The 144,179-nt window shown below is 41.5% G+C and overlaps 1 long non-coding RNA gene across 1 annotated transcript; it reads right to left on the bottom strand.

Annotated features, from left to right (window-relative positions):
- Positions 1-44,741: 44,741 nt before the first annotated feature.
- Positions 44,742-138,956, bottom strand: LOC120526904. Its single transcript, XR_005633229.1, has 3 exons — positions 138,803-138,956; positions 98,531-99,086; positions 44,742-45,612 (listed from the first exon to the last, which is right to left on the bottom strand). It is a non-coding gene; the product is annotated as an uncharacterized LOC120526904 (long non-coding RNA).
- Between the last annotated feature and the right edge of the window lie 5,223 nt (positions 138,957-144,179).

The following is a 144,179-nucleotide window of genomic DNA, read 5'->3' as shown; positions in this document are numbered from 1 at the left end:
AAAGACTTGATGCTGAGAGAAAAAAATAATAATAATAAAATTACTGTTATACATTCAGAAGCTCCATAGCACAAGGTAACTGAAGCTTAATAATCAATTTAAACATTGTAATGAGCACTGTGACAGGGGAGACAGAGAGACACACGCATGTAGACCACCACAGCTACTGGGCCCCACACATTTGAGAAGTGTCTGCTATGATATCTTTCTGTCATTTTAATTATTGCATCATTATATGACATAACAACAGAAAATACAGTTTACATAAGTATTAGTGGTCAATGAATATTTAACATGTTAAAATGCTACAGCTATCTTGTCATGAAGTATTTGCATTTCCAATTAGTAATGTTACATTTCTTTCTTTATTTGTTTATACATGCAGTCAGAAGGTGCAGGTTGTTCCTCTCTTTGTATTATCAGGATTTGCTGATCAGGATTTGTCAGGTGTTTTCAGTACTGAAATCTGCATCTCCAGTGGCTCTTCATTATCAGTTCTCTTAACTGCAGTCCATCTAACAGAATATAACACAATCTACATTTCAAAAGCACATTTTCCAATTCATATTTTCATTACTATAACTGCCAGTTCTTTCAAGCTTACATTGACTCCTATACTATCATCATAACGCTGAACAACAGAGAGCATGCACGGCACCTTCAGCAATATATCGTTCACATTTACTATTGATGCTATTGAGTGCCAATGTATAATCTGGTGCTACATAAAGGTTTTTCCCTTGCATCAAGTTATGTTTATTTTTAAAATTTGCAATTTATATGTTCAGTCCATCATAAACAGAAGCTTGCTCTCTATCGGACCAGGTTAACAAGAGCACCGCTGATCTTTGCAGTTCAAAATGACCACCCCTACTTTGAGTGCCACCTTCATGAGGTGTTTGTTTGGTTTAGAAGTGTGACACACAGTGAACAGTCTAATTGTTCCAGTCCAGTTTTAAGTAAAATTCACTCCTGGTTGTCTCCAGATTTTATGCATCTGGCCTCAGTTAGACTTCAGGGTCTAGGGATCAGAGCCAATCTAGATGGCATCAGACAGACTGCAGTGTCAAAATACAGTGGACATTGAAAAGGATTTGTCCACCCATTGTTACATTTTTGTGTGTTTCAATATCCTAACTATATTAAATATGGTTTATTGGACTTAAAGTCCATTTATCCATTATTTTCTGAACCTGTCCTTTTCCATTACAGTGTATTTGTGTACCAGACTCTCTCCTGGCAGCAATGGATATAAGGTAGGAATAGCCACCATGAACACAATGTCAATAAAAGGGTGTATGTACTGTAGACTTAAAATATCCTCAGCTTTCCTTGTTTTTTTTGTTTTGAATCTATCTGTTAGAAAATACAGTTATAGTGAATTTATTGTGATTTTTTTCTCACTGACCAACTAAATGTACTGTGTAATTTATGTTTCTGTCAGTCAGGCTGTCCACTTCAGAAGGCTGCCTTATACATTAGAGTGTTGGGGAGCTAAACTGTTAGACACAACTGGTAGATTTAGACACAAAGAAGACTTATCCAGAGTATGAGTCTAGTGTGCAGATTATTCACATTTCACATTCTTGGAATGCCTTCTACTTACTAAAAAAGACAACTGTACCTGAATGAATGCCGCCCTAAAGCTCTCATTCCCTTTATGAAGAAGTGCCTTGAGAGACTGGTCAGGACCCACATAACAGCCTGACTTTGTCCCATACTGTATGCCCTCCAGTGACTCCCCTAGTATCTGTAACCCCTCCAGATGACCAATGGTGGACTGGTGTAAGAACAGTAACATGACCCTTAATGTTGATAAAACAAAGGAGAGCACTGTCAGCTTCAGGACCAACCATGCCACTTACTTTTCCCTCTCTATCACTGGCTCTACTGTGGAGACATTCTGGAGCACAAAGTTCCTGTGAGTGGTCATAACAAATGATCTCTCCTAAATCTATGACACCTCCTCCTTAGTCAAGAAAGCACAGAAGCAACTGCACTTCTTGTGGCACATACGAAAAGCTAACTTCACCCTCCCGCCCTGACCTCTTTCTACAAGCAACACAGAGAGTATATTGACCACCTGCATCTCTGTCTGGTAAGATGACTATAATGCCTCAGACTAAATTTTCTGAGAAAGGCATTGGGACATCTCTCCCTCCAACACAGAAACAGAAAAAGCTGCCACCAACATTATCAGAGACCACACTCACTCCAATAATGGGCTGCGTACCATTCTGCCTGTTGGCAAGAGGTACCAACGTATAAGGTGCAGAGCTTCCAGATTTCATAAAAGTTTCATCCCACAAACCATTGAGACTAATAATACAGTGCCAGTGTTGGCGAATTGTTACACAGTGTAACAAAAAAGCGCTATATAGACGCCTGACCCGACAAAGACTCACACCAGAGGCACATATAAAACAAAGAACTTTTATTTTTCTTCATTTATAGGGCATGTCTTCCCTGTGTCCCACAGGCACAAGACAGTACCAAAGTAGACCACTAAAGCACGCAAAGCAACAACACTCTTCTCCTTTAATCACCACTCCTCCGTCAAGCTTCGTCCTCCTTCTCCCGACTCTGGCCATTGAGTGCTGGTTGCTGAGCCCTTTTATAGTCCACCCGGGTGTGGCGAATACACGGCCCATAAGGGCTCAGGAGTCCCATCAGCAGCACTCCCTGGCGGCGCTTGCAGGACCCAATAGGGATGCACCCAAGTCCAAGTCCCATGGAGCCCTGCGGGAAACCAAGGCACCGCTCCAACCCAGGGGGGTGGCCATCTAGCATCTGAGGGAAGTATTGCACAGTCCATGGCTGCTCCGCCTGAACATATAGCGAAGGGGCGTCCCAGCCGGGCATGGACTCCAGCCATCTGCCACACTGTATATTAATGAAGTCCAACATATACAGTAAGTCATCTGTGCAAAATGTCAGTGATTCTCTCTTGTTTAATCTTGTTATTCTAGTTATTATTCTTGTTTAGTTTTATTGTCTATTCTTGCACATTATTGGACCAGGTGATGCAATTTTATCCTGCTGTGCACAGCTGTGTATGGTTTGAATGACAAAGTTAACATTAACCTTAAACTTAAGTTCTAAACTGTGTTTAGTGGTATGTTGCAAGCTCCAAAAAAAAATAAAAAAGAGATAAAGGAAGTAGAAATCTATTTTACACTATGTCCTTGAGAACTTCCCTTAAAGGTTCAATAATATTTAGGTCTGGTGATTGAGAAGGCCACAGAAAGCTGTTACGTTTATCTTGTTGTTCATGAAACCACTGTTGAATTAATTTGGTAGTGCATATTAGGAACATTAACAAATAAGATAACATAATAAAAGGAAAGAGTTTTTACACCAAAATGGTACCATTAGTCCTATATGATGGCCTTATTCTTTGGCTGTTATACAATCATGCAAAACATACCTAATCACTCCCACAAGACAACATCTATACCATTATGGATTTCCACCCTCGTTAACAGTTGGCAGCAGTCATTTTGAGCTGAAGGCTTTCTCTAAATGTAAACCCATCTAAATGTAAAGGGAAAATGATGACCTAATCAGACCACACTACTTTTTTCCAGTGCTCAGGTTTGGTACTCATTACACTAAGTTAGATCAAAGCAGTCTCTGAAAGTAGTCCTGTCATTAATTCCCTCTTTGTGAAGTTCACAATGTACAGTTTTGGTCATGGAGATGCTAATTCAGCTATGTGGTAATCTGTCTCTACTCTTGTGATGTGCAGCAGCTACTGTGTCCTGTGAAGTTTTAGTTTGTCCCTGTTGGTGAGCTTTGACTTGCGTCCCTTCTTCTCTTTGCTGATTCAGTTTGTCTAAGTTTGGCATATGGTATCAGCACAGTTTAGGTGCTGACCATTTAACCGCTTTGTAGCTCTTTTAATTGCCTTCACATATCAAAATGCTAGTTGTCAAACATTTTTATAACTGTTATTTACATACTGTACTTCAAAGTTAAACTATTTTTTCCATTTTATGTTAACTGTATGTTATTTTGTCCTTCCCCTCTATGTAAATATTCTGATTGTAAGACCGGTAGCTCCTTTGTGTATAGCCAACAGGGGGCTCTCAGGGACCAATATATACAACTGTACAAGTATTAATTTTATGTAAGCATTGAAAGGATGGAACTCTTGTTAATGTGTTAGGAGTCACACAAGATGCTAGGAAGAAAGGAAGAGTCCAAAAGCCTTTTGTTTAGACTTCCATGAGTATCAGAGGTGGACAAAAATTTTGGACGTCCTGTAGCCCCGTCTATGGTATAGAAGTGCAGGATCACCTAATGCTAAGACATAACCCTCATCCTTTTACATTGTCCCAAAGATTATTCTTGGAATATTCACACTACCCAGAGGTGGTCCATAGCCCAGTCTTGAATGTCTCATCCTTCAAGTACATTGTTAAGCTTAAAGTTCAGAGGTCAGCATTTAAGAAGAGCTCAGTTGTTAGGAGGAGGCAAGAAGCCAGGATGTGGAAAAGAGTGTGGTGGAAAGTGAAAGGGCTGTGCTACTTGATTGTGTGCTTACTAATCAAAGTAATGGCAAAGACTTTTAACTCAACAGGCAGGCCCTGTGTGTTGTGGAAATGTTTGGAAAGAACTTTTGTATCCTTTTCTCAGTTATTGCTATGATTATTTTTCTTTTTATTTATTGATGTTAATTGTGCACAGGTTAGGTTAGTTGGTGGCTGAACTGGTCCCATATTACTCAGCATTGGGGTGTATTTATTTGCCCTGAGAATAACTGCTTGTCCTTCAGAGTCCATCCATCCATTTTCTAACCCGCTGAATCCAAATACAGGGTCACGGGGGTCCACTGGAGCCAATCCCAGCCAACACAGGGCACAAGGCAGGAACCAATCCTGGGCAGGGTGCCAACCCACCGCAGGACACACACAAACACACCCACACACCAAGCACACACTAGGGCCAACTTAGAATCGCCAATCCACCTAACCTGCATGTCTTTGGATTGTGGGAGGAAACCGGAGCGCCCGGAGGAAACCCACGCAGACACGGGGGAACATGCAAACTCCACGCAGGGAGGACCCGGGAAGCGAACCCGGGTCTCCTAACTGCGAGGCAGCAGCGCTACCACTGCGCCACCGTGCCGCCCTCCTTCAGAGTCATGAGCAGGAATCATGCTCACCGGAGGGTGGTGTGTTTTTCATTTGAACTAGAACATGAGCAACGGGATTCTCTTATGATATATTAATGATACATCATGCAGGAACACCATTTAAGTGAGGTGTGTCAGTGGAGGAGAGATACCTTCAGAAGATTTGGATCAAGTCAGGAGCAGAATTCTCTAGTACCTAATGTAAGATGCTGTAATGTACATATTGTAGATGCACTTTGAAGAGATATAATATATGACAATGCTGGGGAAAGGATATTTAAAACAGGGGAGATCTGCATGCAGTCTGTCAGTGTTTTGGAAATGAAAGAAAGAAATTCTGATTGTTGCTGTGATGTGGCAACTAGCAACTGTCAAATCCAATTTCAAAGCTGGCCACAGATGAAGACAGGACAATTTCTTAAGTTTTGTTATGTACTGGGGTGGCACAGTGGCGCAGTGGTAGCGCTGCTGCCTCGCAGTTAGGAGACCTGGGTTCGCTTCCCGGGTCCTCCCTGCGTGAAGTTTGCATGTTCTCCCCATGTCTGTGTGGGTTTCCTCCCACAGTCCAAAGACATGCCGGTTAGGTGGGTTGGCAATTCTAAATTGGCCCTAGTGTTTGTGTGTGTCCTGCAGTGGGTTGGCACCCTGCCCAGGATTGGTTCCTGCCTTGTGCCCTGTGTTGGCTGGGATTGGCTCCAGCAGACCCCTGTGTTTGGATTCAGCGGGTTGGAAGATGGATGGATGTTATGTACTGAAAAAGAGGATAGCTTCTTGTGTTGAGCTAGTAATCCCACAAAAAGAAGTTCTATTTTGCTAATGTTGAATTAAAGGATGTTAGCAGAGTGGCATGTACTGTCATCACTTAAACAGGCAAACAACATTTTGAGGGTGAATCTATATCCAGAAATAGATAATATCAGCCCAGAAGTAAAATATGACATACACTGTATACCAGTGGAAGCATCATCATGCCAGTGTTTCAAAGCAGAACGCCAAGGCCAGAACTTTGTTAGGTTTCACATATAAGGCGGATCAAAAAGCATTGTCTCCAATTAAGAATATTGATTGCATGTGACGTAAGAAATGAAATAACGCCCAGAAGCAGCAGTTCCTTCTCAGCTCAGCACAGTCCTTCATGTGAGGTTTGAAAAGTGTGTCACACGGACAGCTGCTCTGTTCTTTAATCTTGAACACGGATAATACCTCAAATAAAAAAGAGAAGCCCTGCAGCCAAACCATAGTGCTTCCAATCACTAAATATTTTCCTCCCAACTTGATATTAATAGTCTTACAGTTCACCATTCATCAAAAAGTTATTTATACTTATTTAAGAAAATTGGGCTTAATTACACTTAAAATGAAGCATTGCTCAGGTAATAAAATATTAACTACAAAAAAAATTGATTGAAGTTACAAAAACTGAGTGTTAATCAATAATGCGCTCTGACAGTATTACAGTTAGCCTGTCAAACTAGAGCCCTGAAGAAGACAGCCAATGAGTCACTGCTTGCTGCAAGTGGACAGAGGCCTTCATAATTCATCTTAAATTGATATAGCGCCCATTCAGGTGAATGTCATGATAAAGTTTTTTAGATGAATGACACGGTTAGCAAGCCAGTTAAGGGATACACAGCCAAACAGGGGCTGGATCATGGGCTGCAGCCATCACTGTTTTACTGTTGTATAGGATAAGAAGATCTCAGCATCCACATTTACTGAAATAAAATCTATCAATCTGTTCCATACAGAATATTTCACAAATGGTGTAGTCTCAAGGGTAGGCTGCAATAAAGCTAAACCACAATATAAAATGGAAAACAAAATAGAACAAAACATAAAGAAATGCCTTAAAATTAGGAAATGAATACTTGAGATAAATGGCAGGAAGAACCGATATACAGTACAGCAGTGTTAGTTCATTAAGGGGTGGACAAAAGAGCCATATAATAATAAATATCAATAAACAAAAGGAAAAGGGCAGTTTAGGACACAATAAACAAATGCACTTATTTTATTTGGCACCTAGTGAATAGCATTTCAAAACATCTTACATTTTAGGCAGGCAGTGTGGTGTAGTGGCTAAGATGTTGGACTTCAGATCCTAAGGTTGTGGGTTCAAATCCTGTTTCTGAGACTGTGAGCAAGTCACTTAACCTGCCCGTATTTCAATTGGAAAGACAAAAGAAATGATCTAATTGTATCTCAAATATTGTTAGTTGCCTGCCAAGTAGTTATAATTCATTTACAGATTAGTAGGAAGATAGGTTTTCTAAGTGTAATAGTCAGGCTAAATAACTCACTCAGGGCCATACAATAAGCTAAAGACAAAGACTGGGTAGAGCTGGCAATCTTATGGTTTAAAGTTGGATTCCTCATCCACTCAGCCACACAGCCTGTGATTACGGTCAGTGGAACCTCATATTGAGACCTCGAAGGCAGAGCAGGAGCAATGAAGATGATGACTGAGGGGTCAAATAAAAGATGGGTCCTGTGGCTTTAGAAGAGGGGGGCACAACTTACCTGAGTGCAGGTCAGCTCCTTGTTGTGGATATCCTTAGGAGTCATGGGATACCTCTATTCTGCAACATGGCTCAATTCCCAATATTTGTATTAGTGGGTGGCAACTTATGCCAGTGGTATGCTCCAAGATATTGAGAAGGTGAGGCTTAAAAGATTTCCATTGTTCCACAGACTTGTATGAGGTAAGCAAGTACCACACCTTTGCTATTAAAGGGTGCTTACATTTATATGAACCATGAAGGTAGCCAGTGTACTTTGACTGCTTCAAGGGTAATGTTGTGATCGAATTATATAAAATCCCAAATTTTGAACCTCTTTAAATTATGAACACAACTTCTGGAAAGACCATTATGAAGAAAGCTACAGTTGTCCAAATTAGATTTTGTGAAGATATAACAGAGCATTTTCTCGTTGGCAAAGGAAAACTAGGATGTTTTGTGCATCTGCCCCATGATTGTAGGTCATTTGGTTTAGCCTCTAAGCCACTTTGATCACCTCATGCTAGGAAAGAGAGATGGTCATAGAAAGGTTCAATAAGCATTTCCAAACATACTGTTGAATGCATACCTCCCTGTGCTGAATATTAATTTTAAGTAGGACTGACTTCCCAAAGATGTATGCTTTTATCATATTTAACCTTGGTATAACCATATGTTACTGCTCAAACATTTGCCTACCTTAAACTGCACCAGGCAGCAGTGTCTGCTCTGGAGTGCTGATAGGAGCCAAACCTTGTGATTCAATCACACCTTCACAGGCTTTGCTCCACTGGTCACTGGGTTAATTAGTTTACAATGCTATAAGCTTGGGAACATACACTCCATAAATGCCAAGTACATTTTACTTTACAAGCAAAATTAAACCAAATGAAGAAATCAACAAAGAAAGCATCAAGTTGTGAGTGGCTCCTGAGGTGGACATATTCCCTGTCCCAAGGTCATTCATGCCTTGTGGCCACCTCAACTGTTAACTGGGTTATTAGGTTTAATGAAAAATCAATGCTTGACTGGATGGATTATAAACATTACTACTAAATAATGACACAAAACACAATGTAAGCCCTACTTACTAAAATCTGGGCAAAGATTCACTGTGGAAGAGAAAAGTCTAATTTTAGTTTACCTATTGCTGAAAATTAACAACATCATTTGATGAAGCTGAGCTCAGAGTATGAATGGGAGGCTTGGCTTCTGATTTTCTTGTATATGAACTGTCTAAGTAAGAGGGACAAACAAAGTATAATGCAACAAAAACTGATTTTCTTAACAAAATAAACAGGCACTCAATGGAGCATGCACAAAACAAAGAAATAAGTAGTAGCCACTGATGGCTTTTCACTAAGGTATGTATATGGAGCTCCATTTTACAGTAGATTTGGTTTGAGACTGAGTCGCTACGTTCCGAAAATGGCCGCCATTATATTGTTCAGACCAGAAAGGGTAGGGCATCTCAAAGGAAGGAGGTTGGAGTCATTCACCATCAAGGGGTGTCTTCTATGAGCTGCAAAGAGATGAGACAAGACTGTTAGTGACAGCGCACCCTCTGTTCCTGGATTGGTATTGCATGCCTGAGTTGATCCACAGATACATATGCATGACAACACTTACTAGACAAATTATTAAGAACACCTTTACACCTGTTTAACCATGAAATTATCTAGTGATCTAATTGTATGCAAGCAACACAAAGCATTAAATCATCTAGATCCAGGTTAGGAGCTTCAGTTAATATTCACATCAAACACCAGAATGGGGGAAAAAAATGTGATATTAGTGATTTTGACAGTGGCACGACTGTTGGTGCCAGACAAGCTGGTTTGACTATTTTCACTGCTAATCTCCATGGATTTTCTTACATAACAGTCTCTTGAGTTTATTCAGAACGGTGCAAAAAAAAAGTTCAGTGATCAGAAGTTCTGTAGACAGAACCGCCTTGTTGATGAGAAAGGTCAGAGAAGAATGGCCATACTGGTTTGAACTGACAGAAAGGCTACAGTAACTCAAATAACCACTCTGTACACCTGTGGGGAGCAGAAAAACATGTCATCAATCCGTGAGGTGAATGGGCTACAACAGCAGAAGACCATGTCGGGTTCCTCTTCTATCATCCAAGAACAGATAGCTAAGGCTGCAGTGGGCACAGGCTCACCAAAACTTAATAGCTGAAGACTGGTAATACGTAGCCTGGTCTGATGAATCTCGATTTCTGTGGAGACACATACATTGTAGGGGCAGTATTTTTTAGAATTTTAGTGCCATGCACGCACCATGCCTTGTATCAATAGTCCAGGCTGCTGGTGATGGTGTAATGGTGTTAGGAACATTTTCTTGGCAGACCTTGAGGCCTTTAATATCTATCAATCATTGTTTGAATATCACAGCCTAGTATTGCTGCTGACCATGTGCATCCCTTCATGACCGCAATGTACCCATCTTCTAATGGTTATTTCCAGCAGTTTGATGCACCATGTCATGAAGCAAAAGTCTCAAACTGGTTTCATGAATGTGACAAGGAGTTCAATGTTCTTCAGTGGCCTTCTCAGTCACCAGATCTGAATCTAGTAGAACATCTTCGTGTTTTAGTAGAAAGGAGATTTGCAGCATGAATATGCAGTTGACCAGTCTATAGAAATTGTGTGATGTAATCATGTCAGCATGGACCAGCATCTTAAAGGAATGTGTTTCTAACATCTTGTGGAATCCATGTCGCAAAGAATTGAGGCTCTTTGGAGAATAACAGGCAGCAGTACCAAGTATTAGTCGAGTGGTCCTAATGATTTGCCATTAATTGTATATGACACACATGCCTAAAAATGCACTGTCTTTATCTAGATTTCTATTGTATACAATGCTTTTCAAATCAATAAGTTTTGCCCATTTATTAGGTCCACCTGGCTTCCTGTAGTTGCTTGTTCCAAAGAACAATATAAATTTAGGATTTACCGTTACTCATTCAGAACAGTTTTTCTGTACAAGGAAAACAAGTTACAAAAAGAGACACTGGCTTAAACCAGCTGTAACAGGCTGAGGTCAGGGTGCTGGCAGAAACCTGTTAGAGGAAAGGCACATGCACAGTATATGCAGTCATATGTTTTGTGTGATTATCGATGCACCCAGCTCCCTGTGATCAGAGCAGATCATCGAGGCTTGGTGGTATTTAATACTTTCCTTAAACATTCTTGTCAGAAGCCATTCATTAAACTCTGAACGCTATTGTTTCTCCTCAGTTACAGAGTAATTATGCTAGATTATAATAGGCTTTGCTGAAAAGTCCTAGTGATGTAGGAGTTTAATTCTGCCATAGACGTTTGTGGAAAAGCCCGTTGGAGTCCTTAACCAAGGCAGAATTTAATACAAAGAAAAGGCCGACTTCCTGACAAATCCTTTGATAAAGTAAACATCGATTAATGATCCAGTCCGCACTTATTCACCTTAATTAGCTTGGGCCCGCTTGTAATAATGCAAGACCATCCCAGTCACCACCTACCCCCCCCCATCCATGATAAATTGTTCTCTAGCTTCATATTAAAATGCTTGATATGCATCATTAATTAATGCTTACTTCCTATGAATTCAGATGTAATTATTAATATAAATTAACTTTAATTAGAGTGCACAAAGTTCAAGGGATGAAGTCGGCACCTCCCTTTTCCAATCAGTCAGTTGTTCAATTATCCCGAAAACACTCGTCTATGCATTCTGGCTCAGCTGCACCTCTTTATCACGTCTCTCTCTCTCTCTCTCTCTCTCTCTCTCACCCCTTCTCTTTCTGTTGCTCTGGGTGTCGGGTGCCACTAGGCACGTCCTTCACAAAGCATCTCACTTTAGTTCTTTTTCAAATCTTCCAAGCTGTGCTGCATTGTTTTTCCTTCCTTCTTTGTTATTTTGTCCCCAGCAAACACCATGTGTGTTAAAGTAACATAATTAGTCCAGCGGAGATCCAAGACATTTCTTTCACAGCTGTATCCAATTATTCTCCGGAAGTTTACCTTCTCTGACAATAATGCCCATTACTCACTTAATTGGAGTGTGAAAATTTGAACCCCAGGCTCACACCTTGGACTTAGTGCTCTTTAATGAGGTCCTGGACTTTTGAGACAATAGGAATTGCACATGTAGTAGGCTTTATGTGGAAAACTTCCAAATATGTCTGATCTCCTCATAATAGTCACTTCAGTATGTGCCAAGGTAAGAGAAGCATTTCATGTCCAGCCATATCAAAGGTCTGCTCATCTCTTATCCTAGTTCAAACTATGACTATAGTATCTGTTTTTATTCTTTTAGAAATAAGGGTAAGAGCTAACAGCAGTGGCACTAGTGCAGAATCCCCCATGAGACAAAAGAGATGCTGCACAGATGCAGACACATCTACCCTGGGGATGTTTAGAGATGTCAAAGTGAGAACTTGCTGTTGAACTGGATGACATTAATATAATTAACACACAAAATTGTCAAGTACCCCATGCTGTATTAAATACTTCACAAGCCTTGGACAAAATTTCATTAATCTTTGATGGCATAAATCCAAAGGCCTAAACCTCCAAGTTACCATAGTTTTCCTATGAAGGCCTGTGTCTAATCAATAACTTTAGAGTATGAGCAGGATGACCAAGGTGCCTTTCAGACCATAGATTCACAGACCCAATATTTCACACATCTATAGATCATCCAGATGATCATCTACTTTTTTTCTAAGCTATTTCTTTAAATAATCAGCAGTGGCACCAAGAACAACTGATATTTTCCACCAAACAACACCTCTACAAGATCAATGGATCTTTATTAAGGCAATATCACGGTATTAGGAATTTCCCAAAGTATTCCAACAGACCAGGGCTCCACTGAGTTCCTGTCTTGGAAAACTCCACTGGTTGCAGGGTTTTATTTATTACTCACGCTGTTATATTCCATGTTTTTACATCTATCGTGCCAATCTTAAACTTCTTAATAGGCATGAACCACTTTTATTATAAGGGAGTTACAAAAGTCTGTTCACATAGGCTTTTGAATTTGTTCCCTATGGTTGAGTTTTTGAGGGAAGCTGATTCAACTATTCACAAAAGCTTCCTTAAATTTTCAGATTTGTAGGTTATCATGGAGACAAGAAATGAAGGTAGACGTGAGCATGTTGCACGCCCGCAAGTGAATTTCTCTGATGAGAACAAATGAGTGCACATGCTGTACCACATTTTCATCGGTGGTAGAAAGCTTCAAAAAAAGCTGGAAGCTCATCTTGGCAACCAAGCACCAGCTCGGAAAACTTCCAGAAGAGGTTTGCCCATGATGCCTACACAAAGTAAAAGTTTGGCTGAAGTTTTCCAAAATCTCAAGAGAGGTCACCCCGTGTTCAAGTTCACCACAACAACGCCCCTATGCATTGAGCCACCAAGACCATTCTCTTCATTGGTGCCTCAGGGATCAACCATTTGGATGTCACACCCTACTTGCCTGTTGTGGCCCCTTGTGATTTCTGTCTCTTCCCCAAAATCAAAGCCAGCATTCGTGGAAAATATTGAGAGGATCACAAAGCTGAAAATACAGTAGATGAATTTCAGAGGTGGAAAATTGGATCCACAGATTGCAAAAGTGCATTAAGGTCGGTGACAATTATGTGGCGATGTAGAGCATGAATGTTTCTGAGGAAACAAAATATGTCTGTGCTTTTTTTTTATGTACAGGATGCTTAGTTTATTGTATCCAAATAGGGATAAAAAGGGTTGTGCCTTGTGCACCAAAATCATAAGCCTTGAAGTAAATTGTAGAAATACATGTAAATGTCTGCCGAGACAAATATTGTGCCCTCATAAAGAATTCTGTTTACTCCTGTACAGTATAGTCTGATATATGGGATCATGGCATCAATGCTTAGACAAGCAGATTTTTAAAAAAGTTATTAACTTCAAAAGATTTAATTGCAGAATAACTAAGACACCATTATTAAATAACTGTGTAATGATTGTATTTATCTTCAGATATTTCCTTGCAGAATAAGTCAGGCACCATCATTAAATAACTGTGTCCTTCTGATATTTACTTACTTATTTTGACTGAAGTCTTCATCCAAAGTGACTTAAACGTTTTAGACGCAACTGGTTACATTTCTTGTATTTTTCCAATTAGACCACAGGCAGATGAAGTGACTTGCTCATGGTCACATAGTGTAAGTAGTGGGATTTAAACCACAGGGATTGAAGTCCACAGATCTAATCAGTAATTTTTGCACTACATATGGCAAATTATTGGACATTGCTGTCCACTTTATCTCTTTTCTAAACTGTCTTATTTTAATTCATACTTTGTGTTGCCAAGAAAAACAAGGTTTCCAAAGTACCGGTGTAACATTCTCAAGCCAATTTTCTCTGGAACCACTATTTTAATCTTAATTTTAGAGAGCACTGCATCCATTCTGTATTTTGTATAGTGCATTTTACAGTGAGCAGTTTATTGATGTTAACTTTATGAAGCCCACACGTTGTCCTTGATCTTAATGAATTATCCTTTACAGGGAGTTTAAAATGTGTAGTTCATAAATTGCTTTCCCAGCTAAGCTAGTTGTTCTTATTTTAAAAGTTTTTTTTTTGCCTATTATTACACTTCTTGTACTTCTTCTTCTTCTTCTACTTCTTTCAGCTGCTCCCATTAGAGAATGCCGGAGCGGATAATCTTCTTCCACATCTTTCTGTCCTCTGCATCTTGTTCTGTCAGACCCATCACCTGCATGTCCTCTCTCACCACATCCATAAACCTTCTCTTAGGCCTTCCTCTTCTCCTCTTCCCTGGCAGCTCCATCCTTATCATCTTTCTCCCAATATACTAAGCATCTCTCCTCTGCACATGTCCAAACCAACACAATCTCGCCTCTCTGACTTTGTCTCCCAACCGTCCAACTTGAGCTGACCCTCTAATGTACTCATTTCTATCCTCATCACACCCAGTGCAAATCTTAGCATCTGCAAATTGTTCATTGTGCCTTTTTTATTAGGCTCTTCACATCAGATATTTGCCTTTATTTTTCAATGTGTCTTTTACACAGAGCATTGAATCAGCTCCTTATTTAATATAATGCCTTATATAACTGACAATATAGTTGTATGCACATCATCTAAGGCAAGTTAGCTTTTTTATTTTTTTACACTGGATTTACTATTAAGCCATTTTATGCAACACCATCCCCACTGCCTGATCATCAAGAGGGGCATCTGAAGTACCAAAGTTTTAATATGTAGTAAAGTCTCAAAAATCAATCAGATAACAGAATGCTCAACAGCGTGACATGATATCTGTGGGGGCTCAGCCCAGCTAAATGACCCACCAGAGCTGTGCCTGTGTAATAGTTAAGACTGAGAAGGTCACACAGAGGTGCAGTGCTTAGTGTTGCTGCCTCTGGTGACAGACCACTGGGTCTGAATTCCAGCATAGTGGCTGCTTATGTGAAGCTTGCATGTTCTTGCTTTTTCGTGTATTGTGTATTGAGCATGTCAGGTCAATTGGCAACTCAGAACTGACTGATTTTTTTAAGTGGTGATATGTGTGTAAGCGTACCCTTTAAAGTACTAGAATCCCACCTTGAATAGGGGAATGGATGCACGGACCTGTAATTGTGAGTATTTTTGTAGCAACTTTCACAGTGAGGCCTGTCTTTATTTTTTTAGTTTAAAGAAAATTCCACTGTATGAGTATATTTATTGAATGGTATCAGTTTAATAGTTATTGTGTACACCATTTTTTTCATTTTAGAACTTTATCAATTTATTTATCAAGGCTGCGCTTACTGCAAAGGAGGGACACAATGGCGCAGTGACAAGCGCTGCTGGGTGCGAGCCTCTGTTGAATTTGCTCGTTTTCCCCTTGAGGTGTTACCATTTCTATCTCCCATCTTGACTAAAGAAGGGGCCTGAGTTGCCTCGAAAGCTTGCATATTGTAATCTTTTTAGTTAGCCAATAAAAGGTGTTATTTTGCTTGACTTCACTGTCTCACAGGTGAGTGTGTTGGGTGTGCAGCACTACAGTGTACTCTGCCTTTGCTGCCTTCTTTTGTCTGAGACTGCCGGTGTAGCCTCTGATCCCCCAAACTCTGAACTGGACGGAGTCGATTCGATAATGGACAGACTGGCAGATACTACAGTGCAGTCCCCAACTTATGTATATGTAGCATATATGACAGTGAGCATTCGCTCAGTCTTCAGTTTGTAATTCGAAACGTCCCCGAACATTTTTAAGAATAAAACCCATTTTCAAAAACTCAGAAAGCAAAGGACCATAAGTTCTGTCCAAGTTCTCTTACGGATGAATACAAAGAATAAGACAGTTTCTTGATAAGACTGACAGACTGAAATAGATCGATGAAAGGTTTTATAAAAAATAAGATCAGTAGCACTGAAACATATATAAAATGTACAATGTATAAGCTAAGCTATTGGCGGCAGATCAAGAGAAAGGAAGTTTGTTTTATCTACAAATAATAAAGATTAAAAAAAAAAACATTTCCAGCATTGACGTTAATTACTAAACAAAACAGCGCCAATGAGAGTCGCGGCTATAAATTTCAAGTAAAGGATGTAGTACTCGAAATCTGCCAGAAGAGAGTGTCGGGCTCTGCTTGTTTTCTGAAATGCACCAGGCTCCGTCTCACTAATGAAAAATCTCTGCAGTTCTGAACTGAGATCTTGAGGGCAAAAATTCTAAAGAGAAACTACACCAGAGTGTTTTTCATTTTTCATTATCTTTCTTTTCTTTATTCCTTATACATAATTTGACCAATACGATAAAGATGGATGTGTTTTGCTCTCTTCGCAATATAGTTCCACTTTTTCTGTTTCGATTTGGTTTATTTTGTCTCAATACGTAAATAGGATCAACTGTATAAAATATAGTTCAGTTTCATTGCATAGGTACGCATAAACACACGCACACACATACACATAGGAAAGGGACGCCAGTGTCGCGCAGGATGGACTGCATGGTGTCCACCTCCAAAGAGTGTTCTTGCTTCGGTTGTGCCCGCTGCTGTTCTGATAAACAGACCAAGACGGCTGATAAACGGCCAGAGGAAAAATAAGACATTAAATAAACTCTTGTGTGTGTGTGTGTGTTTTTTATTTACTATACATTAGGCGAAATAATCCAATAAGTGTTTTATATAGCGCCCTTAATCTTGCAAATCTAGAGCAACCTTAATTCTCTCTTTGTACTTTTGACGCAAAAATGTTTACATTTGTAAGGCTTTTCAGTTACTGTATATGTATTTTTTTCTGCCTAATGATTTAAATAACGTTGCTGCTTCTGTACCTAAATGTATTTTTCTATACTAGCTGAATTCATGCGCCCGACTAGAGTGCTTTCTGAGCCACTATTTACATGTTGTTACTGAATTCCAGTCGTCATAGGATGTGTGTATGTCCACTTAGATGGACTGGTATCATGTCTTGTGCTTTTTATTGCTTTGCCTCCATTACTGAAAGCTCTGCGAATGACTTGGTGTAGAAAGGGGACGGACGGATACACAGCGAACCTCTCAACAGAAGTAATCGACCTGTCATTGACACTCTCGCGCTGCCTGCTAACAGTATAGCTGCATGCACACAAGTGAACTAACAAACTCTTCTCGGATGTTATTAAACTTTACATAGTAGTATTCGATATATATTAGTGTATATTGTATAAGCATAATTGCACAGTATATACACATATACTGTATACACACACACACACACATATATATCATTTTTTTTAATCTCAGTCTGATTATTTGGATGTTCACCTACTAGGTAACACTTGCAGTTTGTCGGCCATTTGGCAAACATCCTTCACATCTTCTCATATATATACAGTATATATATATATATATATATATATATATATATATATATATATATATATATATATATATATATATATATATATATATATATATATATATATATATACAGGAATCACCCAGAACTTTCAATTTTTTTATGGTCATTGTTACATTTCTATCAAGGTACCATTTTATTGTTTCTAAAATATACTTAAGGGATTGGTAATGATGCAAATGGCTATTACAACTTGAAATGATTGATTTCTAATGTGTTTTTCACATGTGACTACAAAGCCCCATTGTCAGCATCAGTTACTCCAGTGTGCTAATGGCAAACTCTCTTAGTTCATCCTTAATTAATCCTGTCTAAATGTTAATTGGTTATTAGAGAAGTCTTTATTATTATGAAATCTGTTCAGTAAAGCAAGTGAATTGTCTCTCCTCTGGTTGCAAGGTACTTTCATTCCTAAAGTTCAATTCTGGATTTAAAAAAAGCCAAATGAAACAGTTTTTAAAGTTATTCCATGCTTCAGATTGCTAAGAAACTTATAGTTTCATACAGAGATGCACACTACTAAATCAAATCTAACCAAATCTATACCAGGACAGAAAAAGAAAGAGAAGGCCAAGATGCACAATTGCAGACGACTACTGCTTCTGTAAAAGGTGCACACCAAACCCCAAAGGCAGAGTTTCAAAGAAAAAGCCATATCTGAAGCTGACAAATTAAAAGAAAAGATTAAAATGGGCACAATTTTAGAATCACCCTTCCAGTGTCTGTTCTTTTATATGTAGTGGGGAAAAATGAAATAAGACTTGACAAAGTATTAGGGTCTCCCAGAGATCAGCAATTATTAGAAGCAATACAAATAACTAACAAAAGCAAGAAAATAACAGAAAATAGCAGGATCCTCCCAAGACTTTGAGATTCTGTGCTCTTGCGAGCTAGCGTGGCTCCAGCAGTCACTGGTCCAAAAAAGACCGTCCACTTCCAGCAGCCATTGTGCTGTTTATGATTGTGGGGGGAATTCCAGAGGGTCCTGGAAGGGGTGCTACTGGTCTGCGGGACGCTCCTCCTGCACTCTGAGGGTTCTACTTAACCCGTCCCTGTTACATTTTCCTTTTCGGAGCACTTATCACAGTCCCGGGATATATAAGCTGATTTTTCCCAATTAAAAAACACAAGCTTATGTATTTTATTGCATCTTGTTATCATATCACATATCATGTGGCTAAGCATTTCCCTGTACTTTGCACTTGTGGCAATTTTACTACAAGAAGTGTTACCACTGCACTTACACTCAAAAGTAAGGCACTTTAAAGTGATGGTTTGAGACAGAGAATAATCCTATGCAATTAATTTTTACTTATTTAAACATCTTAATATTTCGAAGTTCTCACAGTCCTGCATAGCAGCAGAATGTTGTACCGTGTTAGCCATAGATTGATACAGGAGAAAGTAAAGTGAAATGACACCTTTTATTGGCTAACTAAACAGATTACAAATGCAAGCTTTCGAGGCAGCTAATGCCACTTCATCAGGCAAAAGCTTGCATTTGTAATCTATTGTATTACTGTAGTTAGCCAATAAAAGGTGTCATTTCACCCTACTTTCTACAGTTCTGAATGCAGACCTTTCATGTTTTTCAGTACTCATTATTGTGTGCATAAAATCATATAGAAAAATGTGAATATGTCCAAACATATACAGTAGACATACAGTACATAAAATCCAAACAGTTGTATTCACAGTTTATGCTTACACGTTTTCATATGCATACTGTGTATATGTCCCAAAATAAACTGTTGCCCTAGTTGTGTACTTGCATATTTGTATGCTCATACATAAGCATCGTGTATTCTGTATATAGAAAATTTACAGTATATATACACTCACACACACATCCATTTGCATGTGTTCTTAAGTACCTGTATAACTAAATTAAATTACCTGCCGTGTACCCACATATCCTGTTGCTGAATGTTATTAGCTCACCTGCCGCTTGTGAGTACACACGTGTGCCCACCAATTGCCACACCCAACAAGTGTGTGGCTACTCCGACTGCCACTGTTCTGTGTTCAAGAGAGCTCTCAAAACCCAAAAGTTAGCAGTCACACAATAATGGCTCATTAAAGCGCAAAGCTGTGGTTGTTACGCTCAAGGTTGCTGCTCCATTCTGTTTTACTGGGACTTTTGGCCTGACCATTAAGCCCAGAATCAACAAAAAAGGAAAAAAAAAAAAGAAAAAGAAAAAATTGCCCTTAATTACACTCAGCTGGAGCGGCGACAGGTAACAGCGGGGTGACAATTTTAAATACAGTTAGCATAAAATTAAATTACCACTCAGGAAGAAAAAAAAAAGAACCAAATAATTGGCTGAATTCACATTTTCAGTCTCACAATCCTCTGGATTTCCTGTGGCTTCAGTTTCAGAGGATAATGGTTCCTGAATTAAAGGCCATAATCTCAAGATTGCCACTGAGGAGCAAAAAAGAAAAAAATTACTTAAAAAAAATTACACATCAGCCTGTCTTTTCATTTGACTTTCTGAAAAGTACAATGCAAAGAACAAGTGCCCACAAGTCAGGAAAGTTTTGTAAGTCACTAACTTTTAATATCCTGACTGTGCGTGCAACGACTGGACACTGTCTTGTGTTAGGCAGTGTTCCAGAAGTCAGGTTCTCGTTTGTGCATGTGGCTGCTAGATGGGTCACAGCTAGCATTTGGACTGGATTTCAGTTCCCCTCGGTGGGAATGACCTGGAGGTACTAAGTGGGAGATAAAGCAGTCCACACATTTATCAAACATGCAGCTCATACATGAGAGGAACAGCCGTGGACTTGGCTAGCTGCTTGAACGTCACCATTGGCATTGACAGGATAAACTGCTTAGGGCAGTGCCCTTTATAATAAAGTCTTTTAGTCTCTTTTGAGCCAATAAGATGCCCAAATGATTGCACATTTTGTTTATTCCTCAGCTACTGGGAACTATTTTATAAAGAGCTTTAGTATAAAAAGCACTGTGTACAAATACTGCATTTTGGTGCTGAATGAGTGATCCATGCACTTAGTATTGGTAAAGTGCTATTGGATGAAGTTTACTTTGGAAGGCACTATATAAACAAATGGTCACAAATTGGTTTGTGTTGCATTTCTTGAATGTGCTGTAAAATTTTAGAAATCTCCACAAAGCACCTAAAGACAGTGCTTGCTGGGAAAATATACTAAATTCAAATTGAAATGGACTAATTGGCATATGCTGAATGAATAGTCCACACAGGCAGTGATGGTTACAAAGTTTCTGCTTATAACATCAATGACTAGATTGTTTTGTGGGAGGACTTCTTGTGAAAGCGCTGTAGGAAATGACGACCAAAGGGATAGGGCATGGTCCAGATTGTCCCCATCTGTGATACAGAGGATTGCAAAGCACTTTTGGATGGAGCTGAGTCACAGAGTCATGATCAAAATAGCCATGATTAGTAACATAAAATTAGGACTCTTCCGATTGGGATGGGGGAAATGGAGGGGTTTTACCAGCTCCCCTTAAACAGTTCTCAGACAAACGTAACTGCTCCCAGCTGGCAGCGTGAGTGAGGCTAATTCTCTGCCACTAGGTGACTTGTTGGGCCCCACAATGGATTAGGGATTTTTATGTTAGGCTCCTCGCCAGTCTCCCTCCATCTGAAATTATAAACTGTGATCTGCTTCATCGCTGTATGGCAAAAAAGATAAAACATCCTGACACTTTTGTTTTCCCATTTGTGAGAATACGGGGTTTGACAGTGGCACAAGAACCCATCGCCCCCCCTACCCCCCCACTCTCTCAACAGGAGTCACTGCCCCACTAGGCTTTTGCAATCAAGTGGTCTTTGAGTTGCAAGACTTTCCGTCAAAGGCATCGTTCTGCTCCACACACCGGGCGGCATGTGAGTGATGCTTTCCAGCTGTGCAATGTAATTACAATGTAATTATTGTAATTGTAATTGTGCAATTAAGGGACGCTGCACTTGGAGTGAATTAAGGAAAGAGTTACTCAGTTGATTAAAGGCCGTCTGTAGCTCAGTCGCTTGCCGCACATCACCAGGGTCTGATGGATCTGTTTGGTTCCCCATACCCACCTCACCTCCCAATGGATGATTTGCACTGACAGTCTTGGTTTTTCTTGTTTCGACTGGCAGAATGTTGGCCCCCTATTTTTTTTTTTTCCTCCCAGCACTAACCAGAATGAAAAATCACCACAAGCTTACAAAATGATGAGCCCCATTGCTCGTGCGTTCCAAGAGGTTAGAGATCCTAGATCTAACGCGTACTTGAGAGAGGCAGTTTATATTTCCCAGTGCTATTGCAAGACAGACCCTATTTGTCACAGACTTTGAATGAAACTGGCAGACTCTGATGTATTTCACTTCAGATCCTGATTGCTTGAATGTGGCTCTCCTCCCAGCCTACCTCCATACAATAAATCTCCAGTGCCGCTTTTTTTTTCCTTAACTATGCATTATCTGTCTGCTCTACAGCTGTGCTCTGCTTACAAGACACTAATCTTGGCGTGCAGACAACACTGACAAGCCTCTCCATCAGCACATGCCGAGATTACAGCCTCTCTAAACATTGGTTTGCTCACTTTCATTTAAACAAGACACAATATTACCCCGTTGACAGAAGAATGGAGCTACTTATTTTTCATTTAAGGAAGCATAGTAGGCTCAGGGTCCCCTTTTAATGCAGAGCAAGCCGGTGCCTTCCATTAACCAAAAGAGAAAGCGCACAGTCAAGTGTGTTAGCTAACAAGTCGCTGACAAATGTATTAGGTGCCTTTATACAACAGGAGAGCGCAGGTATCAATGGGATTCAAATGGGGAGCTAGATTGGGCGCTTCAGGCAAGTGCCAGCAAAATGTGCATTAATACAAGCGGGCACATCTGACAAGAGCTACTTTGGGTTAATACCTAGATTTGCAAAACCTTATAACTGGAGTGTTAGTACTTTTATTAATTAAAATGGATACTAAAACTGTGTTGCTTTATATATACTCAGTGCATGATCATGTTCACATTAATAACAAAATATGTTGGGTCCAGATCTTCTTGGGGAATAACTTATTGATATCTGTCTAAGTGATTTTAATTAAAGCTACACACAGACGTATATCTGTTCTGCATGTTTATATCAGAAACAATGCACTTCCAGTCTGCACAAGTCAGGGTTTAACTGCTTGTGCTGACACAGTGTATGAATAATGAATGCCATTTTTCTATAAGTAAATATCTGAATTTCCTTAGATTACTAAAATGTACATCTAGACTTGGTTCTACTGAATAAATACACATTATCAATGATAATAAAACGGACCTGAAATCTATACAGAAATATGTTCATGAATCTATGAAAATGTATATGTTTTTTGAATCTTGCTCTGTGTGGGTGCAAACACACAATAATCCACCTTAATAAAAGGAGTCTGAAATCTCTGCAGCCTGGCACACCCACCCATGGAGGCTCCAAGTAGGTGGAGCTGAATGGACACTCTATTGCATTATTTGAGTCCGATAACCCTCCAACCACCCTAATCCTAACAACATTATAACCATGTGGAGCTCTGGAGGTCTGCAGCTAAACTCTGTTGGTGTCGATTGGAGTCAGCTCCACCTACCTGGACCTCCCATTGGAGTTAACACCACCTACTTGGAGCTCCAGGGTGGAGACTCCAGGCTGCAGAGATATATACTTGAATTAAAAGAGAAGTCTCTATGTGTCTGTCTGTGTGTCCTTCCGGTTGCTATGTCTCTGCCATTCCAAAAGAAGGTGCACCACAAAATTTTTTAGTAATAAAATGCCATGCATTTGTCATTCCAACAGATGGTGCATCACAGACATTAACACTGCTGTTACAAATCACATACAAAATGGCATATGACAGAGACATCTGCATTGCATGGAGCACTGCAAACGTTAACACTGAGGTCTACGTTAATCAATTAGATTTCAAGCACAGCTAGTATAAAAATGAAATGTGCACCGCATAAACTCCCATATGCCTAATATCAATAAAATAAAATCTAGCCTGTGTAGTTCTAAGTAAATGCCCACAACGGTCTGTAAATAGAGCACTTTATATCCAGTCTGGACATGTCTGGGTAATTTTCCCTATTATGGCCTTACATATGTAGGTAATAACATTTTAATTAGGGTGCATTTCTAGTCTGTTATGCTCAGGGTAAATAAAAACTGCCGTTTATATACATGGATCTCCTTGGATAAATACTCTCATAAATAGTTATAGGTAAAATAATGTTAAAATATATACAGTAGGTAAATTAACTAAAATGTACATTCAGTCTGGTTTGTACTGGGTAAATACAAATATGTATAATACTAGCCATCCCCTGCGGCTTTGCCCACATAGTAATGAAACAGGACAGTGAGGAAGGCCAGGCCCGGCTCCCCACTCCTGACGTCACGCTGTCTCCTCCCTTCGGCCTGCAGCTTCTCTCTTAGATTATCGTGAATATATCACTCCTGTAAGCGAAGTATGATTCTTAACATGATGAGAGAGGTCGCAAAATCATCTGGAATGTTCAAGCAAATTAGAGAATAAGACCCGATCTCTCGTGAAAAGCAGACAGATGTTGGATTTTATATATATAAAGATTAATAAAATGCATATTTAGTCTGAGTTGTTCTAAGTAAATGTATACAAAAGTCTGTGGAAATTAAACATGATTTGTCTATCTTGGATATGTTCTTTATGTTTTTTCTTCATATAATTCATTACACACTACTTGTCACAAGTTTTCCCAGAATGTTTTATGTTACTGATAGAAATTTTAACATTTTTTATCAAAATACAATGAAATTGATTTATATACAGTGGTGTGAAAAACTATTTGCCCCCTTCCTGATTTCTTATTCTTTTGCATGTTTGTCACACAAAATGTTTCTGATCATCAAACACATTTAACCATTAGTCAAATATAACACAAGTAAACACAAAAAGCAGTTTTTAAATGATGGTTTTATTATTTAGGGAGAAAAAAAAATCCAAACCTACATGGCCCTGTGTGAAAAGTAATTGCCCCCTGAACCTAATAACTGGTTGGGCCACCCTTAGCAGCAATAACTGCAATCAAGCATTTGCGATAACTTGCAATGAGTCTTTTACAGCGCTCTGGAGGAATTTTGGCCCACTCATCTTTTCAGAATTGTTGTAATTCAGCTTTATTTGAGGGTTTTCTAGCATGAACCGCCTTTTTAAGGTCATGGCCTAGCATCTCAATTGGATTCAGGTCAGGACTTTGACTAGGCCACTTCAAAGTCTTCATTTTGTTTTTCTTCAGCCATTCAGAGGTGGATTTTCTGGTGTGTTTTGGGGACATTGTCCTGTTGCAGCACCCAAGATCGCTTCAGCTTGAGTTGATGAACAGATGGCCGGACATTCTCCTTCAGGATTTTTGGTAGACAGTAGAATTCATGGTTCCATCTATCACAGCAAGCCTTCCAGGTCCTGAAGCAGCAAAACAACCCCAGACCATCACACTACCACCACCATATTTTACTGTTGGTATGATGTTCTTTTTCTGAAATGCTGTGTTCCTTTTACGCCAGATGTAACGGACATTTGCCTTCAAAAGTTCAACTTTTGTCTCATCAGTCCACAAGGTATTTTCCCAAAAGTCTTGGCAATCATTGAGATGTTTCTTAGCAAAATTGAGACGAGCCCTAATGTTCTTTTTGCTTAACAGTGGTTTGCGTCTTGGAAATCTGCCATGCAGGCCGTTTTTGCCCAGTCTCTTTCTTATGGTGGAGTCGTGAACACTGACCTTAATTGAGGCAAGTGAGGCCTGCAGTTCTTTAGACGTTGTCCTGGGGTCTTTTGTGACCTCTCGGATGAGTCGTCTCTGCGCTCTTGGGGTAATTTTGGTCGGCCGGCCACTCCTGGGAAGGTTCACCACTGTTCCATGTTTTTGCCATTTGTGGATAATGGCTCTCACTGTGGTTCGCTGGAGTCCCAAAGCTTTAGAAATGGCTTTATAACCTTTACCAGACTGATAGATCTCAATTACTTCTGTTCTCATTTGTTCCTGAATTTCTTTGGATCTTGGCATGATGTCTAGCTTTTGAGGTGCTTTTGGTCTACTTCTCTGTGTCAGGCAGCTCCTATTTAAGTGATTTCTTGATTGAAACAGGTGTGGCAGTAATCAGGCCTGGGGTGGCTACGGAAATTGAACTCAGGTGTGATACACCACAGTTAGGTTATTTTTTAACAAGGGGGGCGATTACTTTTTCACACAGGGCCATGTAGGTTTGGATTTTTTCTCCCTAAATAATAAAACCATCATTTAAAAACTGCATTTTGTGTTTACTTGTGTTATATTTGACTAATGGTTAAATGTGTTTGATGATCAGAAACATTTTGTGTGACAAACATGCAAAAGAATAAGAAATCAGGAAGGGGGCAAATAGTTTTTCACACCACTGTATATCACCAAGACATTGCTGGTGTTGCTATTGGGTGTTACTGCTTGAAACTGCTGATTGTTATTCTTCACAATTGACTGTAAATCCCCAGTTTTAGCAGCCAACCCCTCGGTTTCCTACTAGTACACTCCCTTAGCTTATCCTAAATGAGTCGTTTTAAATGTTAAGTAGTTATTAGAGAAACCGTTGTAATTGTATTAGCACAGCTGAAACCTGTTACTCTGTTCACTGGAGTTGCAAGGTACTGGCACAGTTCTGGGTTCAAAAATGGCCAAAAGCCATTGTCAGTCTATGTTCACAGAATGAGCATTATTCCAGGTGACAGATTGTTAAGAGACTGAAGATCTCATACAAAGGTATGTATTGCTGTCTTGAAAAAAGGGCAAACGGGATCAAACCAGGGTAGAAAAAGAAGGGGAACGCCCAGAGGATAAGGACATCAGAGCCTATAGCATGAGAAACAAATGCCTTTACAGGTCCTCAAATGGGTTCTTACTTCAATACAGGCCAAATACCAGAGACATCTGCAACAGAGGAAAGACAGCTCTGGGATACTGGCCATAATGCACATTTTCAGTCATCTTCTGTCTAATGTCTGTGTTTTTTTTTTTGAAACTCTGCCCCTAAAGCCAGCATCTCAGAGTCGGCTTTCCTCTGTTGCAGAGACAATTTAAAGACACAGTACATAATTAACCAATAATAAAGAAAATCAACAGAATTAACATAAAATAGGAAAAATTCTAATATAAAAATATCTCAACATGCATTAATGCATAACAAGTTACATATCTCTATATTCAGAGTATAAGTAAAGGGAGGTTATACTTAAGTTAGTAAGGTCTCACCTGGAATGATATGTGCAGTTTTGGTCTCCATATTCCAAACAGAGACACAGCAGCACTAGAGAAGATCCAGAGATGAATGGTTAGGCCAGTGGTTCCCCTAGGGGGTCACGAAGATGTGAAAAAAAAGAAAACAAGAATCAAAAAAAATGAAAAAAACATCTGTTGAAACCAAAGCAAATGAACTTAAACTACATTCTGATACCAGAACAATAAATATAGAGTTAGATAAATGTCGATAACAGTTAAGTAGGTATAATAAAAAATGCCTTTACATTTCAAAAAAAATGTTAGGGGGGGCGCGATTAAAACTGTTATGAAAACTCGGGTCGCAAATACTTAAAGGCTGAGAAAAGCTGGGTAAGGCTGACTCCAGGACAGTTAGGTATGAGCTATGAGGGGAAACTGAAGGAGCTGAACTTCTTTAGGTCAAACAAATGGATATTAAGTGGGGACATGACTGAAGTGTCTAAAATTATAAAAGGAGTTAGTACAGCGGATCCCCTTTAAAATAAATTCTGCAAATACATGGGGTCATGGTTGGAAACTTGTTTAGGGCAGATATTGCAGAAATGTAAGAAGGTATTTCTTCATGCAAACATCCATAGACACGTGGCATTAATTAGGGAGTAGGACCTAAAGGAACTTCGGATCTCTACCTGATGTTATTTTGGACAATGTGGGTGAATATGATGAACAAGTTTGTTGGGCTGAATTGCCTGCTCTCATCACAATGTTTCTAATCTTCTAATGTTCTAATCAAGTGGGGGTGCCTACAAATGTGCCCAGCAATAAGCTGGGACTCCCTCTAGTGCTGGTTCTCTCCTTGTTTCCTGTGTTCCTGGGAGAGGCTCAGGATTTTGCAATAGTGCCCTGGATAAGCACATTATAAAACTGAAAGATGAACAATGCTCCATAAAACATAAGAAAAAGGCTAATATTAAAGAATCAAACGAGTTTGCAGCTTTGTCTTAGGCGTTAGCTACAATTACTCACTTAGAAGATGCCAAGCTATTTTCATCTTGTAAATTATTACTTATATTTTATCAACACTGTTTATAGTGTCATGAAAACTTGAGACTTTTGCGTTAAGTGAGGAAGCTAAAAATAATGTATTCATAACATTCTTCTCAGGCACAGTGTACCTTACAAGCAAGCGAAGGTCAGGGTAAAGATGTGCAAAGAAATAATACTCATGGCTCTTTTTCAATTTGCATTGCATTCTTTAAAGTTTTTTTTTTTTTACTATAACACCATTTCAATGGACCACTTAAAAAAATACTGCCCACCAGCTGCAGCAGGAAGATAAGATTGACAGTGGCAAAACATCCGAACAGCTCCTGAAACAATCCTTGTTAAACCTGCCCATGGGAGAAAGACGTCCAACAAATGTGAAACAGGCAGTAGGCAAAAGAATGAACAAGTCAAAGGTCATTGGCAGTGACTACAGATGTTTGCACCCCTCATCTCAACACCTTCTGCATAAGGGAAAATAATTATTACTTCTTTCAACTAATGGTTTCGTACGTGGAGACGCTTTGGAAATTAAAATCCAAAATGTAAAAATACATCAATGCTTTTTCAGTATCATTGACATGACGCATGTTTTTGTATAAATAAGTTATATTTAGACATGTCGTGACCGGTAGTTAGCTAAGGTAGTTACTGTAGGAATGGCCTCAGGCCCGAGGAGTATAAGACCGCCATCTGCTCCAATCAAAATTCCTATTCATTACAGAAATTCTGAATTAAACCCATAGACTTGTTTTGGTAATTTTCAAGGTCCTATTAAAAGTGCAAAATACCAGAGGCAAAGTTAAACCCCTTTATTGGGAAAATGCTCTTTGTCTTTACAAGAAAGTGAGTAATGATAGGAATTATGAGAGTTATGTGTGATAGACAAGTGAAACTTCAGAAGGAAGTGCCTGTATGCATATTGGATTTCAAAAAGCAAGTCCCATCAATCATCCATCCTTTCTTTGAGATTGCTTACTCCAAAACAGGGTTGCCGTGAGGTCAGAGCCTACAATGCACACAATAGAAATCAATACTGGGAGGGACAGAAGTCCTTTACAGGCCATAGTAATGTATGCAACTCTACCTGGTCTGTTGGAGTTTAAGATAACCTTGAGATGTTATGCTGAAGTTTTATAACACACTGGGGAGGCCTCATCTGGAGTACTGTGTGCGGTTTTGGTCTCCCGGCTACCAAAAAGGACATATCAGTGCTAGAAAAAGTCCATAGAAGAACGACTAGGCTGATTCCAGGGCTACAGGGGATGAATTATTAAGAAAGATGAAAAGAGCTGAGCCTTTTGAGTTGAAGCAAAAGAAGATTAAGAGGTGACATGATTGAAGTGTCCGATATTATGAAGCGAGATAGTACAGGGAATCGAGACAGTTATTTTAAAATGAGCTCAGCAAGAACACAGTGAGTTACACAGTTGGATACTTAAATGTAAACTTCCCACAACCGCTAGAAAGATTTTCTTTAAACAGAGAACCATAAACCATGTAATAAGTTACCAAGTAGAGTGGTAGACAGTAGGACTGTTGGGACCATAAGAACTTGGACTTGATGTTGTCTCAGAGTACTTAATTGGATAGGACCAGCAAGCGTTGTTGCTCTAGATTGCTGTTATGTTTCAAAGTGGATGGACACCAGAGTACCTGAAGCAAATCCATACAGACAGAATTAGCAGGTGCAAACTACACACAGTGAATGACCATTCCATCAGTTTAAAATTTGAAATAATATGAGCTGTTGATGGGAAACATCTCAGAAATGTCCTGGTCTCAAGTCATAATATAAAAAAGTGTTGCATTGGCTGTGAATAGAAGTTGATAGATGATAAGAAGTAAGGTTCATCACATCTCTGTATGTTAGATCCTAACGAGATTATTTAAAATGAAATAAGTGCTAAGACCAATAGAGCCTCCCAGACATCTGTAAGGGACAACTGGCAACCCAACCCAGTCAGGACACCCAAGAGATGGAAAGATTGGGGAAGTCACCTTCTTTAGGGCGCTGCCTCTCCCAGAACACTAGATGGCAGCTACCTTGTGTTGCAGTGGTGCCCTGGATTCCCACTGGGCATCATGGGACTTCAAGTTCTTTACCTCAGCAATGAATAATGCTGTGGGTGCTGCCAGGGAGTACTACAAGGACTGAGGAGCCCTGTGGCATGGGCTTTCCGCCTCACCCAGAAGTGACTACAGACCATGCGGGCAGAAAAGCAGAAGCACTTCCAGGTTGGCCAACATAAAAGGAGTTGCCTGCCTCATAGAGACAAGCCAGAGTCGGTTGGAAGGTGGATGAAACTTGCTGGGGGGTGTGGAGGAGGCAGTGACCAAGAGAAAGACAGAAGGAAGAGTCATTGTGTGGTGTATTGTTTTGTACTTGTGGCTGTGGTGGTATGAAATGCTGGTTGTGCCCTGTGTCTGTCTGTATTGGGTTTGGGGAGCTGGCGAGCCCTCTGGTGTCCATACAGCCCTACAGAGATAAATGACCATTCACCTAATGAATTTGGGAGTGAAAGCTAGCCAGCTAAAGTGGATCCCAAGTATCTGCAGTCTGGAGGTAACTTCTAATACTGCATTGTTTCGTTACTTTTTTGAAGAGTAGGTTTAGATTTTTTTTCTACTGTGAATTAATATGTGAACTGGCACCCTGTCTATAATTAGTTCCTGCTATAAGGCCATTGTGCTGCAATTGGTTCAGAATTCCATGAGACCCTCCAAATAGAGTAAGCAGGTTCAGATAATGAGTATATTGGTGGATTGGTGCAAAGAAAGACATATTTGGTACTTATGTACTGTGCCTGAAGAATCCACTAGTAGACTTTAAAGCACCATGTCTCCCATTCAATCCCCCCACAGACTACTTGTATCAGCAATTTAAATGTAAGGAAGTAACAATGTTAGGTTTGAATACACAATGGGAGGTCTGAAAATTGACAGTACTGTTTATGAGATGGATTTAGGAGTCATAGTGGACTTGTGGACACTAACAACTTCCAAATAGTGTTCTGTAGCTTTTCAGGATATGTACGTAGCACAATGTGTGGAGTACAAGTCAATGGAGGTTATGCTGAAGCTTTGGAATGCACTGGCGAGGCCTCATCTGGAGTATTGTGTGCAGTTTTGGACTATGGGCAGCACAAAAAGATACAAAACAACACTATACAAAGTTCAGAGAAAAACTAGACCCAGTCCCAGGGCTACAAGGGGTGAGTTATGAGGAAAGATTGCAGGAGCTGAACTTTTTAAGTTTAAGCAAAAGGAGATTAAGAGGTGACTTGATTGAAGTATTTAAAATAATGAAGGAAATTAGTACAGCGGATCAAGACTGTTATTTTAAAACGAGTTCATCAAGAACACAGAGGCACATGTTAATGGTAAATTTCACACAATTGTTTAGAAAATGTTTCTTCACACAGAAAACTATGGCAACATGGAATAAGTTAATAAGTAGTGTGGGAGACAGTAGGACTTTAGGGACCTTCAAAACTTGACTTGATGTTATCTTAGAGGAATTCTTTGGATCGTATTGATGGGTCCTGTTCTTGTAAAAATGATCTAATGTTCTAACTTAGTCTTGCATTGTACAAAAAACTGAAATAATTAATATGGCATTGTATCTATAATATACTAATTCAAGGGATGATTGCTGAGTGGTATCATGGCTAGGGTTTTGGACTGTAAAGCACAAAGCAGCTGGTTTCATTCCTCCACTAAGTCCCTGTGTGACAATGAGTGACCTGGATGCCCATGTTAAAACATGGAAACCATTACGTTAGAATTTCTGTATCACTTAGGGTACTAAAACACTTAAGTGGATAAAAACAAATGCAGAAAAAATATTATGTATTTATATATAACCGGTGTCAGAGCTTGGTCCGCATTGCCGGCAGTAAGTCGAGCCCATTTCCAGTGAGAGTTGGACTCCGTCAGGGCTGCCCTTTTGTCACTGATTCTGTTCATAACTTTTATGGACAGAATTTCTAGGCGCAGCCAGGGTGTTGAAGGGGTCCAGTTTGGTGGACTCAGAATTGGGTCACTGCTTTTTGCAGATGATGTTGTCCTGTTTGCTTCATTAGGCCGTGATCTTCAGCTCTCTCTGGATCAGTTTGCAGCTGGGTGTGAAGCGGCTGGGATGAGAATCAGCACCTCCAAATCCGAGACCAAGGTCCTCAGCCGGAAAAGGGTGGAGTGCCCTCTCAGGGTTGGGGGTGAGATCCTGCCCTAAGTGGAGGAGTTCAAGTATCTCGGGGTCTTGTTCACGAGTGAGGGATGAATGGAGCATGAGATCGACAGGCGGATCGGTGCGGCATCTGCAGTGATGCGGGCTCTGAATCAGTCTGTCTTGGTAAAAAAGGAGCTGAGCCGTAAGACAAGACTCTCAATTTACCAGTCGATCTACGTTCCTACCCTCACCTATGGTCATGAGCTATGGGTAGTGACCGAAAGAACGAGATCGAGAATACAAGCGGCTGAAATGAGTTTCCTCCGCAGGGTGTCTGGGCTTTCCCTTAAAGATAGGGTGAGAAGCTCAGTCATCCGGGAGGGGCTCAGAGTAGAGCCGCTGCTCCTCCGCATCGAGAGGAGTCAGATGAGGTGGCTCGGGCATCTGATCAGGATGCCTCCTGGACGCCTCCCTGGTGAGGTGTTCCGGGTACGTCCAACCGGGAGGAGGCCCCGGGGAAGACCCAAGATCCCAGGCCTGGGAACGCCTTGGGATTCTCCCGTAAGAGCTGGAAGAAGTGGCCGAGGAGAGGGAAGTCTGGGCATCTCTGCTTAAGCTGCTACCCCCGCGACCCGACCTCAGATAAGCGGAAGAGGATGGATGGATGGATGGATTTATATATAAAGAATAAAAACATGCTGAGCTCTTCTGCTTAGAACAAACAAATACTCCAACAGTCCAGTAACAAAGCAGAAATAATGTAAGACAGTAATGTGATGAGAACAGCTTGGCACTTGGGGCAGGGTGACAGACTGACAGAATGCAGATTTTTTTTTGGCACTTGCAGTGGTTGGCATTAGAGTTTAGATTGGAAAGGAATCATTCAGGCAGCTGTATAGCGCATATTAAAATGAGTGAAAGCTGAAATGCCACCTTTGTGTCTGCTTTTGAACCTGAGTATTTCTGCGTGTTTAGCATAGCTGCCTCACAGCTCCTCACTATATCAATATTGCAGGTTTTCCCTGTGTTTGTGTAGAAGTTCTAAGTTCATTCCACATCCCAAAGATGTGTACAAAGGATAAATGTATAGCTGTTAATTGTTCCAGTGTGATGGTGTGTAAGTGTTAACACTCGATGGTAGAGCGACATCCAATGCAGAGTAGGTTCCTCACCTTTTAATGAACATTTGTGCGATATGGTCTGGCTCCCTATAACACGGAGTTGGATTAAGTGTGTTCTGAAAATGAATGGATGGACGTATGTATGTATGTCTGTATATGCATCATTACTCTAGATTCCTGGATTTGAATCCCAGCCCAGCATTGTATGTGTAGACACATTCTCCCTGATGGGCACTGCAGTTTGCTTTCAGACTTGAAAGATGTACATGTTACATTAACTTCTAATTCTTAATTGTTCTGGTATAAGTCAGTGTGACTGCATTTTAAACAAATCGTTTTTCAAACCCAATAATTTGAATACAGGGAAGCAATATGGTCCATTGATACCTCATCCTTGGTTTGTTCCTCTCTTATGTTCACTGCTTCTGGGGTGAGCCCTGACCAAGATACTTCCCTATATTATTATAAATGGATTTGTAAAATAATACAAAATAATTGGGGTAAACTGTGTGGAAAGTGCAGAGCTGATTTTGTAATTGTTACCTTTGGAGGTTTTAGTGGGTCTCAGTACCTCTACTGAGATAACAACCATGAAAGCACAGTGACAAGGGGCCTGACAAGGACAATAAACGTGCTACATCATGAACTGGGATATGTGAAGATGTATTAAGTATCGGGGCTGGCTTGCACTCCATCCAAATATGAATTTTCTAGAACCAGATATTTCTGATTAATGCAGAGTCTTGTCTAACAATAGCTTGAGAAATGTTCATATTGAATGAAGGGTGTTGTGATCATTAAAATATGAACAGGTAGGACACTTCTGCCTGCGCTGCTAGAGCACATTAATGCACACACCCATGTTGACTAATATAAAGTGGAGAGTCAGAACTTCTTTATTCTGATGGAAGAGGTCCCAAACCATACCACATCATGATATGAATACTAAAAAAAGAGTAAGACTTTATAATACTGCAGATGAATCATCAAGACACGGTGGCTATGGCAGAGCACTAAAAGAGAGGCAAGCCAATCTTAATGTTCATCTAGTAGCTGGTGAGTGTTAACTGCTAAACATCTGGAACTGCTTGTAACTCTGTGTACACAACATTTGAAGAACGCCCACTGTATACATCACTTGCCATCACTGTGAAAGGAATTATAGAAAATGAATATTAATTAAACCATGGCGTCTACCATCATTCCATTTTCATTCTACACATAATGACTTGTAAACAAGTAAAACAAATCTGTTCATGTAAATGATAAATTTACAGGTTAAAAACCTTGCGCCGGTGCCGTATCTTCTTTTATGTGGTTCTTCATGAAACTGGATGAGGTATATCATGCATGTTGAACTGTGGACTGGCAGTCGGAGACCTGCACACATTCTTCATCTGTATCCAATATGCTTGTGCAACACCCGGCATTGCAGGGTAAACATGAAGCAATGTCGGCATCAGATGGCAGCAGAGGAGGGCTGCCGCCCAGACATGCTCTCAGTTTGTGCTCTCCACACTCATGAAGTGGTTTTATCTTTCTGGCGCCAGTGCTGCCCGTCACTAATAGGTGGAAAGGAAAGAAAAAGACACAAAACGAAAACATATCTAGCCACAGAAGCCATTTTGGTGGAGAAGCAGCTCAGGAGTTTTTTGTGCTACCATGGTGTGCTCTTTAATAAGGCTGCTTGTCTTGCGATCCCCACATGTAGTGGCGGAATTATCAGAGATACGAGATCTTGCAAGGCTGGACTTCAAGTCAGAATGTCACGGATAACTTCAGTACCAAAGTTTTTGAATTATGACGTTTCACCACTGACCACTCACCTTTCTTTAATGGCTGCCATTAATACATTATAGTAATCCTCTTACAAAGAATAACACCATGAATTAGGGCATAGAAGGAAGGAATGAGGGATGAGTACTAGGAGAACACAAAAAAGCTGTAATCCACCTCTTGTTCTGCCTATTTGGGTAAATCAGCTGCTGATGGGGTGTCAGTCCATTGCAGGGCACAGACGCTAACATGTCACTAAAGGTAAATTGAGCACAGTGCACAGCAGCCTTTCAAAACTCATTTTTATACAACTGCATTAGGGAAAAGAGTGAACGCATATGGGAGTGAGGACTTTGTTCAGCTATGGAAATTTAGGATTTGGAGATTTTTCTCATTAGGTTGTGTAGTCTCTCTATTGCCATCTCAGATGTTGTCACTGTCACCAAAGGATGTTCATCCATTTTATTAAAATCATTTCTGAACCCAAATTGTTTCTTGAGATACTTAACTAGATTTCAAGGGTCCATCAAACAAATTAGGGTGTTATGGATCCACGTGTGTTTATGTATTATTGTCATTTTTGAGTGATTATGTGTCATATTTGTATGTATTTTCTATTACATTAATTATGCACTGTCTCTTTAAATTTACTTTTGTTTCTTATTATTTTTGAATGGAGAGGTGGGCTATAAAATAAGTTGAGAAGGCTCAGGAGTTGGAGATCATTTGTTTTGATGTGGAGTTTAAGTACTGTATACTAAGTACTGTTTTTTGTGTGGAATTATTGTTTATTGTCATTTTCCGAGCTTCTAATTAAGGATTCTGTGCCCATATTTATCAAGCCACTCACAGTAAGAAAACGATCCTAACTGGCTAAAAAATCAGAGTGACACAGATTTGGTCTTACTCTTGGGAGCAGAAGTAATAGCATTGTATCAGTTTTTATAATTCTCCAGGATTTAGGAGAGTTTGTGAGCTGTCCTAACTTTTTAGGAGCTTCCACAAGATGGAGTTTCGGTAGACATCGGCACTGACATCCCAAGAAAGGAGGAATGTTTTGAAAATGCTGAACAATAATGAACTTGTAAACATCTGTCAGGGATAGAATAATATTCAGAGCAAATATTGTGCATCATATGATTGCTCCTTCCATGAGAAGAAGTCACGTGCCTTCAGGTGAAACAAAACTGTTGATAACATTACTTTTTTTGGATATAGGGAAAATGCAGCTTTGTAATCGCAGCGATGTGGGGATTTCTGAAATATTGCACCCAACTTTGAATGCCCTTGAAACACGTAAAGCAATACACAGATTTATGCATTTCCCTAAATGTTAAAGTAAGCTGCATTCATGTAAATCGCTGTTTTTTCTGGATGTGTTGGTGTGATTGACAGCACACACTTAAAGACCACTGCCCCAAGTGTGGAAGAGCACACAAATGTGAATCTCGATATCACAGTGTCAACACACAGGTGCTCATGGTTGCAAACTGTATTAGTCGTGATGTTGTTGTGGCAACAATTACATGCAGCTTAGCACAATATGTTGTCCTTTTATGTTTTCCTACTTCTTCTATTACTGCTTTAAACATTATCTCTCTATTATAAAAAAAAAAATCTTGAGAGCAAGATAAGGGAGACGAGACGTGATCTACCTGGAAGACACTTTAAAGTCACACAAGACAAGGCAGTGAGCCAAAACGACAGCCGCTGTACAAGCTTTGAAATGATTGACGCGCAGCGCAGCATGCAAATCATGCAGCATGGCACAAGCAGCCCCGGGGATTGTGGGGGATAACTTATTCAATACAGCCTTATTACTGGCAAATATCAAGAAATAAAAAATGAATAAATTGTATATCCGGTTAACCAAACCCGGGGGTTGGCGAGCGAAGTAAGCAGGGGGCAGAACCGCCTAGTTATTATCATTATTAGTATCATTGTGCTAAAGCCTTAGCATTAGTATCAGAAAACTTTAAAGGTTTCCAAGGGTTCCAAAATGCAAACATAACTGCAATTTTGTAGCTCGGGTGCCATACAATCGTGACATCATTCATTCTCAAATATGACGTCCTAACCCTCTCTAGGAGTTACTGAATGATGCTTTATAACTATTCTTCCTGTCCTACTCTGTGGTTGAACAAATCTTTATCGTAGTCACACTTTTACCATTGCAAAACTTTTTGTTGGGTTTTTATTATGACTTTTTCCGGAATCTTGGACAACTAAGACATGCATCACACTGACATTTATAGTTGCAAAGGGGATTGCATGCATCAACAATGTCTGGCTTTTATATGGCAGCAACAAGGCTAAAAGCTGAAAATAAATACATAAAAAAAATAAAATATACCATTGTGTTAAGGCATGAAATTATTTTTAAGATCTCAAAATTAAAAAGTAAGAAAACAAAACAGAGTTAAAAAAAAATTACGATTGCACAAAATCATGACATGTCTTTTGCATAGCCTGTTTTTGACTGCATTATTGCACGCTGTAGTAGGTTTAGTCTCATTTCAGATGTTATGATACCCAGAACGTAACACTTTACTTGTCGTATACCTGATTAACTGACCTTTATCATTCAAATGACAGATACCATACCTTAACTAACACCAAAAATGTTGTCTGATTATTTGAATTTATTCAGTGTAATTTGTAAGCTGCTTTGGATAATAATATCTGTTAACTAAATTAAACATAAAGGTCAGTGTGAGGTATGTTGTGAAACTAGCCACAACTTTAAATTTAAGTAGGGCCATCAGTTGTGAAAAGCCACAATTTAGAGACAACGCAAATCAGCTTAGATCTTAACTAAATAAAAGACTTGATGGACTTGATGGCCTCCTCTCCTTTGATAATTTTTTTCATCTTCCTCTATTCTACAAATGACTTTTTGTGTCTATTAGTCTCTTTCTGGTTTTACCCTTTGTGGGGTTGGAGTTGGCAGTCAAAGCAGCACTGAGCAGTGAATGACCTTTCACAGACTGGCAGTCCCAGCCAATTCTGAGTGCACTATCGCATCACGTGGGATTTGCGGTGGAGTTCACTGACCATATTGCCATGCTCCCCAAATCGTTCATATGTTGTCAGAGGTTGCGTTTGACATTACAGGTTCTTGGGGAGTAGTATTGAGCACAGCGTTTGAATGGATGCCCATCCGTCACAGGGCATACTCGCCTATTTAGAGTTACCGTGACCAATGAATCTACTAAACAAATCCATGGAACACTGGAAGAAACCAAGACAACCCATAGTACAAGAACGCTAATGAAAGTGTAAATGGAAAGGGATCTAAAACCTCATCATTGGACCTGTGTGGTAGCCACCCTTGCACATTCTTTCTCCACGCCAATGATCCCCATGATCCCCAAACAAATTGTTAAATTAAGGAAAATGATTTTTATTTGATTAGTTGGACTAAGGTTTGTAAAGTTAATTAAGAGAGGATTTCAGTAGCAGGTGATTTACTTGGGTCTTCTTTCATTCATCACCATTAGATGTGTTATCATCCATCCAACCATCCATTTTTAAACCTACTTGATCATGAGCAGAGTTGCAGGAACTACAGTCCTTTTTTATGTGCTCAGGAGTCTCAAAGCAAGTTAAGTTCAAGGCAGTTTCAAAAAATGCCCACTAGAGGGAGATATTACCATCAAACACTTGCTAGATATACAGTAATTAAAAACACAGGATCTTTATTAAATAAAAGATTTATTCTTAACAAACATTATCTATAATTACACGGAGCTCTGTGGTTGCCAGCAAATGCAATCTGAGGCAAACAAAGTCTCAATACAGTAATCCAATAGCAAAGTCAAAAACACAGCAATAAAGGGTCAAAATTCCAGAGATCACAAAAAGCACAGACATAATCACAAGAGGACTCACCACACCACAAGTGCATTCAGGTCAACCACAAGGAACTGTGGGTTGTCCCCATCTTTTTAGGGAAGTGCCTTGCAGTAATGGACAGGTGGTCCCTCCTCTTAGGGAGCCACCCACAAAACAAAAGGCACATAACACCACCATAAGGAATAATGCAAATAATTAAAAAGCAACATTAACACAAATCAAAGATTCAAAAAAGACCTAAAACAAGAATTTGAAACCTGCCTGAAATACAGCAGCCTTGGCAGCCTTGCATTCAGCACCATCTAAGAATGTGTCACCCCTGAAGATGCCAAGGCTGTCAAACTGATATGGCGATATGTGTTTCATTTGCCAGTGCTTGTGTCTTTCTCAGTATTAGTATCTGTAAGGCCTTGCCTGCATCCTGTACATCTTTTCCTGCTTGAAATGCTTGACCAGATTAGGTCCCCAACTACGCTGACTTTTGAGTTAACAAAACCGTATTAGAATTTAGCATTTGATATTCTTCATTTTATAGCTATGTTTGTGTAGCTTTGTGTTTCAGAGTTCTGGGTAGAGTTCAAATGCTCTCCCCATGGCTAGGTGAGTTTGCTTCAGAGATTCAGGTTTTCTGTCACAGCCCTGAAGATGTTCAAGTAGCTAAATTCGGATGTGGATTTGGACTGGTGTGTTTTCTAGGATTGCTTGGTTCTTGTCTACCACTCAGTGTTGCCAAATTAAACTATGTCCCCTTGCCACTGAAATAATCCTTATTTTATAAAGTATATTTCCATAACAAATGCCATTATAAGGTAATTTAAACACACTGCCTAGATGTTTATACCTCCATTTGAGGAGTGGAGTACCATGAAGCACCTCATTCACACTCAAAGGCAGGGACTCTCAGTCATTTTCCAACCTGCTATATCCTAACACAGGATCACGGGGGTCTGCTGGAGCCAATCCCAGCCAACACAGGGCACAAGGCAGGAACAAATCCTGGGCAGGGCGCCAGTCCACCACAGGGCACATGCACAGGACAATTTAGGATTGCCAATTCACCTAACCTGCATGTCTTTGGACTGTGGGAGGAAACCCATGCAGAACTGAGGAGAACATGCAAACTCCATGCAAGGAGGACCCGGGTCTCCTTACTGCAAGGCAGCAGCACTACCACTGCGCCACCATGCCGCCCTGAAGGTAGGGATTGAACGTTGTAATTTAAAAGCCATTTAAATACATTGCACTTTTATCCAATGTGATTCTGATTTTTTCAGAATACAGATTGATGGACAGTAACCAGGGAACCAGGATGATCTAACATACAGCTCTTAGACATTTTTATATAAATACTTGCCTTTGATTTCTTCATGTAGGAAGTACACAATAACTTGTGTGGAGGAAGTGAAACACAATTTAATGTTAAACTGAAGGAGCCATAAACCAAAAATATTTATTCTTGATCCCTTGTCTCTCCTGATGTCTCTGCACCTCTCATCCCAGGACTTGCTAATCTCATGTTGCCACCTAGTGGACTGGAGGATAGACTGATGCCAATCACTACCCCAAGGCTCCTATATTCTTATGCATAAAAATGTGCTGTGAAACATAAGGTGACTCACAGTATGACCAAAAATGAGTCACCAAAGTTTCCAGTACTCTGATTGTGCAAATTAGTGGATTACTGTATTATGCACGGTGGCGCAGTGGTAGCGCTGCTGCCTCGCAGCTAGGAGACCCGGGTTCGCTTCCCGGGTCCTCCCTGCGTGGAGTTTGCATGTTCTCCCCGTGTCTGCGTGGGTTTCCTCCGGGCGCTCCGGTTTCCTCCCACGGTCCAAAGACATGCAGGTTAGGCGGATTGGCGATTCTAAATTGGCCCTAGTGTGTGTGGGTGTGTTTGTGTGTGTCCTGCGGTGGGTTGGCACCCTGCCCAGGATTGGTTCCTGCCTTGTGCCCTGTGTTGGCTGGGATTGGCTCCAGCAGACCCCCGTGACCCTGTATTCGGGTTCAACGGGTTAGACAATGGATGGATGGATGTATTATGCACTTCTGATTTGTAAATCACGTTGGATGAATCAAAAAATAAATAAGGCAGTGCTACAGGGGTCTTGCAGTAGCTGTCAGTTTTTGTGTTGCTTAGTTGACTTCTGCTACATGAATGCCACTCATCAATCCACACATTTACCTGTCCACCGATTCAATTCAAGGTCACAAGAAACAAGTGCCTGTCTTGGAATCCTTAGGTCCAAAGAAAGAAACAATTCTGGACAGCATGCCAGTCCCTCACAGGGCACATTCACACACATCCCCACAAGGAAGGAGAAAAGCACAGTACCTAGAAAAAAACATGGAGGTAGAGGGGGAATGTGCTAGCTCCATGCAGGCAGTACCCAGGCCATAATAAAACCCATGACTGCGGAACTATGAAGTAGCCACCTTGTGCAACCTTGCCATCCGGATACGTAAAGTGGCAGATGTAAATGGTACCAAGGCAACAAGGAGGTAATAAGTAGGAAAACATGATTAGTGCAACGAAATTTTAGAATCTGAGGATGGCATTGTGTGAACAAGGCAGAGAGTGAGGCGCATTCAATGGGTGGATGACTCAGACTGAGCACCCCCAAAGTGGCCAGCTAAGTCTTCAGGTCCACAAGGTGCAAGAAGTACAAGTGGATTGAGCTGCAAATCTCTGCCACATACAATGGACTCAGCACAATGGGGTCTATCAGTTTCAAATCTCATAACTCACAACTTTGGCCAAACCCAAACAGTATATTCAGGATACAGAAATGCATGCTGGGTAGCTGATAAGCAGGTCACAAGACAAGGAACTCAATGTGAATTATTTTACATAAGAGTAATCAAGCATTCAAATTCAAGATCAGAAGAATTAAACCAGAAAAGCCGACCATCAGGAATGGGACTGCGCGTGTTTGTTCAGATGGAACTGATTTTGTAAATGGGGAAAAGCAACAACAGATTGTGTCAAACACAGTGAAATGAAGAGAGTCCGTCCCCATTCCTAAATTAAGTATGTCATATAAGAAAACTCCAGATAGAAACAAAGCTACACTTCCTGTCAATGAACAATGGTTTTGAGTTACTCCATTAGCAGGACTGTTGCTTTTACTTTTTTGTTGCATCTTAATTTAAAAAGTGGAAAATGTTTGATGGAAATGAGGTGGCAGTGAACTACTGTGGATTAAGAAAGTATTCCAACCGCTTCACTTTCTGCACACTTTATTGTGTTGAAGGTTTAATTATAAAAAGATAAATTTGCCATTTTTGCCCATCAATCAACACTCAATGACTCATAATGACAAAATGAAAACCTGCTTTCAGAAAGGTTTGGAAATTTATTAAAAATCAAAAACTGAAATCTGTCATTCCTAGACGTATTCAGACCCTTTGCTGTGACGTTACAAATTGTGCTCAGATGCATCCTATTTGGTTTAACTCTTCTTGTGATGTTTCGAGAACTTGGTTGGGGTCCACCTGTGGCAAATTAAATTGTCAGGACATCATTCGGGCACGTCAGCACAAAAACCAACCATTAAGTCCAAGGAACTCTCTGCAGACTTCCATGAAGAGTAAGCAGTGGCAGTGAGACATAGATCAGGGCAAGGGGATAAAACCATTTCTAAAGCTTTCAGTGTACCCAGGAGCACAGTGTGAAATGGAAGAAGTTTGGACCACCAGAGCTCTTCATAGAGTTGGCCATGTGACAGACGGGTATTAGCATGAGTGAAAGGGAAGGTCTAAAGGACGGTAGTGAGACCAGCTATGTTATATGGGTTGGAGACGGTGGCACTGACCAGAAAGCAGGAGACAGAGCTGGAGGTGGCAGAGTTAAAGATGCTAAGATTTGCATTGAGTGTGATGAAGATGGATAGGATTAGAAATGAGGACATTAGAGGGTCAGCTCAGGTTGGACGGTTGGGAGACAAAGTCAGAGAGGCGAGATTGCGTTGGTTTGGTCATGTGCAGAGGAAGAGATGTTGGGTATATTGGGAGAAGGATGTTAAGGATGGAGCTGCCAGGGAAGAGGAGAAGAGGAAGGCCTAAGAGAAGGTTTATGGATGTGGTGAGAGAGGACATGCAGGTGATGGGTGTAACAGAACAAGATGCAGAGGACAGAAAGATATGGAAGAAGATGATCTGCTGTGACAACCCCTAACGGGAACAGCCGAAAGAAGAGGAAGAAGTCGGGATACAGTATCAGAGAAGGTTGCTGGGGTCCCACCCATGGTGTTTCCTGTATGGAATCTGCATGTCTTCTGCTAGTGTGTAGCTGTAGGTGTATGTAGAAAAACTCCGGGCTGGATCCTACCTTGCACTTTTTGTGGTAAAGCAGGTTCAAGAAGATGGCAGGTTTGGTCCTCCTGGTTATAGAAGGGTCACAGTGTAAGACAATGCATGTAAAATTTGGAAATATACAATGAAACACTTTGCACTTTCAGGATGTAGATTTGACAAAGAAGCAAAACCCCAATGTCTGGAGGACAAAGCTGGCCCACCGTCCAACTCCTGCAAAAAATTCTTACTGGTTTATGGCAGGAGACTAACGCCGCATTATTGTTCTTGTGAATTCAGCCACTTGTGGAAGCTGCCTAGGCGGTGGGCATAAATACCACCTAGGGTGTAAGAGAAATCTGGCAACAGCTCAGGCCAGAATTAAAAATATAAATAGTGCAGACTTGTTGTCTCAGGGTGCTTAAGCAGCTAATTGTAGTGTAGTTTTGTCTCATGGACGAGAGAGGAGGGAGTTACTGATTAACAGGTGGTTTATTTTATTTTTTTTATTTTATTATGCAATATGTGCCAGCCTCACATTTCTCAAGTTAAGCACACCCGCAAGCTATACAACTAGTCAGAATTTCACTTCTCTTTTGACAGAAACAAGAAATGAAAGCCACAGATCTGCAGAGGCAGAGATTACAGTATTTATAAAAGTGTGCAAAAATACTCAGTATTATTTATTTTGAGAATATCTGCTCAGAAATTGGGAAAAATATGTCTGCTTTAATAAGCTCCCTGAGCTCTTTAAAGAAAGTAAAAATTTCATGGAACAGGAAACAAATTAAAAAAAAAAATCAAAGCAAACAAGATTTTTGTGTTTTTTCCAGATTGTTAAAGAGCATTCGCCACATGCAACCGGCCCTTTGCATTAATTGCTGGAATTCAGACAGGGCAGTTCAAACCAACGTGAAGCGAAAGCGATTCTTCTGTGAATAAAATGTAAAAAAAAAAAAAAGTGAAATCAAACGACTATGTCACCGAGTCAGCCAACCTTAACCAGCAGCCTGCGCAACAAAAATGTCTCGCATTTAAAGGAAGGAAAAGTTCCTCGCTCCCATTTTAAAGCTACGTGTCAGCTCGATCGCTGTTTCTCATTAAAACAGAAATGTATCTACAGGCCTGCCGCACTTGCTAATTTAAATATCACCTCGCTTCAGACAACTGTAACATATTCTCTTAACATCTCTTGTCGGCAGAGGAGAGCCTCCAACAAGGAGCCAGAGAACGGGAGCCGACATTAAAATACAAATGTCCACAGAGTGGGCTTCTGGCATGACAAGCAAATTGGGGGGTTGGGGAACTCTCATCCGCCACATTTGAGGCCCTCACAAAATTTAATGTAATGGAGCCTGGCGTATGCCTTAACCTTGTTTTGGACAATTCCAGTCTGCCTTCAATAATGCAAAAATTCCATTCATCTTCTTACTCAAAAACTGCTTTTCCGTTACGGGGTCACAGGACAGCATCATGCACTAGACAGGAACTACCCCACTCCCTGTGCTCGAGCACAACCACCCTGGGTCACCGAACTGCTTGAGATTAGGAGATGTGGGAGAGAACGTGTGGAGACCCTTAGAGGAAAGCCTGCGGACATGGACTAACTGTACAGGATTTGAATCCAGGTCTCTGGAGGTGCCAGGCAGCAGTACTAATCAGTGTGCCACACAAGTCCACTGAAACAGAATTTTAATGAGAAAAAGAATCATTTTAATAATAATAATTTCACTGACCAAAGCTTCAAGTAGAAATAAGCAGCATAGTATTATGAGCACTAAAAAGCACCAAAGCTTATAAACTTAGGTTTAGGTTAGTTTAGATAAACTGTATTAATCCCAAGGGGAAATTCAGATGCAAACAGCAGCAGAAACATATATAACAAGGTTACAGACTCACAGGGCAAATAATACAGCCAATCAATCAATAAGTAAAGAAAGAAAAACAAACTTAATGAGTACATCAGGTGTAAGCATTGAATTGCCTGATAGCACTGGACAGAAAAGACCCCCAGAAGTGCTTCTAAGCACACTGTGTTTAGAGCTTAAAGTTCTCCAGGACAGCACCTCCTGCAGTGGACGGAGGTGATTTTTCATGATGGTATCCAATTTTGCCACCATCTTCTTTTCCACAACAGCTTGCAGTGAGCACATGGTTCAACCTGTGATGGAGCAGACTTTCCTGCTAAACTTGTTCAGGCATTGTGCATCTTCTGACCTCAAGTTGCATCCCTGGCTGCTATGCACTTTCCAGACCATTTCCAACAGCTTGCTGAATACATCAAATGACCCAAGTGTCCCTGTGAAGTCTAGTCTCCTCTCGCCCTTCTTGTACAGCTCCGTTGTCAAGCTAGTCCAGTTTGTAGTTTATGTGAACCCCCAGGTCCTTGTAGCTGTGCACCACTTCCACGTCCTCTTCCTGAATGGTGACTGGTTTCAGAGGCTTCATGGCATGCCAGAAGTCCACACCAATTCTTTTGTCCTGCTGATGTTTAGTTGTGGGTTGTTCTCACTGTACCACACAACAAAGTTCTCCACAACATTTTTGTCCTCTGAATCATTTCCATTAGTAAAGCAGCCTATAATGGATGAGTCATCTGAAAGTCTCTGTAGATGTCAAACAAAGGAAAAAATATTTAGAATTTAGAAAATCATGATCAAAAAGCTCTTGAGAAAGCCCTTAAGAGTCCATTAAATTAACTGATTAAGCTAATAAATAAGTGACTTACGTATTACAGGTTAATTGATTACTTTTTTTAATAATAGAGGGTTTCACCCCCTGCTGGCTTCGCTCGCCAACCCCATCCTCCCCTAGGCCAGAGCTACGGGCCGTTGTGAAGAGGGAGGCTGAACGCACTCCAAGGAGATGTGACCTCCCCTCCGAAACCCCTCTTAAACGGCGATACAATGCAAAACAAATAACACTTGTTTTTTTACCTCCTCCTGCCGTGCCACGTGATGTGCATTCCATGCGGCACGACAATCGTTTAAAAGCCTGTACAGCACCTTCTTGTCCTCCAGACATACTCAAACACCATGCGATCTCGTTTCGCCGTTCTGTTAAGTCACCGAGTAATATTTTCCATTTGTTTACGGTAATGTGATCTTTATTCTCATTTTCTTGAGACTTTTGAATTTTCCTACTTCCATTATCTCTAACCTGCTCTGCATGTGTATCACGGGACTTGCTTCCAAAGGTTGTAAGTATTATGTGCCTTGTCCATCTCACGGGACGTGAAAGTGTCTCTCTTCAAAAGATCTCTCGTCGCAAAAAATTTTTTTATAATAGAGAGATTTATCTAATAGAAGTAATTTCAATATAACATTGTAATCTTATATCAATATAAATATTATTAATATTTATCTAATCTATAACTGGAGTATGATTGCGTCTGGAGTACAGTGTGCAGTTCTGATCACCCCAGTACAAGAAAAACATAGCAGAACTTGAAGTTGTGCAGAGGAGAGTGACCAAGTGCATCATGGGACATGACAGGACATGACAGGCTGAGAGAATTAAACCTGTTGGGTCTTGAGCATGAGGGGACTGCATGAGGACCTAATCCAGGTATTTAAAATCCTCTAAGGCATTAATAAAGTACTGTAGATCCAATAACATTTGTTCTGCTTAAGGGTGAATCACAAACTTGAGGACATCAGGGGGAAATTGAGTCGACATGCGTTTAGAACTTTATTGTGGGACTCAGGAACAAACTACCGAGACATGTAGTTAAAGCAGAAACTTTGACAACCTTTAGGAAGAATCTGAATTAGATACTTGAACAGCTTAGCTATTAGCTAAACAGATGGGCTTGATGGACTGAATGGTCTCCTCTCGCTCCTATATTCTAATTGAAGCATTGTCAGGTTAAAGAACTAAGGTAAAGATTCTTGTGTTGCACAGCCTAGATTTTAACTAGTGGACCTCAGTGTGTAAAATATCCTGTTCTGTTCAAACCTACAGCTGCAATACATGCATTTACATATACTGTAGTCAATGCAGAAAGTATTGAGAAAATATTCTTTTCACTTTCTGCACACTTTATTGTGTTTTGTCAGTTTCATTTTGAACTAGCAGGTGCTAGCTGTCTAATATGGATTGAAATCCAAGTCATCAACGTAGACCTCAGTGTTAATGTTTGGAGTGTAGTGTGTCTGTCTGGTTACTAGAACAGGATGGAAAAAAGCAATGCTAATGTTTGATAGCAGAGATGTACCAACTGGATGGACACACAGACACTTGTCCTTTTATTAAGGTGGATGGATAAATTTGACATTTTTGCACATCAATCTACACTCAATAACCCATAATGATAAAGTGAAAACAGGTTTTTAAAAAGGTTTCCAAATTTATTAAAAAATCAAAGCTGTAATCTGTCATTCATATTCAAGTATTCAGACCCTTAATTCAGTACTTGGGAGCAATTAATGTTTTAAGTCTTCTTACGTAAGTCTCTACAAGCTTTGCACAACATTCCTCCTGGCAGATGCTTTCAAGATCTGTTAACTTGGATGGGATGTCTCTCCACAGATCTTCTTTGAAGTTTAAGTCGGCACTTTGGCTGGGCCACTCAAGAACAGTCACAGACTTGTCTTAAAGTTCCCCCAGCATTGTTTTGGCTGTATGCTTCAGGTCATTGTCATGCTGAAAGGTGAACCACTACCACAGTCTGAGTTTGTACACAGCTGTTTTTCAAGGACCATTCTGTATTTGGCTGCATTCATCTTTCCTTCAATTCTGATTTGTCTGCCTGTTCCTGCCACGGAGAAACCCCCCCATAGCATGATTCTGCCATCACAATGCTTCACTGTAGGGATGGTATTGGGCAGGTGATGAGCAGTGCCTTATTTCCAGCAGCTCTGCTCAAGGAGGTCAATTTTTGTCTCATCATCTTTATTATCGTACTCTTAGAGTCCAAATGTCTTGGCTGTCATATTGCCTTTTAGTGAAGAGTGGCTTTGGTCTAACCACACCTGATTGAGGAAGTGCAGCTGAGATGTTTGTCCTTCCCATAGCTTCTCATATGTCAGCAGAAGACTTCTGAAACCTCTTAGGGTTATACATCACACTCAGAATGCGTATGTGCACCCATCATGGCTGCCGTGCGTTCCCAGCGTTCTTTTAATGCATCCTTTGAGCAGGTCCTCAGAAATTAACGCGACACATGCATGAGTTGCAGTCCGAGCACAAAAGTCGGGGGTGCAGTGTGATAAAAGTTGGAATGTGACGTCAGAGTCTCTGTTTACTATCTACATGTGACAGAAAGTCGCTTTGAGGATCCTCCTCCAGGATCTTTGTGCCTGCTTCGATGTTTGATGAATGGTTCGATGTGGTGAAGCAAAATGCCAACATACAAATGCATTCGTGGTGCTTTTATATTCAATATTCCCCAATGTAATGACACGATACATTTTAAAAGTCTCACATACCATCTTCTGTGCTGTCTTTTTTTTTTTGCATCTTCACAACAGCAACAGAATGTACAACAACGCTGTATTTGAGCCACAGAGAAAAAAATTAAGGGCACAATGAAAAGGTGTATTTTGTGATTAAAGTGGAAATTTCAGCTTTGATCTCGAAATGTCCACTTTAATCTTGCAGTTTACTTTATTATTAAAGTAGACCGTCGTAAACTTCATCTTAAAACTGACCCAGTTATTAATCGCTATGTGCTGCTTTGGCAGCAGCAGAAAGCAGCGATAGATCACAGCACAGAACACATTAAATGTATGATATTCCAACTCTCTGCACATTTAGAATCCTTACATTTATACTTGATATCACTTTCATGATGAAATGCATTAAAGTATGTATGTTACATTTTACACATAAATTGCTAATTTCACTTAAATAATGAATACTGTTAATAATTACACATGTGGGGGTGGCACGGTGGCAGAGCGTTAGCACTGCTGTCTCGAAGGGAGTCACGTCCATGGTGTTCCCTGCCTGGAGTTTGCCTGTTTTCCTGGTAGGTCTCCATAATGTGCTCCGGTTTCCTTCCAAAGATATGCAAATTTGGGGATTCAGTGATGGTAAAATGACGCCCGTGAATGTGAGTGCTTGTATTCACCTTGCGATGAGCTGATACCCGATCCAGGGATTGTTTCTGCCTTCTGCCCAATGCTAGCTGGAATGGGTGCATCCCTGGATTGATGAATTTAATCATTAAACATCCATCCTTTTCAGAAATATTGTGGCAAGGTGTCCTCAAATGTAATGGATGTTTCAGACAATTCACAACACAGCAAAGCCAAATATTTTTTCACCATGATGATATCTTGCACTGCCACTTGGTGGAATCTTCCAGATTTATGTAAAGTACACACGCAAGTATAAACAGTACAACGCTTGCATAGCAGTAGCATCTGCTGGAGCACACGTCACATCGCGTGAACTATAAACCTGGCCTTAGAGTGACCATTGGGTTCTTGATCACCTCCCTGATTAAGGCCTTTCTTGCCAGGTTACTTAGTTTGTCTGGTCTGCCAGCTCAAGGAAGATTCTTGGTTGTCCCAGACTTCTTCCATTTCAAAATTCTAGATGTCACTGTGCTCCTGGGAGCACTTAAAGCTTTAGGAATGGTTTTATACCCTTGCTCAGATCTATGCCTCACTACAGAGAGTTCCTTGGACTTCATGGTTTAGTTTCTGTCCCGACATGCAGTGTGAATTGTGGGACCTTCTATACACAGGTGTGTGCCTTTCTGAATGATGTCCAATCCATTCAGTTTGCCACAGGTGGACTCCAGTCAAGTTCTTGACACATCTCAAGGAGAATTAGAACCAACAGGATGCACATGACCACAATTTGGAGTGCCACAGCAAAGAGTCTGAAACTTGTTTAAATGAGAGACTTCAGCTTTTAATATTTAATAAGTTCACAAACATTTCTGAAAACATGTTTTCACTTTGTCATTATGGAATATTGAATATAGATTGATGGGTAAAACATTCAAATGTATCTATTGACAATGACGATAAAGTGTGCAGCAAGTGAAGGGCTCTGAATACTTTCTGAATCCACTGGATGTTTGTAAGAGGAGCTGTAATATGTTAAGTGGCCTAGTCGTGGCTCCACAAGGTTTCAATGGTAACTATTAAACCAGCATCCTTGTGCTATACAGTCCAGTAATTTAACCACTAGTCCACATGTCTCAAGAAATTATTTTATTTCATATATCACCTTTCTAGAATAGGGGTGGCATGGTGGCACAGTGGTAGCGCTGCTGCCCCAGAGTATGGAGACCTGGGTTCTCTTCCTGCGTGGAGTTTGCATGTTCTCCCTGGGTCTGTGTGGGTTTCCTCCAAGTGCTCTGGTTTCCTCCAATAGTCCAAAGACATGCAGGTGCATTGGCGATCCTACATTGTCCCTAGTGTGGGTGTGTGTGTGTGCCCTGTGGTGGGCTGGCGCCCTGCCTGGGGATTTGTTCCTGCCTTGTGCCCTGTGTTGGATGGGATTAGCTCTGGCAGACCCCCGGGACCCTGTGTTATGATATAGCGGGTTGGAGAATGAATGAATGACCTTTCTAGAATGGGCTACACAGTAGAAGCTGACAGCCAGTTATTGACCAAGTGTGTTTGTGTGAATTTTTCTTTGGGTTCTCCTGTCTCATTCCATACCCAAACAGACATGCTGGTTAGGTTAATTGACGCTGTGTTTGTGTGTGAGTGTGTGTGGGTGTGTGTGGGCCCTGTGATACTCAACCGCCTTGCCCATCAGTACAACAATACAATGTTGACTACCAGTCCACCAGACAAGGTTACAAAAAACGTATCCACATTTGTACAACTGAAGGCAGGCTAAGTGACTTGCAAGGTCATATAGTCTGAAACTACTTAGGAGGCCACAGTGCACACATGGAGCAAATTATTAGGACAACCATATTAAATTTGGGTATTGCCTCCTTCTGCACTCAAAATAGCCTCACTTCTTCAAAACACTCCTTTGAAATCCTGATCCATCTTGACATGTTTGCTTCACACACTTTCTACAGATTTGTCATCTGCATATTCATGCTGTGAATCTCCCGTTGTACCACATCCCAAAGATCCCAAAGATGTTCTATTGGATTCAGATCTGGTGACTGAAGGCCACTGAACTCATTGTCATGTTCTTGAAAGCAGTTTGAGATGACTTTCGCTTTGTGACATAGTGTATTATAATGCTAGAAGTAGCCATTAGAAGATGAGTAAATTGTAGTCATGAAGGGATACATGTGGTCAGCAACAACACTCAAAAAGCATTTGAGTGGTGATTGCTTGATTTAACTGGCTAAGTGTGTGAAGAAAGCATTCCCCATACCCTTACACCACCACCACCACCACCAGCAGCCTGCAGTGCTGATACAAGACGAGTGCATAGATTCATTCTGTTGGTGCCAGCCCATCTGTGTGTCTCAGCAGAAATCAAGATACATCTGACCAGACTACATTTTTCCAGTACAGATTTGGTGAGCCTGTGCTCACTACAGCCTGAGCTTTCTGTTCTTGGATGACAGGAGTGGAACCTGATGTGGTCCACTGTTGTTGTAGCCCATCTGCCCTCAGGTTCTAATATGTTGTGCATTCTGAGATGTTTTTCTGCTCACCACAGTTGTGCAAAGTGGAGATCTGAGTTGCTGTATCCTTTCTGCCAGCTCAAAACAGTCTGGGCATTCTCTTCTGATCTCTCTCATCAGCAAGGTGTTTCTCTCTGCAGAACTGCCACTCACTGGATGCACCACTCTTAGTAAACTCCACAGGGTGTTTTCCGTGAAAATCTCATGAGATCAGCAGTTACACAATTACTCCAACAAGCCCATCTGGCACCTATGATCATGCTACGGCTGAAATCGCTTTTCTTTCCCCAATTCTGTTGTCTGTTGTAAACATTAACTGAAGCTCTTCACCTGCAATTACATGAGTTTATTCATTGTGCTGCTGCCATTTGATTGGCTGATTAGATCTTTGCATGGATAAGCAGGTGTACAGGGCATTCCTTGTAATTTGCTCAGTGAGTGTAGATGGGCAAATTGACAGAAGACGGAAACTGGAGAAAGAATCAGATGACCTGGTCAGCCAGCCCTTTTGAGCTGTGATGGACACATCGTGGTGAAGTTTTCATTTCTACTTCTGCTTTCATGTAACTGAACCTGAGGCCTGACAGGAGGTTTTGACACACAAACCTGCAAATGACTTGCTTAGTGAGGGCTTTACACCCGTGAGATGAGAGAGGTAGCACTGTGGGGTAAACAGGAGGGTGAAGTTACGCACTCACTGGCATTTAGCTGCCTGACCTGTGTGTAGGTAAGGTTGGGGGGCAGTCTGGGGTTTGCTCTGGTCATTCCCTCTCTTTGTCACCCTCTAACTTTTCTCTCACTCCCTTCAATCTTCCCTCTTTTTCTCTCTCTTTCCTCAGTCACCCTTCCCCCCTCCTCCTCCTCCTCCCTCCACCCCTTGGTTTTTTGATTTGAACTCTCGCCATCGCACACTAAATTCATAACACCGGGAGATGTTTAAGCAAATACCATCTTTTCTCATTTTTCAACCCGGCGCTCAAACAAAACAAACCCTGTTGGCTGCAGCAGGAAATGAATATTTAGGTTAACGAGGTCCCTCTCTCTGAACGCTCCCTTATGGTGCAGAAAACTGGATTTCCTCTGTTGGCCTTTGCCTTCATGGGAGGCGCTTCTTGGCTCCTTTTCCTAGGTAAACAAACAGTCGCACAGGTCTGAACTTGGCGCTGAAATGTAATGTTTCTTAGAGCCATTCACTTGTAGGCAGCAGAAAAGAAGGAATAGGAGTCAAGTCAAAGCCCATCAGCAGTGCAGAGGGTATGGGCAGGCTGCCCAGCTTGCTCTTTGAAGCTCCTTGAGGAGTCGTGTGTCCAAGGTCATGGCTCCACTTGCTGTGGCTTTGACTCTCGTAGCAGTAGGGTAGAAGGCTCATGACAGAAGAAGCTGCAGGCAGTATGAGTATCTGGATGAAAACCAGAGGCCATTACTGGGCATCTTGCAGTAGCAAGCAACTGGCCAAAGCTAGCAGGAGGGTGTAAAGTAGACCTCTCCCTGTTGCTGCTCAGTCTCAAAAAAATATCTAACTGCCAAAAATTGGAAATCAATCAAGCTTCATTTTATACGACTCCTTTGGTGGTGAGCACTTCATCAAAGCTCTTTATTGTTATTGGCAATGCAACCCAAACAACAGTTGCTGTTGGAGCCTCAAACCTCATGTCTCATGTTCAATGGTGGGTGTGCCCCTACCGAAGAATGCCTGCTTTTCCTTGTATTTCCATCGCCTGACACTAGGGGCTCAAAAGATGTATGTGAATTGTAAGTAAATGCATGTTATTTACTGGGATTATAAACCTTTGTCTTTTAGAGAAAATGACACGGTCCCGTTGGTGCCAATCAAGTGCTTGACCATTTAGAAGGTGCAATACACCCAAGATGTGTCTTCCAGTGTTCACCTTTGGTGTCAGTTGGTGTCACAGTGAAAGATACACACAGAGCACTTGAGACATTGTTCATTAGGTGACAGATATGTTCTCAAGTAGCACAGGCCTTGCCCATTCAATTCGGGGGGCTCTCCACAATTTGAATGTGGAAAGCCAGTCTAATCCAGCTGAACTAAAGGAGAACTTCATTGGCTCAAGTGACTAATCAGGCATTTCTTCTTTACTGTGGGCTCATTCTGTTTGAGTCCCCATTATACCACAATCAAATGGGGACATTAAGAAGAACTCACCCTACACAGTAGCACTATAATGGGCAGGGAGACCAGGAGGAGCCTGCCCTATCAAAATTCAATTAAGGTTGGTTTAAATGTGACTGGAATCTGGCACGTGACCCTCCTTAGCCCACCAACTAATTAGAGCCCTTTAAAACTTTCATGGCAGTAAGTCCCAGTCTTTGGCTTAGGGACAAGAGAAGAGTCGCAGCTAAGTTTTAGGCTTATGGATTGAGAGGATGCTCATTCAATCCAATTGTTTATTTTTATTTAGCACTCTCCATTGAGTGCAAGCCCTGAGCACTGTAACAAGTTAAGGGGGAAAGCAGGAACAGGAGACTAATGGGAGCTACTGGGACAAGTCAGGAACAAACCCACACTCTGGGTGCCATGTCCGTGAATAGCATCATATACAGTATATAATCTGTTTATAAAATGGCAAGGGTTGTCCTTCTATGAACCAAAAACTGGCAATCCACTGGGCCTTGACCTTCGATCTTAGTCTTAATCGAGAGTTTATGATGTGATATGGGTAAAGTAACCCCAGAATTCCTCACCCATATGATTGGTCTTCAGGTCCTTATCATGGCAAGTGGAGGAGTAGGCATGAAAAGAAACAGACAAGAAAACAACAGGGTGCTGACGGTGAAGCACATTGCACAGGTTGACTAGTCTTTTTTGGTGCAAACATACACATCCACTGCAAGATACTCAATGCAGGTGTAATTCTAACCAGGAAAATGACCAGTACTGAAAGAGAATCACTTTGTACAGGCCAACTGAACTGAAAGTTATACACTCTGATCACAAAACAAAGCCTGAGGTTAACCATACAACACAAGCATTATAAGCACAATTCATTCACTCCTAGCACAACAGGTGGTGACACACAACTAAAGAACTTGAGGTGCGGGCTTCCTCCTCACATTATATGTAGAAATGAATGGCTGCACCAGCATCCAACATGTTAAAAAAAAAGTGCCATGTGCATCAGGAAAATATTCACAGTGAAGGACATTGCAACATACCCTAATGGAGTAACCAGAGGTGCTGCATTTCATCAGACGCGCTTCCTTGAGGACCGTAGGTTCAAGTGTTTCTAGTATGTAATACCTTTGACTCATGGTGGATCAATACACACCTAACAAAAGATACATCCAAACAATACAAAGAACCACAAAATACCAAGGTGACTGCTTCACGTCTCAAGGAAATTGTGTTCAAATTACAAGATCTAGAGAGGTCTGTGTAGAGCTTGCAGATTCTCTCTGTGTCTCTGTGGAGATTTTCACTGGGAACTTCTGGTTTCCTTTTATTTCATGAAGAGTACAGTCATAAATTGCTCCTCTATAGGTGTGTCTTATGATCAGCTGGTGTCCTGCCCAGGGTTGCATCCTGCCTTGGGCCCATTGTTTCTGAGTTAGGCTCTGGCCAACACATTCCTGAATTGCAAAAAGAAGCTACAGATAATGAAATTGATAAAAAGACAAAATACATTTTACATGAAATTTCTGCTCTGCTAGATCCACCCCAGTCAACTGTTAGGCTATTGTTTCGAAGTGGAAGCATCAAGGAGCAACAACAGCTCAGCTATGAAATGGTAGACCAAGGAAACTCAAAGAGCAGAGCTGGCAAGAGATTGAAGTGCATGAAGGTCATCAATCTTCTGTTGCATGGCTCACCACAGATGTCCAAAATGCCTCTGGAAGCAACATCAGCACAAGAACTGTATTTCAGGAGCTTCATGAAATGGACTTCCATGACCAAGTTCAGATCATTATGCACAATACCAGGCATTGACTGGAATTGTATAAAGCACACCACCATTGGACTCTAGAGCAGTGGAAACATGTTCTGTGGTGTGATGAATCATGCTTTACTATCTGGCAGTCTGATGGGTTTGGTTGATACCAGGAGAATACTACCTTCCAGACTGCATAGTGCCTACTGTAAAGTTTGGTGCAGGAAGGATAATGGTAGGGTTTCTACAAGGCCCTTTGGTTCCAGTGATGTGTACTGTTAATGCCACAGCATACAAAAGACAATTGTGCATTTCCAACTTTGTGACAACAGTTTGAGAAGGCCCTTTTTTGTTCCAGTATAACTATGCCCATTTGCACAAAGCCAGGTCCATAAAGACATGGAGGATTGCAAGTAATCTGCACAGAACCCCGACTTCAACCCTACTGAACATCATTGGGTTGAACTAGAACTTGGATTGTGAGCCAGGTCCTCTCATCCAAAATCAGCACCTGATCTCACAAATGCTCTGTTGTCTAAAGGGACACAGATTCCCACAGACACACTCCAGAATCTTGTGGAAAGCCACCCCAGAAGAGTGGAGGATGTTATAGGTCACCAACAATATTAATGCCCATGGTTTTGGAATGGAAAGTCCAACAAGCTCATATAGAGTAGAGTATATAGTCAGGTGACACCAAACTTTTGGCAAGGTATATTACAAGAACATCATAGGAAAATATTACAGTAAGAGACATAAAAAATATTGAACACCTAAAATATTCATACCAGACGGAATACAAAAGAATGTCTAAAAGCTTCAGAAGGTGTTCTTACCCAGCAGCTAAACTTATGTCTCTGGCAGCAACATTACCCAACATCCCAGCCAAGTAGGCTTTCATGTTTTACAGGGCATCCTCAAACCACTTACACAGTCATTTGACACTGGAGTGCAACAGGGCTACGTGACTGGGCAATTTAACCTTAAACCTTGTGACTTAAACCCCAGTTCCATGAGACCACACTGCCTTGCCAATTCACTCCAAGTGTTGCCTTTTTTTTAGAGTTGCACTTCTGTCCCGTCAGCCATATTTCAACATACTTTGTCTTGTCCGGATGTGGAAAAAAAAGAGAGAGAGTCTCTAAAGGCATAAACTGAAGAGCTGGCGCCTTGCCACCATTGTGGTTGTGTGTGCTTCTTAACTAACAACAGAACTCTTTCTTTCTGGCAAAATAGCCATAGGCACAGCAGCTATCCTAAAATTAAGCTTCCTAAAGGAATGTGCATTCAGCGCCTGCCTGCCAAATCGGATTCCATCTGTTTGTATTTAAGGTGTTATTACAGAAATCTGTTTTAATGTGCCGAGATGAAATCAGCAAGCGAGAACCCAGCATCAGCTCTGTTGACCATCAGACAGACACTGTCTGGCAGTGCCTGTTTATAAGAAGCTCATTTAATACAATTAGTTACGAGAATGTGAGCTTATTTAGAATGTCGCCTGTGTGTAATAAGCCAGTGGTTCATCCAGCCCTTGTAGAGTGCGTCAAGTTCAGAGTCACAGGGGGTTCATATCTACCCTTGGAGTATCAAGTACAAGGCAGAATGCAGTTCTCGTCTGTTGTAGGACACACTCCTGAACACACTCACTTTTATTCATGGAAAGTCAGCACTGAGTCCATACTTAAGCTGATGAAGACGCCTTTAACAATACAGAGGAAACCTGAAGTAAAATTCACATGAGAAGCAGGAAAAAAGAACAACACATCATTGGTGTCTTAGCAATGCATGTTTTGTGACAAAAAATATTTGTACCCTGAAAGCAGCTGTCTGGTCTACATGAACACTAACATTTATGAAAGAAATAATTTTAAAATCATAGCAATAGAGCAGTTTAGTTTGCTTGAATGGGGCTACACTTGGATGTTATGACTGTTGAGTTAAACAATAGCTGGAAATGAACAGAGCTTTAAATTGTGTCAAGAAGGTATACACAGGCCTGTGGCACCTCCATGCAAGATCTGTGTGGTGGCTCTTCCTCAATCAGTGTAGATCACACTGCAATTGGTGTCACAGAGACCGGTGAGGTGAACTGATTAGCTATTCTTAGGAGATGAAATTTCTTTCTGTGATTGGGCTGCTCCAAGCTGAAAATGATACCAAGCAGGCCTGACATAAAAGGATCATACAATGAAGAACATTATTTGTTTGACACATCACTGGGTGGTTGTACTGCACTCATCATGTAGCAAAGGTGACAATGTTTTTTTATAGGCCTCACACCATCATACCTACTGAACCACTGAATTTCTCATCTGTTTCTCTAGGAGCTCAGGATCCAATCCAGGCTTGATTACATTGTCTTTGCAGTTGTCTCATTCCCTTCTTGTCCAAGAGGATTTCTTCTGGGTTTTTCAGCTTCCTCCTCCATTTCAAACATGTGCACATTTGACTAATTCACTAGTACATGTTAGCTGTTTTGGACTGGCTTTCCATCTGCTGTTGATTCCTGCCTTACATCTGAGACTATCACAGTAGGCTTTAGGTCTGTACTAGGAGTAGAAAGTTTAGGTAATGGATAGGTGGATTATACATTGGGGTGATCTGCTCCTGTCCAACTTGTCAGTATCAAAAAAGTATCACTACAGTCTGTTTACAAATTTTATCCCATTCATTTAACATGAGCCCAGCAGGTTGGCCACATTGTTGCCTGCTGTTCATGTCATTTCTCATCTGGTCCATGTCAAGAAAGAGCATCAACAAGAAACTGATTGTATTATTGGCATTTTATGTATGTTGGAATTCGTAGATTTATTCTTCATTTGATGTTATTTTCAGAGTTAAATTTAGCCATTTGTATTATAATACTTGCTTGTCAAATATGATATACTAAGGTGTATTCTGGAACAGTAGAACAATCTAGACAAGTAAAGGCCATTCAACCCAACACAGCTTGCCAGTCCCATCTTAATTCTTCTGAAATAACATCAAGTCGAGTTTTGAAAGTTCTACTGTCTACCACACTAACTTGGAAACTTATTCCAAGTGTCTATGGCTCTCTGTGTAAAGAAAAACTTCTTAATGTTTGTGTAAAATTTCCCTTTAACTTTTCAACTGTGTCCCTGTGTTCTTGATGAACTCATTTAAAAATAACAGTCTCGATCCTCTGGACTAATCTCCTTTATAATTTTAAACACTTCAATCATGTCTCCTGTTATTCTTCTTTTGCTTAAACTGTGAAGGCTCAGCTCTATTAATCTTTCGCCATAATTCCTCCCCTGTAGGTCTGGAATCAGCCTAGTTGCTCCTCTCTGGACCATTTCTAGTGCTGCTATGTTTTTTTTGTAACCTGGAGATCAAAACTGCACACAGTACTCCAGATGAGGCCTAACCAGTAGGTTATAAAGCTTTAGCATCAGCTTGGAAACTTAAGGGTAAATCAATCTATCTATCTATCTATCTATCTATCTATCTATCTATCTATCTATCTATCTATCTATCTATCTATCTATCTATCTATCTATCTATCTATCTATCTATCTATCTATCTATCTATCTATCTATCCTTTGGTTGCTCAAGTAATGCTGACATCATTATAACTGATAAAAACATTATCTTGCTTCCACAATCTAATATATAGTGCCTTTTATATTAGTTGTGAACCGCCCAACCTCACTGAGATTGCACAGGTGAACTAGCTGAGGGTAGGGAAGGCTGCAGACATTTGTGGTATCTGGGATGAGCTTCCCCAGGCTGGTGGTAAAGCTGTCCTCCTGGCATTGCAAGCAATCTTTGCTGCCATTTGGGAGCTGGGCATCATTCCACCTGACTGGAAAATGGGACTTGTCGTCCCTAACTGAAGAGGGAAGTTTGACTGCCTGGATTGTGGCAACTAAAGGGAGATAACACTGCTCTTGGTGCTGAGTTAAGTCCTTGCTAGGGTCAGACTAAGATGTTAATCTCAATAGGATCCATAATCACTTGCTCTCCTACCAGCGATTGGAACAGTCTGGTTTTACGCTTAAGTAGTTTACCATCAACCGCATCCTGACATTAAGAGTCCTTATGGAGTGCAAACACGAATATTGGCAGAGTTTCTTTGCAGCCTTTGTCGATTTTCGTAAATCGTTCAACTCAGTTGATCGAGCTGCCCTGTGGACATTCTGAGACTTCACAGGATCCCTCAAGGTTGCTGGATATCATGGCCGACCTGTACACTGGTACTGTGTTTTTCCCAGTTGATTCTGGGGTTCATCAGCGGTATGTTCTTGCTCCTATTCTGTTCAATGCTTGCATGGACTGTGTATTGGGCAAGGTTGTGGGGTCCAGTGGCTGTGAGTCATCTATTGGTGAAGAAAGATTAACTGATCTTGACTTTGCTGATGATGCTGTGATCTTCACTGAGGCTCTGATTGGAGAGATTGAGTGAGGAGTCTGAGTGTCTGGGCTTGCAAGTGTTTTGGATAAACACCAAGATCCAGGGCTTTAAAGACCTCTTAGGAACAGCCATCAGCAGTGTGTCTGTCTGTCAAGAGAGTGTTGACCTTGAGAGGTTTACTTACCTAAGCAGCGACATGAGGTTGCTGGAAAGGGGTGTGTGGCACTCCCGATATCTATGCAAAAGGATGAAGGTCCAAGACTTTAGAATCCTGGCACTACCTGTCGTGCTATATGGTTGCAAGACATGAACGCTATCCAATGACTGTGTCTTAGGTACCTCTGGTTTGACTTTGAGGCACATCACCTGCATTGTGAGGGAGTGTCAGTTATGGCACTATGGCCATGTGGCACGAATCCCTGAGGGTGATTCGGCTTGCAGGATCCTTATTGTTGACGACCCGAGTGGCTGGACCAGGCAAAGGGGAGATCCACGTAGCCCCTGACTGCAAGATAGATGGACATTTCCGGAGGTTCAGGCTGGACTGCTTTGTTTGTCGGGAGGGTTGCCAATCAGGATCTTGAGCTGTTTCATCGTGTGGTGGGTGCAGCAACATGCTGTACCAGTGCATGCTCCCCAACCTGACCTGACCTTAATATCTATCTATCTATCTATCTATCTATCTATCTATCTATCTATCTATCTATCTATCTATCTATCTATCTATCTAGCTAGCTAGCTAGCTAGCTAGCTAGCTAGCTAGCTAGCTTTGGAATGATATCAAGGAGAAGAAACATGGTAGGTGTGTTACCAACATATATAACAGGGAGAGATAAACAGGAATAACTGACAGTACAAATAAATAGATTGAGATAAAGAAACATTTCTGTCAGGTACAGAGAATTATCCATCTGCACACCTTACAACTACAACACAAAAGGATCAGTTCTTGCCAGCCCCCAATCTTGGTCTACCATTAATGGAAAATTACTGATCATCATCTGAGACAGTGTTGTCATGAGTTGATAGACTTTCATTTTACATAATTCTTGCTGAGATTTGTTGCCCATATAAACTACTCGCTTGACATCCTTCATCCATCTTTATAACTACTACATGATATTATCTTCTAAACGTTTTTCTTCTGGTGTAGTAATAACTGTCCAGCATGCCCATGGACTTGGCCTCTGATGGTTTGCTTGTCTTTTCTAAACAAGAGTCTGTTTCCTGGTCTGTGTCCTTTGGCTGGAAAGCAGCTACAGTACTGTATGTGCATCTGAGAAGAACGTGACAGGTCTTGGAGCAGCCTTTCTGTTGTGAAAGCCTTAAATGGTGCCATAATGCTTTTGAGGGTAGGAGAACGAATAAAAAAATACATAACATTCTGGTTACAGGCTGCTTGGACCTATACCAGCAGCACTGAGAACATGACAGGTTAACAGCCAAGGATCGGGCAGCAGGTCATCACATGGCCCCCTCACACACACACCCACACTCACACTCACTGGACAATTTTTAAATCACTAATTAACTTAACCAGCATGTCTTCAGGGATGTGGGAGGAAAACCCACACAGACATGAGGAGAACGTGTGAACTCCTTGGATTCAATGGTCAATTGTATTGAAGTCTGGCAGTCTTACTACCAGGATGGTGACTCATATGAATGTCTAAAGCCGTGATTTAAGGGAAGCAAAAAAGAGGGAGAAGAAGAAGAAAAGAAAGAAAGAAAAGAAAATCTGCTGAGGGAGCACAGCTGTGTTATAAGGCAAACCGCTAATTTCAAAACCAATATCCTGTGGAGTGAGTCAGCTCTTTTAGTTGCTGTTTTAGGTGTTTGGGGAGCAATTGCAAGTGAAAGTTGTTTGCTTTAGAGACCCTGACTTCTTATCTCTGAACAACCTACACAAATATATTATGCATATACTTCATGTCTCAGTTCCATCTAGACGGGCTGGGGTTTTTGATCTAACAACAAGGGACTTTAAATTGTACAAAACAAAGCAAATTGTTATTTAAAAATACATATAAACTTATTTAAATCTTATATAATATTAACATAATACCAGTCTTAAAGGTTTGGTTTAAGATACTGTATATACATCACAGTGCCTTTAAAAAGTCCATAAATGTTTTACATTTTATTATTATACAACAGTGAGTGGATTTAATGTGACATTTAGGTTGCAATAGACAAAACGCTCTTCAATATCAAACTAAAAAGAGATGTCAGCAAAGTGATCTAAACCAATTACAAATATAAAATACAAAATAATGGATCATTTATCCCCTTCCAGTCAGTATTTTGTAGCTGTCCCTTTGGCAGCCATGTCAGCCTTCAGTCTGTGTGCACAGGTTTCTCTCTCTCAGCTCTGCACATCTGGACACTGACGTTTTCCCACATTCTACTTTGCAAAGCTGCTCTGTCAGGCTACAAGGGGATTGTGGGTTTGATTGTGACTTTTTCAGATGTGGCCACAAATTCTTAATTGGACAGCGATCTGGTTTCTAACTCGGCCATTCCAAAAACTTAATTTTGTTTTGAAGCCCTCCCTGGGTATGACGTTAATCTGCATCCAGCCCTGCATGTAAGTCCTCCAACCAGCAGGGAAAAACCTGGGGGTTGGTGGCAGAATTGGCACTCCAGCCACCATAAGAAAAAACTCCCGCTGTTCCATTCCATCTAAACTAGTGTGTTGCTGAGGGGTCGCATGGCTGCACTCGGGTCCTAAACTGGGATCCTGAGTTGGTTTGTCATGTGGTGGGTGAGGCAATGTGCTGTATCAGCACAGGCTCCTAACCTGTGCACTGTAGATATGGCTTTACGCTTGGGCTTGTCGTCTTGCTAGAAAACAAACCTTCTCCCCAGGCAAAGTTTTTCTGCAGACAGCATCAGGCTTTTCTCTAACATTTCCTACATTTTGCTGCATTCATTTTACCCTCACAAACTTTCCAGGACCTGCTGCTGAGAAACGTCTCCAACAACATGATATTGCCACCACAAGGCTTCATGTTATAGATGGTGTGTTTTTGATAATGCCACAGCAAACAGTGCATTAAGTCTGATGGACAGAAAGCTTGATTTTACCAGCATGGCTCTACCTAACTTTCAATTGTATTACTGGCAGCAAACATACAAACTATAAAAACCTGGACATGGACAGAAATAGACGAACATACACAGGCTTAGTCAGCAATAGAAATAAAATCCTGCAGTACTTGTTTATATTCTTTGCTTTGTACACCAATACATACAAGTCATCACCAATATACTAACAACTCAATTGTGCTTCACTTACTCAGAATATGGAACCAATGTAGGAAGTATTTTAAGATAGAGAAGCTTTTACCTGTGGCACCTCTGCACGATAACCACCTTTTTCCACCCTCACAAACATATGTAGTTTTTAATGCCTGGAAAACATCCGGGATTAAATCACTTAGAGATCTGTACATAGTCAACATCTTTGCATCCTGCGAGACAATTATACTCCAAATTTAACTTACCAGCATCACATTTCTTTCACTACCTTCAAATCAGAAACTTTGTTAAACAGAACCTGCCCAATTTTCCTCACCTCCCACCTACCTGTATGCCAGAAAAAAATATTGATTAGTCTGGAAGACTTAGACAGCATTATATATTATATACAACCATTTTACAGTCCCTCCCTTTCAAAGATCCAAGAGAACAGTGGGAAAAGGATCTCTCACTCAACATCTCAGAAAAGGAGTGGAAGGTAGCAATGCATAGAATTCACTCGAGCTCCATATGCTCAAAGCAATTATTCAACTTAAAATTACATATCGAGCACATCTGTCACATTTAATATTGTCCAAAATGTTTCCAGGGCAAGATCCCACCTGCAAACGCTGCAATCGAGCTCCAGCCTCACTGGGTCACATGTTTTGGGCCTGCACCAAATTAACACTATTCTGGACCAAAATCTTTAAATGCCTTTCAGACAGCCTTGGTGTCACAATCCATCCTAACCCATTAACAGCTGTGTTTGGTGTTCTTCCAGATGGGCTTAAAGTGGAGAAGGACAAACAAACTGTGACTAACTTCACTTCACTATTGGCATGTAGACGTATCTTGCTCAACTGGAAGAATCTTAACTCACCTATTCTAAGTCAGTGGGTAGCTTATGTTTTATACTATTTGAAATTGGAAAAAATTAAATTTGCACTTAGAGGATCTGTACAAAATATTTTCAAAACCTAGCAGGATCTAATCAATAACATTTTAGAATAAGCATTTAAATTGAGGAAGCAGGTTCTCACCCCTCTTTTACTCCTTTTATCTCTGTTCATTTTTTACTTTATCTATTCATTTGTATTTACTAGCATAACGTTTTACACTGCTGGGTTAACTCTCTTTCTCTTTGATTTGTTTTAAACCTTTTTTTTTTGTAAAACTTCAGTTATGTGTATGGAATGTTATTTGATTTAAATAAATTTAATAAAATTTAAAAAAAAAAAGAAAAGAAAACTTGATTTTGATCTCATGAGACCACAGGAAACGTCTCCAGGCTGACTTCAGAGTCTCCCAATTTATTTTTTTTTAACAGTGGCTTTCTCCTTGCCAAACACTCAGGCGACACTTGTTGTCTGCACAGCCTCTCCAGTCTCACTCGCTTGTAACTCCTTCAGAGTTCTCTTGTTTCTAGGTGGCCTCTCACACTCTTGTTTTTCCAATACGGTCACCCAGTTTTTGTGGACAGTCTACTCTAGGCAGATTTACAGCTCTGCCATTCTCTTTACGTTTTTGAATGATTGATTTAACTGAAATGCAGGATGTTTTCTTGTCTCCATCCCCTGACCTGTGCTTTTCAATCACCTTTTCACTGAGCTGCATGGAGTTTTGATTGTCTTCAATGTCTTGGCCAAACCACCATAGTGACTCACCACAAGCTGACCCTTCCATATCAAGGAGCATTTAGGCTGCAATCAAGTGAAACCCATTGACTACAGACAGGTGACTCCATTGAAGTGATTCTGTGCTTTTTTAAACCACTGATGATTTAGGTGTGTCACATTAAAAGCTATGAATACTTACGTGATCAATGCTTTGTGTTTTACACTTGTAATTATTTTAGACCACATGGTAGAGATAGCTTTTCAGTTGGACATTAGTGTTTTGATCGGTGTCAAAAAAGCCAAATTAAATCCAATGCGATTCAGTGTTGTATAAGAAAATGAGAAAACATCCACGAGGGTGAATACTTTTAACAGGCGCTGTGCATTCTCAGTCCTGCTTGATACATAATGGGCGTATGAATGACATACTCAGCAGACTTCTCCCTGTCTCTCACCGGACACACTCACGCACACCTGACCTCACACATTGCCAATTCAGAATCATCACTTAACATCACAAATTGTCTTTGGGGTTGTAAGAGTAAACTGAGAATACCCTGAGAAAACAAGCAGGTTCCACACTGACAATGACTGAGCTTGGAATTCAAACCCAGAAGGTTGGACCTGTGAGGTGGCAGAAGAATCTACCGTGACATTCAACTCTGCTTATTTCAAATACAATTAAATTGAAGTACTGAGCTACTCTTTGTGCATTTTTTAAGGGGAAACTGTCCTTTTATATGACCTTTGGCAGTCAGAGTTAGCCATTGTACATTGCCCCGGACACATTTTCAGGTTAAGGGCCTAGCTCAAGTGCCTATTGGATTAGGATGCCTTCTACAGGTCAGGTCAGATTGGGGAGCATGAACTGGTACAGCACATTGCCGCTTCCACCACAGAGTCTCAGGAGTGCTAAAGCCAATCCCAGCTAGCAATTCAGGAACAAACTCTGGATATGGCTTCAGTCCATCACAGGGTGAACACACACCAAACACACTCTAGGACCAATCTAGCAGTCCATTGCAGGGTGAACACACACCAAACACACTCTAGGACCAATCTAGCAGTCCATTGCAGGGTGAACACACACCAAACACACTCTAGGACCAATCTAGCAGTCCATCGCAGGGTGAACACACACCAAACACACTCTAGGACCCATCTAGCATCACCAGTTCACCTAACTTGCATGTCTTTGGGTTGTGGAAGGAGGACCGAGAGTTAACCCACACAGACATGGGGAGAACATGCAAACTCCAGGATGTGAACTCCTGACTGTGAGGCAGCAGTGCTACCACTAAACCGCCATGCCACCCAGCAGGACAAACTGAATTCAACAGTAAATTTTTTGCACATCTCGTATGGTTTTGTAAGACAATGAGTCAATTATGTTTGTGGTACAATAAATAGAGGACATGTGAGAAGAATCTGGAAACGAGAATTAAAAGCCTGATTTGTAGTATATTACAAGGTCTGAGAAGGGACTTTATGTAATTCAATCCATTTAAACTTTTAATGCAAAAGCAATTTATACTGTATTATTGTATTAGATTTCTGAGGTGGCAGTGACAGATTCTTTCTTTCTCAAGTTGTAGATCTCCCCCTGCTTGCATTCTGTTTTTTATGTTGGATTTACCCCATTTTTTTTAGATACCCATTGCACACCCAACCTACCTGAATGAGGGTCTCTTTTTGAATTTCCCTTCCAAAGGTTTCTTCTATTTTTTTCCTATAATGTGTTTTCTTGTCTAATAGAAAATATAGGCTGGGTTACTGTCAATTAAACAGGGCCTGATAAAGCCCATTGAGGCATTCTTTGTGTGATTTTGGGCCATTTAAAAAGAAATTATTAATGTTATTTAATGCTCAGTTTTCATTTACTCCTAAGGAGAACAAGCCAGCAATATGAAACCCCTGTTTCAAAGAAACACAGAGTCCTGGTGCCAAAAAGATGGGACTGTAGAACATCATTTTATAAATTGTTTGTCAGCTTCACTTCTGCTACTGGACAGTCCCAGAGTCTTGAGTTTGAGTCGTGCAATGTGTATAGAGTTAGAGGGGTAAAGAAATTAAGAGACAAGCAGTGGTCCAAATACAGAGAAAGCCAGAAAGAAACAACCACCACAACTGAAGTCACTAACCAGGAAACAGCCAAACAGTCGATTACAATACCTTACCTTACCTTACCTTACCTTCTTACCTTACAAGACCTTACAATAAATAAGATTCCTGACTAACGCCAATGGACATTTGTTTTTTCTAGCTGACAAGGCCAATTCTTGGATGTCAGGCGTAGCATGCCCTCCTCTCAGATAAGGTTTTGTGTGATGGGATCATTTAAGTGGACAAAGGAGAACAATTTTTGACAGCCCTACACCGAAGAAGACAGAGGCTTTCAAAAGACTGCTCACCTTTCTGATTCGGGATGGCCAGCGGGGAGATACGCTAACATGCCACCATGCCGCCAGGCAATGGCCGTTGTTGTCAAAAATGATGCGCACACATAATCAGGTAAAGGTGAATAAACCAGTTAAGGCAGACACCTGGCTTTATAATGATTCACATTTACACACTCAAGTAAGAGATCAAAACCCTCTGACATCATCAAACTGCTCAAAAAATATCATCATTGGCCACTGTGAATATGACAATAAGCACAGTACCTGTGATCATTTGTATTTTATAAATACGATTAGTTTTTGCTTTATTTACAGGTTTCTGTTACCTTATTGCACATAGCAAGCTCCTCTCTGCTTGGCCGTGTGATGGAGCCCTGTAAAGCATCCAGTACGTGTGCTTCTTGGGTTGCACCCCATGCTGCTGGAATAATAAAAACGCTGCTGTTTTTACTTCAGTAAGATACAGTTGTGCTTGAAAGTTTGTGAACCCTTTAGAATTTTCTATATTTCTGCATAAATGTGATCTAAAACATCATAAGATTTTCACTCAAGTCCTAAAAGTAGATAAAGAGAAACCAGTTAAACAAATGAGACAAAAATATTATACTTGCTCATTTATTTATTAAGGAAAATGATCGAGTATTACATATTTGTGAGTGGCAAAAATATGTGAACCTTTGCTTTCAGTATCTGGTGTGACCCCCCTTTGCAGCAATAACTGCAACTAAACGTTTCCGGTAACTTTTGATCATTCCATCACACTGGCTTGGACGAATTTGAGCCAATTCCTCCGTACAGAACAGCTTCAGCTCTGGGATGTTGGTGGGTTTCCTCACATTAACTGCTCGCTTCAGGTCCTTCCACCACATTTCGATTGGATTAAGGTCAGGACTTTGACTTGGCCATTCCAAAACATTAACTTTAATCTTCTTTAACCATTCTTTGGTAGAACGACTTGTATGCTTAGGGTTGTTGTCTTGCTGCATGACCCACCTTCTCTTGAGATTCAGTTCATGGACAGATGCCCTGACGTTTTCCTTTAGAATTCTCTGATATAATTCAGAATTCATTGTTCCATCAATGAAGGCAAGCTGTCCTGGTCTAGATGCAGCAGAACAGGCCCAAACCATGATACTACCACCACCACGTTTTACAGATGGTATAAGGTTCTTATGCTGGAATGCAGTGTTTTCCTTTCTCCAAACATAACGCTTTTCATTTAAACCAAAAAGTTCTATTTTGGTCTCATCCGTCCACAAAACATTCTTCCAATAGCCTTCTGGTTTGTCTACATGATCTTTAGCAAACTGCAGATGAGCAGCCATGTTTTTTTTTGGAGAGCAGTGGCTTTCTCCTTGCAACCCTGCCATGCACACCATTGTTGTTCAGTGTTCTCCTGATGGTGGACTCATGAACATGAACATTAGCCAATGTGAGAGAGGCCTTCAGTTGTTTAGAAGTTACCCCAGGGTCCTTTGTGACCTCGCCGACTATTACACGTCTTTCTCTTAGTGTGATCTTTGTTGGTCGACCACTCCTGGGGAGGGTAACATTGGTCTTGAATTTCCTCCATTTGTACACAATCTGTCTGACTGTGGATTGCTGGAGTCCAAACTCTTTAGAGGTGGTTTTGTAACCTTTTCCCGCCTGATGAGCATTAACAACTCTTTTTCTGAGGTCGTCAGAAATCTCCTTTGTTTGTACCATGATACACTTCCACAAACTGTGTTGTGAAGAGCAGACTTTGATAGATCCCTGTTCTTTAAATAACACAGGGTGCCCACTCACAAACTAACTGCTAATCCTAGAGGTCCACATACTTTTGCCACTCACAAATATGTAACATTCAATCATTTTCCTCAATAAATAAATGACAAAGTATAATAGTTTTGTCTCATTTATTTAACTGGTTTCTCTTTATCTACTTGTAGGACTAGAGTGAAAATGTTTTGGGTCATACAGTATTTATGCAGAAATATTGGAAATTCTAAAGGGTTCACAAACTTTCAAGCACAACTGTATGTGTAATAGTAATCAGACTACTTAACACACATTACGTTTAATGTGTTAACCCACTGCTCTTGACATTGTGCTGCTGAGTTTAGCACTGTACATTCAGCTCATAAATTTAGCAAATTTCTGAAATATTGAGACAGATTATTTCAATCAGGAGAAGAGATAATGCGATCGCCTGAACATTTGCCTTTGAAAAAGAATTTTGTGGACGCTTCCATCCATGGCTGCTGAAAGTGTGTGCAAAGTAAATACAAGGGTAGGTTGACAGGGTGCAGACTACAAAATTCTTAACTGTAACCCGGTTAAGGGTTTTCATGGCCACATAATCGGCTTATTCACAGGGAAATCTACCTCTGTTAATCAAGTTCCTCTGAGGCCAATAACTCAATTTCTCCTACTGGAAAATGATGCAAAATCAGGTTTCTGTGAATAACCAGGTTTTTGAAGCACATCTAAGCGCACTAAATGTGCTCACGGGCTTGAGAAACAGGCCCTTATATGGTGGGGATGATGTCAGCTTCATAATGATACAAAAATGACCATTAAAATGAAACAGAAAGCTAAAGGATATGCAAAAATAAGCAAAGCCAAGAATCGTAACAGTCAACATGCCAAGAAAAAAGAAATAGCACTTAAAAAGAAGACATATTGGGCATAAAGCAGATGACTGAAGATGACTGAAGAGCTGAAGATACTGCACCACCTCTGAAGACTCTCCTACTGAGGTCATGCCTTCATAGGTTAGTGGTTGTGTCTAATTAAATGTACAGTACAATAATCTACTATATAAAAGCGTTCGGGATTGTTTTTCCATCCCGTGAGTGCAAAGCGTAGCGGTATTCCGCTTATTACAGACTTACTACTTGCGGCTTGAGGTACGGTTTACGCCGATGTGAGCAGAGTTCTGGTGCTCTCATTGTTCCCTTGCTTTTGTGCGCGATGCGCTGGAAAAATAGACAAAATTATGTCTCTGGAAATAATTAATGTTGATGGAGTACAAATGCTTCACCGCATAGTAAATATCAGGGGAGATGGTGCTTGCTTATTCTCATCTATAGCTTATTTAGTGCATGAAACTCCATCTTTAGCGGTACAGATTCGGGCTGACATTGTACGACTTAGGACAGGCACTTGAGGGGATAAAAAAAAAACTTTCGTGAGATGTTATGAATGGGCACTTTAATGTTCTCATTCCCTACACTTACATGCCTGATGTACACATGGAGCGCACAAAAATTGAGGATAAAAGTCGGTCGCCTTAAAAGGCGAGTGTGTCTAGTAATATGATATTTGTAACGTCTAATATGTCTTATTTTCTCTTATTTTGTCTAATATATTGGGTAATACGAGTGTAATGGTGACTAAAGGGTGTTATTTCATGTCTAGAGGGCTCTAATAATGTTAAAAAATGTATTTAGAAGGTCGTAAACAGGTTTTCTATACTCTAACTACGAAAATATTTGATTTATAAATAAAGAATCCTACTTCATGAAAATTCATTTATCACGGTAGAGTCTGGAACAGATTAACCGTGATAAACGAGGGTTCACTGTAATGTACTGCTGAGGGTCTGCAATTCCCATGAGCCTTTACAGAGCTGTCCCTCAACAAAGAGTGACAGGTGGCTCGACTCTTGGGGAAGCCACCCACAAAATACAAGGGGCATGGCAGAACATACTCTAATAAGTAGAAACTGAATAGTAATCACAACTGACAAAAAGACAGAATTGTACTGAAAATACAAAATACACACAAATAACATAAATGAAAACATGTAAAGCATAAAACAGTAACAAAAAAGACATTGTAAAGGAATTTAAACATAAGCTGGGGATGAGCCCTGGCTTAAATGTAACAATTACAATTGTTGTTCTTAGAGTATCTGAATTCCTCAAAGATAAAGACAAACAGTATTCCCCATTGTTACTAATAATAATTAAAAAATCCTTTAAATCAGGGGTGCTCAGGTTCTGGAGGTCCACAGTGGGTGCAGGTTTTCATTCCAAACAGTCTGGCCAAACAGATAATGAAACATGGTATTTAATTATATGGCTTGTTAGTACATTCATTCTTCCAAGAAAAAAATGGCATATTTTTGTTGTCTTCTGAGAAGTTTATCCATATGTTATGTGGTCCTCTGGTTCTCTCTTGTTTATTTCAAAACATTGTATTAACACAGATACTTCATGATGTATGTACACAGGTTTAAATGGAAGCCAGTGGACCCTTTGTCATTTGCACCTCATTATGAACTGATGGCTGGTAAGGAAAACAGGAAACAATTAAAACCTTAATGCAGCGGTTTAAAACTAAAATAGGCAATTAAGGGTTCAGAAGCAAGTTAACTAAAACTAATCCCAAAAACATATTCCTTTAGTGCTAAATAAATGGGTTCTAATTAAGAAATTGGTTAAAGCAAACATCTACAGTCACTGCAGACCTCCAGGATCTTAATGGGTTACCCCTGCTGTATATGTTGAATCATATAGAATCATGCAGACCAGTTTCTATTTTAAAGCCTGATGTCAAGATATTAGCAAATATACTAACAGGAGCAATAGGTAATGCACTGCTTTTGTCATCTCATATACTCAAACCACGTTTCTCAAGGGCAGACTTTTGTCTTTAATCCGTGATGCATAATTAATGTAATATAATCTGTGTCTGAATCCCCCAGAGATATTTCTATTTCTCAACATAGAACAGATATTTAACAAAGGAAACTAGGATTATGTGTCTGTCACTTTGCAGAAATGTGGGTTCAGAGCTCAGGTATTCACGTGGGTTTGATTATTATGGCCTGACCCTGACACTTCAGTTTATACCGGTGACGTAAGGTCTGATCTATTCATTCTAGCACTTGAGACATGGCAGTCAACAATGTTACCCTCTTTCTTGAATTCTTTTTTGCTTTGGCTTTGTTAATGTAACATTTGCAGCTGAGCTATCCGAGATTTTCAGGATTCTAAGGAACTAAAGTAAAGACATGCTGTTTTATGTAGCAGATCCAGATTCCTCTATTTGTCATGTCTTTAATATAGAAAAAAAATCAGGGCATTCCTCCAAAACTGATGACCTGGAAAAGAGACACTCATTTTGAAAGCTGCTGAGAAGCCATTGCTCTCTCTTAACGGCACTGTCTTCCCTGCATATTAACACGTTTTTGGATGTTATCCATAAGTCTGAGTTGTGGGCCTAAAGCTGGCAAAACGGAAGTCATTTCTATCAAAGAAGAACATCCATGTCTGTGTGAATTTAAAATAAGTTTTGTAAGTATATGCAGTCTGCCAAAAACAAGTGAGAACATGTTTTATGACTTGATGAGCTCAAGGCAATAATTTCAAAAGATATATCTGGGGGAAATCCAATATACCTCATAACCCAAAGTGCATAGTAACTACTGGCAAACATCAGGCTACTTGTCTGCTACTCCTCAGCAGGGAAATCTGATCAGGATATAATGGCAAATGAATACTGTCAAATTAGCACCAATAAAGTGAAAGAAGAATGGCAACGTCTAAACCACACATGAGTGGCTTAAACAGTGGGAAAGGTCAGTCAGTGTTCAGCCCCTCACAAAATCTGCGGACTTGTCCAAAGAGGGAGATGTCTTTGCAGTTTGCCCAAATCTGAGCAGTTTTTCAAAGAAGAGTTGGTTACGGTTTCTGAACCTGTTTGGAATGTCAAAAATCGTTGGAGTAACAATCTGATAATCCCCTTTTAACAGGGCCATCTTAACAGCATTATAGGCCCCCGGGCAAAGCAGTGAACTGGGGCCCCTACCTACACAACCACTCAGCTTGCCACAACATACATATATCAGAATGGGGGTCGTATGCTCATGGGGCCCCCGGACAACAGCCCAGCGTGCCCATGCGTTAAGATGGCCCAGCCTTTTAATTGATACAAAAGAAAACATACAGATGCACTGTGGCACAACAAACCCGCTAACCAAAATCTGCCAATGTAGAGTTCCTCGCAGCATTTGAATTTTTGTAAGTCTTGTTCAGGAGGTCCAGGTCATTTGTGTCATTCGTGTCCAGGTCACAAAATGACACAACACCTTCCAGGGTCTTCCCTTTTTATGGTGTAGAAGGGGCCGGGTTTGCTAAGGCTGTTGGGGTCGAATGCCCTCACTGGGCACCTTCTTGGGGCTGTGGGATGAAACACAACTGCTCCCTCTTGCTCCGAAGTGGAATTGCTAACCTCAGTCAAGCTCAGATGAGATTCCTTAGTTGCACATGCATGACAAGTTATAAAATCCAAGAGTGATCATTTTAAATAAATAGAGCTACTCTATAAAATATTACTTATGCATTTAAGGCATTTCAGCCGGAAAAGGGTGGAGTGCCCTCTCAGGGTTGGGGGAGAGATCCTGCCCCAAGTGGAGGAGTTCAAGTATCTCGGGGTCTTGTTCACGAGTGAGGGAAGAATGGAGCGTGAGATCGACAGGCGGATCGGTGTGGCGTCCTCAGTGATGCGGGCTCTGCATCGGTCTGTCGTGGTGAAAAAGGAGCTGAGCCGTAAGGCAAAGCTCTCAATTTACCAGTCGATCTACGTTCCTACCCTCACCTATGGTCATGAGCTATGGGTAGCGAATACAAGCGGCTGAAATGAGTTTCCTCCGCAGGGTGTCTGGGCTTTCCCTTAAAGATAGGGTGAGAAGCTCAGTCATCCGGGTGGGGCTCAGAGTAGAGCCGCTGCTCCTCCGCATCGAGAGGAGTCAGATGAGGTGGCTCGGGCATCTGATCAGGATGCCTCCTGGCCGCCTCCCTGGTGAGGTGTTCCGGGCATTCCGGGCTCGTCCAACCGGGAGGAGGCCCCGGGGAAGACCCAGGACACGCTGGAGGGACTATGTCTCCCGGCTGGCCTGGGAACGCCTTTGGGATTCTCCCGAAGAGCTGGAAGAAGTGGCGGGAGAGGGAAGTCTGGGCCTCTCTGCTTAAGCTGCTGCCCCGCGACCCGACCTCGGATAAGCGGAAGAGAATGGATGGATGGATGGAAATTTTTTTTCACTTAACATATACATTCAATTAACTTTCACGTATTGCTGATTACAACATCTCCTTAAGGTTTGTTTTGCCTTACAAGTCTATTGTGGTCAACCACCCACATCTAAAGACATGAATGCTTAGTTCAATGGTGATTCCGAATTGGACTTATTTATGTGGGCCCTGCTAAAGGACTGACACCCCGGGCATGTTTGGCTTCTGCCTCACGCACCTTGCTGCCAGAAAAAGTGTGCAGATGGAAAATGCAAAAGCAGGTCAAAGTTGAAAATTACAAAAAAGAAGCTTTACATGTTAGAGGTGAAGACTTTATGAAATGAATGTCTGAATAAAAGCAGACACAGGAATATGCATGTTAAAGGAAGAGTAGTGAAGACAGAGAAAGCGGCCAGGGGTAAAGAAAGGGGCAGAAGATGGAGGTGGGTAAGAAGTTAAAGACTGTGGGTAAACAGTCAGTCCATTCATCAGTGATGAGGGGAAATATGCGCTGAGCTTAAAAATAAGTCTGTCTTCTTCTGTTTCACTTTGATAAATATCTTTGAATCCTTGTGACAAAACATAAAGAGACAGATCAGTATGGTTAAGATCAAAAGAAGTGAAATGTACTGTAAAAGGCTTGGAGACGTTTTTGATCCTAACGGCTCTCACACACTCCCTGAAACAATTGTCAAGCTGACTCTTTGTTTCACAAATGTAAATTGCAGGACACTCTCTGCATCTAGTATAATGGATAGGAGTTTTAAGAAGCGGGAGGCCCACTGTGTGATGTTAAAAAGTCCAGAGGGGCCAGATGTGACAGTATTTGTGAAGACATTGTTGAATGAAATGTAGTCACTCCTTCTTCAACACAAAGTGTCTCATGTGGAGGGTGGGCTCTAGACGCTAAAGGTAGCGGTGAACAAGAGCTGGAGTAAGTTAGGTGGTCAGCACTAGGAGGTTATGGATAGGTTTGAAAAAAAGAGGACTCCAATCAAATGACAGATGTATAATCCTGAACAGGCATTTTTAAAATCCTGTGCTGTGGGAAAACTCTCACGGGCAAGAAAAAATACAAATGAACAAATAATACACCATTGCTAGACAGGAAACTAACACAACATAAGGTGCGTCACTCACCATACTGCCCTCACAGCAAGGTCCTGTTCTTCTTGAGCAGGAAATCATTTTCTTTGTAAAAGAGGGTGTCATAGACTTACAGATTTGCATTCTTGAAATTTGTCAATTGAGGTGCCCAGGCTGAACCTAAGCACTATAAGCCATAGTTTCAGTTTTGTGGTTACTGAAGGGGTCAATGGAAATTTTTTTTTTTTAATTTCATTTTCACATTCAAGGTTTATATTTTTACAACATTTTAGCAAGCAAGTTATTTGTCTTGTCTTGGTAGAGTTCTATATTACTCTGCTTTCCCCTTTTGTATTCTTTAATGTGTAGCCTTTGTCAGAATGCCTCAAATCCCATAGACTTACCACTGTTTACAAGGTATTGTACTTCCCTTCTAAATCTATAACCTCAGGCAATTACACAGAGTAAAAGGCAAGCAGGAATTAAGTTACAACTTGAATAATGTATTATTGATAATATTCATAAACTAATAATAATAAGCAAAGTACAAGTGAACACTAGCAACCGTACAACCTGGTAAATGCTGATATGCAGTTTAGGGCGGCACACAGACTTGTAAGTTAGGTAAAATGTCGCTAGTTAAGTCATTATTTTTAGTCAGCTTGTAGCAGTGCTACCATTAGTTAGAACTGCATCTCCCTGCAGTCCTTGCAGGGGCTGTTGGGGTCAAAGGTGGCCAGAGGGGTTTAAAAGGAGGGCAGGGGTCGAAGAGGAGAGAAAAAAGTTTGTTGTTAGCAGCTTCTGACCGCTACAAGCTTTCTTCAGGACAGGCCACATGCCTGTCTCAATATGGCCGCTGAGCCATGCTTCTCAGTGTGGTCTTCTTTTCAGTCCATGGTGTGTGAGAAAGGGAGGTGGGTAAAGCAACCAAATCTATGCATTCTTTGTTCAGATCCTACAGTCAATAGGGCATCGCGGTGCACAATGGCTTCTGGTTCAAAGCCAAACAGCCAACTTTCAACCAATAGAATTCTGGTGCAACACAATGGGTTTCACACCTGACCCCAATACCATTTCTTAAGGTGACGCTTGTCAGCTAGGTAGGTTGGCCTCCATGCAGGGGTTGGTTGAGAGAGTCCCTTGCCCAACAGGTTTTAGGCACTTCCTCCGACCCTGTCATAAAATTCACTTCCTGACCCAATCCTAAACACGCAGGGTTGGGGTTAGACATAAAAAACATATCAATTCAATAAACCACTAAAATTACATTGGCTTTGTCTGACTTACAAATAAAGACTTACAAAATATTTATCAACTTATGTACAAAATTGCACACCACAACACTATTTCATGTTAAATAGGACAGAGTTAGTCTTCCAAGGTGGACAAAGCAGATACAACATTAGCACTTTCCATAGATGACTCCATTACCTTTTGTATCCTGTTCGTCCAAAGAATAAAACCATTATGAATACAACTATGACACCTGTAGAAAACTTTTGAGTGTTTCAGTAGAAGAATGCTGGTTTGATACCTGGTACATTTCCTATAGTGAAGAATGAGGGATCAGCTTGTGGTTTTACTGTGGGCACAATGCTGTCAAACTCTCTCCCTCTGTACATAAATTTTCACAAATGTGTGTCTAAGAGACAACTTCAAGGCTTGTCGACTTGTAATTCCACACTGAGCTACTTGTTGGTGCTGCTTTATAACACTTGTCCTCTCCTTCACCCTGCAGATCTAGAAACCAACAAATCAAGGGCATATGACATCACTTCTGGTTCTGGGGCTCCTGGACCTGCCCCTTTCACATCACCTCCTTCATAATTGGCCCACCGACATCATTCAGCAGTCTAAGGTTAGACTAGCCTCTGTAAAGATTTTTCTGACACTACATATTAAACTGTGTTTTTGGGATTTTTTTTTGCCAAAATAAACAGTGTTGTGGCCACTAGGAGATATCACTGCAGCCCCAAACATCAGACACAATTTTTGCAACAACAGATATGGGTGCAAACAAGGGAAATTTTATTCACAGTATCTTTTCACAGGTTTAATGCCCCACTGTCTCTTATTATTATTTCTTTTTCTCCTTTTCATTTCCTCTTTGTTTCACACCTCCCAGATGAAAATTGTCATTATCCTCCTAATTCTGACTCCACAAATGAATGGAGATGGCCCATTCTATGCTGGGCCCAGGAATACTTCAGGTATTAGGACATTACGATCAGGATGCATTGCCAGGACGTTGAGGAATGTCAAAAATTAGGGAAACGCCTCCCTTGCAAGCTCCCCCGGAAACCAGAAGGGTGACCCATGGGACTGCAGTTTCCAGTATGCCCATATGTATATGTATCCCAAGCATGTCGGGAGAGCAGGCACTCTTGGATGGCTGACTCCTTGTGTCCATTCACTATCTGTCCCCACCATTTGTCACTGTATATATATATATATATATATATATATATATATTTGGTGGCCTCAAGGAGGGGCCACTGACCATGATAGAATAAAGCAGGCATGTCAAACACACGCCCCTGGGCAGCATGCGACCTGCAACAGAAATCTGTGCGGCCCGCATGACAGATCCTAGTTAGCACTGAACTTGTGCAAAATGATTACTGTCATTTGTGATTGAATCATTCTGCATCTTCGGCCTTACCTATTCACTTTTCTTACTTCTGTCTTCTGACAAAAGCACGTTTTCCCATGGCATTACGGTACCAGAAACGTCATCTGCTAGTATAGCCACGAGCCTTGACCAAAGTTAATAAGCCGTGACGTCACAACTGAAGTGCTAGGCTGCAGCAGCGGGCACCAGGCAGCAGGGGCGGCTTTAGGCATGTGCAAACTGTGCACCTGCACAGGGCCGCCACGCCAATATATATTGAATATAAAACAGAAAGAGAAAATAACGACATAGCTGACGGCAATGTGGCCAAAAAACATTGTGTTTCTTGTTAATTAGTACACTGTATTTACTAATGTCGCTAGAGTCGGAGCAGTAAGCTATATGTAGTATTATAACGTTCTGCCGTAATGAGAATATCATGGGCCACCACTTGGTTTTCAAGTTATGGACACACTCATATAGAAGCGTGTCATGAACACAAGGCGGCTATGCAGTGTCTGCAATGGACATGGCCATCCACCGTGCATAAGATACCAAATTGACATTGACGGGTGAATGGGCCACCGATTCTTCCTCTGTCCAGGGCCGCCACGAGCCGCCCCTGCTAGGCTACACTACTGGCTGGGCTGCTGAGACTGGCCAATGGGCAGAATTGACCATCACAAGTAGTAAAATTTTCACGTTTTTCTGCTCTAGTTTTATGTCATTTTGTGCTAGTATTGTAACGAACAGTTAGTGCAGACTACAGCTGAAGATCTGAAGTGGTGAGTTGTTTATTAACAAATTTTTATGATTTTGAGTTTTTAAAATGAGTGTAGGTCAGGGGGCTTTTTGCATATCAGCTTATTTTACAATATAAACTTTGAAGTAAACTTAGTAAAGTAAAATTTGATTTTTGGAGGATTTGTTTTCCAATTTGAATTACTGAGCAGTGAATTCAGAGAGCGTTTTCATGGTTTCAGTTCATACAAACAGGACTTTACGCTGTTCTCTTACAATGTTGAGAATGCGCCCAAGAATATCCAAATAGAAGTGATTGAACTGTAGTCAGATTCTGAAGGCAAAATGCAACGAAGTTGGTGTGCCAGGCTTGTATGCTTACCTGCCACCCTCGTACTGTATGTGTAGATCCGTAAGCTGGCATCGAGAGTACTGTCTATGTTCAGAAGCACTTAACCTTTGTGAGAAATTGTTTTGGTTAATGAAAGCTACCAGAACCCCACATCACTCAAGACTTACTGTCGAGCACCTTTCATCCCTCATAAAAGTTGCAGCTGCAGATTTCAAGCCTGATATTGACGAACTGGTTACTAACAAGAGACGCCAAGTGTCGGGACAAAAGAAATAGATCTCACACTGTTAGACTCCTATATAAGCAATGAATATAACTAGCAAAATACCCGCGCTTCGCAGCGGTGAAATACTGTCTGAATATTTTTATTAATAAAAAAGTAAACATTTTTAGATTGAACGAAAATATGTAAAAAAATTAATTGTTAAGGATCTCTCTGTATACCACGTTGTCAGTTCGGCCCTCTGGTTGTAATATGACTAAGCTGTGTGCTGAGCTCACTCTTGAGCATGCAACATACAGTTGGCCATGTGAAAAGCAATCCCACCTCAAATCAATGCCAACCTTTTGTAGTGTTTGTCCCTGAGACTTATTAATTGTCATTGCGAAGCAGAGCCTTGCTGGAAACTGAACGTGTTTGAATTGAAATGGGAGATTAGATGGTATAACGGGGATGCGAGGAATAAAAACTGTGTCACCTGAGGCACTGCCAGTAAATATAGTTGCTTCAATTAGGTTGTTTTGTAGAGATGTGACCTGAAGTCTTGTGCCGTTACAAAGTTTCGGTGGTTGTAAGTTTCTGCTTCCTTGGCGAAGGTCGTAAACGAAAGAAGACACCGCAGTGAACACAGAAGAGAACCCGTGGATTAAATAAAACCTACACAATAACTGTAACAATCGTAACAAATGAACAATAAAATAGAAGAGAACCCGTGAATTAAATAAAAGGTTGCTTCGTTGGTGAAGCAAGGAAAAAGCACTTTCTTATATGTCGTTCGTTTTTAAAACAGTGCAGAAGCTGTGAGAAAGCTGCTTCCTTGGCGAAGCTCGTAACGAAAGAAGACACCGCAGTGAACACAGAAGAGAACCCGTGGATTAAATAAAACCTACACAATAACTATAAAAATCGTAATAAATGAACAATGAAACAGCGGAGAACCCGTGGATTAAATAAAAAGGCTGCTTCGTTGGCGAAGCAAGGAAAAGGACTTTCTTATATATCGTTCGTTTATAAAACAGTGCAGAAGCTCTGAGAAAGCTGCTTCCTTCGCAAAGTAAGGAAACGACTGAAGAGACAGCGGTAAGTGTTCGGCAAGGCAGCTGAAGCGCTGCATTATGGGATCTGTAGTTTATTGTGTTACCAGTGCTTCATATCCCGGGCCATTAATAACAATAATACAGTATATAAAATGATCTCGGGCGGATATAATTACACACCGGGCCGGATGTGGCCCGCGGCCTTGAGTTTGACACATATGGAGTAAATAGAACTTGAAAAGATATATTTTTTCGTACATCGAGCCCGCGTGCTATTGTGGTTTTGCTTGCATGCCTCAATAAGTCATCCTCCCCTCGCTCTTACTTTTTTACCGTTCATCTAATGAATACACTGAGTATGGCTTTACCAAAACAATCATTGATGGCGAATAAAGTATCCATTATTCGAGTATGTAGATCGGGTATATATATATATATATATCGCAGCGGAGACGTAGTGTGTTAAAGAAGCTATGAAAAAGAAAAGGGAACATTTTAAAAATAACGTAACATGACTGTCAATATACAGTAATTGTTTTGTGAGTTTTACTGAGTGTTGCTGTCATCAAGGATTTGATTATCATTATTTCTTTCAATCAGGTTCGTATTTGTAGGATGTGTTGTGTTCAAGTTACATTCCGTGTTTGTCAATCGCTGTAAAGATGACAGGTTTCATTCATCGATTCGTTTCTTACTGCATCAATAAACAGCTCATCTTCTTCTTTATCTGAGACCTGACACACTGCATGCACAGGTTTTTTTTACACTGTCTTCCTTTAGCGGGACATTGACTTTTTCCACCGTGTGCTTTGTTTCCGCAGTAGCTGCATTTATGAATATGCTTGTATGTATCAGACGCTTCATATTTTTTGCTGCCTTTTCAATTGTGTAATTCGTTTTGTTCAGCGCTCTTTGGAACTGTTGCTTTTGTCTGTGCACTGCGCCAGTTCACGAGCCGCCGTGTACATGCATCGAAGTTTCCCAGCTGTGCTGGTGCCATGTCGCTATGTCCATGGCTGTATCTAATGTTACCAAGTCCCGCACTTAAAACTTTCTCTCGCAGTTTCGCTGAGTTTGTGCCAAACACCACCCTGACCATCTCATCTTCCTCTGCATAAGGACAGTCCTTCACCCGTGAATATTTACCCGTGGCAGTTTGTTATTGGATTGCCGCTGACGGACGGCCTTATATGGGTAGGCACTAAATTACAAACGCCAGCGGCAGCCTGTCTATGAACTTAATTTAAAGTTTAGGTTTACACCGTGCTTTGTTTCCGAAGTAGCAGAACTCATGAATATGGTTGTATATGTGACTCGCTCGCTTCTTATTGTTTCGCTGCCTTCTCAATTATATAATGCATGTTTTCTTCAGCGCTTTTTGGGCCTCTTCCTGGTTTTCTACGTACTGCGTGATTACATGAAAGGCGTGATAATGTCACACGAAACTCCCCACGGGTTTCAAGCTCATCTCCATTACAGTAAATGGAGAAAAACAGCTTCCAGTTATGACCATTACGCGTAGAATTTCGAAATGAAACCTGCCCAACTTTTGTAAGGAAGCTGTAAGGAATAACCCTACCAAATTTCAGCCTTATACCTACACGGGAAGTTGGAGAATTAGTGATGAGTCAGTCAGTCAGTGAGTGAGTCAGTGAGGGCTTTGCCGTTTATTAGTATAGATAATATAAGGACCTAGCTAAGAGGCTAAGACTCTAATTGTACGCTGTTGTATGGAGAATGTATGGAAATAAATAGCTTTTCTTTAAACTTTAAGTGTTACATTTTTTAAAGTTTTCAGTATTGGAAAGAAAGCTACAGTAACTTTGTATAATAGTATAATAGTATTTGTTACAGTACGGCCCGCTGACGTATGTATGGCAGTCGAAGTGGCCCACCAATGGTAGTGAGTTTGACATGCCTGGAATAAAGTACAAGTGCAGTCATTAAATAAATAAACACAATTTCACTGACTAAACCCAAGGTGGAGAAAACTTTGTATGCTTGTGACAAGTCCCCCAAACTTCAGTTCCCTAAATAGGCACAGGTGCAGTCACTAAACAACTTCTCTAAACAAAAGACCTACACTTACTGCTGTGCCAGTAGATGGCGCTATACCAATGCTCAACCCAACACAGACAGACATGGGATGTACACTACCAAAACAAAGTGCTATTATTTTTCTTTTCTTGTGGAGAACATCTTCCCCGTCCTCCTTTATTAATTATCTTCCCCATTCCCACGAGTTCACAACACAGTCCCAAGCGCAATACTGCACAATACTACATTTCTTCACCCTCTATCTTCACCACTCCTCTCCGGCAAGCTTAGTCCCTCTCCTCCTGACTCTGGCTCCTAGAGTGGAGGATACTGGTTCTTTTTATAGCCCACCCGGATGTGCTCTAGGTGTCTGATGACCTATTTCCGGCTGCACTTCCTGGTATGTCGGAAGAACCGCCCACACGGGCTCAGGTATAACTGCAGCACCCCCTGGCAGAACCCCTAGATCCCAACAGGGTTGTAGAGAACTCCATCTCCCTGCAGGAATCTGGGGCACCACTGCCACCCCAGGGGGGCTGCCATCTAGCGTCCTGGGGGAGGTACTGTTTTGACAGGGCTTGCTCCCCCAGTCCATGCAGTGAAGAGGCGTTCTGGCCTGAGAAGGACCCTGGCCTCCTGTGACATAGTATAAGGGTTATAATGGTCTGTCTGTCCTCCTTTATTAATTGTCCTTTTTCTCTCAGTAATGGTAACAATGGTGTAACACCATGCTTTTTTCAAACACTGCTTTTATACAGAGGGTTTGCAACTAATCAAAAAAAGTTTGGACACCTGCAGGAATTGTTTGCATCAACTTTGAAGGCCAAAATAGATTGCTACAGAAATGTTGTGAGTTGTTTCCCCATTTCTTGTTCCTTGAAAAGGGATTTTTTTGTGTAACTCTGAAAATTACATTATGTTTCAGTTTTTCGTAACCTAAACATTTTTCTTGTCTTTATACCATTTCAGGTTTTTCACTGGTCTGGAACCACTTAATTTTCAATAAAAACTGGAAAAATGGGAGTGTTTTAGAACTTTTTTCAAGTAGTTTATATATTCTGCCCAGTAGCATGAATCTGAGACCCCAAACTCCAGACAACACACAGTGTTCAAAAGAATTTTTATTTACCCAATACCTTCTCACAGGCTTTTCAACAACCACAATAATTCTCTTTTCCATTCCTCCTCTAATGCTCCCTAGGCCAGTATTGTTCTCCTCCTCCTCTTCCTCCTCTCCTTAAGTAAGGTGAGGCAACTCCTTTTATGCTAGACACAGGTGTACTTCCAGGGCCATTATATTGCACAGAGGAAGCACTTCCAGGTTAAGTGGAGATCCCTCAGAATAAGGAGATCCATTTTTGCAGGTCCCTCTGGCAGCACCCACAAAACCAAGTGTGCACATTGATGATCGAGCAAAGGGATACTTCCAGCTAGTGTACTGGGGGAGTATACACTCCTGATAGGTAGTCTTCATCTGTCCTTTCATTTTGTTTTCCTGTCTAGTAAAGGGAACACTAGCCATCCCTCTTGGGAAAAACATTATATGGGCTTTTCCACCAAAAAAAAGAGCCATCTATTCAAGTCAGGAATCCAGTCTTTCCCTGCCTTCCATTACTAATATATATGTTGTCATTGAGTGGGGGAATGACAAAGCCCAGATATGTGAAAAGGTGGGATTCCAGCCAGGTCATCCCATTTAATTCTCTAGCAAAATTAAAACAAAAACAGCGCATGATGGTACAGTCTTAACAGCAAATGGTAGCTGAAAAGAAAATAACCCCAATAGGCAAGGGTTAGCTGTTCTTTGGCATTGGTTAAGAGGATGTTCCATCCTATGGTCAGCTAAGTCGAACTATAGATGACCTCTTCCAGAAATCTTGGGCATTACAGCGCTCTGTCTGGAAGGGGCAGTCAGTAGCCCTCATGGGGTGTTTTCTCAGAACTGTGGAGGGGAAGGTAGGCAGCACCCCCTCTTTCTGATTATGTGATTATATATATTGTGACAGCTAGGGGGTGCTATCGCTCCCTTGAACCCTCCGATCAAACGTCAGACACCAAATAAAAGTCCAATAATTGACTTTATTTTCACAGTACAGTGCACAACGCACCCTCTCCTCCACAATACTCATACAATACAATAATAATGATCACAATAATACTCTCCACCAGCTCCCAGAAGCATTGCCCTCCTACCACCCAGCTCAGCTCCACACTCTGGTGTCTCTTTTAGCCTTTTATAGTCCTTTTCACGGAAGTGTTTTGCCCTCTCTGTCCATGTGACTAGAAAACACTTCCGGGTCAGATGAAAAACCTTCTTCTTTACCCCGGAAGCACATCATTCCCCTTGTCCATGTGTACTTCCGGAGCATAGGGAAAATAGTCACTATAGGAGGGATCCACCTGGTGGCGTGGGGGTATTGGCCGGGATGAACAACCGGCCACCCTTCACAGTACTTTCCCCCCAGCGAAGAATTATGATTCTGAGTGGCCTGCCCGAGTGGGAAGTCTTCCTCCAGGAGGATATACCTTCATCATTCTGTGTGTGATAGTCCCTGGAGAACCTAGGGGGAACATCACGACAGTGAGACACTTCATCCCCACTTCTCCAAGGTCAGTTTCGGTAGACATGGCCCGTCCTTCGGCAATAATAACACTGCCTCCTTCCTTTTGTTACTCTCCCTCTGCGGAACTGAAAGCAGTTGGGAAAGGCTGACTCCGCCCCTTTCTCCGCTGTGGAGAATTCCAACGCCGCCTTTGTGTTCTCAACTCCCCTTACTGCTTTGTTAGGAGACCCCGGTTTCTCTTTTGGGATCTCCTTCTTAATCTGGGGTTTGTTCACAGTTTGGGTCTCCCTATGAGAGAAAGAGAGCCCCTTTCCTGTCTGAACCACTTTTGATTTTTTAATTACACGGGTCGGGGTCTTCAGGACCGGATCGTTTCCAGAGACAGCACCATCCAGCTGCTCCGGCTTGATCGGCCCTTCACCCGGCCACTCGGTTATCGTTTCGGCCTCTCTTGTAGGGTTCCTAGAGGATTGGCACCCGCTACTAATTAATCGCAGGCCCAGTTCACTCTGCAACCCTCTATTGTATACAGTACAGGTCTTGCTTACCTGTACCACCGCATTTTGTAATACTGAAAGCTCCTGACCAAATCGCTGCAGGTACTCCTTTACCTTCTTTATTGGCACTTCGGCCGTCGCTCCCAGGTCTACGACGATTTTCTGGATCGCTGTCAGCATCTGCAAAATGCCTTGCACGGGCTCGATCAGTTTCTCAAATTCCCGTACATCGAAAGAGTTAATTCGTCCAGAGGCAGGCTTAAACACTCATTCGCCTTACCTTCCGGCTGGGAGCCAATGAGCACGCTTCTTCCATACACGTGCTCTGACGGGTCTTGCGAAGGCTTCTGGGAATTGGAGTTTTTTATGTGGGAGGACCGGGTCGCCTCCTTCGGCGGACTGTGGTCTGTCTTTATTAATTTTTTAACCGACCGATCAACCACTTCCCGGCACTCCTTACCTTCTTGTAGGGTGAGCGGTGCTTCGCTTGCCTCCCCCTTCCCCTTCAAAATGTCCGAGTCCATCTTCTTGCGGGCAAAGGTAGAAACAACTGGACGCGGACCTTCTCCTTCCCACAATGCACCAGGTTGGATTGTGTGTTCCTCGCTGGCACCCGTCATGTGGAAGTCTTTTATCTTTCCCACCAGCTCGACTGAGAGCGTACCGCCGTCTTCGGAAGAGTTATCTGCCTCCCGCAGAGCCTCCGGTTGATGTTCTCCGAGGTATGTGCACGGCACTAAATGAGATGTTTTAAAAATATGTTCATTAAATTCGCCGGCACATACCTCAGTGATTTCCTCCTTTAGCATCTGCAGCTCCCAGACGCGTTGCCCTCCTATCATCCAGCTCAGCTCCACACTCTGGTGTCTCTTTCAGTCTTTTATAGTCCTTGCCCTGGAAGTGTTTTGTCTTCTCTGTCCACGTGACTAGGAACACTTCCAGGTCAGATAAAAACCTTCTTCTTTACCCCGGAAGCACATCATTCCCCTTGTCCATATGTACTTCCAGGGCATAGGGAAAATAGTCACTGTTCCTCCCTGCAGCGCCCTCTATTGGCCCCCATGGTATCCAGCAGGGTTGTAAAGGAAAACTTCAACGTCCATAATTCCCTGCTGGCATTTGGGGCACCTCCATGCTGCAGGGAGGGCTCCACCTGGTGGCATGGGGGTATTGGCCGGGATGAACGACCTACAACCCTTCACTACATATATATATCCCCTCTTTGAACCATCACTTTATCGTAGTGGAGGGGTTTGCGTGTCCCAGTGATCCTAGGGGCTCTGTTGTCTGGGGCTTTATGCCCCTGGTAGGGCCACCCAAGGCAAACTGGTCCTAGGTGAGGGATGAGACAAAGAGCGGTTCAACAAACCTCCAATGATGAACCAAAACTTTGGGCAACATTTTCCCTTGCCCGGACGCGGGTCACTGAGGCCACCCTCTGGAGCCAGGCTTGAAGGTGGGGCTCGATGGCGAGCACCTGGTGGCCGGGCCTGTGCCCATGGGGCTTGGCCGGGTGCAGCCCAAATGGATAATGTGGGTCCCCCTTCCCGTGGGCTCACCACCTATGGGAGGGGCCAAGGAGGTCGGGTGCAGTGTGAGTAGGGTGATGGCCAAAGGCGGGGTCTGTTATGTCTGCAATATGTACATTTTACGACAGTGTATTCTTGTTGGCCGTAAAGTGTTTGGGGTGAGAGGTTGAGCGTGTGGCGGGATTGGGGTTCGAAATAAACGCCTTTCTGAGAAAAACTGCACCTGTACGCTCTCGTATCGTATGCAACATTTTGGCAACGAGGATGGCTGAATTTTCACTTCCACCACCATCTCCCTTTCTTTCCCTGCCTGGAGAGCCCCCAGTGCCTTGGTCCCGATGGCTGGAGTCTTTTGAAACTTACCTCCTGGCTCTTGACTTGCAAAATGTAAGTGATGCGCGCAAAAGAGCTTTGCTCCTACACTGTCTGGGAACGGAGGGACAGCGCGTGTTTAAGACTTTGGGGAACGCAGCCACATACTCAGCTGCTGTGACTCTCCTGGAGACGCACTTCTCCTGCTCGCAAAGTGTTATTCTCCCCGAATTCTTTTTAAACGACGACAGCAGGCAGGCGAATCGGTTCACCAATACGTGGCCAACTTAAGAGGTTTAGCCAGTTTATGCAAGTTCGGAGACATGCAAGATGAATTTATTAGGGATCAATTGGCTGAGAACACGAACAATCCAAAAGTCCGCGAAAAGCTCTTGCTAGAATCAGATGATTTAAGTCTATCACGGGCAATCCACATTGCATTTCAGATCGAGTCTGCCGCGGAGTTCGCCGCCAAACTCGACACATCTCCTGCTTCCTCAGCAGTGACAGGAGACGCGGCTCAAGCACTGCAATGCACAGAAGACTCGGACAACTGCAACGAGGATCCCAGTGTGCAGCTTACGCGACAGCTTCCCCCAAGACCCCAGCGTTTTTGCGGAAATTGTGGCTCTAAATCACACTCCACGAGAGCGCAGAGCTGCCCTGCCAGGGTCAGATATGCTATCGCTGCAAGAAGGCCAATCACTTCGCGAAAGTTTGCGTTCCCCTCCGGCATCGTCAAAGCCTGTGACAATTCATAATGTGACATCTAGGCATACATCTTTTAAAACCTGCACAGTAGAACTAGACAACGTATGTCTTCCGCTTTTGCTACATACTGGGGCAACAGTGTCTCTGTTAAATCTAAAGACTAAGAAGAAGTTTTTCCCAGATCTCCAGCTATCTGCTCCAGTCACCACTCTTTGTGGCTATGCCAGCTCTAAGATTGACATTGTGGGTTCAGTTGAGCTGTCAGTACGCTATGGTTCTAAGTTTCTTCCGCAATTCACATTTCATGTCTCCCGCCATGGTGCCAACCTCTTAGGCCTGGATCTTTTTAACAGCCTTGGTTTTACCCTTGTTGACACTAGTGGATCTGTAATTCTTAATGTCTGCTCCCTTGGCAGCAGAAGTGGCCATCACTTTTTGATGGACTTGGCTGTCTCTCTGCCTTTCATCACCAGCCTTTGCTAGATCTCACTGTGCCTCCTGTCATCCAGCCACCACGCCGCATCCCACTGGCTTTTCGTGACGGGGTATCTGCTGAACTGCAACGCCTCCTAGAGGCTGGAATTATAGAACCTGTTAATGCTGCCCCATGGATTTCCAATTTGGTTGTTGCAAAAAAGTCAGGGGAACTACGAGTCTGTGTCGATCTAAGAGCAGTAAACAAGGCAATCATTCCTGACAAATACCCTCTGCCAACTTCAGAGGAGCTAACTACACAATTTTATGGATCTCGTTTGTTTACAAAGTTAGATCTCCGTCAAGGATATCTGCAGGTGCCACTCCACCCCAGCAGTCGAGACCTGACTGCATTTGTCACTCACATTGGGGTTTTCCGATATACTAGAATGCCATTTGGACTCAGTTCAGGCCCGAGTTGCTTTCAGAAGATAATGTCAACCATCTTGGCAGGGATTCCAGGGGTTGTCATTTATCTTGATGATATAGTTGTACATGGTCCCACAACCTCTACCCATGATGAGCGTCTCAAAAGAGTGTTTTCAGCTCTGGCCAGGCATAATCTCACTCTTAATGGTGATAAATGTGTATTTTCTGCACCTTCAATTGAATTTGTGGGTTTCCAACTATCTGCAGATGGTTTAACCCACTCCAGTCTAACACAGAGGCAATTCAGAGAATTCCAGAGCCCACATCAGTAGCACAGGTTGCTTCATTTTTGGGTATGACTGCATACTATCTACGTTTTCTGCCGCAATACTCCTCCACTACTGCACCCTTACGTCAACTTTTGAAGAAAGATGCTCCTGGGCATGGACTCCAGCCTGCACAGAGGCTTTTCAGTTACTAAAGGCTCAGCTTGTTTCACCGCCTGTGCTGGCACACTTTGACCTCAATAGTCCCACCTTAGTCACATGTGATGCATCTGGAGCTGCTCTTGGGGCTGTACTGTCTCAGATTCAGGAGGGAACTGAGAAACCTGTGGCATTTGCTTCTAGAGCTCTTAGCCCAGGTGAACAGAAATACTCAGTTAGTGAGCGAGAAGCACTGGCATGTATCTGGGCTGCGACGGTGGCACATGTATCTGTATGGCCGTGCATTTACACTCAGAACTGACCACCAAGCTCTCACTGCACTGCTTTCTATATCTGGTTCTGGTCACAGGCCACTAAGACTGCACCGCTGGTCAGAGCGTCTCCAGCAGTACAATTTTAAACTCCAGTATACTCCCGGGCGCCACAATGTGGTGGCTGACCTACTGTCTCGGTTCTCAGCTCCTCCAGTCATGACTCCCTGCCCTGATTCTGCTGAGCCTGAACTTGTTCAGCTTCTTCACACACCTCTAGAGGCCACGGTGTCACTCCAGGAGCTGCAGCAGGCCTCAGAGCAAGACCCTGTGCTCACTCAGCTTCGTACTTTTATCAGGCAGGGTGGCCTACTCAAGTACCGGCTGAGGTGACGCCATTCCATCGTGTCAAGGATGAACTCACTTGCTGGAATGAAAGCTGTGTTGCTCGTGGTCTCTGCACAGTAGTTCCAAGGTCTCTCCAGGCACGAGTCCTGGCTATGGCACATGAGGGCCATTTGGGTATTGTCCGTGTTAAGCAACGATGTCGCAACCTTGTGTGGTGGCCAGGGATTGATGCTGATATTGAAGCTCTGGTCAAGGAATGCCCTGCTTGCCTTCTTAGCGGTAAAATGGGTCCTCCATCCACACCCCCATTGCAGCCAGTTCAGTGGCCTGTTAAGCCTTGGGAACACATACAGCTAGACATCTGCGGTGAGTTACATGGTGTTCCACATCATCAGCGTTTTCTTATTGTGGCATATGACTTACACTCTAAGTGGCCAGAAGTAGCCTCAGTTGGATCAGTTACAACCAGAGCTGTGATCGAGTTTTTGGAGTCCATTTTTGCTCGCTGGGGGTTGCCAGTGGCTGTTTCAACAGATAATGGTCCACAATTCACTTCTGTTGAATTTACAAGCTTTTTGATGAGTAAAGGAATTAGCCACCACGCACAGCATTCTACCACCCTCAGGCCAATGGGGGGGTAGAGCGTCTAAATAAAACTTTAAAAAATGGCATTAGAGCACATTTGGCAGATGGATGCACATTTCTCTCTGCACTTCTCCAGACACTTCTTCACTACAGAGCTACACAGCACTCAACTACAGGCAGTTCACCTGCAGCTCTTATGATTGGTCGTGAACTTCAGCTTCCACTGGATCGCTCCGTGCCCAACCAGCTTTGCCCACTGCAATGCATACACACAACAGGGTGTACAAAAGCCAGAATAAAATGAAGCAACATTTTGACAGGTCACGCAGGGTTAAAATGCCAGACATAATTGTATCAGATTGGGTCAGGGTGTGGAGGCCACATCGAGAACATAAGTTGAAATCTTTTTGGTCTTCTCCTTTACAAGTAATAAGCCAACTAGGACCTGCCACATTTTGTCTGGCTGATGGTTCCCGATGGCATGCAAGCCGCCTCCAAGGTACCTGCACCACCAGTGCCAAGCTGTGACTCTTCAGGTTTTACACCAGAGTGGCTCGATTCAACTGCAGGATCATTGGTCCCTATGCAGAATGTGGATCCTGAGGTGTTACAACCTCTGACTGAAACCATCTCCAGACCTGAACGCGTCAGAACTTCGGCCAGCCAGATTCAAAGATTTCCTTACTGATTTTCACAGTTAAGCAGACTTTAGAATGACCTTTGGGTTTTGGAAGAAGCGCACAAAAAGAAAAAAAAATACTTCTGTACTATTTCAATTACTTCTGAAAGTTCGAGCCTTATGTTATGTTTTTCTGGGAGTCACTGTATTTGGTGGGGGAGGGGGGAAATGTTATGTCTGCAATATGTACATTTTACGACAGTGTATTCTTGTTGGCCGTAAAGTGTTTGGGGTGAGAGGTTGAGCGTGTGGCGGGATTGGGGGTTCGGAAATAAACGCCTTTCTGAGAAAAACTGCACCTGTACGCTCTCGTATCGTATGCAACAGGGTCCTTGGCGGTCTGATCCTCGGCTACAGAAACTGGCTCTTGGGACGTGGAATGTCACCTGTCTGAAGGGGAAGGAGCCTGAGCTAGTGCGTGAGGTTGAGAGGTTCCGGCTAGATATAGTCGGACTCACCTCGACGCACAGCTTGGACTCTGGAACCAATCTCCTTGAGAGGGGCTGGACTCTCTACCACTCTGGAGTTGCCCCTGTGAGGGCCGAGCAGGCGTGGGCATACTTATTGCCCCCGACTTGGAGCCTGTGCATTGGGGTTTACCGCGGTGGACGAGAGGGTGGCCTCCCTCTGCCTTCGGGTGGGGAAGGGTCCTGACTGTTGTTTGTGCGTATGCTACCAACAGCAGTTTGGAGTATCCACCCTTTTGGAGTCTCTGAGGGGTGCTAGAGGGCATACCTTCTGGGATTCCCTCGCTTTGCTGGGAGACTTCAATGCTCACGTGGGCAATGACAGTGAGACCTGGAAGGGCGTGATTGGGAGGAATGGCCCCCCCGATCTGAACCCGAGTGGTGTTTTGTTATTGGACTTCTGTGCTTGTCACGGATTGTCCATAACAACACCATGTTCAAGCATAAGGGTGTTCATATGTGCACTTGGCACCAGGACACCCTAGGCCTCAGTCGATGATCGACTTTGTGGTCGTGTCCGGACTTGCGCCATATGTCTTGGACACTCGGGTGAAGAGAGGGGCGAGCTGTCAACTGATCACCACCTGGTGGTGAGTTGGCTTCATGGTGGGGGAAGATGCCGGTCAGACCTGGTAGGCCCAAACGTGGTGTGAGGGTCTGCTGGGAACGGCTGGCAGAGTCCCCTGTCAGAAGTAGCTTCAACTCCCACCTCCGGCAGAACTTCAACCACGTCCCGAGGGAGGTGGTGGACATTGAGTCCGAATGGGCCATGTTCCGTGCCTCTATTGTTGAGGCGGCTGACAGGAGCTGTGGCCGCAAGGTGGTCGGTGCCTTTCGTGGCGGCAATCCCCAACCTGTTGGTGGACACCGCGGTGAGGGATGCCAAGCTGAAGAAGGAGTCCTATAGGACTTTTTGTCCTGTGGGTCTCTGGAGGCAGCTGATAGGTACCGCAGGCCAAGCGAATGTGGCTTGGTTGTTGCTGAGGCAAAACTCGGGCATGGGAGGAGTTTGGGAGGCCATGGAGAACGACTTTGGACGGCTTCGAGGAGATTCTGGTCCACCGTCCGGCGTCAGGAGGGGAAGCAGTGCAGTGTCAACACCGTATATGGTGGGGATGGTGCGCTGCTGACCTCACTCGACGCTGTGGGTCGGTGGGGGAGTACTTCAAGACCTCCTCAATCCCACTAACATGCCTTCCAATGAGGAAGCAGAGCCTGGGACTCTGAGGTGGGCTCCCCATCTCTGGGACTGAAGTCACCGAGGTGGTCAAAAACTCCTTGGTGGCAGGGCCCGGGGTGGATGAGATACCGAGTTCCTAAGGCTCTGGATGTTGTAGGACTGTCTTGGTTGACACGCCTCTGCAACATCGCATGGACATCGGGACAGTGCCTCTGGATTGGCAAACTGGGGTGGTGGTTCCCCTCTTTAAAAGGGGACCGGAGGGTGTGTTCCAACTATAGAGGGATCACACTCCTCAGCCTCCCTGGAAAAGTCTATTCAGGGGTTCTGGAGAGGAGGGTCCCTCGGATAGTCGAACCTCGGATTCAGGAGGAACAGTGTGGTTTTCGCCCTGGTCGTGAACAGTGGACCAGCTCTACACCCTTAGCAGATCCTGAGGGTGCATGGGAGTTTGCCCAACCAGTCTACATGTGTTTTGTGGACTTGAAAAGGCATTGACCGTGTCCCTGGGAATCCTGTGGGGGTGCTCCGAGTATGGGGTACCGGACCCCTGATAAGAGCTGTTCGGTCCCTGTACAACCGTGTCAGAGCTTGGTCCGCATTGCCGCAGTAAGTCGAGCCCATTTCCAGTGAGAGTTGGACCGCCAGGGCTGCCCTTTGTCACCGATTCTGTTCATAAATTTTATGGACAGAATTTCTAGGCGCAGCCAGGGTGTTGAAGGGGTCCGGTTTGGTGGACTCAGGATTGGGTCACTGCTTTTTGCAGATGATGTTGTCCTGTTTGCTTCATCAGGCCGTGATCTTCAGCTCTCTCTGGATCAGTTCGCAGCTGAGTGTGAAGAGGCTGGGATGGGAATCAACACCTCCAAATCCGAGACCATGGTCCTCAGCCGAAAAGGGTGGAATGCCCTCTCAGGGTTGGGAGAGATCCTGCCCCAAGTGGAGGAGTTCAAGTATCTCGGGTCTTGTTCACGAGTGAGGGAAGAATGGAGCGTGAGATCGACAGGCGGATCGGTGCGGCGTCTGCAGTGATGCGGGCTCTGCATCGGTCTGTCGTGGTGAAAAAGGAGCTGAGCCGTAAGGCAAAGCTCTCAATTTACCAGTCGATCTACAATCCTACCCTCACCTATGGTCATGAGCTATGGGTAGTGACAGAAAGAACGAGATCGCGAATACAAGAGGCTGAAATGAGTTTCCTCCGCAGGGTGTCTGGGCTTTCCCTTAAAGATAGGGTGAGAAGCTCAGTCATCCGGGAAGGGCTCAGAGTAGAGCCGCTACTCCTCCGATCGAGAGAAGTCAGATGAGGTGGCTCGGGCATCTGATCAGGATGCCTCCTGGACACCTCCCTGGTAAGGTGTTCCGTGCACGTCCAACTGAGAGGAGGCCCCAGGGAAGGGCCTGGGAACGCCTTGGGATTCTACTGGAAGAGCTAGAAGAAGTGGCCTGGGAGAGGGAAGTCTTGGCATCTCTGGGATGGATGGATGGATGGAGATATATATATATATATATATAGATCCACAAAGATTCGGCCAGCTCTCTGGCGTCAGAAGAAAGGACTCACTATCATTGATCTATATACGCATACTAAATCAACAGGACATACATTTAACTGGGACAATGTACAAATCAAGGCCAGTATGAAAAGTGTCAGAGAGCTGGCTGAATCCTGGTTATCAAATGAGAACGCCATCAACAGACACTTGGACATAAATCCAGCATATGCAAAATTAAGAAGAACATATTCAGAATAAACAAGACTTTACACCCAATACCCTCTCCTGACCACACTGACTTAGCCACCACGTCCCCCCCCCACCACGTAATTTTTTGCTATATATTGCCATTGATTCTTGTAAGTCTAAGCATTATCCTCTGATGAAGACCCCTGGCAGGGGTTGAAAGCTCAGGAATAAAAAACTACTTTTGATACGTGATTCATTTTCTCCCTTTGTGGATCTCCAGCTGCAAATATGCAAACCGTATCACAGACCTTCTCTTCCATATATATATACGTGCGATTAGGAGGCAACTAAAGGGCCTGAATAAAAGTAATTCCATGCCTGACCAGGGGGCGGCAAGGTGCACTGATTGTCTCTTACAGACCATTCTCAGGAAATCCCGCCCAGTTCCAGTGCTACCAATGACATCACTTCTAGTTCCGGTGCTGCCGATGACATCATTTCCAGTCCTGGCGCTGGTGATGATGTCACTTCCAGTTCCAGCCCTGATGACATCACTTCCACTGCGTGTTTTTAAAGGCCGCCATTTTAATGCAGCAATTCAGTTCTGTTTTTGACTCACATGAGTAAAGAACTCCTACCTCCTCTTTGCAGCCAGGATATAATATGTGGGTGGCTGCTCCAAACCCTTTCATGTCTCATCATGCTTTTTGTGACAAATATATATATGCAGTGAAAGATGAGGCATTAACACACCATGAAAAAATGCCCCTATTCCAATGATCGCTGAAACGTTCATCTGCACTGCTCAACCCAAAGGGCATCATTATGTGCATCCACAATTTAGGAGCTGAGAAGAAGTAATTCTGAGAATGCTTGCTAGCACCTGATGCCTTCAACCTGGAAGGGGATACTAGGAGCTGGAGCATTTATTTTTGGAAGTTGCAAATGTCATATGCATTTTATTAAGACTCGTTTCAATATTGGTTTATAATGCTCTAGAGAGCTGAAACCTCATCCAGAGCTCTGCCTATGTGTTTGTAGTTGATTTATGACTTCAGTTTAATTATCTATTAAAATGCAATTACAAGGCGTATTAGGAATACAGACACTGTGATCTGAGGGCGTCTGAGTAGCAACTTGAACAACAACAGAAAATTACTCCATCAAGACAGAAAACTGACAAACACATGATTTGTCCCCATGCAAACATGCAAAATGGATGGCAAAATGTGCTTTTAATATATTCTTCGTAAACAGAAATTCGATCTGCTGCTCAGTGGCTACATTCTTCAATTATGGCAGGAAAAAAAATACAAAGGGCTGTAAAATAAAAATAAAAAATGTACTCCTAAACAGCAGGGTGAATCAGTTTTGGATAATGAATGAAGAGATATATTTATTTAGTGTCTTAAAGTAAGAAATCAATGAAATGCTAACATAATGTAGTGATATGTTACGCTCCGTCTTATTCCATCATCTATGAAATCTTTTTGATGCCTTGATAAATGCATTCACAAGGAAAGGCACCAACTTTAATAAGGTCTGATTGATTGAATGATTAAAAACGCTTCATTGTGAAGCAATCAACAAACATCAGCAAAGAGCCTTTTATTACTGCTAGAGTGGAAACTCGTAGGCGGTGCAGTCTGAGCAAAAAAAAAAATTAAAGCAGGTAATAGTGCTTGGTCTTTTGAAAATTAGGCATGAGAGAGAAAGAGAGAGAAACAGAGATTTAAGTGAAAGTTCATGTTCCTTTAAATAAAACAGACAACAAAATATGTCTGAGATTTTTGAAAGTAGGTTTTCAGTGCATCAAAGAAGGTGGATAAGGAATGGGTAAAAAAACACAAGAAACAGTTCATATATCTGACCTTCCCAAAGAGGAGCCCACACCAGCTCTGGGGGGCAGCTAACTTCTGCTTTGGTTAGCTCCACTTAATCACTTCTCTTGGTTGTTTTGGCCATTTTCATAAGTTTCAGGCTGAATGGACCCTATTAGGTGGTTTACCTGATTCTTAAGTTTACTGTCACAGCATCTTTACCATCACATCATGGGCCAGGCTCCATTATGTTCAAGGGTAATCAGGCCAAATTCTCCTTTGGTGACCTCAGTGTGTCCCAAGTAGGAAACATCAGTCCCCAGAAGAAATACATTTCACTCCTGCAAAGCCTTCAGTGCCTTTTCAATTATACTCTGCTCTCTGTGCAACAGGAGGTGTCCTAGGACACAGACTCTGCAAGATAGGACAGTTGGCACTTAATGGCTCTGATCCAGTCCAGTTATGATAACAGTGACCACATTTCAATATGGCTTAGCCATACTGGAGTACAGGTGTGGCAATATAGCCCGCTACTGTGATACTTTTCCTGCATTTCCTTGTGGAAATGAGTGGCCTTCTTCATTATTTTCAGAGACCTTTTGATTATATACTCTAGCTGTGGAATATGTGTGTATATCTGCTCACCAAACAAATCTTTTGGACCACTATACTAATTCTGGGTAGGGCCTCATTTTGCTCCCAAAGCAGCCTCAGTTCATTCTGACATGGATTACACAAGATGTTGGTAACATTCCTTTGAGATTCTGGTCCATGTTGACATGACTGCATCACACGATTTCTGCAGATTTGTCAACTGCATATTCATGCTGTGTATCTCCCATTCTAACACATCCCAACTGTATTTTATTGGATTCAGATCCAGTGACTGTGATGGCCGCTGAAGAACACTGAACTCCTTGTCATGTTCATGAAACTAGCTTGAGACAACTTTTGCTTAGTGACATGGTGCATTGTCATGCTGGAAGTAGCTGTTAGAAGATGAATAAATTGTGGTCATGAATGGATGCACATAGTCAGCAGCAATACACAGATAGGCCATGGCATTCAAAGCCAAAGCCATGATTGATTGATTTATTGTAACAAGCGTGCCAAGAAAAACCTTCCCAACAACATTACCGCACTAACACCATCCTGGACTGTTGACACAAGGCAGGTTGGGTGCGCAGATTCAAACTGACCCATCTATCTGTATGCTTCAGCAGAAATTAAGATTTATCAAAACAGGCTGTGTTTTTCCAGTCTTCATCTGTCCAGTTTTGGTGAGTCTGTGCCCTGTGAAGCCTCAACTTTCTGTTCTTGGCTGTCAGAAGTGGAGCTCAATGTGGTCTTATGCGGTTATAGCCCATCCACCTTACGCTCCACATGTTGTGCATTGTGAGATGTTTTTCTGCTCCTCACAGTTGTACAGAGTGGTTATGTGAGTAACTGTAGCCTGTCTATTAGCCCAAACCAGTCTGGCCATTCTCCTCTAACCCCTCTCATCAACATAGTGATTTTATCTACAGAACTGCTGCTCACTGGATGGTTTACAGTTTTCACACCATTCTGAATAAACTCTTCAGACTGTTCTTTTTGAAAAATCCCAGAAGATCAGCAGTTACAAAAATATTCAAACCAGCCCATCTGGTACCAACAATCCTGCCACAGTTTAATCGCTGAGATTACATTTTTTTCTCATCTTCATGTTTGATGTCAAAATGAACAGAGATTCCTGACCTATATCTGCAGGATTTTATGCCTTGCACTGACAAAAGGCAACCCACAGTCTCCCTAGGAGTTTTACTGTATTAGTGAACTTGCAGAGGCATCAGCTAAGTGGGCCAAGACAGGTCGTATCTTATCCAAGAAGGACATGTAGCCAAGTGTAGCTGAGACACAATTTGAGTGGGACAGGCTGAAATCTGCCTCAGGCAAACATATGGTAGCTCGTTGTGTGAATGTGCAATGTGCATGTACCACAAAGCTGAGTTTTTCTGCTTGGGTTGAAGGAGAAGTGAGGTGCATGCAAACAAAAGCCAAAAAAATGTAAAAGTCGTTCACGTGCCATCTCACCAAGAGCAAGTCACACTTGTATAAGCTTCTACATGTTCTGTAGAATTCATGCCAACTCCTGTGGCTTTGGTTGTGTATGAGCAGAGCTGACTGCTCCATACACACATACATACACACCCACACGCGCACGCACACACACACACACACACAGGACTTTCACTGGAAAAAAAAAATATATATATATATATATATATATATATATATATATATATATATATATATATATATATATATATATATATATATATATTCAGATTCATATATACTGAATCTGCTTCATATATACATATATAATCTGCTCCCCCACTGGAAGATTAAACTGAAATAGAACTGATGTACAGACACAGAATAAAACAGCAAACACTTACCTGTATAAGCTGTTTCCCAAATGAGAGGATGCCATTTACTTCATCTGCCTCACTGTGTCAGCCAGGAGCCAATTTGTTCCAATATTTCACCAAGATAGTTTTTGTATCTGCTTAATATTCCAATCTGGTCTGACCTCCTCTCTGTCTTGTGTTATGCCATTTTTTAGGATCATCCAAACATTTAGGAGTATATTCTTCAAATTTAACTAATGACATTTTTTAAATGATTTATCACAATAAATTTTAGCTGGTTTATATTGCCTTCATTTCTCTTTTCTGCATCATTCATTTGGTCATTTAAGTTTTGAAGTTATTAATTGTTTTTATTCAAACTTTAATTTTCTTCTTTGGGTCTTCTATTTTATTATAACTATCAAATATTGCTTTATTTGTTTCCTAAAGTGATAAGTTAAACTTTTTCAAAAGTGGAAGTTATGTCTGCAGGGTAACATAACTTCATGTTCCAATCTGTAACTTCTAAGAATCACACACAGTCACAGGTTTTGTTTGATTGGAATTGTAGATCATCACAAAGTCATTTTAATTTTGTGACCACCTAAAAAGAAAGAAAAATAAACTTTAGTTGTTTACCCGTATAGGTAATAAAATAAAATTTTAAAATATCCCCAATAATGTTAATACATCATATAGTATAGTGAATGCACACAACTAGATGCATGGTGAAGACTGCAACAGTGCATGCATTAAACAACAGAGGTGTTTAGTAACTGTCATGGCAGATGGTGGAACATCTTCTTTCTTCCTAGGTTTAGCTCAGATCAGCGCAGTAAGAGAAGCAGTCCGCATTGCATCAAATTCAGGCTCTTTGCAGATTTTTCCAGTAGCTACCGCTGACACAAGGTATAATGACATACAGCTCTTAGGGACTGCTAGAATGTTTTGTGGCACTATAAGGTTTAAGGAACCACAGATCTAGGTTACTTTAAAAAAATGACAAGGCTAATATAATCAATAATACTGAAGTATAACGATTATCTTTAAACAGTTCCCCATGATTCCCCGCTAACATTTACAAGTAATCTTGTATATAAACGTCTATGTGTGGAAGTGTGTGCGTCTGTCTGTCCGGCCCGGAAGTGAGAGGTGAAGTCGGGGTAAGGACTATACCTCCAAGGATATGCAGGCGAGACCAGGACACTGGCAAAACGAAACCTCCGAAGAAAGACAAAGTCACTTAGTCGCATAATGCACAAGCGATGCAAGCACATTGGCAAAATGAAACCTCCTAGGAGAGATGCCCAGAGCAGTTCCTTTCAATTACCTGATATCTCTACATATCAATTTTTTTTCTGACAATTTCAATAGTTTTAAAGATCCCAGACTTTTTACAGCACAGGCTTGCACAGCTATCTTGTGTATAAATGTCTGCACGTTGAAGTGTGTGTGTCTGTCCTGTCCGGAAGTGAGGGGTGGAGTCGGGGTAAGGGCTTCACCTCTGAGGATATGCAAGCGAGGCCAGCACATCAGCAAAACAAAACCTCAGAAGAAAGACAAAGTCACTTAGCCGCTAATACACAAGTGATGCAAGCACGCTGGCAAAGCAAATCTTCCTAGGAGAGAGATGCCCAGAGTAGTTCCTTTCAATTACCTGGCATCAATTCAATAGTTTCTAGGACTCTGGGCATTTTACAGCACAGGCCTACACAGCTAGTGTAATATAATTATCTAAATAATGCACAAGTTCAGAGTGTTTCCAGAGAGAGATGGACTATTGAGAACTGTTGTCGTGTGCCAAGAGTGCATGTCATCGATGGTGGTGAACAAGGGAGAACAATATTAACACAAGCTTTAATGTAACCCCGATTTGAACTCAGTGTGTGGGTCACCGAGGTCAGTCGTTCTCAAGGTCAACCCTGAGACTCCTATGTGGCCGCAGGTTTTCATCACAGCCAGCTTCTGCTCTGAAGTGGGCTCCTGCTTTACTTATTCAAGCTTTTGTTTCCTAGTTTGTGTGTCTTGATGTCAATAAAAAAAATGACAAAACTGGGCTTGCTAAATTATTATTGGGATGTTGCAAGTATTTTTGCATATTCCATGGAGATCATTTTTTGTTTTTTACGTTTTTATGCAAGATTTTCACCATCATCGTTTTTTTCTGTTTTTCCAGGTGTTTTGATTGTTTAAGCTGTTATTTACTAATGAGCATGCTAATTGATTTGACACTAAACTCTTTACAACCTGTCAGCATTCAGTGTCATTTACCCCGGCGTCTACTCCGCTTGTTATAAATTGTCATTATTTGCATATAATTAAGAGAGGAAATGCCAAAGAAATAATAACAGATAGTTAAGCTTTTAAAGTTACAGAGAAAACAAAAAAATTATAAATGTTTTGCAAATGTAAATGTCCTGTGCTTCTAAATGAATACTAAGAGATGAGAAAAATAAAAAGTCAAATGAGTCACCGGCTGAGAAACTGTAACAGTAGCGGGCTCTCAGAAGCAAACCTGGAAACCCCTGGCCTGAAGGATAGCAGAAAAAGAGCTCACTATACGTCTACATTTCATGATTTCCTTTTGAGCAAAAATATCTTAAAGCTTACTGGTATAGTTGAATTAAAGCTTTTATATTCAAAGCAGTTGTGTTTTTGCATTAAGAGCAGATAGAGCACTGCCAACCCACCCCCTCAGCAGATGGCGCTGGTGTGCAAACATTTTTAAAAAGTAATAAATTTGCCTTTATGGTTTAACAGATTTAACATATTGTTAAAATGTATATAACAAAATTGTTGTCATAAGCACAATTTTCCCAATAATCTATTATAAGTTCAATGCTATTTCTTTTGTGGAAAGATTTTTTTTTCTTACAGTATGTCATGATGTATGTGGCACTACGTCATGTTTGTGAGCTGCTTGGTCAGTGTGGACACAGCAACTCGAGGAATTATTGTGAGGAGCGAGGAGAGCAGGAGGTATCATCTCAGGCAGACTGGTAAGGAGGGTCAAGCATGCTGGGTATTAAAGTATATTTTTGTATTTTATTGTTGTTTTTGTTTATCATGAATTCTTATCTCTCTTATTTTATGTTATATCTGTTATTTTAATAGTTATGTACTTTATCTTTAAATGTCCATCTGTTCCATGTGTTTTGTGGGTGGAGCTTAAAGAGGCTGGGCCACTATGACCTCACCAGATGCTAAGTCCGCCTTTGGCCTTTATGAGGGGAGGAGCAAACAGCCCTCAGCAGGGGACCATTTTACTTTTATCATCTAGAGTTGCTTTGTGAGTATTGCATTCTTTCCATTTATATTTGTGGGATTCTCTGATAATTTTGCTCTTGACCAAGTATTTCATTTTAGGATTAATGTATTGCGACTTGTTTGCTTCAGGTTTGCCTTCAAGCAATATCTTTTTGTCTCATTTTGTTCTTTTGACCCTATTCATTAATTTTTTTTCTTAGTTTGTTAATAAATACTTTTTCTTTTGTACAGATTCTTTGTTTCTACCTTTTATAATTGGAAATCTTTGACAGATCTTCCATGTTGTGGTGGCTTTTTATTAAGTTTTTGGAACTATAAAGAGCTTTTTCTTTTTAGGCCTGCTAGGCCAAAAAGCTAACCTCTAGAATTGGTGTTAAACCTAGAAAGGCCGAAAGCCTACTGACCAGTAAAGCCTGTGTTTGTAGTGCCTCAGCACTTTATAGTTACTGATCCAGCTCAAGCTTACGACAAAGCAAAGGTCAGAACCGAAAAGGTCATAAACAGCAAACAAAACACAAGGGGCAAATCAAAAAACAAAGTCAAGAACAGAAGGAAGTTGAGAATCAAAATGAAAACTCGCACTAGGCCTCCTTGGTAAATAAATTAACTATCCTAGAAAGGATTTTTGATAGAAGTTATCCACCGAGGAATGAAGCTACATTGCATAACCGATTTAACAAAAGATGGTAACGGCAAAAGATAAATAACATTTTTTCCAAGTACATGAAAAGTATCTGAAAACTGATACTCCATAATTAAAAAATTAATCTTGCCCATAACACAAAATAAATAATTTTTATTTATGACATTCAGGAAGAAATATTTATTTGAAAAGCTGAAATAACACAATGGCTCAGAAAAACACTGACAGATGTGCTCGAAAAGGCAATCCACAGCAAAACAAGTCCTAATACACAATCGGTAAGAATAATCCAACAGTAGAGCATAACAATAATCAAATATCCAACGAAGAAACACAATACTTACTGAAACACCTTCATAACTGCAGTGCACCACAACTGAGCTCTCTCAGCTCTGACTTAAATAACCAGGGAGAGACTCAGAAGTGGTGACATCAGGGTGGCTCTGCCTCCTGAGGCTTCACCCACGAAACACAAAGGACATAAGGGAACATCTTTTCACACATGGAAATATAATATTTATACATTCAATTATTAAAGATCATGAGAGATTGAAGAACAACATTTTACAAGAAAGAAAACAATGAACATAAAGAAAGAAACACGAACACTTAATAAATAGATAAGAAATACGTATACACCAGGGCAGTAAGCCTGGCTGGGCCATAACACCAATGAAGTACTGTGAAAGTGAGCAGGTCTGCTCAGAGGTCACGCAGGCAATCGCGGGCACCAAACCGGCAACCCTGTAGTATACACATCAACACTTTAGCCACTAGGGGGCTTCAAGAAAGACCCTGTTTGACTTGATTCATTCATTCAGAAGCCAATCACTAAACAAATTCAAATTTGTTCAAATGCCCAACACCGCAGACTGGCACCCTCTGCCAAAAGGTCCACTTGAGTTGTCCATCTTAACCTCAAATATGAATTGGATTGAAAAATATGTATGCAGGGTTAAGTTTAACGATTGCAAAGTGCATAGAAATAACTTTTCCTTTTTCTTTTTCACACTTTGTTGAAAACAGCATGAGGTACTGGAGTGGAGAAAGGGCTCTGAAGAATCAGACTGCGGGCTGATTATGTTAAAAAAAAAAATGAAAATAGGTTAAAGAAAGAAAATAGGATCTTTTCATCCTTTGCTAAGGATTAGTCTCCACATTAATAAAACACAAGCTTTACCCTAACATTTATCACCTTTTATTACAGAAAAAAAGAATGCTGAATTTTTGAAAGCCAAAGGCAAAAGTTTCCTTTCATGTAGAGGGTATTAATTTATGATTTCATCACAGCTGGTGACCCCGTCACCTCTATTATAATGCACTCTTTGTAATTTCATAGTTAATATTCAATAGCCTTCTTTTCTCCATTCCTGTAAAGTATTTGAGAATGTCCAAGTTAAAAAAGGGAGAGAGAGTGAGAGAGAGAGGAAGAAAAAACACACACACACACTCTTCAGCAAGCCCACATCAAAACAGCGACTATCAGCCCTGACTTTTATTGTCTGGCTATTTGACCCTCCCAGTATCCCACCCCCATAGCTGCCTTCTTAACCTAACACTCCTGTCGTCTTACGCCTCAAAAGCCAAAAAAAAGCACCAGCTATGAATCATACCTTTATTAGAGCTTGGCAAGTATACCGAAAGTTGCAATGACCTGCACAAGCTTGGTAACCTTGACCTTTAGGAAGAAGTGAAACAATCACAATGAGGCAGCTTTGGAAATGTGTCTGCGTTTCATCAAATTTTATTGAGAAAAAAAATAATAATAATAATACGTGAGAAAGGAGCCCAGAGACAACCATGAGCATTAAAATTCATGTGAGCCTGCACTGGATTATCCGGCGCTCTCCTATGTCCCTGTTCATGAGTGTGCATTTTATAATTGTCCCAAACTGCCATTTGTTCAGAGAGACAGGGTTGTTCGAGGCTCAAAGACAGAGGAAGGATGAAAAGTTCAGATCCAGTGTGCTATTATAGCACTATACAGTATGGCCACTATGGGGAAGCAGTGGGCGAGTAAGGAGGGCCCCTGTCTAAAGACTTCTGTATTTTATGATAATACATGTATTGCTTTTAGCCCTTTTCCCTTATAGCTCGGCTGCCAGCCCAGTTTGAACTCCCTGTGTCCAAGCCAACTGATAAATCTAAATTGTTCTGGTGTGAGTAAAACTGGATGTCTGTGAACTTGAACTTAATCTGAGCTTGGATTAGTGCACCCTGAAATGGTTTAGTTTACTGCCATGACTCCGAGTCATCAAGTAAGGGGAAAGCTGAATCCAGATGATGGGTGGACTAAGCAACAGAAGGACATAAAAGGATTCTCAGTGTATTCTCAAAGTATTCAGACCCCTTGACTTTTTGCACATTTTATTTTGTTGCCACCTTCTACTAAAATCATTTGAATTCCTTTTTTCTTCATCAGGCAATACTCAATGTCCCAGAATGACAAAGTGAAAACAAAAACTGGATTTTGAAAATGTTTGCAAATGTATACAAAGTGAAACATCCCATTGACAGAAGTATTCATAGTTTACTCACTACTTAGGGACTTAGGGATTTTTCTGCCATTATTCTCTGCAGATTCTCTCAAGCTCTGCCATAAAGACTGTTTGTGGACAGCTATTTTTGGGTCTTTCCAGAGATCTTCTGTTGGGTTGAAGTGCAGGCTCTACCTGGGCCACTGAAGAATCTTCAAAGAGTTGACCATACACCACACCTACACTGTGTTTGTTTTGTGCTTAGGGTCATTGTCCTGTTGGAAGGACAACCTTTGGACCAGTCTGAGGAGGTCTTTGTTAAGGATAATCCTGTATTTTGCTCCATTCAACTTTCTTTTAACTCTATCCAGGCTCCTGGTCCCACCAGCATGCTTCACCATTCCTGGTTTCCTTCAGACATGACACTAATTTTGGTTTCATTAGTTCATTAGTTTTCATGTGTCTTTTACTGAGAAGAAACTTCTGTCTGTCCACTCTGTCATAAAGCCCAGATTGGTAGAGTGCTGCAGTGGTGGTTAGCACTACTTCTGAAAGTTTCTCTCCTCTCCACACAGGTTCTTTTGAGCTCCGCCACAGTGACCATCAGGTTCATGGTCCGCACTCAGACTATGGCCCTACTCCAACAATTGCTCAATTTTGCTAGGCAGTCTGGAGGCCATTGTGCTCTAGGGCACCTTCAATACTGACAACATTTTATGTCGCCTTTCCAAATCAGTGTCTCAGCACAATCCTCCTTTTAATCCTTGCAGGCAATTCCTTTGACCACATGGCTTGGTTTTTGCTCAATTGTAGGACCTTCCAAAGGACTGGTGTGTGTCTGTCCCGATCATATGAAATCAATTGATTTGACTACAGGTGGACTCCAAACACAGTGTAGCAACATCTCAATGATAATCAATAGCATGGGACACACCTCAAACGTCAAGTGTCATAGCAAAGTATCTGAATACTTGTGTCAACGTGATATTTCAGTTTTTTATTTTGAATAAATACCTGTGTTGGCTGGGATTGGCTCCAGCAGACCCCCGTGACCCTGCAGTTAGGATAATGGATGGATGGATAAATACATGTGAAAAAAAAGATTTTAGCCTAAGGCTTCAACATAACAAAATGTTAAAAATAGTAAAGGGGACTGAATACGTACTAAATGCACTACATACAATAAGAGAATCCTGTTATGTAGCATGTTAAGAGGAGTTCTACTATTTGGAGGTTCCCTCTGTGAATGGCTTCTGACTTGTGACACTCTGTTTGAATGTATAAACCAGATAGATAGTTTAGCCTTCAGAGGGAACACTGTGCCCCAGACCCCCAGACACAACTATACAGACAACTTTCTGGGTGCAAATATACATATTTAATTTATCACAAAAATACCTTGGACAAGCTTCTTAGCAATACTGTGTACCTTCCAATTTCCTTTAGTCTCTCTTTTCTCCTTCTCTACTTCTCCCAGGTGAGTTTCATCTATCCCCCACCCAACTCTGACTCTCCCAGGAAAAGTGCAAGGCTCTCTTTTATCTCCTGACCCAGGAGAACTTCCCATGTCTCAAGGTAGCATTACTGGGTCAGACACAATCATCCCGAAGCAGGGCATTAACCTTCCAGTAGCTTTCCTTGGCGTCCCCCCATGAAACCCAACAAGGCAATCCTATGGGACCACAACTCCCAAGGTGCCTCGTGGGCCTCTGTACTAGGGCTCACCAGCAGGGGTTTTGCCACCAAGTCTGTGGGGGAACAAACAGTACAGGATAAGCAGTCTCCCACAGGGCTATTTCCTTCTGTTGTCCTGACAGGGAAAGGGACCAGCAAACACCCCAGCCGGGATGCTTCTTCCTCAAGGTTGTCAGTACATGGCACTGGCCTCCCAGCCAGGTAAGAGAGTCCTGTTTGTAGTAACTGTGGTGTCCATCCTTCATCTGACATTGGAATGGGGTCCATCCCAGCTGGGGTGCCAGCCCATCCATTAAAATAGATAGAGAGATAAGTAAGGCTCAATATAAGAGATAGAAAGATAGATATGAAAGGCACCATTTAATAGACAGACATGTTAAAGGCACTCTATGATAGATAGATAGATAGATAGATAGATAGATAGATAGATAGATAGATAGATAGATAGATAGATAGATAGATAGATAGATAGATAGATATTGTGCTCTCTCGCCGCTCTTCATTTGTAACATGAATATGGTGCAACATGTTTTAAGAGAAGAGTCTGACAACCCCTGTGTGCAGGCCATCACTGCCCCTTCTGCTTTGCTCTCCTGCTCAGCCCTGGTTAATGTCACATGTGTTTCTGACCCACAGTACAGCCAGTCAAATCCAGGACTTTCAGTGTTCATTGCTGGTAAGTCCTGACAGAATGAAAAAATGAGTAGGTTCCTCTTATTGTTGTTTTCCTTTTCCATTAATTCAACTCTAGTAGACTTTATAATGAGATTATGTATATTTCCATGTCTAAATCTGTGAAACAGAGGGATGTTTGTTTAATTTGAAGGCTTATGATACGGCCAGAGAATATGCACGCCTTCTTATTTGTCTACTCTTTGTGTTAAAACATTGCCTTGAGAGATTTTGCTTTAAAATAAAAATAAGAACGATTTAATTGGAAATGCATTGTGTGCATACATGCTGCTGATAAAATCACCTTAGATTATATGCATTTCGGGTCGAGTTGTAATTATAGGTGGTTTAAAGTGGATTAGGCAAAAAACTAGCTAAGCAGTATATCACAAACCAGGAGCCAGTGGCAGAAACCACAGCAAAGAGTCTTTAAATGAAAGAGAATTCCTTTGAGGTGTCGCTCAGGTGAATGGCTGTCGAGTGTTCCTAGTGGGGCTACATGATTGTGCAGGTGGAGTGTTTGGGGACGTGAACTGGAAATCAGAAAGTTGCTGGTTCAATTGCTCTCTCCAACTTAATGTGTGACCTTCAGTAAGTCATTTATCTTCATTGTGCTCCAATTCTAAAAAATATATCTGTGAACAACTGTAATGTCTTCAGTTCTTGTAATAAATTTTGAGTAACAGTGTCTGCCAGATTGAATGAACCCCAATCTCTTTATTTACTTATTTTGTTAATATCATTTGAGGCATTACCAGCTTTATAAATTAAACTGACCTTGTCATGCTGCTCGATATAATAGGCATTACATGAAATTTAGTTTAGGCTTTTTTTTTTTTTTGTTTGGCCAATACTCGCATGAAATCAATCCTCAGTATCATCCATCCATTTCCCAATATGGATTCACGGGCAGTAACAACTTATCTTGGTGCATTAAGTGTAAGAGATGATAGTTTACTACAAAAGAATCTAAATAAAAACGTGTATCAGGATGTCCACATTGAAAACGTGCTGGCAAATAAACCCAATTCTCTAAGAACAATGGGGCAACTGCACTGACCACAAAGCCATCAGGCTGTCACTACTTTTGCAGATATCTTCTGAAGGAAACTCAAAATAGCAGCATACAACTTGCCAAGCAGAGATTATAATTCTGCTTTATGTCACACTGCTGTTACTGGGATGTGAAATACGCAGCAAAGTGCTTAACGGGCTCTGTGTTCTCTTCTTTTGCTTTTCATTTTCTTCTTCCTCTTCTTCTTTCAATCCTTTGCCCTTTATTATCTCTCATGGAGAACTGCTCCTGCTTTTCCATATAGTGCCTCCAGGATGTGGTTTTATGTTAATTGCCCATAAATGTGCATGCCAATGCTGCCTGTGATCAGGTTTGATTTATTATTACAGGACAGGCTACCATCAAATTCAATGGTGTATGCTCATCTGATAAATGAGATCTGAAGAGTGCCTGCAGCTTTGACTTCGGCTCGTTCGTAATTTTGTAACAGAGGAACCCTTGCCTCTTACCTCCAATAGAGCTGATTTTTTTAAACATTTATTTTTCTGCCATTAGGAACACTTTGTGTTCCTAGTGAAGTGCTTTTGGGTGGTGTTTTTTCTTTATTAAGAATCATTCCAGTGTTGAAGTTCTCTAAAGGAAATGATTGCCAGAAAAACAATGTCAGCTTTCATTCTGCTTTCATTTGCTCTGGTAGCTTGTTTTATTTTTCTCAGGATGTTGCTGTCACCAGTAAAACTAAATGTTCATCTAAATGTCCGGAAGTGCTTCAGCCGCCCTGCGTGTGCTGCCAGCTCTAATTGTCAAAGGGTGAGGACAGCAAGTGTGGAAGCAAGTTAATGTTTTTGTCAGTTACAATGACGTGAGCATTACTTGAGCAACCAAAGGGATATTGGACCCTTGTCTAGGAGCAGCCCTCAGGGTCATTCTTCATGCATAGAGTACATATACAGTAACTATAAAGTGGACAATGAGATTAATATTTTTATTCTTCATTTCATGTAGCACTTCTCCATGGTAAACACCATATACAGTTCCTAGATAGATAAATAGATAGATAGATAGATAGATAGATAGATAGATAGATAGATAGATAGATAGATAGATAGATAGATAGATAGATAGATAGATAGAATTAAATAATTAGACTCCTTCACTTTCTGCACACTTTGTTGTGTTGCAGATTTCATTTTAAATGAGTTCCATTTGCAGTTTTTGCCCATCAATCAACACTCAATAAACCATAATGACCAAGTGAAAACACACTTTCAGAAAGGTCTGCAATATTTTTTTCAAATGAAAAACTGAAATCTCTCATTCATTTAACAATTCAGACTCCTAATGTGGTACTTTGTTGAAGCCCCTTTGATAGCAATTCTAGCTTTGAGTCTTCTTGTGTAAGTCTACCACGGGATCTGCACACCATTCTTCCTGGCAGGCCTTGTTAAACTCTGCTAAATGCTGTTTGCCTTTTGCTCCATGGTGGCTTCCATCTGACTGATAAGAGTGTTGTTATGATGGTCATCCTTTCAGCAGTTTTTCCAATCTCTGAGCAGAGGACTTTGGAAGGCTTGTTAAAGTGACTTTTGGGTTCTTGGTCACCTCCCTGACCAAGGCCCTTCCTGCCTGGCTATTCAGTTTGTACCACATTCATACTCAGTTTGATGGGCAATTCTTGGAAGAGTCCTGGTGGTTCCAAACTTTAAATTCACAATTATTGAGGGAACACTCAAAGCTTTACAAATTGTTTAATCCCTTTACCCTGATCTGCGCCTCACCACAACTTTATTGCAAAGCTCTGCAGAGAGTTCCTTGCACTTTGACATGGCTTGGCTTTTTCCTGACATGCAGTGTGAATTGTGGAACTGTCTGTACACAGCTGTGTGTCTTTCTAAATGATGTCCAGTCAATTCAATTTGCCACTGGTGGTCTCCAATCAAGTTCTAAACACATCTCAAACATAATTAAAAGAAGCAAGCAAAATTTGGAGTGCCAAGCCAAAGCATCTGAAACTTTATATGAATCAGTGAAATTCCAGTTTTTGATTTTCAATACATTTTGCAAAACCTTCTAAAAAAACACCTTTTCACTTTGTCATTAGGGGTTATTGAGTATTGATTTGATGAACGAAAAGCATCCATTTAAAATTACATTTACCACTCAATAAAGTGTGTAGACATTGAAGAGGTCAGAATACTGCCTGAATCCACTATTAGATAGATAGATAGATAGATAGATAGATAGATAGATAGATAGATAGATAGATAGATAGATAGATAGATAGAATATATATGTTGAGCTCTTACCACAGCTGTTTTCAATCTTTTACCTGTAGAGATGAGTGTTTTTAGTGCAAAGAAAGAATCTTGAATCTCATGGCCAGAAGGTCAGGTAGGCAGTGCCTGTAAATCTCCAGTCAACATCAATCTGACTGGGCCACATGTATTATGGAGCCTAATGTTGAACATTTGTGTAGAAAATATAAAAAGGCTGTCACTGGTAATGTCACTGTCTTTTGTTGTCAAAACTAACAACCATTACACAGGGTTATTTTATAAAACATGATTTTTCTTAAATTTTGTAATGTTTTTACATATTACTCTCAAGGAATTTTTCTTTAATTTCTGTTTTGCTTTACAGGGGTGTATATACAGTATATACTATATACTATACTATATACTATATATATATATATATATATATATATATATATATATATATATATATAGTGTCGGAGATGGCTGGGGTGGCGACCCGGCTGGGACGCCCAGGAGGACCGGAGGAGGACCTGAGAAGGTCTTGGAGGAGGCAAGGAGGCAGCCAGAACGGAAGAAAGCATTTGTGTTGTGGCCAGGACTTTGGGGTTGTTGTGCGCAGTACAGTGTGGGTGACATGAACGTGTCTGCCTGTCTGTGTCCGGGCCGGCTACCAACATATAAAATATATATATTGTATATATATAATATATATATATATATATATATATATATATATATATATATATATATATATATATATATATATTGTGAACGGTACCCGGGCACAGACAGGCGGACATGTTGTTTTGACACCACCACACGTTTATTTACAAACTATTTACAATTATTTTGGTCACCAAGACCCCAGTCCATTGGTCACAAAGACCCAGTTCCTTGGTCACAAAGACCCAGTCACGTGCACAAAACCCCAAACACTCAAAAGTCCTGGCCACAATGCCTTTCTTCGGGCCGCCTCCACTCTCCACAGCTTCGTCCTCCTTCCACCCGACTCCAGCCCTGAATGACGGGAGGCGGCCCCTTTTATGGAGGACCCGGATGAGCCCCAGGTGCTCCCGGCAATCTTCTGGCCACGCCCCAGCGTGGCGGAAGTGTCGGCTGTCCTCCCGGCTGCTCCCCGGGCACCGTCAAGTCTTCCCCAGCACTTCCTGGTGTGGCAGGAGTGCTGGGGAAACAAATCCCAAGGCATTGGGGGCCTCCTGGCGGTGGCCACGGGCCCCTACAGGGAAGAGCTTCCAAGCCCTTGACCCGTGGCTCCCAAAGCAACCCGGAAGGCGAACCCCGTGGTCCAGGCGGGCTCTGACCCTCTTCCGGTCCCTCCTGGCGCCCCGCCGGGTCATAGCCCCTGGCATCCCTGACAGTGCCCCACAGCCAGCGAAGACCACTCGTGGGTAAGAGCGACCCGTCCCGCGAGGGCAGCAGAGCTCCGAAACGGGTCCCACTCGAGGATAGCCGGGGTCCGGCCCCGCACTCCTAGCAGGGACAGGGGCGGAGACACAATCTGCGCACCAACCCATGGTGCATCCCTGTGCCTCGCACAGGTTGTGCTCCCCCCTTTTACCGGCACCCCGGGGCCTCCTCGGTAGGCACCCCCTCCGGGACCTCCACGCCCCTTTGTTCTGAGCCACTCATTCCCCGTTGGCTCCTCCAGCTCTGGCGCACCTGCGCACCGACAGAGAGATCCTTCTGCAGGCGGCCCGACATCAGAGGGCTGTTCCGCCACGAAGGGTTCCTTCAACTTCGCCGGGTCCGTCCCTACAAAGAGAACACAGGGGCAGAACCGCTGCCAAAGCACCCAGCTCGTGCCACGCACGGGCAGCGTTCCCCCCTCCAACCGGCACCCCGGCACTTGCCTGATCGGCACCCTCTCCGCGGCTTCCGTGTCCCTCTCGACGATGGAGTCGTCGGCACCGCCGCTCTCTCTCCGCCCGGCCTCAGGGATTCCCTCTGCTCTCCCAGAGGGCAGCCAGCCCACAGCGTGCACCCAGCAAGCGCGTCTCACCTTATCGGAGGAATCGGCACCCAGCCCTTTATTCCTCCCTTCACTCTGGGACGCCCTGGCGGTTTGAGACTCCTTATGGAATAAAAGGCGCCTCTGTCCTGTCTGCGTCCCTATAGTGCGGCGCAAGACCGCAGCCAACTCGGGGCGGGGCGCTAGGACCCGGGGCACTTAGCAGCCCGTGTCCCTTCAGCGTCCTCACGGACTCCCCCCTCGCCGCGCATGCAGTCCGCGGCGCCGCACCTCCTGTCGGAGGGCTGCTTACTCGGAACTGATCATTGTCTTCACAGCCTTTTCAGCAGACCCTCCCATATGCTTTACGGAGTCGGCTGTACTCACCGTCTCCGCTGTACCTCTCCGGCTGGAGATTCCAGCGTCGCGCCGTCCCGTCGTCGATAGAAACGTTCTCAGCGCCGCGAGCGCCTTCTCTCCAGTACCAGCACCTCAGCCCGGAGGGCACATAGCACCTGTAACACACGCTGCCCGGCGGGCTGAAGGGACGCCTCCAGCTCCGCCAAAGCAGCCGGCAAAGACAGGAAGTTAACCGACGCGGAGCCTACCTGACTGTCGGCCTCCGACGCCGGCCACTTCCTGTGGGCCTTCTCCTCCGGCCCAATCGGGTCTCCCCCCTGCCCGTGATGGACATTCCCTGGTCCCGCCTCTCTACAGTCATCGGCGGGCACGCAAGACACACCGTCCAATCGCGTGCCTGTCAGGGGGAGGGACTTCCGGTCCGCGGCCATCTTGGCTCCCTTTCTGCGGCGGCGGCGTGCTTGCCGGCAGCCTTGCTGTTGCCAGCGCCTCTCGAGCTGCAGCGTCTCCTCGCCGCAGCCCTCGCGGCTGCGCTGTGCTGCCGGAGCCCGCAAACCAGCAGTCGCCCGCCACTGACGCGGATCCTGGAGGTCCCTGCCTGGAAAACAAAACACACGCCCGGCCCCAAGGGCGGCTGCCGATAGGCAGGGAACTCACCTCCCAGGTCCCGTCATACCGAGGAAACGTCCTCGGCGTGGCCTCTCTGGACGCCATGCCGTCCCGGGCGCCTCCAGCAACGGCGCGCTCGTCGGAGACCGCTGCACTCTTCCAATGCACGCCGCCCGCCCGCTTCAGGGAATAACGGCCCTCCTGCGGACCCCTGGCGGTCCGTGGGGTTCCTGTACCCCGCGGGGCTGTGTGCACGCAGCACCCGCGGTACGTGGGTGGGGTCCCCTGCTGCACCGGGCCGTCCACAACAATATTTTTTTGTACAGGTCTCCGCCTTGTAACAGGCGGAGCATCCTGCCGACTACGCCAGATGTGAACGGTACCCGGGCACAGACAGGCGGACATGTTGTTTTGACACCACCACACGTTTATTTACAAACTATTTACAATTATTTTGGTCACCAAGACCCCAGTCCATTGGTCACAAAGACCCAGTTCCTGGTCACAAAGACCCAGTCACGTGCACAAAACCCCAAACACTCAAAAGTCCTGGCCACAATGCCTTTCTTGGGCCGCCTCCACTCTCCACAGCCGTCCTCCTTCCACCCGACTCCAGCCCTGAATGACGGAGGCGGCCCCTTTATGGAGGACCCGGATGAGCCCCAGGTGCTCCCGGCAATCTTCTGGCCACGCCCCAGCGTGGCGGAAGTGTCGGCTGTCCTCCCGGCTGCTCCCCGGGCACCGCCAAAGTCTTCCCCAGCACTTCCTGGTGTGGCAGGAGTGCTGGGGAAACAAATCCCAAGGCATTGGGGCCTCCTGGCGGTGGCCACGGGCCCCTACAGGGAAGAGCTTCCAAGCCCTTGACCCGTGGCTCCCAAAGCAACCCGAAGGCGAACCCACGTGGTCCAGGCGGGCTCTGACCCTCTTCCGTCCCTCCTGGCGTCCCGGCCGGGTCATAGCCCCTGGCATCCCTGACAATATATATATATATATTGTATATATATAATATATATATATATATAGAGAGAGAGAGAGTGAGAGAGTAATAATACAATAGGAACAGCATAAAGGGTTTGGGGGATCCACCCCATATATTGTCATTCTTAGCTGCAAGGCAAAATACTTGGTTAGGAACAAGAGTGACCTCTTCCAACCAAGTCGTATATCAGACTGAAGACCAGGGGGATCATCGGGATTATATAGTGGAGAGGGAGGAAGAGGTGGGTCATCAGGGGGAAGTGATGTCATCGTAGAGCCGTCTTTATGCTGAAAACAGGAAGTGAAAACTCTTAAGAGCTCCTGCAAGGAATGAGAGAAGGCATTAGTGCACATAATCAGTCCCATGCTTTGCTTCAACAACATCTCGACCCTGTTACTGACTCCTATGCGCACGTGTATACTGTAACAATAAGAGAGAGAAAAAGTTTTGAGGATCCACCTCATATATTGTTAGTCAAAGTAAAGCAATTGAACAAGTAATCAAAAAAGACTGAGTCCCAATAGAACTGAATGGGGAGGAGAGGTGTGAGTTTTTATAGGTGGTGTGCAGGGAGAGGCGGAAGTGAGGTCAGTAGAAGGGTGTGGTCTCTACAGAAATGGGGAAGTTGATACTGGTTTAGCTGAGTTTCCCTTCTGATGATCTGTAGAAGAGGGAGAATAGAGGTTATTGCACTTCATCAACCCCCGAGCTGACCTCCTCAGTTTAAGCCCTTTGACTGCCTCCTATGTGCACGTGTGTGACATGTATAGTATATAGAGAAATTATGAAAACAAAACAAAAGGGAGAGTTTTGGCACCAGGGTGTGACCTCATTTAATGTCTGTGTGAAAATGTTGCAAAATGAAGGGTTTCAAGTGAAAATAAATCAGCAATGACATGCTGGGGCTCTCTGCTAGCTAGCATATTTTGTTTCTGTACTCTGTCAGAAGCCAGGTCTTGAATATTGAAGACTGGAGGTGACGCATGGTTTATCTACTGGTGGACACGGAAGGAGTTGGGCTTCAGTTGTTCAGCGAGGAAGTGATATCAGCAGTCCTCTTGACAGTTCTCTACTCTAAAGCAAATGGAAAGTGGATAAATGGCAGTGTCACGTTGAAATCCTTCCCCATGATTTAAAGATACACCCAAGCACACCAGACGCATATACTGTATGTATGCAGTGTACTGTATACACGCTCTGTTATGTTCTTGTTCTTTGCTCCTATGATTGGCTGTTCATCAGCCTTCTCACAGTAGCCACCATGCATCTCGTGTTCTAAGTGTTTGAATGTTGTTTTTCCAGAGGAAGGTCAAGTCATCAGTTATGTCAAGTTATGTTTCAGCCTCTCAGTTTTTGATTCCATGTGACATTTGTTTCTGAATTCCCTTTGTAATTAAAATGTCTTCTGCTCAGAAACCAAAATAAACTGAGCAAGAATCATTCATTACACAATCAGATTAGTTTTTCCATGACAGAAGAAAGATAATTCTAGAGTTTTGGGGTCCTGTGTCTCCTACAAATGTTTATTTAAGCTTGGAGTTTTAAGCAGGCCATCGTTGCACAGTGAAAGGAAAGGACAGCAAACCCCCAGAGTACTTCACTGAACGGATAAAACATTTACATTACGTTTATTTCACTAGGCACAAATGTGCCACAAAGATCAGACAAAAGAAATAAAAAAAAATTAAAGCGTTAAACATTTTTAACTGAAGATAAAAACGTAAAGAAATGTTTTTGGAACAAGAAAGCTATTTTTAAATATTAGAAAAAGGGAAAAGTATCTAAACTTAAACTGCCCACTTAAAATACTACACAGGACCATTTATCTACTTCAAAAAGGCTTTTTACAATACAAGCATAACAATTATGGGAAGATCCAACTACAAAGAAGATACAAAACACTCTCAATAGCCTGAACACAAATTTCTTTGCTAAACATGACAAGAGGGAAAGCAATAATTCTACAGAAAAGATAAAGTTTAGCAACAATTATATTTACCATAATAATACTACTGCTAATCATACTAACACAGTAACTGATTATTTAAGGAAGGATGAATGCGGAGAAGTGGAGCTGAGGACATGAAGACTGGGGCTCAAAGAAAGCTTTCTGTTCCTCTCCTAATGGTGGTGATTCTTGTGCTCCAAAGCAGGTACAAAATAAGGAGAGAGAGAGAGAGAGAGAGGTTAGGAGCACACGCTGGTACAGCGCATTGCCGCACCCACCACATGACAAGCCAACTCAGGATCCTAGATTAGGACCCGAGTGCAGCCATGCGACGGGTGACACCTCAGCACCACAACAGTTCAGATGGAATGGAACCAATGTGAGGATTTTTATGGTGGCCGAAGTGCCAATTCTGCCACCAACCCCCAGGTTTTTCCCTGCAGGTTGGAGGGCCAACATGCAGTGCTGGATGCAGATTAATGTCATACCCAGGACGGAGCAATTGCTAGTTAAGGACCCAAAGGAGTAGAATCTCTTCTGGTGTTTATGGGATTTGAACTGGCAACCTTCCAATTTCCAGGGCAAATCCCTACCCTCAGAGCCATCACTCTGCCCAAAATAAGGAAAGATCATTAATAAAAAAAGGATACTCATAAATAAATAATTCAATGTCAATAAAGTGAAGAACTCAAAAACAAAGAAATAATACATGTAAAATAATGAAACATAATAGAAGGCAGAGATGGAGCGTCAGTGTAATCCTGACAGTTTGAATCTTGTGATCACAGCATCTGCTCTGGACTCCAGGCATTACTCATGTGTTTTATTAATATAAACGCAGCGCTAGCCAAGCATTTGAAAATCGTGATTGCATGTAGATTTTAAACCAATCTGGAGACTTAATGCGTAGAATTTCTTTGTTGGGCTTTCCTCCTGGCCTGGTACAGACAATTCTGTTTATTTTTTCCCATGTTACAGCTTGTTGAATTCATCTTTATTTTCTGCTCAGGTTTTTTCAATGCTCTACTCATGCTGTCACTTTGTAAACCACTTGGCAATATTGTGTGCTGTTACTGGTACTATAAAGAATGAAAATTGATTTGGGGGAAAAGTATAAAATAATATATATGCATGTATAAGGCTTTGTAACCTGCATAGCATGTTGGAGAGGTCAGAGAGGACCTCTCTGTGTTTCTCCCACACCTATAATAAGCTGACTCCACTGATAATTTTGAGTAGTGATTAGTAGAGCTGTGTATCATGAATGAATAAATAACTATAGAGGTAAAAGATACTATCCTGTTATTGGAAGGGAGAATGGGGTAGCGGGACAGTGTCGCATTTGGTAACCCCTTGTGAGTCACCTCACTGTCTTGAAGGCCTACGAGTCAGAGGGGGTCTCTGGGCTTGAAGCAGCACTACGCCGAGTCACATGTCCAGTAGTGCCGCTATATTATCCACAGGCATGCTTTCAAATTGAAGCTGCCTGACAGCAAAGCACGTGCTGTGAGAAGGAGAGATCAGAACACTGAGATTAAGAGGTTGCCGGCAGAGAGAATACGAGTGTAGAGAAGAAAGGATGGAGTGAATTAGGTGAGAGTTCACTGTGTAACTTACCTGCAGAGGCAACTGAGCAGCCGGCACAACGTGGTTGTAAACCTGTACATGCGTGTGCAGGGAGAGGTGAAGGTTTCGTATAGTGACACTGCTCATGATCAGAGGAGGACGTAGGGTGTGGGACTCAATGTCGCTTGTTATTGAGGGACCCCAGAAGATGTGAGTAGTAATTGGCTAGTTAAGACCTCTAGTGATATAAAACTCTAGTCTGAACCACCATGGGTCGTCTTTTGAGCAATCTTCAAGTTTGTTTGCTGCTGAGTTGGTGGAGCAGTGAGAAACGTACTTAGGTTTGCAGATATTAGTAAGGTCAATTTACTTCAATTTGTATATAGTTTTTGCATTACCGCCGCCAGGATTTAATTCAGGGGGGTGCATAAAGAGATTTTTTTCTTTCTACGCTCCCCCCCGCAACAAAAACTTTTTTTGTATATGTATGTGCCCATTAAATACCTGCCAATACAGTCGCTATCTCTGAACAGTACAGAGCAGTCAGTTTTTGCATAGATAGATTAACCACTTAAGGCATGACCTAATTTTTAATTTTCTGACAAAAAATCATCGACTTTTTTTTGTTATCATATGATCACTGGAATATAGTTAAAAATGTTATTGATGTATTCAGTGGCATAGGTAGTGCTTTTTTCCTTAAGTTTTTAATGTAATTTTGTAAGCACTTACATACAGCTAGTCCTCTTTTACGCCGGTTAATAGTTCCGATTTCTGGGAGAACAGTACACTTTAGAAAAAAATATTTCAAATAAAAATTGTAGACATTGATAAGTTCTACAACTTTTATGATAAATATTTTTCTCTAAAGCGTACTGTTCTCCCATAAATCGGAACTATACACCAGCGTAAAAAGAGATCTAGCTGTACACTATATACTTGTATGTTGGTAAAATAGATATAATTATTTTTCGGGGTTTTAAAGTATTAGTGGCGTAGAAAGAAGGGGTTGGGGGAATTATAAATTTTAAAAAAAGTTTACATTTTTTTTCGCATTTGCATAATTATTTTGAAAATACATTTTGTAGCTATACACCTATACATATAATAACAATACACAAATAATAGCACGCTCTGAATGCAAAATATTATTATTTACGTAATAATTACAAAATAATGAATGCAAATGACAAAAATATACCACTATCGAAGCTTCAAATTATAATTAGATACTACCTTTTGCTTAAGACACGCCCAGTTGTCTTAAGCAAGTTGAGATGCTCTTTTAGAAACAAAGTGAATGATTGTTTATGTATAGTTGTAAAATGTAAACGTCTAATTGTAATTTAAAAATTTAAAATAAAAACTATTTTTTCGCGTTTTTTCTTATTATTGAAAGATTTATTTTTTTTCTCCATTTCCTTTTTTTTGAAAAGCTAGGGGGGTGCACGTGCACCTACTTGCACCCCCCTGCCGGCGCCCATGAGTTTTTGGATGGAAGTAATCTGTGCTTGTGGGTGCTTGTGTTTTCATTTTTTGGTTTTGATTATTTTTCTGTATGTCCTTAGTGGATTACCTGTGGAAGAAGAAGGAGGAAGAAGAGGCTTTTTGTTTATTTTTGTTGGATTTTTCTCATCACCTTTTACTTTGGAGTCACTGGAATTATTGTATACATCTCCTACACTTATTTTTCTTGTTTTTGTTTTGTTCTTCCACTGAACTGTGTATATAATTGCAAGACATTATTGTAAACAGTTATTGGCACTTCTGTAATAAACCAGAATAGTGTTTCTTGGAAAAGATGTCATTGTCTGCGTCTCAATTCTCCCATCCTCTAGTCGTCTGGTTTCAGCTCCAGGGGCCTGGACTCTGAAACTATGCAATGTTGTCACTTCACGGGGGAACCACAGCACCCCCTGGCATGTGTGTCCCATGCCAGGGCTGTCTCCAGCCTCCCAGTAAGTGTTCTTAGTGAGCCTGAACAAGATAAGAAGGAGAGAAAGTGAATGGACTGCTGCATGATTTTTGTAATCTTTTAATAAAAGGTGGGGGGTTTGTAACTACAGTATCAGAGTTTGGAGGGGATACAGTAGATATGCCCTGAGGGTTGTGTGAATGTGAATGTGAATGTGAATGTGTACAAAAGCCTGCTGTTACCTGTTTGCTATTTTTGAAAGTTTTAAGAAAGGGCTTAGTTAATACAGCCTTGGCACAATGGTAAGAGACTTTGCATGTGCAATTATTCTGGAGCCGGGAGCAGGCAACCGCTACAATACAAGGGAAATTGGCTGCACAGTTTGGATGTTTCCTGGGAATGTTTCTGATTAAAAACTCTGCCCAAAAGATTTAATGCAAAAACCTGGCAGCTTCACACAAGGCTCCCTGCACACTTAACACACGGCCCTAGCCGAGCAGTTTATTTGTTTAAATGAGCCACTCACCCGGTCCCAAAAAAAGGAAAAACAAGTCTGGAAATAAAATCCAGCAAGCTGCCTGCTCAGTGGTTTCCGCAATTTGCTTTTAAATCTTGAAAATATGTGACTACAGAGGCTCGTTGTAACACCAGGCAGCTGGCTCCCCAGGCTCAGCTCTGGATGCACACTGCAGTTCAGAATTGTATTCCAAACTCAGTGCAGACACTCTGAGATCTGGAGAAAGACAGAATAGTCTTCATCGTGCTCTGTTTGTGTTTAAGAAAGAGATGGAAGTTATTAGTGGCATCTGTTAACCTGGTGCCCTCCCGGTGCAAAGTCCCAAAGAGTGAGTGCTGTCATCTGCTCCACCAGCACAAAGATGCTGAAGATGTAATTTCATGTCATTGGGCATCCATTTGAGTTGTAGTTACACTGCTTCCTTCCTGCTGAACTGAGAGGGTGCGTGGTAGGGCTGCTGATATGTTGTCAATGTCAATTTATTTATATAGCACATTTAAAACAACATAGGAATGCTGTGGCCAAAGTGCTTTACAATAATAGAAGAAAAGAAAACAAAGAACATGAATAACATAAAAAGAAATAAAATCTATGAACATAAAATAAAATACATAATAAATAGAAGTAATGTTATATAATCACAACGAGGAATCCATCAGTATTACTGAAGGTCACGGAATGCAAGTGAATAGAAATGAGTCTTTAATCTCGTTTTGAACAGTTTAATTGAAGACGACTCCTTTATATGATGAGGTAAAGAGTTCCACAGGCGAGGAGCAGCAGCTGCAAACGCTCTGCCCCCCTTAGTTTTACACTTAGTATGAGGGACAACAAGAGACAACTGACCAGAAGATCTAAGCACTCTAGATGGCTGGTGTAAAACACACAATTTAGATAAATAGGCAGGAACGACCCCATGTAAAGATTTAAAAACTAGCAACAAGATTTTTAAATCAATTCGATAACTGACAGGCAGCCAGTGTAAAGAAGCTAAAATAGGAGAAACAGAGTCATACTTTCTTGCCCCAACCAGAAAGCGAGCAGCACTGTAACCTGTGTATCACAGATTTGTTAATCCCAGAATACAGTGAGTTGCAGTAATCAAGGTGAGAAAAGATAAAAGCATGAGTAGCTTTCTCAAGATCCCTAGAAGATGAAAAAGGCTTGATCTTACCTAATAGACGAAGCTGGAAAAAGCAACTTTTGACTACAGAATGAATCTGTTTCTCAAAAGAGAGGTTACTATCAAAGGTAACACCAAGATTACGGACTTGAGGTTTGCAAAAGACGGAGAAAGAGCCGAGAAGTCCAAGACCAATTTGGGCTTTAGCTGATGGACCCACTATAAGCACTTCTGTTTTATTTTGATTCAGATCAAGAAAATTATTAGCTATCTAGGATCTTAGTTCAGAAAGACAGTTGTGCAGTTGATTTATTGCAGAGTTGCAGACAGGAATATAAACCCGAGTATCATCAGCATAGCAGTGAAATGTTACATTTCCTAAAAAATAGCTCCAATAGGATGAAGGTATATAGAGAATAAAATTGGACCCAAAATGGATCCCTGAGGAACACCATATTTAAGAGGAGCAGTACATGAAAAAGAGGAATTTAAAGTTACTGAAAAGTGTCTTCCAGTTAAATATGACCTGAACCAATTAAGAGCAGCCCCTTTAAGCCCAACAAGATGTCCAAGCAGCATGTTGATGTCCACCTTGCAAACAAAGCTCTTTTAACACATAAATAGTGAGGTCAGTAACAAAAGTGTTTTCTGGACATTTATCTTCTGTAATGTATGGCCCAGTGGATAAGTAGATTTCAGGAGGTGACACAGGATAGTAATGCGGTAAAGCCAGAAAGCTTGCACTGGAACTGGTGACTCTAAGAAGAGCATTGCAAGGGTTATTGTAAAATATTTATTTAAAGAGTGCCTTAATTAAAAGTAATTACTTCAAATTCGCTAACGTAAGACAAAGGTCATGGAGAACCTGTCAAGATGCCTGGTGATCTAACTCAGAATATTAGGTGCCAGCACAGCACTACTATGTAGAACAGATAAGACCCTGCTGTGTATAACCGAAGGAAGTCTACATGGGAACCACCAGAGGTGCAGGGCATTTTAGTGTTAATCGAGAGCTCGGAGATGCAAGGGTACCTGGGACGATTAGAGAGGAACAACCACAAGATGTTTTGAAAGAGATGTTAAACCCAAAGGTAAGCTTGTAGTGGGATTTAAAGGTCATTTCTAATTCATTTTTATTTCAGTTTACAGTCTTGTTTGACTTAATGATGGCACATGGTTTCGACCAGTTCATTGACAGTCGATTTCAATGTTAAGCACATTGATGTATATTAAGGGGGCGGGGACGTGCCTCTGTGTCTGATGTCATTTTCACCGTGCTGACTTTGGATACACGTCACGTCAGCATCACGGCATACTATGCACAACATCCAGCAAAAATCTAGCAGCACACCAATAGCATGCAGGGATGTGCCTTTGTGTCATTTCTGCAGATGATGTGTCAAATATACACCTGACCTGATGTCACCTACTCTAAGCTAATCTAACCTTGCATGAGCGTAATACATGCATCACATAAAAATACAGTAATAAAAATAAATTAACAGCAATATTAATACTGTAATACAGCCACTTATGACAGTGTTTTAATGCTATTTAATTTCATTTATTGAATTTCTGTGGAAGGTCTGTCATTACAGCATGATGTTAGTCTGGAAGTCTTTAATCAAGTCATGATGGTATTTTTGTAAATGGCTTTTCTGAGTGGAACATGTGTATAAATCCAAAATGCTAAACCATGTATAAACAAGTGAACTACATTATTTGCATGGTAAAGCAACATGTGACAACATAAAGTCTATGAATCTTATAATTGAGATATGGCCAGCTGACAGCAGAGGAGAGGAAAACAAAAACTCCAGTTAATATCAGTTCTAGAAAAAATAAAGTTCTGGAGGCGCCACAAACAGTCAGAGTTCTGATGCCCTAAGCCAACCACGCATTTTACAACATTATAATTGCATAATTATACACTAAACAGAGCAAAAAGAAAATTCACTAGTGAATCCCAATGGTTCCAATATCTCTGGAGTCACTTCCTCTGACAATGTAGTGATTCAGCAACCCAAAATAACAAAAAAAGGTGAGCAGGCCACCAGATACCACCAGGGAGACCAAGACTACTGCGTCTGTGCCCACAATAGGCCTCACCCCAGGCAGCAAGACCCCAAAACTTAAGAGGCAAGCTTTTAAGCTTGCACCGTCCAAAAATAGGGGACCGAATGTAAAAACCCAAAAACAGAACAGTTACTTAAAAAACCAAGAATGGATCCAAAAATCCCAGAATTGATCAATAGTACAGGAGTCTATGAATCTTATAATTGAGATATGGCCAGCTGACAGCAGAGGAGAGGAAAACAAAAACTCCAGTTAATATCAGTTCTAGAAAAAATAAAGTTCTGGAGGCGCCACAAACAGTCAGAGTTCTGATGCCCTAAGCCAACCACGCATTTTACAACATTATAATTGCATAATTATACACTAAACAGAGCAAAAAGAAAATTCACTAGTGAATCCCAATGGTTCCAATATCTCTGGAGTCACTTCCTCTGACAATGTAGTGATTCAGCAACCCAAAATAACAAAAAAAGGTGAGCAGGCCACCAGATACCACCAGGGAGACCAAGACTACTGCGTCTGTGTCCACAATAGGCCTCACCCCAGGCAGCAAGACCCCAAAACTTAAGAGGCAAGCTTTTAAGCTTGCACCGTCCAAAAATAGGGGACCGAATGTAAAAACCCAAAAACAGAACAGTTACTTAAAAAACCAAGAATGGGTCCAAAAATCCCAGAATTGATCAATTGTACAGGAGTAGGGGGTAGTTTTTGAAGGTGCCACTACGTATCATGTTCCTAAAAGTCTGGTTAATCAGTCTGACAAGTGGAATCATGCAGTCCGTGTATTTCTGTCATTGATTCTACAACTCTACACATGATTTGGGTGATTTTTGTTTCTCCGAGCCACTATGGCAGATTTTAAATAAACAATGATGATCACATTTTTTGCCATTTATTTGTTCATAAAGAGTTTGTTCCACATTGACAGACTGTTAGTCACCAACATTACATTGAAATGCTAAGGAACCTGCAGTAAAGAATCAAGAATAATACGTCTGGCGAAGTGGCGCACGCACAACTGTATTTTGTACTATGACAGCACACCAATATTGTCAGTCCTAGAGCTTTTGTTGCATCACAACCACTGTATTCGCCAGATTTCGGTATCTGTGACTTCTATTGAACATGAAACTGAAGGGAAAAAGATTTACTATCATGGAATATATCAAGAAAAAACATACAGGTGGCTTTCGACACAGTAACCAAAGATGAATACAGGAAATGTACTGGGACAAGTGTATTGCATCTCAAGGAGAGCATTTTGAAGGTAACTAAAATTGAATTGCTGTAAGATTTTTAATTGCTGTTGTTTTGTTACCAATTCTTGGAATTTTTGCCCCCCAGGTAAGATGATTGTAAACCTCTGGCATGATATACAGCAGCAGTTCTCAAACTTTCGTATTTCGTGCCCCCCCCCACCTTTCTACCTGGAATAATTCTGCACCTCCTGCATAATATAAGATAGATTAGAATAACCCATGATTCAATGAACAAAGGTATGATACTCGTGCGGTGTCGCAGTATCTCATCATTTTTACTTCCATGATTTGCATTTGTTTGGCAAACTTCGATGAAACATTTGCAATTTATTTTTTTTAAAGTGCTTTAATAACTGTTAAAATGCATGTGTGGTTTTTGGTAGTAATTCTAATCCCAAAAACAAAGAATACATTATTTATTCTTATTTATTTTTTTATGTAAAGAAACGATTAAATATGTTTTAATTTTTAAAAATCTCGTAAACAAGGACACCGATAAAGTCAATCTGCGCGAGACAAATTATTTTCATCCGACAAATATTATACCACTGTTAGTTGTATCATGAAAATAACCGAATACGCAGTAAATTATTTAACTCAATTTGCCACTATTGGCTACACTGTCAGTGTGGTACAGTCGCGCCACATTATCACCTGATCTACTGTTACCCGAATGGTCACGACAGATACCGATAGTCTCGAACTTTCTGGATTGAAAATACGCGGCTATAAAAGCAGCAGCAGCGGCGCCGCTGGTCATAGAAGCAAACTTCAAATAGAAAAGGAGCTCAGAGTGTCTCGATATCTCAATTATCAAACCAAACCTTGACAGGCTGTGTACTTTAAAGCAGGCACATATTAGTCATCAGATCTATGCCTTGGAAATGTTTTATTTTAATTTTAGTTATAATGCATTCATTATGATTATATGCTTGCAAATTTAAATTTGAAATAAAAATGTAAAAAATAAATTTTGTTCATTTATCTGACGCCTCCCTTGTACAGCTTCAGCGCCCCCCCCCCACCAGGGAGGCACGTCCCACAGTTTGAGAACCGCTGATATACGGTATACAGGCAACGAAAATATCCTTGCAAATAAAGAATTTATTCAAGAATAATAGAAAAAATGAGAGAAAAACAAAGAACAGGCAAGACAAGCAAATAAGACAAGCAAATGATTTTGTCTAAAAAGACCATCCAAAGCTAACAAATCCAATCTATAACCAAATAATCAGAAGCAAAAGTAGAAATTCGAACAGTATCTATGAATAAAGATCTTTGCACCATGATGATCAGGCGTCTGTCTGAAATATAAAGACTGAGGGCGGTCCCTCAGCAATGATATAATGGTGGCCCCGCCTCTTGAGGGCCCACCCACAGAAAACAAGTAGCATAAATACACAATATATCAATACTAAACAATAAATTAGAATAACAATATTAACAAAGATTACCTTAAAACATAAAACACATGAAAAATAATATTTTAGAAGCATAAATAAAATTGAAAATAAACATAAGCCAGCAACCAAGACCTTGCTGTAACATATCAATGCTAATATTGTAGGAGACACAGAATTTTGTTTCTGTAACAGTTCAAAATGTTTGCTGAGTTTGTTTTTATTCTGTTTTTTTTTTTTAAGAAAATTACAAAGACTTGCAATATGCACAGCTAATCAGCAGTTCTAATCAGGGTATGCTACACTAAAGTAAAGAGTCTTCAATCTACATTTAAATGTGGAGACCAAGGAGGCATTCCTAACAAAAGCAGGCAGATAACTCCTCGCTTTGCCACATCACAGTTAATAAATGGCTTCAAGGCAAAAACTACACCAAGTTTTTAATGAAGCCTAAACACAAATTCAGCTTAGCCTCAAATTTGAGAACAGGCTGCATGGCCTACATAAGCAAAAATAAGACCAAGGTTGAAAAATTCAACAGAGTAAAAAAACTGCCCTACAATAAGAAAATATTTTCTTACAGTTGAAGAGTTTTATCAAAACATAACAAGAGCAAAAAGGAAGAAAAAGGTAACCTGAAAGGCAACTGAAAAAAGCAATAAAGGCAAGTCTAAAAAGCTGAATGCAAAACCATACATTGTAAGCAAAATCATTAAAACAAGAATAGCAAAATTAGAAAGAGTGGTGTAGCTAAGGATGGGCAGAGGGGGGAGGCATTATTGGCCAAAAGGCTCCATACAATTCATGTGGAAGCAGCAGGATTTGGAAAAATATCACTTAATGAATGAAAAAAGTTGAATTCTCTGATTTTTATCCATAACTGCTTCAACAATAACTTTCAGATTGTCCTTCTGTGATGACATCAGACACAGCTGTTGAAATTTATGAGGCAAGAACAAAAATAAACACAAACTTTACATCAATAATAATTTCTAGGAAGTTAAACAACTAATTTACAATTTATAATTTTGTTTCGTTATCAATCTGAATGCGTTCTTGCTCTGAGCACTACTACACTGGTTCTGGTTACTGTAATGTAATTATATTAAACTAATAATTAGATCATGGCTTATCAGTGCATTTATACTATATTCTTGTCTAGCTGATGCTTATAAATATTTATATGTGAAAAATTATTGCTGTTTCTCTCTATATGAATAAATCTATACAAAATTTATCTTAATTTTTCTCTATATGCCATTTTAATGTTCTATTTAAATAGGTTAACATATTCAGATATGTTGGAGGGTGGCAAATTGAAGCCCCACCCCACCCCAAGTGGCACAAACTCGAGCTATGCCACTGACACTTCTATTGTGGGCCGCATCAGGAGTGGGCAGGAGGAGCAGTATAGGAAACTAATCAAAGACTTTGTTAAATGGTGCGACTCAAACCACCTTCACCTGAACACCAGCAAAACCAAGGAGTTGGTGGTGGATTTTAGGAGGCCCAGGCCCCTCATGGGCCCCGTGATCATCAGAGGTGACTGTGTGCAGAGAGTGCAGACCTATAAATACCAGGGAGTGCAGCTGGATGATAAATTGGACTGGACTGCCAATACTGATGCTCTGTGTAAGAAAGGTCAGAGCTGACTATACTTCCTTAGAAGGCTGGCATCTTTCAACGTCTGCAATAAGAATCTGCAGATCATCTATCAGACGGTTGTGGCGAGCGCCCTCTTCTATGCTGTGGTGTACTGGGGAGGCAGCATAAAGAATAGGGATGCCTCATGCCTGAACAAACTGGTGAGGAAGGCAGGCTCTATTGTAGGCACAGAGCCGGACAGTTTGACATCCGTGGCAGAGCGATGGGCACTGAGCAGGCTCCTGTCAATCATGGAGAATCCACTGCATCCGCTGAACAGGATCATCCCCAGACAGAGGAGCAGCTTCAGCGACAGACTGCTGTCACCGTCCTGCTCCACTGACAGACTGAGGAGACTGTTCCTCCCAAACACTATGCGACTCTTCATTTCCACCCGGGGGGTAAACGTTAATGTTATACAAAATTATTGTCTGTCTGTTATAATTTCATTGTTATCACTCTTTAATTTAATATTGTTCTTTATCAGTATGTTGCTGCTGGAGTATGTGAATTTCCCCTTAATATTTATAAAGTATCTATCTATCTATCTGATTAGAACTTATAAAACAGGGGGTCCCAGAAGAGCTGCACAAACATGAAGAAGAGCTCATGTCTCAGCAGCCAGCTTATTCTTTGCTAAGTTTTTAAATCGGAGCCAGGGGCAATTCCTCAGCTACAGAGTCACAGATGCCGTGTCAAACACAGTATACAGCGTACATGGCACATAGTTAGAGAACTAATAAATGCATAATCAAAATAGTATAATAATACAAATAAATAAATAGATAATCTTGTAGCAATAATACAGCACAAACATACACATATTCAACAGCATACTTTACAAAATAATATTAAAAAGACAATGAAAAATATGTTGGCCGGTGAGCTTGGACCAGGACTCACAGGTAGGAGCAACAGAGAGAACATGAAAGAGAAAGTGGGATGAGTTGAAGGGAGGGTTTTGCGCTACTGGGTGAGCCAACCCACCTGTTAGATGGGGTAGTATTGTGAATAACTCGGAAAGTTTACTTTATTCAGAAATACTTTTCAAGCCTAAAAAAAAAACTGGGAGATGGAAGGCACTTATAAGTGACAGGTGCACCCTCCCTTGGTCAGGTACAGGCGAGAAATTCAAAGGAAACCCAAAACATCAGATCCGGAGTGCAAAAAATAAGAATGAAATGAAAAACAGTGAAGGATCCAGTTGAGGAGACCTAGCATGCCCTTGGTTTCTTTGTCCTAATTGTTATTGCTGTGAAGTTTGATTTTAGAAAGGATTCAGTATTTGCATATCAGTAGTGATGAACAAAGCAGTTCTTCCAAAATTGAAATTGAGCTTCACCTCGCAAAAGACACAAACCTAATTCTGCTTCACCACAAGTAAAATTTGCACCATTACCACATTTATTTTCATCTCATCTACAACATTCTTCATCAGGTGCAAAAGCAGAGCACAATTTATGGTGCAGAGCATTCAAAGTAGGGGACGCGGTTAGAGGGCACCTCTCCATTGCTAAATTCCACTGGCCTGGGTATGTGACTGCTGGCAAGTTGGATCGGCTCACAGAGTTGAGGAAAGGGAGGGAAATGAGTGGTGTGAGGTGGAACCAGCAGCGTGAACGTTCAGGCAGGCAGTGCACATGCAGAGGTCATGGAACATCCAAGCATTAATGGAGGGTGACCAAAGAAAGAGACATTGGTTTCTGCTGAGAATTAACAACAAAGGAACAATAGTCATTGTCTTTCACTCCAGAAATCTCATTTTAGGGAGTTTCACAAAATGCAAATTTGACTGTCAAATGAATTTTTGGGGCAATTTTAAAAAAGAGTTTGTGAAGCAAACATGTTTGACTTATCACTAGATATCAGAAACTGTGAGCCCCCATCTTTTATAGTCAGGACACGATGGCACAATATATCACATGACCTTTTGTGTCAAGTGACTGGTAATGGGCATAGCAGCCCAAAACAATATGGCCTAAAATGGAATCAAGCATCCAAAAAAAAAAAACAGAAAGAAAAATGTCATGAGCAAAATAATGAGATAATAAATAAGTAATAAGAAATAAATGTGCAAAACTCCCAAAAATAGAATGAACACACTCAAATTACACAAATTTATGATGGGCAGCAAGACCTGTTAATTGAAGTCCGGAGTGGCAACAGTGTTAATTATTCTCTCTTAATGTTACACGTTTCCTTACTCCCTTTGTTCATCCTGTCTTGTGTTTATGTGGCAATAAGCATACTGTTTTTGTATAATGTTGGCCTCCTTGGCACCTTTCTGGGTTTGGAAGGATGCCGAGAGAGCCTCTCTTTGCTGTAATGGACATAAGGAGCTGTAGAAATTTCAATGCAGTCTTCAAAAATTAAACTCCATCATTAGAGGGAGGGTAAACGTCTCAGCACAAGTGTTACAATCAGGGTTAAATTGTGCCAGAATTCGTTGGTGTTGTCATGAATGGCTGTGATTTAGCAGATCATCTGCTAATAGCTGCAGTTCTGAACCTCGGGACACCCTCTAGAAATGGTATCATCAGAATAGGGCGAGTTTTCAAATTCTGGAGTTAGGTTTGCTTAAAAATGAATGTGCCAGAAGCTGCCTGCTATTATTCACACTGACAGTCTAGGCAAAGTGCTGAAACATTATTATGGATTATTGTGATTCATTCCAGCTCAGTTTAACGGTATAACTGTTACAAAAGTGGATTAAAATGAAGTCATCTCAGGCTTGCAGTTCTGAAAATCTGAGTCATTCGTCATTGAAAGTATGGTTGTAAGACAGATTCACATTCGCTTTCTATTTCTTGACGCTGGCTTACAGCCGTGATCTTCTTCCAAACTAGAATTAACCGTGGACTCAACCTATCATAAAGAGCAATGGAAAATTCCAATTATTTGAAGATAATGTTTTGGGAAAACTTTAACGGTTTTTTGAGGAAATATCTCTTCAAAAGGGGGGAAAGGTGGTTACTACCTAACATCTCCCAGGGTCTGAGTTCAAGTTGTGCTCAGTCATTACTTTTGTATGAGATTTCTCTACACTCTCTGGTTTCCTCCAAAATCCCAAAAGAACGCCTGCTAGTATAATTGTCATCCCAAGTGTACCCTGTGAAACACAAGCTTTACATGCAGTAGGGTCAAGCCATCAGCTTGATGATCCATGCACTTCGGACCATAAAGCTGCTGCTTCAACAAGCCCTGTCTTTGACGCTGTGACCCTGGGCGAGTCACTTAAACTGCCTGTGCACCGACTGCAAAAATAATTTAACAATACGTAGACCTGGGCACTGTTTAAGCACCCCGGGGTGGCATAACCGGTGAGAAATGTGCTCGCGTAGTGCTCCTCTTGGTGTGTGTGCTCACGTGGGTCACTCGATTCAGCAAACTGAGCTAACGGAGAACTCCCATCTCTGTAATGGCCAAGTGAGCTTCTCACTACGATGGTCTCTTTTTTTTTGGAACAGGCTTTCTCCATTTTAGCTTCACTACATTTGAACCTCTCACTAAAGATCAGTTTCAGTATTGAAGAGTCTTGTTTTAAACAAAAGGTTATTTCCTATTTAAACCAAATTAAAACTGGAGTACCTGATACTAGTAGATATGTTTTGACAGAAAACAGAAAAACTAGAATGGATGGAGCTCTTTGTTAATGTTATATACTACATGCAGATACAGAACTTCAGTCAAAAAAAACAAAAAAGACATACAGGATGGATGGCAGGATCTTAATTAGTAGAGCATGATAAAGAAAGTTAATTACTTTATATGAAAGTACCGGTACATAGTTAGTGTAAGACAGGGCACAAATTTCCAAACATAGACTAAAGAAATTATAATTTTATACAGTAAAAAACCTAAATGAAATTCAGCAATATTCATCACTACTGCCCTAGCCAATCACAAGCACATCTCATTCACCTCAAAAGTGGACCTAAAATGCAAACTCCATCCATCCATTATCCAACCCTCTATATCCTAACTACAGGGTCACGGGGGTCTGCTAGAGCCAATCCCAGCCAACACAGCCTCACAGTTAGGAGACCCGTGTTTGCTTCCCGGGTCCTCCCCGCGTGGATTTTGCATGTTCTCCCCGTGTCTGCGTGGGTTTCCTCCGGGTACTCCAGTTTCCTCCTAAAGTCCAAACACATGCAAGTTCGGTGCATTGGCGATCCTAAATTGTCCCTAGTGTGTGCTTGGTGTGTGTGTGTGTGTGTGTGCACTGCGGTGGGCTGGCGCCCTGCCTGGGGTTTGTTTCCTGCCTTGTGCCCTGTGTTGGCTGGGATTGGCTCCAGCAGACCCCTGCGACCCTGTAGTTAGGATATAGTGGGATGGATAATGGATGGATGGATGGATGGATATTCACTGCATTGGTCTGGCTTTCTGGTTCACACCTTGAACTCAATGGTGTGAGAATACAGTAGGATCCATCCATGACACAAACCTGAATTGGATTAAGTAGGTTTGAGGATGATATTTTACAATTGTTTGCATATATTATTTACAATTGATGGCTACAATACTTAAATAATTAGTATTTGAAATGAAAGAGTGGTAGCCGTACAGCTCAAGAAGTCAACGTCTCAGTCTTGTCTCGGTCAGCATCTGTGTACAGTGTATTCCTCCTGTTTTGCCAAGGTTCTCTCCGCCATTATTATTACTTATTATTTGGCTGATGCCTTTACCCAAGGTGACTTACTACATTTCAGATATAATCAGCCACATTCTTTTTTTGCTTTTCCAATTGGTGCCCAGGCTGGTGAATTGGCTTGCTCATGGTCACAGAGTTACAGTAGCAGGATTTGAACCCACAACCTTAGGGTTTGAAGTCCAAACCCTTAATCACTACACCACAGTCTTAATGATGTGTGTGTGTGTGTTTGTTTAATTGGTAATCTGAACTGACCCCAAGTCAGCGAGTGAGGGTGTGTCAGAGGGAGTTCAGAATTCTTTCACATAAAGCCTGAAATCCATAAGGACTGATTTAAACCGTTCATGTTAGGCAGAATGCCCTGAGGGGCTGGGTGATCTCTTGGCCTTAGAACTCCTGCAGATTTTGTTTTTTTCCTTTGGCCAATTGGAGTTTTTTTTTTGTTGTTTTTTTCTTTCTTCCTGGCCATCTGACCTTACTTTATTCTTTGTTTCTTAATATTGCCTAATCTTACGTTTGTTTCATATAAACTTTTGTTTTTTCATCTTGTAAAGCTCTCTGATTTACGCCATTTGTATGAAAATGTGCTATAGAAATAAATCTTGTTGTTGTTTTCGTTCTGCAGACTCTGACTATCCACAAACCTATAGTGAAGTAAGCAGAACCATAAAATGGATGAATGAGTGGAGTGTTGGATGGATTTTACGCTTCAATTGATGACAAAATGCTATTACAACTTGAGAAAATAGACAGGATTACAGAGCCGAATAACATGTAAGTAACCATGTGCTGCTTTTTTCTAAATGCCAAATATGCAAATAGATGTGATCAATGGAGAGATCCAATAGCAACTAATAGTCTACATGTGCAGTTAAATGGATAAAGTTAAATGTATATGAAGAAAAAATATTTTAACAGAAAAAAATAGATCATTGCAGAAAAGGACAGTGGCTGCACAGACTGTTGTAGCTGATTACAGTGCAGTGTTTGCCTAATCACACCCATCATGATCATTAGAGTCCTTCCGTTGCTCACACACCCGATGTTCAGTGGCTGAGCTACTTGGTAGTGACTGTGGCTTTAATTATACAGTGGGAGAACTTCAAAGCCTGAGTTACTCAAGTGGCTTTTACAGTAAAGACAGACTAAAGGAAGAAAAACTGTCAGCACTGGCTTGACTGACTTGGCGGAAGAGAGAAGAGGCAAATAGATAGATAGATAGATAGATAGATAGATAGATAGATAGATAGATAGATAGATAGATATGTTAAAGGCACTCTGTGATAGATAGATAGATAGATAGATAGATAGATAGATAGATAGATAGATAGATAGATAGATAGATAGATAGATAGATAGATAGATAGATAGATAACAAAAAGCAGATGCCATTGGGCCTTGGATACTGTTTGGCAGAAACACTAGTCAAGAAGAATAAAATAGAATTTAGAAAACAGGAGACAAGCACAGCAACTAATTACAAAGCAATGGTTTAGTCAAACTGTCATGGAGGCATGTAGGGGAAGGTTCAAAACAGGAGATGAACAAGTAATGAACAAAATAATTTGAGCAAAATTCTATTCACAGAGAAACAAACCTGGCATTTCACTTCCACTTAAAATTCATACTAATCAGACAAGGAGAAAGATGCTTATATTCGTCTGGAAGAATTTTCATAGAGTGATTCCAAATGTGTCTGCCTGTCATCGAGTAGTTCAATAAAAACCTCCAGTGCAAAGAAAGTCTCGGGACTCATTACCTGTCACATGAAGACATTTTGTTGAACCACCAGACACAGTTATATACATGCTGGTGCATTTTGGTGTGTCTTAATTTGGAAAATATGTAGGATGTCACAGTTTTACAAAAACACACTGTACCTCCAGGGTGATGTGAACAAAAAGGATAAACAGAATTAATGTTACTCGTGTGCACAAGTAAAAGCGATGGAACAAAAAACAGAGGTAAACATGTACATCGGATGGAGGCTTTCAGGAGAAATCTTCTGTGCTTTGTCAGGGATGCCAGGGGCAACGACCCGGCTGGGACGCCTTGAGGGACAGGAAGAGGGTCTATGCCCACCCTGGATCACGTGGGGGCCGCCATCCTGGTTGCTTTGGGGGCCACGGATAGGGGGCTGGAAGCCCAACCCTATAGGGACCCGTGGTCACCGCGAGGGGGTGCCCCAATGCCTTGGGGATCCTGGTGTGACGGAAGTGCTGGGGGGAAGAGGAGCAGGGACACCCAGAGAGCTTCCGGGAGAACAGCCGGCACTTCCGCCATACTGGGGCGTGTCCAGGGAGGAATGCCGGGATACACCTGGAGCCCATCCGGGATGAAATAAAAGGGGCCGTCTCCCTTCATTCGAGGCTGGAGTCGGGTGGAAGCAGGACAAAGCAGGAGAGGAGAGTGGAGGCGGCCCGAAGAGGAAAGCATTGTGTGGCCAGGACTGTGTGGGGTTTGTGTGCGTGCACTGGACTCATTTGGAAATATTTGTGGTGGTGATGAACAACATGTCTGCCTGCCTGTGTCCGGGCCGCGTTCACAATATGAACAACCAAAAACTTATATTGAGTTTCACGTTTCACAATTGCAAAATTACCAATGAAACAAATTTTAGTGTCAGCTTTGTGAAACTATGTGAATCAAAACTTCCTTGTTTTACTCATCATCACTTGAAACATGGCACCAGTAAGACGGGCAGGATGAGGAGAAACATGGATCAACACTAGAAATGCTAACATCTTTAGTTTTCCTGTAAATAATGGACATCAAGATCAAGTTATGGATGAGAAGTAACATTTTGCTTCAATTTCAGTCTTAACTAGGCAGTGTAGCTCACAGGAGTCGGTAATGTTAGTAAACTTGTGCAATTCACAGATGACACTAAAATTAGAGGAATAGAAAACACTGAGGAGCCAGCAAAAACAATTCAAGAAGACTTGGAGAAGCTTCAGAACTAGAGGAACACTTGGAAAATGCAGTTTAACATAATAAAGCGCTACACGTGTGCAAAAGGAACATCAATTATAAATACAAGGAAGACATTGTTCTACAGAAAGCAAGCTCTAAAAAGGTGTATGCTGACACAACATTTTCATCATCTAAAAATTTAAATTAAAAAGCAAATAAAATGTCAGGTTATATTATAAAAACTCTTGAATTTAAATGATATAATGCACTAGAGAGACCACATCTGGAGTCCTGTGTGCAGTTCTGGTCACCACGCTACAAGAACGACATTGCTGCACTTGTTGTGACAAAGAAAGAGAATTAAACCTGTTTAGTCTCGAGTAGAGGAGACTGTGTGGGGATTTTATCCAACTCAACTTGTTTATTGAACAGTTGACAAAAAAGCAGTACCAACCACACACACACATAGAGACACAAAAACATTATATATTGTGATAAAGATGCTAAAGGAGGCACGTGTAAAATCAACAGGCTTTTTATTTCTTTCTTCAGCCCGCGGGGCGCGTCTTCCCCGTGTCCCACTGGCCCAACACAGTCCCAAAGCACAATTCAGCAATCAACCAACCCTTCCCTTGGTACCACCACTCCTCTCAAGCAACCTCGTCCTCTTCCTCCCGATTCTGGCTAATGTATGGTGGGTGCTGGCCCACCTGGAAGTGCTCCAGGTGATTGATCACCTGTGGCTAATTGCACTTCCGGGCGGGACTGTAGAGCTGTCCAGGTTGGCTCCGGGATCCATGCAGCACCCCCTGGGAGCCACCCCAGATCCCCACAGGGTTGTGAAGAACTCCATCTCCCATGGAGCCCTGCGGGAAACTGAGGCACCAACGTCACCCAGGGAGGCTGCCACTAAGTGTCCCGGGGGAGGTACTGAGGAGCCCATGGCTGCTCTCCCGGAACATATGTAGAGGGGGCGTCTCGGCCGGGCATGGGACCCGGTCGTCCGCCACAATATATATATATATATATATATATATATACACAGTGGAACCCAAAAGTTTGGGCACCCTTGCTTAAAATGTCAATTTAGTGAACTGGTCACCAAAAGGCATAAAGTTAAAGATGATATATTTCTTTATTCTAAGGAAGATTACATTTTTATTTTCATCATTCACAAGTACAAAAATGAAAAGGGCCTGAAGCCAAGGTCTGGGCACCTGACATGGTCAGTACTTAGTAAGACCCTCTTTGGCAAATATCACAACTTGTAAACACTTTTTTAGCCAGCTAAGAGTCTTTCAGTTCTTACTTGGGGTATTTTCACCCATTCATCCTTGCAAAAGGCTTTTAATTTGTCCCATTTCTTAATAACATTACGATCTGAGGAGACAGCTACCTGAATACTCTTTGCTGTCTTCTTGTAACCTTCTTCTGCTTTGTGAGCATCAATTCTTTTATTTTTTTCAGAATGCTAGGCACCTGCTTAGAGGAGCCCGTTGCTGCTGATTGTTGGTACAAGGACTGAGGTCAGAGTATTTATATTTAAAATGTATTCGAGACCTCAAATATCTTGGTCTTTTGCATGGTGCTCCTTTCCTTTTCACTGTACAATTGTACAAAACAAAACAATATAATAATTTTGTATAAAATGCCAAAAAAGAAATGTGTAATCTTTAACTTTATGCCTTTTGGTGATCAGTTCATCTTCTGCTTATTTAACTATTCACAGTAACAGACATTTTAAGTAAGGGTGATGGGTGCCCAAACTATTGCATGTCACTCTATATTTAGGTCAAATCCTGTTATAGCAAGTACTGAAGTAACACAATTTTTATAACAGCGAATATTTTTTGTGGGCCTGGACAAACGTTCATAGAGCATCATATTAAATTAATTTCTTTTTAATGAAATGTAAATTTTAGTATAACAAACGTTTTATTGACCAAAAATTGCCACTGAAAATAATAACGCAATGCAAAAAGTACTAATGCCACACCTTCACTTTTCACTGAAAGTGAAAGTGCAGGAACCCTGCAGCAGCTGTCTCTTTCTTGTTATACCAAAAGAAAGTGATAGTCTGTTGCAAAATTCCCATTTTCAGGCAGTCTTGCTGAGAGTGTAGCTGCAACATCATACACATAGCCGAATTCGGAGTCAGTGCTCCACCAAGTATCCACAATCCGGCACAGATTCACACTGAGGCACGTGTATAAAGACACAGGCTTTTATTTTTCTTCACCTGTGGGACACGTCTTCCCTGTGAACCCCACAGGCAATACACAGTCCCAAAACACTCCAAACACAAAACACAACGCTTTCTTCTGAAACCACCATTCCTTCCTGACAACCTCATCCTCTTCCTCCTGATTCTGGCCCTGAGTGGTGGTTGCTGGTCCTTTTTATTGCCCAGCCAGAAGTGTTCCAGGTGCTTGACCACCTGGTTCCAATTGCCCTTCCGGGTGGGGCTGAAGAGTTGTCTAGTTGGGCTGTGGAATCCATGCAGCACCTCCTGGTGGCCACCCCAGCTCCCAACTGGGCTGTTGAGGACTCCATCTCCCATGGAGCCCTGCAGGAGGTTGAGGCATCACTGCTGGCCAGGAAGGCTGCCACCAAGCATCCCGGGGGAGGTATTGAGCTGCCATGGTTGCTCCCCCGGAACATATGCAGCTGGAGCGTCCCAGCCTGGCATGAAACCCGGCCGCCCACCACTCAGTTTAAGCTAGAAGAAAAATTAACAATCCTGTAAAAGTTGACTCCGAAATGAAGAAAAATGACGTGTGATTTCATCTTCATCTAACGTCTTGTTTTCATTCTGTGTTCATACCTATGTTTCTATTTTTAAAAAGTTACACCTAACATCTTGTTTTAATTCTGTGTTCATACCTATATTACTATATATATAAAGTTATATATATATATATATATATTTATATATATATGTTTATACATATGTATATAATTTGTAATTAATATGTGCTGCTAATTGTCTAAAATAAATTATCATTAACTAACTTAACAAAGACCTCATTTATGTGCTTCTTTCCTGCAAAGGTCCACGGCCTAAAAGTCACTTATAAAACTTGAATTATGAATGTTCCAGGCTTTCCCAGAAAATACATTTTCACCCAATCGCAAATCTCAGTGAGATCGGTAATAAATAAATAGTAAACTGTTCAAAGAAAGAAAGAAAGAAAGAGTGGAAGAAACAGGTAGATGGCTGGCGTGTCATTTTTTTTTAATGAGAGAACAGAGGAAATTCACCTAAAAGCCTGGCCCAACTTTCTTAATACTGTGATCGCTGTTGGCCCACATTTATACTACAAGGCCCAAACGTATAAATAACAAAACCAACAGCAGGGCTTACCTGTCAGAAGTAGACATGGTACCAATGTTCATAATGTGCAGATGACTGAAGAAGGCTGGGGTGTCACCGAGTGGCAGGTCTTCTCACCAGCAGTTTGACGACTACTTCCATTGCTTAAAAACACCTCTTCTTCTTTCCCAACCTTCCAACTTGAGCTGACCCTCTAATGTATGAGAAGTAAAAAAAAAAAAAATGACGGTACATATCTTCATTCCAGAACACTTTCACTTTCAACATTTTTCCAAACAAATAAAACCAAAGTACCAAAGTATTTTTAGACAGAAAACATAAAAGGGAGGCTGGCCTGAAACATCTGGAATTCATAGATCTTTTGGTTGTCCACAACTTTTTTCAAACCATTTTCAAACAATTTGCATAATTTAGGGTAAAAAATTAGAAATAATGTTTAGTAAACCAAAGATCCTGATAAAAGATTTTGTTCAAGTTCAACACAGTTCTGTTGGTTCAGGATTATACATTAGGTGCCAGATTTGATTGCAATTAGTCAATCTATCCAGGAGTTATGGACGACACAGATGCATAGACAGACACACAAATAATGGGTGAATGAACGAACACACACAAATGGACATCAAGCCAGAAATATTCAAATCACGTTCAGGAATGTGTAAAACGTGTAAATCTATCAAAAGCCTGAAGTTTAAAGTTTCGGCCAGCTGCCCACACTAATCCCAAGTGACCTTTAAACAGAAAGGAGTTGCAGAACTTTGGGGCTGATGGCACCCCAAAGGCAGAGAGCACATTTCCGCAATGACACATCGCCACAGTGGAGAGGATTGCAGCTGTCAGGAGAAAGACGGCTGTGGTAAAAAGAATATAATAAGCGAGGAACTAAGGGACTGAAGTTCAAATGTTTTGGATTAAATGCTATGCGTCCACCTCCTTAGCCACTGGGCCACACTGCTTGCCTTTTGATGTTTTCCAGATCATTCCGATCAAATTACAAGTGAGAAAATGTGTTCTTATTTGCTGTCTCTCAAGAAACAATAGCAAGAAAGATAAACAAAAAAAGCAGACGACTAGCATTCAGATTTCAATACTGAATGTTTATTTTTAACAGGTCACTGCTGGAAGCTGGCTAAACATCTGTTAAAATGCTATCTATTTCAGAAAGGCCTTTTGGGAAAATTATATGTATGTTCTCTTGGTTAGCTTCAAAGCTTGGCGAGTGTCCAACAGTATGACACAGCTTGTGTTGCATTACTGTTTGGTCAGGGCATTGTCTGAAAGCAACATTCAGGCAGTCGATGCAGGAGTCCCATGAGCGCTGCCCTCATTATGGTATGTAGACACCAGCAGGCTCGTCTGCTCAGCAGTCCCGTAGTCCACCTCCTGTCTGCTCTTGTTATTGCCCTGCTTTGGTGTTGGTTTAGACAGACAGATAAAAGGGAAGAAACAACACTCTGTAAGAGATAGATAGATAGATAGATAGATAGATAGATAGATAGATAGATAGATAGATAGATAGATAGATAACACACTATATAATAGATAGATAGATAGATAGATAGATAGATAGATAGATAGATAGATAGATAGATAGATATTTTAGTATAGTAGGCAGGATAGATAGATAGATAGATAGATAGATAGATAGATATTTTAGTATAGTAGGCTAGATAGATAGATAGATAGATAGATAGATAGATAGATAGATAGATAGATATTTTAGTATAGTAGGCAGGATAGATAGATAGATAGAAAAGGCTCTGTGTAATTGTATAAAAAGCAACATGAGGCTATAAAGTAACTATAACCAACAAATACATAAATAAAATTAAATTAATTTTTCCATAAATTTTGGATTCAAACAGTATTTACAGCCATCACTTTTTTCATATTTTATGTTGCCGCCTTGTACTAAAATGATTAAATTCATTTTTTTCCACATAAAGCAATACTCAATAACTCAGAATGACAAAATGAAAAAAAAAAATAATTTCAGACATTTTCGCAAATTTATTAAAAATAAAAAACTGAAATACCACATTGACACAAGTAATTCAGGCCCTTTACTCGGTACCTAATTGAAGCACAGAGACTCCAGCCTGGAGTCTTCTTCGGTACGATGAAACAAGTGTTGCACCCCTGGCCTTGGAGATTTTCTGAAATTCTTCTCAGCAGATCCTCTTAAGCTTTGTCAGGTTGGATGGAGGCCATCGGTGGACAGTCATTTCCAGGTCTCTCTACAGATGTTCAGGTGGGCTCTGGCTAGGCCACTCAAGGACACTGATGGAGTTGTCCCTAAGCCACTCCTGTGTTGTCTCTGCTTTGTTCTTAGCGTTGTTGTCCTGTTGAAAGGTGAAACTTCGGCCCAGTCTAATATCCAGAGTGCTCTGTTGCAGATTTTCTTTAAGAATAGCTGGATATTTTTCTTTGTTCATCTTCCTCTCTGTGAAACACAACCCTAAAGCATGATGCTGCCATTGCTGTGCTTCACTGCTTAAATGGTATTGCACAGGTGATGAGCAGTGCCTGGTTTCCTCTAGACATGACACTAATCTTGGTTTCATCAGACCAGACAATCGTGCTTCTTGCAGGCTGAGAGTCCTTTAGGTACCTTTGTGTGAACTCCAAGCAGTGTGTCTTTTACTGAAGAGAGTTTCTCTCTCATAAAGCCCAGACTGGTAAAGTGTTGAAGTGATGGATGTTCTTCTGGAAGATTGGGAACAGTCATGGTTGTTCCAAACTTGTTCCATTTAAGAATTATGAAGGCCACTGAATTCTTGGGAACCTTCAATTTTCTATAGCTTTGACCAGATCTGAACCTCAACATTTTCCTGTCTCTAAGTTCTGTATGTAAATCCTTTGACCTCATGGCCTGATTTTGTGGTCAAAATGTAACATCCTATTAAAGAAGGAAACATCCTCTAACAGGACAATTCAGTAATCGGGCAGGAGAAAAGCTTTTCATGGTATCTTTTAATTACTCCTCAGCAAAATGCCTTGGAGGGAGCATTCATCAAAATCAGTCTGTTACAGTCTGGTCAGAATAATCAGAGAAACAAAGAATAGACGTTCATATTATAAACTGTTGAATTTACATACAGTGTCAATCAATGCATATATTTAACTTTGATTGGTTCATTGGTTTACACCCAAATGATTTAAATAAAATTAAGGTCTATTATATTATATTCTGGTTCTTCTTATACCTTTTGAGATGAGACACCACCCTTGAAATTTCTGTGCATATAACAACTGTCCATTCTCGTAAAACATCTGCTGATTTCTTAGTCATCTCTTAGTCATCCTTTAGCACATTTTGTTTATTACATCAACCTTTCTTCTGGTACATTCTTTATTTACTTGACCATCTCAGTATTTTTCCTAAACCAATTCTTATATTTCAGTGTACATTTTGTTGTTCACTTGATCTTTGTCTCATTTCTGACATGTATTAACCCTTTACCCTATTTCTTAAAGATGAATGCTACGTTACCCTAAAATTATTCTTCCACAGTTTTTACTCTGATGCACATTACTAGCTGTGGACCCTTCTATAGACACAGGTGGACTCCAAGGAAGGTGTTGAAACATCTCAATAATAATCAATAGAATGTAATACTCCTGAGCCAGATTTCAAGAGTCCTACAAGGGATTTGAACAGTTGTGTCAATGTGCTATTTCAGTAGTTCATTACTTTCTTGTATATGAAATAACTAGCAAAATACCCGCGCCTCGCAGCGGAGAAGTAGTGTGTTAAAGAAGCAATGAAAAAGAAAAGGAAACATTTTGAAAATAACGTAACATGAGTGTCAATGTAATTGTTTTGTCATTGTTGTGAGTGATGAGTGTTGCTGTCATATATATATATATACATATATATATATATATATACTGTATATATATATATATACACACACACACACATAAACATATATATATATATACATATCTATACATATACACATATATATACACACACATATATACACATACATATACATATACATACATATCTACATATATACACACACAGCTATTTCGTATCAGTGCAATACGCTGCTTGTTAAAACGGATAACTCCCGCTCTTACGTGCAAGTCTGCGTGGATATTATGAACTATCGTATTTGTTCAAGTTCTATTTAAATTTTAAATAGAAGGAATTTTTATTTAGTCGACAGAAATATCTTTGGTAGGAATGGTAAAACAGACAGGAATATTATTCCTGAATAAATCAACTCAAACCTTAAACAACTTATAATATTTTGCTCTCCATAAAAATATATCCTGTCTAAATTATACAAGTTAGAAATAAAGTAAACGTTAAAAGAACAAACATTCAAATTTCTTTACTCTTATGTAATTTTATATAAAAATAAACTTAGATTTTAAATATCCCAAAAGATTTTGCTCTCCATAAAAATATATCCTGTCAAAATTATACAAATTCAAATATGAACATGCTGCATAACAAAACCTGGAAATATAAATAAAATGTGTTCCTTTCAGCAATAACAAATCAAATCATTCAGTTGTCTTTGCTCATATGTCATTTTAGAGCTGGACGCCTGGCATCTTTTTGGCACAAGTTCGTTTCTGTTTGGTGTGAGGTTCTGTGTTGTGGAGATTCTCAGGATGGATTGCAGGTGCTCATCAGTGAGGCGACTCCTGTGTGCTGTTTTGTTAGTCTTTATCACTGAGAAGAGCTTCTCACACAGATATGTGCTACCAAACATGCACAAGGTTCGAGCCGCATGTAGACGGACTTTTTGTTCTTCAAAGTCACCAAAGCGCCGTGCAAACTCAGTGCAGTGCGCCAGTTTATCAGCAAAGTGCGATTTGGGAACACCGTAGTGACGACTTGGTTTAACATTACTTGGCAACAGGGAAAGTGGGGCAAGTTGCACTGGTGCATTTGTGTCTCCCATAAAAGCAGCTTCACTTGAAATCACTTTGTGATTGTGCACGGGTAAAAACGTCCGCTGAAGTGTCAGATTCTTATTTAATTCTTCTGCTTTCTGTATCTTCTGCATTGCATTCAGGTTACCCTGATGTTTTGTCTCATAGTGCCGTCTTAGATTAAATTCTGTAATTACAGCCACATTAGCTCCACAAATGAGACACACGGGTTCAGTAAACATATACTCAGCCTCCCATCGGTTTTAAAGGCTCTATTTTCAGAATCAACTTTTCTCTCAGCATCGTGTGAGCTAGCTTCGCAATAACTTGCAGCATCATAAGGTAGACTTGATTAACGCGTAAGTGTTGGCAAGGCAGCTGAAGCGCTGCATTATGGGATCTGTAGTTTATTGTGTTACCAGCGCTTCATATACCCGGCCATTAATAACAATAATACAGTATATAAAATGATCTCGGGGCGGATATAATTACACGCCGCCCGCGGCCCTTG

Source organism: Polypterus senegalus, chromosome 3 (assembly GCF_016835505.1).
Source record: "Polypterus senegalus isolate Bchr_013 chromosome 3, ASM1683550v1, whole genome shotgun sequence".
NCBI classification, from domain to species: Eukaryota; Metazoa; Chordata; class Cladistia; order Polypteriformes; family Polypteridae; genus Polypterus; species Polypterus senegalus.
Note: the sequence above shows the minus strand (reverse complement) of the source record. Positions and strands in the feature narration are given on the sequence as shown.